This window comes from Lissotriton vulgaris, chromosome 7 (genome assembly GCF_964263255.1).
Source record: "Lissotriton vulgaris chromosome 7, aLisVul1.2, whole genome shotgun sequence".
NCBI classification, from domain to species: domain Eukaryota; kingdom Metazoa; phylum Chordata; class Amphibia; order Caudata; family Salamandridae; genus Lissotriton; species Lissotriton vulgaris.
In genome coordinates, this window is record NC_141695.1 from 108,744,253 (window position 1) to 108,888,431 (window position 144,179).

The following is a 144,179-nucleotide window of genomic DNA, read 5'->3' on the forward strand; positions in this document are numbered from 1 at the left end:
TCTGCAGCAACTCCGGTCTCCCTCCACCGCATGGGAGACCGGCAACGACAGCTAAAGTTTCCCCCAGGCAGGGGGAAGCGGAGAGCTCAATCAGGCCCCGCCCACGTCTCCTCCGTGTTTGCCTGTCTTCCTGCCTCGGCGGCCGCCAATGGCTATGCGGCCCCGAGCAGGGAGGCGGGCACAGCGTCTCCCGTCCACAGTACAGCGAGGTAGGCTCTCGCTTAGAGAGTCTCAGTCTGTCTTTCATCTTTTAAATGGTGCAGGCGCGGGACGGCCGGGGGCCCGCCCTGCCCTGGGAGTCAGTAGTGAGTGATTGACTAGTGTGAGGCAGCAGTTCTTCTCTAGTTCGAAACTTCGAATTTTCAAATTAAATGTTTTGTGGAATTGTGCGCGGGCGGGCCGAGTCTACTCTGACTTCTAGTCCGAAAATCGAAATGGTTGGTGCGGGGCGGGCGGGACGGGGCCCCCCGCTGGGACCCCGCCCGAGAGTCAAGTCAAGACTTAAGTCCGAATTTCCGAAATGGGGTGGGTGGAGCCTGGCAGGGGCCCGGCCGTCTGTCTGATGCAGGCAGGGCCAGAGTGGTGGCAGTGTGGCGCGGCACCCCGGGCACTATTTGAACTCTGATGCAAATAAAATGTATAAATGGTGCCGAATCGATGGATGAAACAGGCGGCGGGACGGACAGACAGACTGTGGATGCGCGCACACACTTGTTTACTCCCAGTCCGTCCTGTCCAGTCCTGACTTTAATTCTTTCACTTTCAATTCCGCCGCATATGCACGTGGGGTGGGGGTGGGGGGGCTGGTGCAGGACTGGCTGGCTGGTGAGGTGACCAATGATGCCCTCATTACATTTGTTGGCACTCGGCACAGCACATGCGCAATCGCCGGTGGCGCAAACACAAGGTGTGGCATCAGGGGCCAGGGGCGCGCATAGCCCGCCCACCCCAAGGAGCCAGGCCAAGCAGCCGCCCATAGTCAAGACAACTTAGAAGAGAAGAGATCAATTTAGAAGAACTTGGAATTGGAAGACAAAAGCCAGCCAGGCCCGCCCCGCCGCCCATCGCTCAGACAGACTGTCCGAAGTAAGTTTGTCCCTGCCGTCACCGTCCTGACCGTGACACTGACCTGCGGGGCCTTATAATCCTGATTTAAATTGCTCGGCCCCTGCCCTGTCCTGTGTCCTGCCTGGCAGCTGGCTAGCCTTGCGCTCTGGGCTGGGTGTGGCGCATGCCATCAGGATGGTGTGTAGTAGAGCTCCGGACTGGTAGAAGAACTTTGAATGGGCAATTAATTCAATGGCATAGGTGGCGAACGGGGCATATATATGGGCGTCTGTGAGGTGTGGTAGCGGGCGGCGGGCCGCGGCCCATAAGAGAGGAGAACGTTTGTTACTCGATTCGTGAGGTAAAATGTGGAGGGGAGCAGCAGTAGTTGGATTGGAAGGCAGGGGCCGGGTGGTGGGTGTGTGAACTCTGGAAGGTATCATTCACTATCATTCCAAAGGACCAGGGGTTGGTATTGATAATTGCAATAGGCTGGGGGGAGGGAGATGGTGAGTGACACTGGCGCGGCGTTGGATGTCTGTGCAGGTAGGGAGGTTGTGTGGTGGTTTAAAATAATTCCATGACGAAAAAGAAGCATTTGGTAACGACGAAGACTGAAGTAAACAGGACCCGCCCACTCCTTTAAACTAAAGTGCAGAATTCTTCCTAAGTCCTGTGGTAAACCATCAACGCTGTGGGGTTTCACTGGACATCACCTGGTACTTCGAGATCCACATTTCGGACTGGGGATTAACTTGAGCTTTTAATTTAAGAGCACAAGCAGCATTATTTCAACCGCAATTTCGACGTTATTTCTGCATTTTCTTTCTGCCGTGCCTTGCTGCTACGAACCCTCTACAAGGCACAACACAACCAGTCCTGAACACAACTGGCACACCACCCGACCCGGTGATCACCCAACCTGCACCAGCAGCACCTACACATGTATGCCACACAAACCAGCATTCTTTGCTAATTTCCACAGATACATGTGCAGTGCCGTGCCTCTCGCCGCTCTGGTAGCATCTGCAGCAGGGCGCTATATATAAATGACAGAAGTGCTGTCACCCTACCAGTCCAACTTGGACGAAAACAGCTGCTATGTGTTTTGGGATATCATGTTTTTTTAATGAAAAAATATTGTAAAGCGCACCTTTGGACTTAAGCTCTAGCGGCCCATAAGAGGAGGAGAACTTAGAACGTTTGTTCGTGAGGTAAATTGTGGAGGAGGGAAGCAGTTGGAAGGCAGGGGGTGGGTGTGTGTGTGTGAACTGAAAGGTATCATCATTCCAAAGGTGAAAGGACCAGGGGTTGGTAATAGGCTGGGGAGAATATTGACAGTTTCCGAAGCGTGCTCTGAAGGGAGTGGGAATGAGTAAAGATTCTTCAGATATTTCCTCGTTTATGGATGGAGAATCAAACCAGTCTGAAAGTAAACTTGATTTTCAGACTGATACCCTGAAGATTGCTGGCCGATAATTCTGGAAGGAACATCTTATCTGCGAGGATTAGGTACAACCCTGACGGGCTTCCTATTACTGGCGGATTCAGTGTATTCAGCTGGGCGCAGGCTTTTCACACAGTGCCGCATCTGCGCCCTTACATACAGCGTGTCACTAATCTTGTCGAGATCCGTTTAGCTCTTTCTGTGGGGAGATGGTCAGGGAGTGGCACTGGCACAGCGTTGGATGTCTGTGCGGGTAAGGTGGGAGGTTGAACGCTTGCATTCAGGAGGACGTGCAGGGTACACAGTGGGTGTCTAACGAAAGAAAGTGGCTCTCTGTGGAAGGGAATGGGATACAGATGTCATGGGGAAAGTATGTGTCTCTGTGAGGAGGACGGTGGCTGTTTAGAGGCGTAATTTGGATGTCTACGTTATATGGGTGTTTACAAAGAAGGAAGGTGTATATGTGTAGGAGTTCAGGGTTCAAAGGTGAATTGACTTGTTAAGTCTTTAAAGGATACAGAGAATGGGTTTTGGTAATATGGGATTTAAATTTCACCCAGCGGGTCCCATACAGAAGGGTGCCTTAGAGAACATAGAGTGTGTGTGTGTGTGTGTGTTCAGGATTCCGAAGTTTAGACACCGAGTCTCAGAGAGGCAAACAGCACACGTAATGTCCACTTTCATGGAGATCAGGGTGTGCTTTATGAGCCTCATAGAAGAGGCAGCACAGTAGCTGAAGATGTCTGTTGGTATCCAAGGGTCACAACGAAGCCTGTAGATCTCCGAGAGAAGACTGCCCTAATATGTTGGGGGTGTTTAGGGATAGTAAGTGAATACCCTCTGTGAGAGCTATATACGAAGGTGCAAAAGAGCACAAAATGTGGTTGTCAGAGAACTGCAACCACAGGAGTACACCATCAGCCACAGAGGCGGCTGCAAGAGATCATGAGGGCTGTGTGTGGGGGTGTTTTGAACACCATCACCACTCTTAAGGGGTGCCTCGCATGTTCCCAAGCAGTGACTGTCTACAACTAAGAATCTAAAACACTCTACAACAAGCATTGGCATAGCTAATATGTCTCGCCTTTGGGACCTTATAAGTGTTTAGCCATGCAACAGTTAATGTTGTTGCAGTAAGGATATTGTGCTGCATAACTAAATACTTATAAGGTCCCAAAGGCTAGACCTATTGGCTATGCCAATGCTTGTTTACTTATTTTTTGCCGACATATGCACACCACTTTTAGACCTTAGCACTGTTACATTTTATTGCTTTGGATCTTTTAATGCCGTTTGCATGAGTTTAAAAAACATCACAAGCTTGCCAAGGCCAGACCTATTGGCTTTGCAGTGCTTGTTTTATCATCGCCATTAAATATCAAAGGCTGTATCAAACCGCACGGATTTATAGAATCCTTCAGAATGGATTTAGATGTTTGCAATGGGTAAAGAAATACACACAGTGAAGGCCCATACTAAGCTTAAGTCAAAAAGAAACATGCCATCAGAAGACACACAAACCTTGCAGCCGTCCATTCAGTTAATGCCTTCTTGTTAAATTATTGTTGTTCAGTTAAATTATCTGCTTTTGACAGGATTGTTGCAAATGGCATAGCGTGTATGTTGAGAGTGTTTCCCACTTTCTCACTAGAACTTACAGAAAGACAATATAGAGTCATTTCATTTAAATGTTGGAGGTTTCAAAGCAAAATATGCCAGATTTCTGCGTGGTGGGGCAAAGTGGTACATGGTGGGCCGCGCCGCCGGGGGGAGGCATGGTGGGCTGCGCCGCGGGGGGGGGGGCCCTCCATGTGCTTTGCAGGGGGGCCCCCTCGAGTTTTGTTACGCCACTGCTTGGAAGGCATTGCACCGGGGGATCTTGTTCCATAACAAAGCGCTGCATTTCAGCTGCTCTCCTGGCAGGGGTCACAGGAGACAGCCAAGCTTCTTCCCGCCTTGGCACCAACACAGCTGGGGAAGATGATCACATTAGCATATCTATAGAATCTGGGGAGCAACCCCGCCCCCCCATCGAGTCTCCTCTCCCATTCTCCCCCAAGAGACAAACTCTAAGAAGCTGAGAGGGCTTGGGGGTCACAATCCTACAATCCTGAGCGAAAGCAGAGCAAGATGGCGAGCCTTCTGACTCTGGCAGGTGGAACCAGCGAAGAGAGGGGGGTCCACAGGGACCCCGGCGCCAGCGCAGAGCCCGAGGTATGGCAGATCTTCATTCCGGTGCTCTCCCTCTCGCCCACCGTGCTGGGCCTCCAGAGACATCAGGGTGCACCGGGGCCAAGGAGCGCACCCGAGAGCCGGCCTTTAGGAGCCAGAGGATGGCACAGAGGTGAGCACCGATGACTGTACACTAGAGGGCAGCCCCGTTCACCACTGACGTCTGGGCAAGTGGGCAGGCCAAGAGGTGCACACTCAGTGCCACATAATTATATGCCACACAATTACACTCTACTGAATACAACATACACTCACACAATACCACTCAGTGCCACGTAATTATATGCTACATAATTACACTGCGCTCAACGCAACATACACTCCAAATACCACATCATTACACACCACATAATTACACTCTACTGAATGCAGCACACACTCCACACAATACCACTCAATGCGACATAATTATATGCTACATAATTACAATGCAACATACACTCCAAACAATACCACTCAGTGCCACATAATTACACGCCACACAATTACTTTACTGAATACAACATACACTTCTCATAATACCACTCAGTGCCACATAATTATATGCTACATAATTACTGCGCTCACGCAACCTACACTCCAAATACCACTCAGTGCCATATAATTACGCGCCACATAATTACACTGCACTCAATGCAACATACACTCCAAATACCACTTAGTGCCACATAATTACATGCTACATAATTACACTGCACTCAATGCAACATACACTTCAAATACCACTCAGTGCCACATAATTACACGCCACATAATTACACTGCTCTCAATGCAACATACACTCCAAATACCACTCAATGCCACATAATTACACTGCACTCAATGCAACATACACTCCAAAAACCACTTAGTGCCATATAATTACAAGCCACATAATTACACTGTACTCAATGAAACACACTCCACACAATACCACTCAGTGCCACATAATTATATGTTACATAATTACACTGCACTTAATGCAACATACACTCCCAATACCACTCAGTGCCACATAATTACAGGCCACATAATTACACTGCTCTCAATGCAACATACACTCCAAATACCACTCAATGCCACATAATTACACTACACTCAATGCAACATACACTCCAAATACCACTCACTGCCATATAATTACAAGCCACATAATTACACTGTACTCAATGCAACACACACTCCACACAATACCACTCAGTGCCACATAATTATGTTACATAATTACACTGCACTCAATGCAACATACACTGCAAATACCACTCAGTGCCACATAATTACACGCCACATAATTACACTGCACTCAATGCAACATACACTCCAAATACCACTCAGTGCCACATAATTACACGCCACATAATTACACTGCACGCAATGCAACATACACTCCAAATATCACTCAGTGCCACATAATTACACGCAGCATAATTACGCTGCCCTCAATGCAACAATACACTCCAAATACCACTCAGTGCCACACAGTTACACGCCACATAATTACACTGCACTCAATGCAACATACACTCCAAATACAACTCAGTGCCACATAATTACACGCCACATAATTACACTGCACTCAGTGCTACATACACTCCAAATACCACTCAGTGCCACATAATTACACTGCACTCAATGCAACATACACTCCAAATACCACTCAGTGCCACATAATTACACGGCACGCAATGCAACATACACTCCAAATATCACTCAGTGCCACATCATTACACGCCATATAATTACACTGCACTCGATGCAACAATGCACTCCAAATACCACTCAGTGCCACATAGTTACACGCCACATAATTACACTGCACTCAATGCAACATACACTCCAAATGCAACTCAGTGCCACATAATTACACGCCACATAATTACACTGCACTCAATGCAACATACACTCCAAATACCACTCAGTGCTACATAATTACACGCCCCATAATTACACTCTACTGAATGCAACACACACACTCCACACAATACCACTCAGTGCCACATAATTATATCTATCTATCGCCCTCACTCTATCAATCTATCCATCTATCTATCTATCTATCTATCTATCTATCTATCTATCTATCTATCTATCTATCTATCTATCTATCTATCTATCTATCTATCTATCTATCTATCACCCTCACTCTATTTATCCATCGCCCCCACTCTATCCATCGCCCCCACTCTATCGCCCTTTCTCTATCTATCTATCGCCCTCACTCTATATATCACATCACCACAACATCACTCAGCACCACCACAGCATCACTCAGGGGCACCACAACATCACTCAGCGCCACCACAGCATCAATCTGTGCAACCATTCAACAACAACCAGTTCAAATATGTTCTCTCAATGTTTAAAGCTTTATTATAAATGTCACAAAAAAGATGTTAATATTTCACATCTATTCTTGGATTTTCATCATAATAAAATACACTGAACATAATCTTCACAAAAGTTATTTACAAAACTTTAAGCTATTGCCATTATAAATTACAATAACTTTTATTTAAGTATTAATTATTAAAAAATAAATAAAAGCCATTTATTTGTAATATCAATACATGTAAGTCACGTAAATAAAACACATATTGCATTACAAATGCGATAGGTGTCACATTTGCGAAAGCTATACCTATTAGCATTGTAAATGACAAAGCTATTAAGTTCGCTATTTTCAAAACCAACACATAAATACAAAATTTGTCATTTACAATACCAATAGCTCAAACTTTTCTAATGCGAGACCTATTGCATTGCAAATGCTTGTTTAAATATACTTCAAATGCCAGTATGGTAGTCTTGCAGTTAATTAGACACTACTGGGGCACATTGTAGCCATGCTTGGTTATTTTTAGATATCCATCATACATGCACTCACCAAATCACATGCATGATGCATTCTCCCAACCAGTCTCCACTATTCCACGCACAGAGGAGCGCCATTTAAGTAAGACATGCATAGTATACCTGTGTACAAATTGAAAATGTGAGAATGTAGTTGTACTATGTACTTTTTTCCTTCACAGGCACTGGCTGCATAGGATCTGTAAGTAAAAATATCCCACCACATTCACAGCACACTTTAGTGTGCTGATATTCACACCACAGTGGCCCCCCTTTTTCTTTGGTCACGCACTTTCAGTTGGTCCTGACGAAAGCCTCTTGAACTTTTCTGAAGGTTGAAACTAGTAGACCTGCATTTTTTAAAGAGATACAGAGGTTCATTTTAAAACCTCAAGTGTATCCCAACAATGTTTTCCCCATATCCTAGGACCCTTCCATTAAAACATTCATAAGGGTACTTCCTAGAGATATTTTTAGCACATAATTTCACTTCACATAGCACTGTGCACTTTCCACTCTACTCGACAACCCGCTCCGCTGTAGTTCAGGCGTGGAAGCACAGCTGGATTGCACTCGGTAATCCAGCTGGGCCCCGATGATGAAGCATGCCACCAACTAGGTAGGTGGGTGAGGGGTTAACTTAAACAACAATCTGTTGTTTGTGCTCCTTCTGCGTAGGTACAGGTCAAGAACTATGACCTACCCAGAACACGAGACGCCAGACTTACACGCCGCCACTGGAGCCCAGATCTCCATTTTGGACATACCCGTCCTCCAGGCTACTTCATTATCACCTTGCCCACACCGAACCGCGACCGGTTTAGAATTCTCACCGGTCCTGCGAACTACCCGATCCCTTCTCAACTAACCAACAGCCTTGAAGAGTCACATCTAGACATGGTGTAATGAAACACGTGTCGGCTGATTTAATTTCTTGTTGTACTGATCAAGTTGAATTATATCGCTATTTATATGAAACAATGGATGTCGACCTCCATCATTTCTGAGAATATGAACAGTGACTAATACGTTTGGTTCATCTATTGACCCTCATTACACTATATACGTGTGCACAGGACTTTGAACACTTTTGGTTTTATGGGTTCGACCCACACTTTGGCAGGGGTTGTTTTTTTCCTTTGGGTTTGTTTCCCTTGACCTGTCTGCACTGTAGCCTCAATACACTGTGTTTTTTTGACTCATGTATGCACATGCCAGAGCGCCAATTCTTCCTGCACCTAATTTAAACCCATTACATTGACCAACTATGACCTTGATACCTACCTAGGTACACACAGGAACCAAAGAAAAGCAAAGAAAGAGGCAGCAGGATGTAAGCCCCTTTTAAGTTTCTATTAAAAACAATACTCTTCACAATCACAATGCAAGCGAAACCTAAAAAGGCCATGTATGTTTTAGTCTTAGCTTCTTATTGTATAAAGGGCTCTTTTTTTATGGATCATTGTGCCTCTCTCTCTGCCAACTTCCCTTCTGCCTTGTAAGCACATATTTACACTTATTCAATCCTGGTTTTATAATTTGCGTTCAGGAACCTAAATTTCAGTTATTACGTCTCATAGGTGCAAAACTACAAGCAGGGCCGGCTCGAGGGCGGTGTGACCGGTGCCACCGCATCAGGTGCTGGCTTCCTGACGGGCGCCGTATTTTCAAGTTTATTATATTTTTAAAGCACCTGCGACTGCGTTCTTTTTCTCCGGAAATTAACAGGCCTCATATAAATGTCAAGTTAACTCCTGTTATTAATGTTCTTCCTGGAGAGAGATTGGAGTTTTGTATAGTTGATGGGTCCCGATCCTGATGTTCGCTGACGACACCCTTATCTTGTCTAAGACCCCTGCAGGGCTGCAACGTGCACTAAACATTTTTGATGTTTTTTGCACAGAGCATGGGCTTGAAGTGAACGTGGGAAAAACAAAATTGATGGCCTTTTCCCCACGTCGCAGAATATATCCCAAGGTAACCTTAAACAACAGCAGGTTAGATACTGTTAAAGAGTTCACGTATCTGGGAGTACAGATTGCAGAGGGCGTTGGCTGGTCGCACCATTTGGAAAAAGTGGTCTTAAAACACCAACAGCTCTCAGGTGCTTTGAGGGGGGAACACCGCAAATCCAAGACAAAACCGATTAAACCCGCACTTATAGTGTATGATGCGAAGGTCTTGGGTGCCACATTATATGGCGGCGAGTTATGGGCTTGGGACAATCTTGTGGCTTTACAGACATCTGAGAACAAGTTCCTGAGAGGGATCACAGGACTTCCACAGAGCACCCCCTTAATCCCATTGTTTCTGGAGTTGGGTAGGCGCCCAATTACCGACAGAGCTCAATTGCGCCCTGTCCTCTATTGGAGACGTCTTTGGACGACTCCAGAAATCAGACAATACGCGGAGGGTTTTCTTTGGATAATTAAGGAAGATATCTTCCACAAGATAAAATGGCTTAAAAACCTGAAGGCCATGCTGACTAACTTAGGGCTTTCCAATCTCTGGAATAACCCTGTGGGAGAAAACTTCCCAAGCAAAGAAGCCCTCAAATCACAATATTGGGATTGGGTGGGTGGTAATCTGCTGAAAGACGCCAGGGCCGACTCTATGGCTGGTCGCTACCTGGAGACAAAAATCTTTCCTATCCTAGAAAACTATTGAGATACTATTACGGTACCAATGGATAGGAAGCTCGTCTTTCAGTTAAGATCCGGATCTATCCCCCTAAAGAAACTGACAGCAGGTTGGCATAGATCGACCAATAAGTTATGTCCAGCCTGTGAAAATGCCGTGGAGAGTGTAGGCCATCTCCTATTTGTATATCAAGCATACTCATTACCGAGGAGAAAATGGCTTACGCCTGTATGCAAAAACCTGGGGACACGCGACAGCGCAGTGGCTTTAAGAATCTTGTGTACAACAACCCAGGATTCGATAGTCATAGGGGTAGCCAAATACCTGGGCTGGGCTTGGGCAATCAGGCGACGATCTCTGGGGGAATTAGGTAATCAGGTTTCCCTTTTAACTACGATTTATGTAAAATTATTTGTTACAAATGATTTTATTGTGCTAATATTGTATGAGCTGCACAGAATGTTTAATGAATTTATATCTGTAATTGTTATGTCTTATTCTGTAATTGTTTTAAATTTTATAATGTGCTTTTATGAGAATTATCTCGAATAAAGCTTATACAACAACAAAGTATAGTTGATGTTTTGACCTATGTGAAGGAAAAGCAGAGGGTTAATATGCCTGCTGCAAAGAACCAGTACCATGTAGATTACAGAGTGCATATAATGTAAATAGTTGCAAAAAGAACAATTGATGGACAGAATGCAGAACAATGTCATACATTCATCCCAATACAGAGACCTGGGCCTAAATCCATCGTTTTTTTGCTCACCATGCCATTCCAGTTTGGACCCAGCCATATGCAAATCAGTCTTGACCCTGTGTCCAATGGGAACAGTCCAGCCCGAACTTCCAGGCCAGGTCCTCCCTGGACTGGAAACAAGGATCCTGGGACCGGTTTCGGGCTTTCTGCCCTCATCAGCCAGGATAGCTTGACTCCAGTGGTATGGAGAGCACAGGACTCACGTCTGGGCATACGCGTCCAACTCGGGGTAGGAAATGCAAAAAGAACAATTGATTGACAGAATGCAAATCAATGTCATACATTCACCCCAGTACAGAGATCCGGCCTAAATCCATAGTTTTTTTTGCTCACCATGCCATTCCAGTTTAGACCCAGCCATATGCAAATCAGTCTTGACCCTGTGTCCAATGGGAACAGTCCAGCCCGAACTTCCAGGCCAGGTCCTCCCTGGACTGGAAACAAGGATCCTGGGACCGGTTTCGGGCTTTCTGCCCTCATCAGCCAGGATAGCTTGACTCCAGTGGTATGGAGAGCACAGGACTCACGTCTGGGCATACGCGTCCCACTCGGGGTAGGAAGTGCAAAAAGAACAATTGATTGACAGAATGCAAATCAATGTCATACATTTACCCCAGTACAGAGATCCGGCCTAAATCCATAGTTTTTTTTGCTCACCATGCCATTCCAGTTTAGACCCAGCCATATGCAAATCAGTCTTGACCCTGTGTCCAATGGGAGCAGTCCAGCCCGAACTGCCATGCCAGGTCCTCCCTGGACTGGAAACAAGTATCCTTGGACCGGTTTCGGGCTTTCAGCCCTTATCAGCCAGGATAGCTTGACTCCAGTGGCATGGAGAGCACAGGACTCACGTCTGGGCATACGCGTCCCACTCGGGGTAGGAAATGCAAAAAGAACAATTGATTGACAGAATGCAAATCAATGTCATACATTCACCCCAGTACAGAGATCTGGGCCTAAATCCATTGTTTTTGCTCACCATGCCATTCCAGTTTGGACCCAGACATATGCAAATCAGTCTTATTTCTATTAAAAAGAATACATTTCACAATGCAAGCAAAACCTAAAAAGGCAATGTATGTTTTAGTCTTAGCTTCTTATTGTATAAAGGGCTCTTTTTTATGGATCATTGTGCCTCTCTCTCTGCCACCTTCCCTTCTGCCTTGTAAGCACATATTTACACTTATTCAGTCCTGGTTTTACAATTTGTAGTTCAGGAACCTACATTTCAGTTATTACGTCTCATAGGTGCAAAACTACAAGCACGGTAGGCTCTAGGGCGGTGCGACCGGTGCCACCGCACTGGGTGCTGGCTTCCTGAGGGCTCCGTGTTTGGAAGTTTATTCTATTTTTAAAGCACCTGCTGATGCGTTCCTTTCCTCCGGCAATTACCTGGCCTCACAAAAATGTCAAATTTAATCCTGTGATCAATGTTCTTCCTGGAGAGAGATTGGAGTTTTGTATAGTTGATGTTTTGACTTATGTGAAGGAAGTGCAGAGGGTTAATATGCCTGCTGCAAATAATCTGTACCATGTAGATTACAGAGTGCATATAATGTAAATAGTTCAGCAGGTCACTGCTTTTAAAAGAGACATCTTTTTGTTATTTGTAATTTATAACAAAGTCTTAATATAGAATAGTGAGGTATTAACTTTCATCATAGAACTGCATACACACTGCAAAGTATGCATTAGAGCAAAGATAAATGTTGCAAAAAGGGGTTAATTTGGGTAGATTGATTCTTATTATTAAACAAAACTCCCAACTATGCTGTTTTTTTATTTTTGGACTTCTGCTTCTCCACACCAAGCACTCCTAAACTTTAGGGCCTACCAGTATGGATGACATGTGACCCCTACAATTTTAATCCTTTGGCTTATCTAATGTTTTTTATAAGCTGATTTACAGACGTATGATTGATTGTCTCTGTGTAATGTGGGTGTGATGCAAAGTGCTCTGACGTCCTTTACGGGTATGAGTGGCGCTATACAACTAATTCCAAGCATCAGAGAGAGAGAGAGTGGTGATGGAGACTTGGTCACTGCTAAAGGGTGCTAGTGAGAGAATCCATATTGGAGGTGGTCACAGGGGGGTGCCAACTAACATTGTCGCACTGGGCACTACCAGCGCCCAAATCGGCGCCCAGGCTGCTCAAAAAAGCAGCCCACTGCTGGTGCTCTGACACCGGCCCCTCGGGCATTGCCCGAGTGCCCTCATTACCAATCAGACGCTGGAGGTAGGTGGGTCTGGCTGTGCTCGAGATCCCCTTGGAACCTTGAGCCCAAAACGAGCCAAGCTTCTACAGGATGCGAGGTGGCCTCACAGCCACAGCTACCAACCATCTACATAGGGAATCGGGTTCAAATCCCGGCCTCGACTCTGTCCAGTGAATCTCACTATGATGAAAAAAAACATGTTTTGTAGTCTATGCCATGTGAAGAGCTCTTATCCCGATGGGTAGGATTCACGCTATGTAACACTATCTAAAATAACATCTGGGTTTGGATTTCTTTCCCCCAGATGACAAAACATACCCACTGTAGCCACAGAGTAATCAGAAGTGTTCTTGGGTTACGCTGGCCCAGCCGATTCGCTCTTTTCCTGGCTGCGTCACAGTCCCCCAGCCCCTCCTTGCTCAGAGTGACACCTTGTGGATAGCACTTCTTATGCGTTTCCTTCTGCTGCAGCTGTCTAACGGGATCCGGAGAGTAGGGAACTCGCCCATGTTTCTCCACGATGCACGGACACCAAGCTGCGGACGACCCCTTCCTCGGAGAAGGAGACTGTGAACAGACAAGTGCCGGCTTCCAGCACCAAGGGTTTCGGAAGAGAGCCAGAACCGTCCCCGCTTCCTGGTTCGCAGCTAATGCGGCCCCCGGGGGAATGCAGGTCGACAGACTAGTCTTCCCCCGGGGTATTCGCGCGAGGACACGGCGGGCGGAAGTGAGGTAGGGGGTTAGGTCAGGGGTGGGAGGGGTTAGATAGGAGGCTACTTAGGGGGGGGACAGGAAACGAACAACTTCCTTTCCTGTCCCCGGTGCCTCAGGGAGAAGTTAGGTTTTGCCACCCGCCCACCCTACAAGAATAAGGGTTTTTTGGGTGCGGTGTTGTTCTGGTTGCCGTGTTGGGCAACGTGCCAGTTTAGGACAGGATGGCAGGGGGGAGACGTTCCGGGAACCGGGAGGGGTGGGGAGTCCATGACGGGCAGAATCACCCTTACAGGGAGGGGGTTACAGGCGCAGGATGGGAGAGAGTGGTAGACGGGAGTGCGATGGACAGAAATGACCGAGGAGTCGGGAAGTGGAAAGGGGAAGTGAATGGGATGCAAAGAGGTTGTGGTGTGATTTGGGAATGGATGGTGGAGCACGTTAGTGGATGACGGTTGAAAGGCAGAATGTTGGGGGGATTGTTAAAGTTTGATAAGTTGATAATGTTATGTTTTGTAATCTGTCATGCCTGTCCTAATAAATGGCCTTTTACGCAAAACTGATGCGTGGAGTGGTTCATTGCGCGATGGTGGCGAGGCGGAGCGGCTTCTTTCGGATGCGCCCGCGAGCGTCCAAGGAGCAGAGCAGCGCCAAAACGCGAGCCCTAGAAGAACCCCGGGACGTTGTAAGGGGGTCCGTGCGTCGGCTTCGTGGTTGTTTCAGATCACAGAGCAGGAAAAGCCGCCGCCCACCGCCGCTGGGCAGGGTGCTGCCACGGAAACAGTCGAAATTGCACCGGCTGCGCAGCATGGAGGCAGCGAGGAGTTCGGCCCGGGTACGAATAAGGCGCCCGGGTTTTTAGAAGGTAACGTTAAACCTGATCAGCAGTCTTTACAAGGGTGGGTGAGTAGTTAATTTGTAAAAAAAAAAAAATGCTGGGGCGGAAAGTTTCATCTCAGAATCTTGTTAGCGGCGCTGCCGAATGGGTTTGACATTTGATTCATCTACCACCAGACACTCCCTGCCATCTCACTTCTGTAAGTTCTTTTCACTCCTACTTTATCCCTTTGTCTCTGTTTTCCAGTCTTTCCCTTCTTACAAATTTACGCAATTTTTCTTTTGCTCTCATGATGTCCCATGGTCACCACCTGCAAGCACCGTCTCAAATTAAGCACTGGGAATTGAAGTCTGATGATGATGGCGTGGGCCTAGACTATGGCTCTCCATTCCTTTGCTTCATCATGCTTCATATTGTGAGCTGCCATCGATATAGTTGCAATGTGCAGAGTAAAAACTTCTAATGTATTTATTAGCAGTGCCCTCACTACCACAGTGCAGAGTGTATTTGCAGATACCTTGCAGTGGCCCGGCAAGGAGGGAGCGTAAAAATACAGACATTCTAGTGCAAATGTAGGTGAAGCGTCTGCATGCTCAGGACAGGGCTTGGAACGATGGGTACTTTCCACATTGGCCGAGTTTTAATCTCTACATCACACCCAATGTTGGAATGATATTAGCTACACAAAAGCTGGCACCCAATAAATTAGCAAGAATGCCAAATTGACCCCAGTACATGTAGAGGAAAGCTTCCCCCTACAAACACAGTTTAGGGCAGGGGTCTCCAAACCGGTCCTGGAGCGCCGGATCCATGCCAGATTTTTTGGATATCCCCATTGTCATACATGTAGTAATTTTAAAATTGTGGCATGGATCCAGCCCTCCAGGACCGGTTTGGAGACCCCTGGTTTAGGAAATATGGGCAATAGAAATTGGGGTGCAGAGGGCCCCTGAAATTTCTGGGCTCCAGTGTTAGCGCAGTGGTTGAACTAATAATATCTAAGACCCTGGCTTGATTAGTGGTGCAGAATGGTGCCAGTATCACATTCCCCTTTTTGTGTAGGTACATACAGTGTCATTTTGTGGTAGTGTCCACTCACAACCTGGCCCGGGTGTCATTGCATGTCCTGAAATAATCATAACCGTGCCTCAGGATTTCACCACACTATTATGCAGATCATATCATACAGCCAGGCAGAGGGCATCTTTGCATTGTTTTCAGATTCATGCATTGCAATATTGGTAAAAAGTAAAGTTCACATTGGGGTAATTTACGAGTCTGGCGGTCCACGGACTACCAGACTCACAGGGGTGCAGCAGTGGCGGTCTCCCCTATGCCTTATTACAACTCAGAGGGTTGGACCGCTGCTAGGGACCCACCGTTCCCTGGAGGTAGCGCGGCGTTCCAGGGGCAAGAATATGCTTGGCGGGACCACAGTGGTACCCCCTAGCATATTACGACTTTCGTCTCCACCAAAGTTTTCATGGCGGCACCTCCTCAATGAAAACCCTGGCAAAGAGGGCCTCCTTGTGCTTTACGCCCTGTGTATGCACACAGGGGGACTCAACATTGCCCCCCCCTCTGTGGATGCACACCAGTGACTTTCAAGTCTATGCCATGAAGGAACTGCTTTTGCTGTTCCCATTGCAGTGCCTGTTTTTAAATGCACCACACTGGAAATGCCATAAAAAGCCCACCATACACAAGTTTAATTCATAATCTAGTGGGCGGCCTGGCCATGAGTTTGGCGGTGCGTTATCAGTCAATGCTCTGTGTCAAGTTCACAGAGTATTCTGTGTTTCGTGCTTACTGTTCCACAGTAATTAGCTATCCCTCACTGATGAGGCCTCACCAGGCTGAAACCGGGCTAGGGTTGCTGGCATTCCCATTAACCAGGATCTGACTTGCCACTTTGGGTTACCTTGTTTCTATTTCAGCAGGACCAAGGTTGATTTACAAATATCTGTTCTCTGTTGTTGCAGGGGTTCTGCTCAGGCATAGAACTAAGCTTGGAACCATAGAACATCAGCATATAGGGAGTAAGTCGCCATACTACCTCAGTATCTATGAGCCCGAGTCAGTCTAGCTGCCGTGTCTCACTTGCCCGCCGGACCTTTCCAGAGAAACAAATGAATTGATACCCCAAAACACAACACTCCCAATCCTCGAAGGGATCGCGGTAACAGGACACACCCTTTTGCTCTTTCACTCGTACTTGTCTACAATAGGATAAATAAGAGGCATGTAGGAAGTTTATAATATTTATTTAAACTACTGTGCTCTAATTTGCAGTATTTGCACCGCAATTAGAAAACAAATGCTTTCCAAAAATATCATTAGCATGGTTATGCAACCATATACCATAAAAAGCACTGCCCTATTATAAGACAGATCAGCCTAGCCCACCCCCCTTTGCTTGTGAAGCTAAGGGCCATATTTATGAAGCTATTTTCGATTCGCAAAGGCCGAAATTCACCGAATTTCGGCCTTCGCGAATCGGAAACGGCCATTTTTGCACATTTGCAATGTATGAAAAAGTAGCAAAATAAGGAATTGCAAAATTTTGCGATTCCTTATTTTGCCATAGCATTTAAGGAATCGCAATTTTGCGATTCCTTAATTGCTATGTAAGAAGCTTTTTTCTCTTGCGAATTTGGTTTAAGGAATCGCAATTTACCACCAACTAAAAGTTGGTGGTAAATTGCGATTCCTTTTCAATAAGCACAAATTGGCATTTTTCATTGTGGCATGTGCCCCCTTAGGGCATGTATGTGCGCCATATGCGCACACATGTCATTTTCAGGGGTGCAGCAGGGTGTTCTTGAGACACCCCCTGCACCCTTGAAAATTCGCACAATTTGCGATTAGCAAATTGCGATTAGCAAATTTCCCCTTCATTCCTATGGGCCTCCTGGCCCATAGAAATGAATGGGAAGTATTCCTTATTTGCGAATTCACAATTTGCGAATTCGCAAATATGGAATAGTAAGGAATCGCTAAAATTCCTAGATTACCTACATACATACCGTTTTGCGAATTCCAAATAGCGATTCCTTAAAATTCGCTATTTGGAATTCGCAAAACGGAACTATGATACATATGGCCCTAAATGATTATATTTCGGAGATCTCTGGGATGAGTGGCGGACCGCATACCTTAGCACACACAGATGGATATTCTACATCTCAGCTGATGCAGTAATCTTGTCTCAGGACCTTCGCTCAGTGTGTGTTTTTTTAACTCCCGTCCTTAGGTATATGACAAGACTTGTGCTCACAAACAGCAGCTGCTTTCTCGTTATATCTAGGTGCTAGTGGCTGACCAGAGAATAACAAGGGGGATTGTTGTTTGATCTCGTCTATGGTGCTCAGACTAAATTCCACGAGAAGAGCAGAACACAACAACGTATGCAGATCCTGTGTGAAAATACAATGTGGCACAAAAGCAAGCATGTTTATATAGTAACGTGTGCAAAAGAAAGTTTGGCTAAAATAGGGAAAACAACAATGAGCCATGCAGAAGACACACAATGAAAATTTGGTCAACGATGGTTGGAACCTTCCACACTGTCTGCAGTGAAACAACCTCATTCTCTCCTTTCCGAAGACATGAATGTATCAGATTTTTTTTTAGGCTATTGGGCTAAAAATGATGAACTGGAATGCAGCCCTAGTGGTTGCCAGTAGCTCTCACTTCACTGCTTCCTTCCTTGACTTTACACCCTTCTTGTAGTCTCTCCAAAGCCTGTACTCTATTTGCCTACTGTACCCTCTTTTTTCTCTTCTTCTCCATTTTTGATCTACCTGTATTATTTCCTCTTCTTCACTATCTCATCTCCCTGAACTCTGTTACCTTTATTCACTCTCTCACATGCCAAAACTCTCCTCTTTCTGTTTTCTCAAACTTTAATCTGTTATATTCCCTTTCCTTGTTTGCTACTATCAAGCAATGATCTAGCTTTATTAATTCTCTGACATGCCAGAACTCTGCTCTTTCTGCTTTCTTCTCTGTTATTCACTTTTCTTGTTTGCTACAATCAAACAATGGTTTACCATAAATATCTCTCTGTCTCGCTCTCTCTGACTTTCTCTCTCCACAAACGTCTTATGCTAAAATCATTCACTAACCTTCCTTATATATCCCACTTCCTGATAAAGCAACAATGTTCATAGCTAACCCTACATAAAGCACTCTAATTGGCTTCAGTGCCCTATGTTGATCTTCTGGAAAGTTGCGGTAGGTTTTCTGATTCTTTACCGCTGTGAACATAACAATCACTTTTGTCCATTGAGGGTCTCCCTATTTATATGGATGAAGCTTGGCTTTGGGGTGGAGGCGGCATGCCTAGTGCACCCCTTTTTAACAAAGATCTGCTACTGCCCTCTGTATCCATTTTGTGGTAGACTAAGAGTAGTGGCTGCACCCTTGCTGGGATCAGTCTGTCAGTCAGAGAAGAATAAAAGTTGGGCCTCATTGGCCTGTTGTTTGTTCAAGCTGATCTACCTTTCTAACCAGGGGTTGTCGAGGAAGCAGAGATCTAAGAGTTGAATCCAAGAGAGTTTGATTCTTCTTCTCAGGCCCAGGAACAGAGTTTGGACTTGAGAAGGTGACAGATTGTTGCTCAGAGGTGGGAAGAGGAGAAGACTCTTTTTTTATTTATAACCCTCACTCACTCTAATAGTGACATGCTTCATCATCGGGTTCACCCCGACTCCTAAAGGTCAGGGTGGGCTCAACAGTATTCCAGGAAGCACTTAGAAGATAATTAGTTATGTTTTTTTTTTTTTTTTTACATGTGTGTAAATATGCAATCACAAAATCATTGTGGTAATATAATTGAAGAAATACATATATTATGACGGAATGGGCAAAAATGTTGAATTCATATGGGAGCTTAAATCCTGGCCCTCCTAAGCCACCAGTAACTCCAAGGCAGGACAAAAGCGAGGTCCCCTCACAAGAAAAAGCATGGGCTACCGCCCTTGATATCCTTCAAAAGTCAGCAGATGCAATGTTCTACCAGGCTGATAAAATGGACATTCAAATCAGCCTTCTAAATACACTCGCTGTATATGTTGCCAAAATCGACGAAAGGATCTCAAATCTAAACAGCCTGATTAGACGGGCCCAGGAAACTGTAGATCGCCCGCAGCAAGGATGCGATTGCTCACCAATAGTGGAGAAACTTTGTTCGCTTCCAGGTATAATGGAAAAGCTTGTAGCAGACTTAAAAGAAATAGCAAAAACCACACCTATCTCTGGGAATGGCAGTGATACAGATTCAGGTAATCCAAGCGAAGCTCGTCAATCCAAAACAGTTTTTAATTCAAGGCTAAGAGAGGAAGAAGCTGTCAACTTCCCACGACCTGAAGAGAATACGGTGCAAGGTGGCGGCACGAGAGGAAAGCAATCTCCCCAGGTCACTAGCAGAGTTAGTTCCACCCCTCTCTCCCCAATTGAGCAAGAAGAGGAAAACCCTGCGGGAAAAGTCAAAAGACAGAGGAAGCGGAAAGGACGAAATAAAATGAGAAGGAGCAAACAAGTCCTAAACCTCTACCCGATGTTCAACAGCCTTAGACGTCCTGGTGTCTCTGGAGACGATGAGCAAGGAAATCCCACTGACCCAGGAATAACAACGGAAGCACAACCAATTAACCAGGAAGGTGACAAAAGGAAGAGCCTAATTTCCAGCTCGCCAACAGTAAAGAAACCACCAACGGTCCCTCCGGGACAATGCCTGCTCATTGAAGCAAAAGAACAAAAAACCACTACCAACTCGGCTCCCCCTAACACACACATCAAGCAGAATGAAACAGATGTGAATCATACTCCGAGTCTCGCGACAAGGCCACCTGGAGGCCCCATTTTAAAGCAGGAAGATACAGTAAATCGTGTCAACTACCAACAGGGCGCACTCCCAGCAAGTGAAAACTGGAACTTCGGTCATGTAAACAATGAAAGGCCCAATTCTGTGCGCAACGAGATCCCTTTTACGGGTCCTTTGATAAAAATTGCGCAATTGCCAATCTTGGACAAAACCGAGGCAATGCCCAGGCCAAATAGCACAGTGCGGAGTGGGGACAACCTCTCTACCCTCTTCTATCCAGAATACAAGTCTAAAGGCAGCCATGACATCCTAAATCGGGGTAACATCTTAAAGCTGATACAAGCGTCAGGTTTGTCAGACGAAATTACCACTCAAGACATAATATCTGTAGAATTCATTGCACCATGTCAAGGCCAATTAAACGAATCCACAAAGATCACTTGGAGAACCGCAGAGGCAATGAACAAAATTCTAGGGGCAATCGACACCTTCAAGCAATGGGGAATACTAATACAACCGGGCAGGGAAGAGGGCTATCCACACGTTCTACAGGGAAGCTGTGGTGTTGAACATAGAAGTGTAGGGAGGGGTACAGTTTACTCCGTCCTCAGGGGTGCATGCAACAAAACTCCCAACTTCTGTCCACCCAATGAGGAAATCAAAAGAAGACAGGATCACAATAAATAGGAATCAGGACGAGGTGGGTTCATGGTCATGGCTGGCCGGGGCCCTGAATACAACCCGCCTTTTACGTTGACATCCCAGCAGGGTGGACTGCCACGAAAAGATTCCTTTAAAAATCTGTTCATGGAATATAAATGGCCTTACGAGCAAACTCGAGGACAACGCTACCATTTCCTACTTTCGGGGTTTCGACATACTCTTACTACAAGAGACATGGCTTATGGCACCGCAGCACCTAGAAGGCTTTAAAACACACCAAATTCCAGCGCATAAACTGAATCGTCCAGGAAGAGGGAGTGGCGGTCTTGCAGTCTATATATCAACAAAAAATGCAGTCACCTCCTGGGACCTGCCGGGCTCATCAAATCGCCTCCAATGTGTGGGAATCTCTCTTACTTTGAACAATGGCCAAAATTGGAGGTTAATCTTCATGAATGCCTACGTCCGCCCAAACACAGCATCCAGGAAATCCTTTGTAGACGAAGTAACAGCATCAGTAGTAAGAGTGCAAACAGGTTTTCTAAACTCAGAAATCCTACTCACTGGTGACTTTAACATGTGGTTAATGTCAGTCCTTCAAAAAAATGAGGTCACCAAATCACACGATAGCATCTGGGTGATCCCACCGCAAGCCAAGCCTGGTTGGCACAAGGACGATCCACATGGAAGTTCTCTACAAGGTAACCTTGAAAATCTGGGCCTAAGAGCCTTAAATGGGCGTTATCCTGCTGACAAGCCACCTCGATTCTCCTATCTATCGAAAAAAGGCACTTCATTAATTGACTATACCTTCGTCAGCATTTCATTGCTCCATCAAGTAGCAGGATACTGTCTTGGAAACAGAACAGAAAGTGATCACTGCCCGCAAGAAATTATTCTGAGGACTTGCCTTACACAACACAAAAAGGTAAAGGACTTGCCATCTGAGAGCCTTACAATCAACCTCAAACGCATCAAATGCTCCTTTAAGAATCTTCAACTCATATCAGCAGAGGCTAAACAAATAATTGAGCGCCAAACATGCCCGGACAACATATGTGCCAACTGGTCAACATTTGCTACCGAACTTACTGAGAGATTCGCAAAACCAACAAAACACACAAGTCAAACTGATCAAAAGTATACGCCGCGCTCGAATTCTGAGATACTATCAGCAACAAGATTGATGAATCGCTTATGGCGGGCTTTAAAAACTGATCCAATGGATCCCATTAAAATAATAAAATTGAGAGAGGCCCGCAATCACCTCAAGAAAGCAAAACGTGAACTACGCACAAGTCAATAATGGAACCTGTTTTGGGTCAAACTGCAGCATGACATTAAAACAAACAACTCTGCCAGGTTTTGGCGCACAATCAATAGTGCATCTGGGCGTACATCCAAAGTTGCTTCTTCGAGCATTCTTGAAATAGAGTGGGTTGAATTTCTCTTTTCCCACTTTAATGACCAGGAACTGCTTATTAACCATCCAAATCCCCCTCCCATGGACACATTAACACAAACAGAGATTGTCCCGGAACCTCTCCTGAACACTTCAAACTCCCTAAAGAAGCTAGGTCACAAAATGACACCAACAAAAGAACGTAATTCGACCCAAAGCTGTGTCAATTTTGTGACAGTCCAGAAGATCGAAATTGAAAAAATAATAAAAAAGGGCCACAAGGATGGCGCGCCTGGTCCAGGTGGAATTCCTCAAGCTCTGTTCAAGGAAGACGCAACTTTCTGGGCTGCGAAACTAAGCCCCCTTTTTAACACATGTCTGCAAAACAACACCATACCGCCCTCCTGGCGTGGATCCATCCTTGCACCAATCTTCAAAGGCGGGGACAAAAAATCCCCAAGGAATTACCGTCTCATCGCACTCATTGACAACGAAGCAAAGTATTTTGCGGGAGTGCTGCTCAACTCACTTAGGGCATGGGCTGATGAAAACTCTATAATTCCTCCGAATCAAACAGGTTTCACAATAAACACCGGTACCTCAGTCAATCTCATGACCCTTTCATGCTTAATTGACCAAGCGAAATTCTGCTCTTGTTCACTTTATATGGGGTTTATTGACTACCAAGCGGCTTTTGACAATGTCAACAGAAGCAAACTCTGGCAGAAGTTGTCCCGACTTAACATTCCAGAGGCCCTCCTAAGAGCCATACAACTCCTACACCAGGACACATGGGTTAGAATTAAGATCGGGGACGGCTCAAGATTGTCTCGCCCGATTGCGACGGAAAAAGGCCTCAAACAGGGTTGTGTCTTGGCCCGACTCTTTTTAATCTATTCTTAGCTGACCTCCCTGAAGCTCTTAATAAGGTCAACTCCCACGCTCCCAAATTATCTGGCTTGCCGCTGACAAATCTATTATATGCTGATGACGTGGTACTGTTAAGTAAAACAAAGATCGGAATGCAAAGACTTCTGGATGCTACTTCCGACTACTCTAACGACAATGAGCTCTGCATCAACAACAGGAAGACAAAAATTTTAGCGGTGCACTCAAGGAAAGTTAAGAAACTGTCTTGGGCTTTGAACAATGAAAGCATTGTCGAATCAAATTGCCAAAGGTATCTTGGAGTCACTTTCAACAACAATGGAAAATACAAATCCCACCTAGAAGAGCAAAAAAGGAAGGGTACGGCACTCGCTTTTGCTATCGGACTAATTCAAAAGAAACTACAAGGCCCTACTCTTGCACCCACACTACAGGTGGCTCAGGCAAAAATCATTCCTACCTTAACTTACGGAAGCGAAGCATTAAAAGGATTGGACAGTGACCATCTAGACAAAATAATTACCAAGATCTACAGGTCTGTGTTCAAATTACCAAACCATACATCACTGGCACAAATTAGGTTGGAACTTGGCATCTGCAAACAACGATTGGCCAGAGCCATGTCTTTCCTCGTGTGCTGTCACAAATTGAGGTTATCAAAGGAGGGAAGTTTAGGATACCATTTGTGGGCCAGCATTGATAACAACTCATGGCGAGCAGGACATGAATACTGGTCAAACGGCTTTAAAACCCTGTGCCTAAATGACCTCTGGAACTTGCACGCTAGTCAGATGGAATTCAAAAGGCTAGCGAAAATCAGCACCAAACAATTATCAATAGTGGAAGACAAAGCCAGCCTTGCAAAAAGAAGTCATGGGTGGATGACCCTTCAATCCTATGCCTTGCTAATTCCACAGCCGTACCTTACTATATCGTTCAGTGCTCGGACGAAACTAAGTTTTTTAAAACTGAGATTGGGAGTTATTAACCTGTGGACTCATTGGACAAAATGGAAAAGAGAACATGGAAAAGTTCAGTGCCGACTTTGTGGGACCCACAAAGAAGACATTATACACATCATATGCCTGTGCCCTCTACTATTGACAGAAAGACGGGTCCTACTTAAGCATCATTGGAATAGAAACATGATTAGAAGCTGCAGAGCAGCAGTTTTGGCCTGTTTCGACCCTAGGAACACTAAATTAAATTGTGCCCTAGTAAGATTCATGGAGCGCGCAGCAAAAAAACTTACTGAGCTGCCCAGAGTTTGCGATCCCCCATTGGAATAATGCTGACAAATTTTACTTGCTGTTGCTGGCTTTTTATGAATATGACTTTTTAAAATGGAAGTCGCATTTGTTATCATCTATACATACTGACTTTCAATGAATTTAACATTCTAAATGCAATCTTGAACCTTTTAAATGTTTTGTACTTGCAATGGTTTATTCTTAAATCACGCAATAAAGATTATAATTAGTGCATATATTATGAGGGGAGTGAATGTGTCCAAGAATGACCGAGTGAAGCAAGATATTAATCATGTTATTGTCCCTGTTGTTTTTTCACCCTTCAGGAAAAACCACAAACACAGCAAGTACTTTTACAATTTATGTTAATATGTTTGCCACAAAAATTCTTTGGCACCACACATTCGCTTTGACAACAATCACAGTTGCTGAGGATTTCTCTCTGGTACCACCCTGATGAATGCCCTGGGACGAATCGGCCAGTAGAATAGGGCAGAAACATGTTGGTGTTGTTATAATAGGGTCATGGGACCTCAATATCCTTATTGCCCCTTCCCATAATTTCTTAACTCCCCACTAATAAAGGGATACTTGGGGGTGAGCGAGGGCTTTTTATCTTAAATGTTAAATACCCTAAAACAACATAACTAATTGTCTTCTAAGTGCTCCCTGGAATACGGTTGAGCCCACCCTGACTTTTAGGAGTGAGGGTGAACCCGAGGATGAAGCATGACACAACTAGAGTGGGTGAGAGATATAAATAAAAAAGATGTTTCTCCTCTTCCCACCTTTGAGTGAGGCAGAACGATATGGTGTATTTCCTTTTTTACACCATCACCTCTTTCATAAACTGAGAGGATACTATTTTTGAATTCGATTATTTCATTGGGAGTGTGTATCCCCTCGCCTTTCATTTTTTGAAAGGATCTCTCCACCCTTCACAAGACTCTGAAGTATCTTCCTCAGGCCCTACTTGATAAATAAGGTGACAGATAGCCCATGAGATGAATTTGCTAGTGTAACGGAAGAAGGCCAGTTTCAGCTCATCAGGCGGCATCCTGGAAAATGAATGAGCCTTCTGTGCGGCTTGTGGGGATGGTTGGCACTTTAAGCCACAAGAAGATTGCAGAAAGCTGTACAAAATATGGAAACCTGCTGCACATCAACATGAAGGGAGAAAGGGGAAATCCACACTGTCATGAGGGGAGACTGCTTCATCCCTGACCCCTCTCCTGTTCTGTGAGAGCCTGACGCTGCTGCCCCTGTGCTGTGGGGCAAATGACCTGTTGAAAAACCTACCATTTGAAACCTCGGTCCCTACCCCAGGACTTGAATAGTCTCAAGCTTTTTACTTGCTTGTTCTGCTCTTGTAGCAAGTAAGACCATTCCTGTGGGTGCCCTGCTGTTTGAGATCTAGACTGTGACCATGGATTCCAAGGTACAGGGCTGCATCCCTATCAGTGTCATCTGAGGGAATCAGGGTGGACTGATACCCTGGCCAGCCACTACCCCCTATAGCTAGCCCAGTGGCAACTGGACTAGTGGGACTTAAGGTTTGGAGAGACACTTTTGTTTTTTTAATCTGCTCTTTTTACGTTTTGTAGTACATTACATATTCTGGGTTATGACTTGTGGTATAGCACTTGCAACTCTGTATAATTTTTCTTTGAAGTTATCGTTGTTTGAAAAGAGGGAAGTCAAGCAGTGGAGGAGAGGTGCTGACACTGCTCAGAAGCAGTTCACCCCTACTGTGGGTTACTCCCCCACTAAACTGAGATTCCCAGACATCCTTCAACGCTAGCCAAGTCTTCAGATTTGTTGAGGCCCAGCTCCCTGGTTAACACGCCTGTGCACTTACAGTCCTCCCCCTTCATAGTACCACGGCTTCCCTCAATGATGCCTCCCTTTTTTTTTGTGGTCAGATAGTCTTTTTCATGCTGTATTCTAACCGAAGCTGTACTGCCCAGCAGACATTCTGTTAAATCTGCACAATTTAAAATTCACCTGTCGCTATTTATGATTATGCTTGTGAAACAAATGCTGTGTAAAACATTCATTTCGGAACCGCATTGGTACTTCAATCAACATATCAATATCTCTTTGTTTTTTTCCAGCACTGCGTGTAAAGAAGGTTCCTCTGTGGTTAGCTGCAAGTTTGGTGCTGATTTCTGTTTCATTATCTATAATTGCATCAGTTCTAGGAACGATATATGGTAAAGTACTCTTTCTTTCTTTTTCCGCAGCCTTATCTTATCGTTGTTGTATACATAGCATACCAGCATAGTTGAGGAGGGCTGTTCTTGCGTTGAGTGGATAGACTCCTTGCTACTTTGTTCCAGTAAAAGAAGGAAGTACTGTCAGTGATCAATGGCAAATATTGCTAGCTAAATTATAAATCCCATTCAAAAGGGGTAGAATATGCCCATCAGTAGAAAACACTTCACTGCATTAATATGAGTAAATCATAATCGTAAATCATACGCTCTTATATAGCACCTTATTACCGTAAGGTCTCAAGGCGCTTGCTTTGGGAACCTGTCCTGGTCTTTCCCTGCGAGATTACCCCTACTGGGCATCCCCTAGGTGAAGACCAGGCATCCCATTGCGGTGGGTCGTAGTGGAAATTAAGCAAGCTATTGCCCAGAGTTGCAGAGTGTGAACCCACGATTTGAGTAGGCACCGTGGCGAGAATTATCGAGTCCGTGGACATTTTGAGCTCAAGACCCTGCCGCGTCGGGGATTGAACCCTGGTCCCGGGTCTGATCTCTGCATCAGGGTCTGCCTCCTCTAACTGGTGAGCCACACTTCTCTATGAGTGATAACATTTAAGCTGGAAGTACATTTATTACCACTGGTGACATTGTCATTTCCACCAACTTTCCATATCGGATGACATGGCACATCATAAGCACGAGCACATTTGATATCATGCTAAATATATTTGTATAGCATAAGCTAATGCTAATCCTTTTTGCCATTCACTTGATCCATTTCACTGCTGCCCAGTTATCTTCTACAGTCTACCAATTAGCATGCTGGAAGTGATGTACCCACTCCTAACAATTATTTCCCTAAAGCACCCTCTGGCGTTCCTGCTTTTCTTCTGTTATATACAAATTCCCTCAATTCTGTTGCTCCCTTTTTAGATATTTTGTCAGAGCTCTAGCTGCATTCAAATCCTCCTCTAACTACTGTACATTGCCTACAACACTCAAGAACTAATGCACAACACACATGCATAGATCTAGACATAAAGGAAAGGGATTTGGGACAGCCATTTCCAGCCTTTGTCTTGTTTGGTAAGCAGAAAAAAGACTTTGGCCCAATGGCTGTCTGTCTTATTTTGGGACTCGCCCACAGGGTATGGCAGATGTTTACATTTTTTCTTTTGATTGATGTAGGTTTATGTATTTCTTTTCCGTTTTGTTTTTCTTTCAATTTCTTTCTTTTTTTTGTTTTAAGCACGTTTGATTTTCATTTTTGCTTGTTTATGGTTATATTAGTCAAAGCATTGAGGCATTACCTGTCTTTTCCATCCCGCTAAGAGCTCCTCCTCTTTCATTTGTGCTTTCACCTGGCATGCTGTAGTGCAGGGGTCTCCAACGTTTTCTGTAATAGGAGCTACTGATGTTCAATGTAATTCATCCTGAGCTACTAATATTAATGCTGTAATAGAGACCACAAGTGATCAGACAAGATTACGTTATTGACCACCAAAAGAAAATGCAAGGTATCCAGTAGTAATCATGTCAGTGCAGCAGGCAGGGTTGTCAGGGCTTTGTCAATTTGGAATGCCTTACATGGAAAATACATAACAGCCATAGCTGCAATGCCTCTAGCACCAAAGTAATAAAGTTGGTAATAAGTCTCTCCAGCACCATATCATTTATCACAAAAATTTGAGCTTTAAATATATTTTAGAAAGTCAACCATTTTTCACCAAACGACAGCTTATGAGTTCTGGAAATACACACATGTTCGTTTATTCTCGATTTTGATATTCCAATATTAATTCAACCAAGCAAAAGCTTCAAATTTATTAGGCTGGACAGCACACAGAGGAACTACTTACAGGTAGCCGGAGAGCTACCAGTAGCTCACAAGCTACTCATCGGAGAAGCCTGCTGTAGTGTCTTATGAGTTAGATATGACAGGACCCTTTGATCCCTGTCGGACTCCTTAGAGCAGAGATGTGAGTGCTTGGGTGTGGGGATAGAATTCATCCTGTAGAATGCTCCGTAAATGCTTACACGCTGAGGAATAAAGATGTGCTCCATGTGTGGCTTGATCCTGTACATGTACCCGGGCTGGAGTGGATGCTACAACTGGCAACGAGATGGGGGATGGATTAGGTAATCCCCTCAACCCAAAGAAACAAGTGCACACACTGAGAGCTTGCCGTTGTCCAGTAAACTTCTCATGTCCCAGGTTTGCCTTATTCAAAGTGAAAATTGACGGTTGGCGTATGTGGAGTCAAAGCGCAACTCCAGACAGTGCAAGGCCTACGAAAGTTTGTTTGCCATCTGCATGAAATTTGGTGGTAAAAGTCGAGGCAAGAGAAACTGCACCACAGCGTATCACAGAGCTGTCTTTCATACAGTATGACAACACTAAAGGCAGCGATATTCAGGTACAGAGACATGCCAAAGGCAGTGATCGCCAAATGTAAGGAAGCAGTAGAAAGCGGAAAACATTTCTAAAGCAAAGAAGCGCTAAAGGCGGTGACAACCAGTTACGGAAGTGCAAAGAGCAGCACGAAACGCTAAAGTACCTCTAGTCAGACCTATATGATTTTATCCAGTGATTAAATCACAACATGTTTCACAGAGGATGCAGTATATATAAAAAAGACTATTCGTTTATTTAAACATGTTATTTTTTATTTTTTATTATTTTTCATTTGTTCTGTTTTTCTCATATTTAATACATATTCATTTATTTGTATAAAAAGATTTTATCAACACTTTATATAGACCAATCTATGTAATACATAGTTTGACAAGGAACTTTTCAAAGTAAAGAACCCCATAAGATCACCATAAGTTCATACCATTCATTTCATCATACATACTACTTCACTCGCTACCCAACCTATAACAAACTAAACTGACATGTGAAACATAAATCAATAGACATACAAAAATACTGCTGAGCATCCCCTATAGGCTTTGCAAAGTCAAATGCTCAATTTTTTTTCACTTTTTAAGTTTATACATACTTCATTCTCTGCGATTCTCTTCTTCTTTCTCTTTTTATATATATAGTGACTTTCTGTATAGGGGTCTCAGCTGCGTATGGCCTACGTACGTTTCGGTGATTAGTAATAATTGGTTCACCTTCTTCAGGCCAAAAGAAAAACACTAAACAACAAACAAAATATATGTACTCTGTGCTAAAAACAGGGGGTTCTTGAGTCTCTCTAATTTACTTCAGGGAGAGATCGATCCATAACTTATTTGCGTACTGACCGGCTTAGACTCACGATGGTCATAAAGTTCTGTTTTAAGAGCATGGGACGGATACTCATGCTGTGGTGGAAGTGGCTATTCCTTTTCTGTACTTCGTGTTTCTTAATTGCTCCGTTTGTATCGAACTGGTGAAGATGACCTGATTGTTATTCAAGATCTGAAGATGAGTAAATTTTAACCAATTTAAGATGTTGCCAAAAGCAGTATCTCGTCTTGTTTCATTGCGTTCAGGTGTTGAAAGTGAGCCCATATTACTATCGATGCCCGGGCTGCCGGCGCAAGACGCCTCTTAGTTCCCATTCTGAATAGTTATCAAATAAAGAGACGAGCGCTGGAGGCAGGAATCACAAGAACAGGATTTATTACTCATGAGGAGAGCCTGTCATTTCGGACACGAAACACAGTGTCTTTCGGGAGGTGCTCTAACAAGTGAGCTGAGACATCGTCTTTTATACTTTACAAAACACTTGGCATTACAATCAGGACATTGTGACACAAAGAAAAGACATCCCCATAATCCTCGTGTCAATCCTACCCCACATATGTTTACAATAGAGACCCTTGAACTGCCGATAAGAGAAGGGGCAATGACGCAGCTGAGTGTTCCGCTGATTATTAGGATATGTGCGCCTGATTGTATCCCAAGGAGTGGGGAAGCCAGGATCAATAGTGGGTTCTTTGAAGAGGAGTGACTCCATACAATAAGGGGCAATAAACAGTATCTATATAGCAAGGGGCGGAGCCGAGCCGGGCGGTCGTGTTCCATCTCGGCTCCCGGCTCCGGCGCTGCTCGGGAGCCTGGATTGGCGGTTCCCCAGTGGCCCGGGGGCTGCTTTCGGCACCCACAGGAATCGGAAGGTGCAGGACACCTGCGGGGCTGCTCCGATCGCCCCTGGCGCCGCGGTAGCTAGATCTGGAGGAGACGCGAGTAGAGGACGGCCGCGGGCAAAATGGCGGCCGGAGCGCCGAGGACCTCAACTATCTATGAGAGGTACGCTGACGGGCTGACGGGCGAAATCTGAGGAACGCAGGGGCTGCCACTATCTGAAGATAGTCTCCGGGGGCCTCTGTAGCGGCAAAACACCGGGGGTGGCCACGGCTAGAATCTGCCTTCCCCCGCCTGCCTGACCCTAAAATGGCGGCCCGATGTGACTCCCAGCTAACGTTCGGCGCCTTTGCTTGCTTTGCTGGACTATCTGGCCCCAGCGCTTGCTGCCTCTCCCTGGGGCGACTCCGCAGGCTCTCTCTGTGGCTCTTGCCTGCGGGGGTGAGCCCTCTTCATGGATCCCTTGGCGGTGACCCTCGCCTGCATCTGCCTCTGCGATCTGCCACCCGACGACAACATCCCGGGAGGTAGGATCGCTGGCTGTTCGCTGTTTCCGCCCGCAACAGACGGGCCTGGGCCCGAGGTCAGAAATGTGCCCCTCCCCACCCCCCCTCACTGACCACGCTGCTTCGCGCAAACGGTGCCTGACTCCAAGATGGCGCCCTTGGGGACACTCTTCCGATGACCGGCGGACACAGGCTCCAGGGACACGAACGCATGCCAGGGGAAACCTTTGCTTCTAACTTTGCTGCCTTCCATCTCTGCCAGGGCGCCGGGGGTCTTTCTCCCCTGACCCTCCTCTGGTCTCCGGATTGAACTCCCCTGCCCAGCTCCTCTTGAACTATGAGGCTGCGACTTTGCTGCGGACTGCCTGTCCCCCCCTGGACCTGCTGGCTATGCCAGCCCTCTTTCTGAACCTTCGGACTCGGACCTTCGCGCTCCCCGCCATTATCTCTATATGACGTGCCTCTTCTGCTAACGTTTTTCTTCCACCATTTTAGTGACCTCTCACTGTCCTTTTGACTTTCCTACTGTCTCCCTTATTGCCTCTGACCAGGATAGGCCTAGAGTATATCCATTTGTATCTCCTCCTCTTGTGATTCTATCTCTTGTACATTTGCAATTTTTTTTCTTTTCTATTTGCACCTTTTGTAACGCGTGTAATCCTAAGTCAGCTGAAATTCCAGGAGCCTAGTCCCGACAGCTCGACGACTTTCGGAGGGCTGGATGAGGTCCCCCGCTACACGGCGGAGGAGGGCACTGGACATCGAATACTGTCTTATGTAAAGCGCTCTGATAACCTAAACGGTTCAAGATCCTGAAATGTGCAACGTAACTGATTCTATGTAAACTGCTGTGACAACATGTAACGGAACTGGTGCTATGTAAAGCGCTCTGATAACCTTATCGGTTCAAGTTCGCGCTATAGAAAACTCTAAAAATAAAAAAAAATAAAAAATAAATAAATAAATCTTCTGGCTTAGGCGTTGGCCTCGGACATGTGTGGACAGTCCATCGCGGAGGGAGGGTTTACTAACAGAGGGGTTATTCATGAAAGGAAAGGAGGTGCTGGTCAGGTGCGGCCGTGACTCCCAAGGACAGGGCCTTGCAGAAGAGGGAGGCTTATGACTTGTCCATGCGAGGGAGGATGGGAGAGCCAGGGTGCGCACAGGGACAGAGTCGCACAGAGAGAGAGGTCTTATGACCCGCACATGAGAGAACGGGGGCAGTCAGATACAGCTGGGGGGGGGTTATGTCAGCTGAGGCAAGGGATGCTTCTTCAAGAAGGAATGGGGGACTTTGCGTGGGTCAAGCAGGAGGGTTGCTTTTCGTAGCAGGGTCGCGCGGAGGGAGAGGGTTTCATGATCTATACATGTGAGGGGGGGGGGGTTCAAATACGCGCAGGGGGGAAGCCGGGGATTCCGATGAGCGGGCAAAAAGGCCATGGTGCCTAAAATGGCTATCAGGTATATGTGGGCACGGGCTTTTACTGGCGGAGTGGTGTGGTTAACGTACAGGGAAGGGAATGGGAAAGGGCAAATGAACACTGCTTATGTACATCACTTTTCCTAATTTTCCACAGTCGCCGCTTTTTACATGACAGAGTTCATTTTCCTAATTGGTGGGGGGTGTACATATAAACAGGTGCTGTTGAAGAATTAGCATCTGTCAATACTAACATATGGCATATTTTCATGGACAGTTGATGTGATTGGCAGAATGTGGCACATAGGAAATTGCATTTTGTTAAGTTCCTAACATTTAAACGCACTACATAGCATAAATGCTTCTGACTTTCTCAAAAATTTGACCGATGAATATTTTATCAAATAGTCGAGGGTGGAGTCCAGTTCAAATAAGATCTCTTCGTCACAGTGTCTTTTTAGCAGTGAGCCATCACTGGTAGGCTCTAGTCCGTGTCCTTTTGTTGGCGCTGTTGAGCACCGGCGGTGGAGCTATAGGTCCAGCTCGGATCCATCCTTACGCGTTGCAGGGTGCGGTCAGTCCTCTGCTGTTAGACCACAGTCCTGTTCCCTAACCAATCCTTTTAGTGGCGCCTTATGCTCGGCACCCATATTCCTGCGGCGTACCCCATTTCCACCTGGATGCTGTTCTTCCTTTCGACAAGAAGTCATGTGGAAAAGAGGGTGTGTGGTTTCGATAGTCGATGGGAGTGAGAGGGCGGAGTGGGGGCAGATTTTCCTGGGACACACCAAAGGGACCAAGGGAGCAAAGGTTAACAAGCAAGCAGGCCCATCAATCGGGCTTGAAAAGGAGAACGGAGACTTCAGGCACGCATGGGTAGGTGGACAAAGGGCTTCAGGACAGCCTTTCATCCTTTCGTTTTACCACATTGGAGAGTGCTGCCTCGTCCCGTATTCCCGTTGTGCTGTGGCTCCACCTTTGGTCGAGGTCGCGTGTATCCCATGATCGGCGGCCAGGCTGTGTGTCACGTCCGACCCTCCTCCTCCAGTGATCGTATATCTTTGAATAGGTACAAAACAAGCTTTAGAGAACTGGCAGGAGAAGACATTTATGCATGTGAATTCCTCCTTCAATCCTACGCACTTGGGCAAATAGTTCATCGGTCACAGTCAGAAGTTTATTATCAAGCAGTGCATATGTCGGCATTCCTACTGAGCTCATGCCAAGCTTATTCATCGTCTATTCATGACATAAAAATAGATAGAAATTAGACTCCTATCAACTGCGCATTTCGTTACATTCATCCTTCCGGAACCTCCAGCGGAGATTTGTCTTTCAAACCCGGGCCTTAACAGTCTAACATTTCCCTCCAAAGCTGGCTATCCCTTTCAAAACTGGGGTGGGGGCGCTATCGTCGGGGGTCAGTGTAAAAACAACGTTTTCCTGGGGGACGACAGTTACTCATGGTCACTATGTATATATCGGGGACAGCAGCTGGGGTCAATCAAGTGGGACGGGGATGCTTCGGGCATTCGCGCTTGGGTGCAAAGGGGGTGGGGCAATCTGGGCATTGGGGGTCAATCTAGACATTGGCGCTTGTTTCTAACAACAACAAAAAATAGGGTGCCATTGACATATAGTTCCCCTTTTAAGAGGGCCAGATTAGGGGGGGTCTTAGTCGTCTCACCTGTCCTTTCTTTCTTAGCCAATTCGAGTTCATTCATTTTGTAGAAAGGAGAGGTAGTAATATGGCAAATCACAATCATTTTATTTTCTGTCAATTTCGCTGAACACCTTTGTGTTCAAAGAGTATCCAATCAGACTGGTGCCAGCGGGGCACAATTTTTATCACAAAAAGGAAGATGGAACAGGGGGACTCTCGCAGGGAGTGAGAGTCGTCCGCAACCTAAACGGGCCATTCAGTACACGTATGACATGTAGAGAGAGAGAGAGAAAGAGAGAGAGAAAGAGAGAGAGAGAGAGAGAGATAGGCAGATAGATAGAGGGGGAGAAGGAGAGAGAGAGACGTGTACGAAAATGGGTCATTTAGTGTGCTCACAACACAGAACAGCAGGGGTTAGGTAGCACGGAGACACGAACAGAGGGGAGGCATAAACTCATACAGTACATACGCACAAAACTTCAGACGAAGGAAGACAGTACATATATTACATACAAAGAAAGTCATGACAAGACATAGAACAGTTATTGGCCAAAAAGAAAAAATCTCCTTGCGTATGCTGCGCATTTTTAATATCCTATTTATCCATGGGCTGAGCTCTTTTTACCTTTCCTCCTTTTCTTCTCGTTTGCTATTTTTGAGAGCGCTCCCAATTGCCAATACTTACACCTTGGTCAGCCGGTCAGAAATTAACCTGGTCGGGCTATTGCCCATAAGTGGATCTTAAACCACTTTTGAGTTTCGTCTTTTGGTTGGAAGTTCTCCAGGCTGAGGCAACAGAGGGTATTGATCAGGAGAACAGTCAGACAGCTTGGTTATATCTATAAGAGTGTGAGAAGGAGGTGGTACATTTCGAACATCAACAACATTCCTACCTTCCCAGACGGGTGCTGCCTGGGTACCCTTACCTCAGGACTTTTCCTAGTCCTTTCCCTATCTAATTAAACGTCATAATCGCGTTATCTTGTGTGTTAATTTCGAGTCAATTTCCGTCATACAGTACCCGTCAAGTTTCTATGTCAGTCCATCCTCCCAGTCGTTCTAACGTGCTAATTTCGAGTCAATTTCCGTCATACAGTACCCGTCGAGTTTCCATGTCAGTCCATTCTCCCAGTCGCTATGCTCTAATGGAGGAACAGTCATATCTAAGTCTAGCATAAGTACTATGCTCAAAGCCCCTCCTTCCTTTATCGTCGGTCGTTCGATCATCGCTCTTCCATTCTTCAGCCGACGTTCCGATGCGACCTGCAGAAAGGAGGAGAAGAAGGGGGTGGGGGCAGCATTCAAAACACACCATCGGGCATAGATCCGAAAATGTTGTTACCTACCACATACTCGACCTATCTCCACGGGGTGCATTCTCTACCATCTCGGCGTTTAAACCCAGAGGGACCAGCAGTGTTAGATAGATAATCGTTGATGGTCTGCGTATCTACATGAATCACCTGATCGTGGCTTTTTAGGTCATGTGCAAGGGTGGTGGTCAAGTGGCATTTCTTCGGCATCGTTTTAAGGGCGTCTGAAACACTTTTCCGGCTGTCTGTGACGCAGAATGTAGTGGCTAAGTACCGGGCCCCTTTAACCTTCAACCTTAGTCATACTGTACGTTTTTTATGTCGGTGACAGTAGCCATACATTTCGATAACATTCATAAATACAAACGCTACGATAATTTTTGCGTGTTCAAGAAATTTTAATGAAAAAGGTTGGCGCACAAATACGGGCCTACAACCCAGTGGGCCGGCTACGGAGCAGACTGGAACTGGGCATAAGAGGAGCGAAGTCGGGGCCATTTGTTTCATAAAGTGCAGCAGTGCAATGAAAATCATATCGAACTTTCTTAAGCGGCAAGTATAATGCGTGTCAAGCGTTCAATAATATCATCTCATTATTCTACTATTTGCTCAATATCTAATGTATATCAATTCATTGTTTAAATGCTCACTCCGTGCCTATTTCATACCGATTCATAGCTGTCAACACATAATTAGTACCCACTCTAAATCAGTTCATCATCCCAACACATAATCAATGTTCATCTTATATCGCTTTCTTTTACAAGCACATACTCAATATCCTTCTTATCTACTTTCATTGTCCAAAAACTGCATACATATCCCGGGGCATCAAAGCTGAGCAATCAGGGTGCAACAAGGTTTATTTAAAAAGTCTCATTTTGTGTCGGCGCCATTTTGGGCGAGGTCAGGCAAGTCCCAGTATAGTCAGATTGCCTCCACTGACTCGTAGTAGGACCAGAACCTTCCGTTGGTAGTTCAAAAGTTTCTAACAATATGGACCATCAGTCAAAGAGTGGGGAGGGCGGCAACAATTTTTCCTACCGGGTCATTCTGGTGTTCCACCGGAACTGAACGAGTCTGTACCTTGGCTGTATTTTAGCCATTTCCAAACTGAGGCTGGCGCCGGCAGGAGTGCGCCGATGTCGCGGCTCCCAGTGAGGGGGACGGGGGCGCCCATGCGGAGGGGTCGGGGGGCCCCCCGGCTCTCATAGAATCTTCAAAGTTGAGGAGAGAAGGCATGGGGCGTGTGCCCGTCCCGGGCAAAAGACCGCTTTTCGATGTGGACCCTCTTTAAGCAAGAGCGTTGGGGTGTTGCTGGAAGCCTCCACCTGGAGGGAGGTGGGGGAGGGTCGTTCACGACGCCTCCCCCTTCCAGCGACCCCGCGCCGTTCTTCGGCTCCAGCGCTTCGGTATTGGCCGTGCCAGCTATTGAAGATGGGGGGGGGTCGGTGGCTGAGGCAAGACATACCCCCCCTTTTTTGACATGTGGCGGAACTACCTGAAACTCTCAGGCGTGGTCATGTGGCGGGACTACCTGCAACTCTCAGGGTTGTCCGACCTCGCCTTGGCTCCGGTCCTCGTCGATGGCCAGATCAGGCAAGAGAGGGGGTGGAGGGTGGTCGGTGGCCGAGGCAAGACAGCTCCCCCCCCCCTGTGGCCTGCAGGGCAGCAGAAGAGGGGAAAGGGAGAGACCTCCACGATTCCTCGGGCCGTCCACCCTACAGCCTCCCCTTCCGACTGATGCCAGCCGAGCCCTGCACGCATCGAGGCCTCGCCTTCCGGATGGGCGTAACCGCGGACCTGTTGCACTTCGGGAGCTTCCGGAATGGGGGTAGGTACCTATTGGTTTGTTCCTATTTCATGTGACCGTTATTTGGGCGTGGTGGGCAATGAGGCAGACATGTTTGGAGCAGGAATAGGCAATGGAGCCTAGCTACCTCGTGGCTGTCTTGCTGTCAAACCTTTCGCCGTTTTATATTTCTCATTACAAACTATTCCTAATGTTTCTTATTTTCAGTGAAGTCGGGAGCTCATCAGGGGGTTACTGACTTAGCCCGATTTCTTTTTATTTTTCCTTCTTTTCCTTAGCGTGTTTCGAGCTAAAGTTTTCTGTTAGTAGGGTACGGTGATCACTTCATTTTTATATGTCCTTCCATTAGGGGTACTCCTGGACGGACCAGGTGAGTTACCTCCAATAAATGGTCCGGGTGGAACTAGATTATCAATCAGAGGGGAAGACATATCCTTCGTTAGGGTATCATCCTGGACGGACCAAATGATGTACCTCCACTTACTAGGGTAGCCTCCTGGACGGACCAGATGGGTTACTTCCAATAAATGGCCAACAAGTGGGGGCATGTGTCCTCCATTAGGGTAGTCTCCTGGACGGACCAGGTGAGCTACCCCCCAAATAATAGTCAATCAGTGGGGAGTGGGTAGGACTGACGGATTACAACGGGGACAAAAGTCTGCATCACCTACCCTTCTCTATCTGCAAAGACTAGACAGAATATTTCTATTCCACGTTGTTTGCAAACAGAAAATACCTCAAACAAACAATTCCTTGGACAACAATGTCCAGTCAATCAATCAATCAGTGGGGAGAAAAACAGGCATGACGGATTACAACGGGGACAAACGTCTGCATTACCTGCCCTTCGCTATCTGCAAAGGGAGACAGAATATTTCTATTCGTCTCTGTTTGTGGACAGGGAAGATCTCAAAGAGCAACAATCGATTATTTAATCAATTTCAAACAATCAGTGGGGAGAAAAGTAGGCATGACGGATTACAACGGGGACAAAGGTCTGCATTACCTACCCTTCTCTATCTGCAAAGAGAGACGAACGTTCCTATTCGCCGCTGTTTGCAAACAGAGAATGTCTCGTTCTCAAGAAGAGAACCAATATTTCAAGTAGCAACCAAAGCTAAATGAACCAATAACCAAACAATATCAGTATTCAAATACCGATTCCAATACAATCAATCAAACAATCAGATGGATAAAACCATCCTACCAATCAGGCGTAAAACGCCCTACTTAATCTTACCCGGACCGGACCATATGGATAGTTCTTTATCTTCCTCCTCCAGCGCCCGATCGTTCTCTTACTCCATGTAGCATTCCTGTGGGATTCCAGTCAGGACAGTAGGTCACTCGAGAGAGGTCCGTTCAGAATCGGTGAAGTTCATTCGATCGGCAGCCGGACGAGGGCCCTCTCAAGGCAGGTATACTCCGATCATTTAGATGTTCACTTCTTCGTCTGGATCTCTCTTACTGGACCTTATGTCACTGATGGACCCCGCGTTGGGACGCCAATTGTTGAAAGTGAGCCCATATTACTATCGATGCCCGGGCTGCCGGCGCAAGACGCCTCTTAGTTCCCATTCTGAATAGTTATCAAATAAAGAGACGAGCGCTGGAGGCAGGAATCACAAGAACAGGATTTATTACTCATGAGGAGAGCCTGTCATTTCGGACACGAAACACAGTGTCTTTCGGGAGGTGCTCTAACAAGTGAGCTGAGACATCGTCTTTTATACTTTACAAAACACTTGGCATTACAATCAGGACATTGTGACACAAAGAAAAGACATCCCCATAATCCTCGTGTCAATCCTACCCCACATATGTTTACAATAGAGACCCTTGAACTGCTGATAAGAGAAGGGGCAATGACGCAGCTGAGTGTTCCGCTGATTATTAGGATATGTGCGCCTGATCGTATCCCAAGGAGTGGGGAAGCCAGGATCAATAGTGGGTTCTTTGAAGAGGAGTGACTCCATACAATAAGGGGCAATAAACAGTATCTTCTGGCTTAGGCGTTGGCCTCGGACATGTGTGGACAGTCCATCGCGGAGGGAGGGTTTACTAACAGAGGGGTTATTCATGAAAGGAAAGGAGGTGCTGGTCAGGTGCGGCCGTGACTCCCAAGGACAGGGCCTTGCAGAAGAGGGAGGTTTATGACTTGTCCATGCGAGGGAGGAGGGGAGAGCCAGGGTGCGCACAGGGACAGAGTCGCACAGAGAGAGAGGTCTTATGACCCGCACATGAGAGAACGGGGGCAGTCAGATACAGCTGGGGGGGGGGTTATGTCAGCTGAGGCAAGGGATGCTTCTTCAAGAAGGAATGGGGGACTTTGCGTGGGTCAAGCAGGAGGGTTGCTTTTCGTAGCAGGGTCGCGCGGAGGGAGAGGGTTTCATGATCTATACATGTGAGAGGGGGGGGGGTTCAAATACTCGCAGGGGGGAAGCCGGGGATTCCGATGAGCGGGCAAAAAGGCCATGGTGCCTAAAATGGCTATCAGGTATATGTGGGCACGGGCTTTTACTGGCGGAGTGGTGTGGTTAACGTACAGGGAAGGGAATGGGAAAGGGCAAATGAACACTGCTTATGTACATCACTTTTCCTAATTTTCCACACAGGGATCAGTGTCTTGCATCGCGATCTGATTTTGCGTGTAGCTGTACGTCTAAGGGGAGTTGTCCGGTTTGCTCACCGCCACCTGCAAAGAGCAGAGACAGCCAGCTGCAAGAGAATGCTGAGAGTAGAAGGATATAAATGCAGAAAAACATTAGAGCTGCCGATAACCAGATATAGAGAATACAATCAGCTTACCAGAACCTGAGTAAAGAGAGTCATCATACTACAGTATTTGAGCAAAGCAACCCAAGTAGAAGTCCAGGGTTTGCGAATACGGAGCTGTTGATCCCTGAAGAGGATACCACAGAAGGTGCCAAGTGTGTCTCACGTGACTCAAAAGTCTTTAAGAAGTAAAAGGCTTCAATGGCAGCATGGAAAGAATCTATACAAGTTCAGATTGACCATAACGACCCTCCATCAAGCATGTTGGTAGGACCTATACATGGCACAAATGGTGAAAGTCCAGGTGCACAACATATGCTCTCGTTAGTAAGGGCCATAACTGGCTATGGCTGCATTCCTGACACCACCACTTCCATTTGATACAACCACAAGAAACTAAATGTTAGCACAAGATTGACTGTCTGGATTGAAATATTTGATCATTTTATTGATGCTCTGGAAGAAGTAAATAACAAAAAGATCATGTAAATATCTGAAGAATTTAGCAGGTGAAGGAATAAAAAATGGTAAAGAAAATACCACACAGTGGCGAAGTAATGTAGCGGCAAATCGAAGAGTTGCTAAACTAAGTTCAATCCAGTGCCAAATGTCAACTACAACAGTTACATTTTTTGTCAGAAAAGGCAGAGAGCTAGTGAAACAATGTATGAGTTTGTAGAAAGAGTTGATTCACTCAACCAACATTGCATGTTCAACAAGTTAAATGATGAAAAGTTCATGCGTTTCAGAGTAATTGATGGTTGTCTCACTGATTCCTTCGGACGACCAATGCTGAAAGGGACACTCAGTTTGGAACGAGTACTCCTGGCTGCTACAGCGAAAGAAAGAGTTAGCAGACAGGTCACTAAAATAAAGGCCAGAACAGCCAAAAACGAATTGGAGCGGAGTGTAAAAAGTCAGTTGAAACCAAGGGAACAGGCCACAAGGTAATGGTTCCAAAGAAAAATAAGTAGTTTTTTTCGATCTAGATTTACTGAGTAAAACTGCAAAATTAATTTACACTCTGTCCCAAAATCATGCTGAAAGTGAATAGATGCTGCTCTCTATGGTAATCGGGTGGCCCTCTCTTTCCTCTTTTGTAATGCTCCTTTATTCACTTTGTCATCCGCATTGTATTTATTGGTCATTGTAAACTCTTTTACAATGACAGTCTGCAGATCACCAGCAAACACAAGCGGCCCTGCCACGGCACTTAAATCAAATTATTTTATTGGAGCTTCCAAGCCGGGTCCTTCCTGGACCAGAAACTTGAAACAGAATCTCTTGACTGGGGCACTCTGTATTTCTTCGCATTTGCTGCACTGCATTGTCAAAGAGTACCTGTATCAAAGAACCTTGTTTTACTTCCAGAGCAGAGGGAGCAAGTGCAATGAGTGTGGCAGTGGCGAGTAGAGAGTCAGCCAAACAGCAAAGCTGCTGGGACATCCAAGTGCCTGCCTCAGGATGCGGGGATCCGAGGATCCGTTTCTCCGCAGCGAAGACCCAGAGGCCAAAAAGGCTAAAGTGAACATGAAAAGAGGTGAGCATAGGTGACTCAATTGAGCTGAGCGTGATGGGCTAGTGCTCCCTTGCAGAGTGTGAGCCTGGGCTCCACGTGGAAGTGGCCCAGCCAGGTCTAGGAGTGGCTTGCGGGTCGGCTGGCAGCTCCCACTTGCCATCCACTCCCCAGTTTTTACTACTCACCCTACATTAATCAGGCCTGCTGTCACTATCCCTTCACACATCACACTGCCGAGGCAGGCTGCACCTAAGAGAAGGGATAGAGCGGAGAAAAGGAGTGAAGTGCAGCCCAGTTCAGTCTGGCTTTGTGGCATCTGATTCTACATACGCAGGAGCACCTAGGGATCTGGCGCTTGTCCAGCTGGACCAGCTGCAGGAATAGCACTAGCAAGAGCAACTGCCAACAACGCACTGTAAAAGAAGATACTCTCACAAAGTCCTGATGTAGATCAATAAATCAAATCTACCAAAATATAAGGAAGCTTAAAGTCACTAATCCTTATAACAGTCAAACAAAAGTAAAGTTGAGCTCATTCAAACATAATGATGGAAGAGACATCAATCACAACAGTTTTCTCCATAAATGTTATCAAAGACAGTGTAGTGTCGATAAACCTTATGCCAGGGTAAAAGTACAGTAAACTGTCCCCAATGACACGTTTAACCCAGTCAAAAACCAAAGTGTATACGTGGGCTGCTTCGACACCCCTGCAAAGTCAAGGTTCATTTATAGCAAATGTGAGCATAAATTAACTAGAAAGAACAAGCAACAATTCACGTCCTTCCAGGCACTTCTTCAAGTACATGTTTACATGGGTCTGATTTCTGTAAACTACATCAATTCCTATCATGAGATGAATCAGTTTCCATCCTTGTTTCATGGACTATGAAGACTTTAGACAATGAAAGTGCAACCTCCGTCCTGTTGCTCATCAACATTGCCAAATTGCTTTTTTTTACAAGAGGCTGTTGAAAAAGAAATTGGGAGGGCCTGAGGAGGTGTTTGGGACCTTTTGCGACTTGACCACGGCCATAAGCAACTTGTTTATTGTTCCAACTAGACATACTCGGGCTAAGACACGGGCCCACCCATTGAATAGACAGGGCTGGTATACCCATAAATGTGGGGCAAGTAAGAAAGCACTGGTGGAAGCAGTATAATTAAAGTCCCAAACTAGGATCAGGTCGGCTAGGAAGATCTACACCCAATCCCTAAAAATAGCAAAAAAAGGAGTGGGCGGAAAAGTTTTGGGCGGACCTTCTGGTTGCTAGTCAAGGAAAGGATGCTAGGGGCTTTTGGAATTTGGTGGGATCCAGGAACAGACCTGATGACACGTTGAGGACTTGCACTATCCCGGCCCAGACCTGGTTTAACCACTTCAGGGCCTTATACTCACCGGTAGAAGGGTCCCTCAATGAGCCATTTTCCCCTGCCCTCTCGGCAGAGGTCAGCATTCCCGACCCCTTCACTCCACGGGAGGTCGTAAATGTAATCAAGTCCTTGGTACCCTTGAAGGCAGCCGGTCCTGATGGCCTTCCAGGGGACCTACTCCGGGGCTACCCGACCGAATGGGGCAAATTGGTAACCGCCCTTCTGAATGCCATCTTGGAGGGAGGACCTGTTCCTGAATCTTGGAAAGGGGCAGAGGTTGTTCCCATATTTAAAAAGGGTTGTCGGGACAATCCGGGGAACTATAGGCCGATAAGCCTGATTGACTCAACACAAAAGGTGGCGGGGAAGGCGATTCTGGGGAGGATTCTCCACTGGGTGGACGAAAACCATATCCTGTCTGACTTTCAGGCGGGATTCCACTCAGGAACGGGGGCCATTGAACAGGTCTTCAGACTGATGCTACTGCATTGGAAGGTGGTGGGGATGTACCATGTTACAATGCATACTATTGCAACTACCTACCGTTACAACGCGACCATTACAACGCATACCATTACAACGCATAGCGCTTTGAGGTGCTGGATAATGGTAAGTATAATTTACTATTCTAACTCCAGTCCCCGTGGACCCTAGGGAAGGTGTTGGATAGTAAATTATACTTATTCCCTATCCTAGAGCGCCCCCCAGCGCAATGCGTTGTAATGGTATGCGTTGTAAAAGTCGCGTTGTAATGGTAGTGCGGAGTAAAAGATGCGTTGTAGCGGGTGTATACCGGTGGGGGTGCTTAGCAAAGGCAGTCTTTATCTGGCCTTCATTGACTTGAAGACTGCCTTTGACCTGGTTCCTAGGGAGGAACTCCGGAGGGTTCTGCAGGGTCTTGGGCTGCCCCCTTACATTCTGTCGCTCCTGATTAAACTCCACACAGATAACTATGCCCAGGTGCGTTGGGGCCAGAATGGGGAAAAGACTGATAGGATCCCGGTCTGCAGGGGCGTCCGACAGGGATGTGTGCTAGCTCCCACACTATTTTCCTTGTATGTAAATGGTATGGTAGAGCACCTGCTTCAAGAACCAGCAGACGCACCCTCCCTGGGGGGCTTACGGATCCCTACCCTGCTGTTTGCAGACGACACCCTCCTCATCGCCAAGACTCCCCAGGGTCTCCAGAAGCTTCTGAATCGTTTTCAGGAATTTTGTTCGGCAAGGGGTTTGGTGATCAATGTGGAAAAGACAAAATACCTGATCATGCACCCACCACGGAAGCTAGGACGCGCTCCAGTCCTGAACTCTGTCCCTCTCGAGAAAGTCTCTGAGTTTGACTATTTGGGAATACGTATGAGCGATGTTATGAGCTGGACACCCCATACGGTGGGGAGTGCGCTGTTAAGGGAGTATCGCGCCTCATCAAAACAGTCCGTGGCACCTGCAATTGACATCTACAAAGCAAGAGAAGTCACTGCAGCGCTATACGGGGCGGAGCTATGGGGCCTTTGCAACCTGGAGGCTCTATCCAAATCGGAGAGCAAATTTTTGAAAGACCTACTGGCTCTCCCCTTGAGCATCCCCACAGTTCCGGTGCTCTTGGATGTGGGCTGCAAATCGATCAAGGACCAGGCTCGCCTCCGGCCGCTGCTTTTATGGGCCCGCTTATGGAGGGTCCCAGAATTGAAATCATATGCCGATGGGCTGTCTGAGGTTATGGGAATGGGGGCTGGCACAAGATCCAGTGGTTAAGGGATGTCAAAAACCTCTTGGGGAACTGGGTCTGGGGGCTTCTTGGGCTACAAAATCTGCTCCACCTAAAGCTATCCTGAAAAAACTGTACTGGGAATGGGTTTTCTCTCAACTTATCGGTAATCCCCATCACTGCAATTCCACCGCAGCCTTTCTGAGAATCAAGGACGTGGTGGCCTACGAACCCTATCTGGATTTGATTACCATGCCAATTGATAGGGCTCTTTACTTTAAGTTTAGAGTGGGCACTCTTCCGATAGGGGATCTTCTCTCCAGATGGAAAATGCCTGTGGAGTTATCGCCTTTTTGTGCCCTTTGTTCCACAAGGTCCGAGACGGTGGCACATATTCTTTTCGAGTGCCCTGATTATTCCCGACCAAGGAGGTGTTGGCTCAAACCTGTATTCAGACTGTTAGGGACACGCCAGCATATGGTGGCGTTATGTATCTTACTAACTGACACTTCCCCCCCCTATAGTCTGTGGTGTCTCAAAATTATTAAAATGGGCATGGTTGATTTGCTCCAAAAGACTGCCTATTTCAATTTAATTCACTTTTAATTAATTTATTGTATGTTTCATTGGCATTTTTTACTGTTTTAATCCTTGAATGCATTTTTAAATTGATGATCTGCAGTTTTATACATGTATGTAATGCTTTTAAGATATATCTGCATATCGAAATAAAGCTATCAACCAACCATGAAAAAGAAATTGGAATTAACAAAAAGCAGGGAGGTCTCCTTATAAATCCAATTCGGGACAAGGAGCAATAAATGGAAATGAAAAAAGATCCCTATCCTGGCTAGGCTTGAAAAAAGTATACACAGTATGAATTCATAAACCCATTAAAATCATAACCACATATCTAATAAATCGCAATAAGCAAAAACATCAAAACAATTTAAAATGGTATTTGAACAACTGTACAATTTATTCAATATAAAATGATACATTCATAGTGCCAATAGAAACAGTTAAAAATTGTGTCAATTCACATAAAAATTATTTAAAAATACAAAGTTGTCGACGCAGCGTTTCGGTTTTGTGATAGCACCTTCATCAGGACAAAGTTCTATCAATGGAAAGGTATAGAAGCCTCAGTGTTCAATTTGAGGTATCTTTCCGAATCTTTAAGGTCACCTTCTTATCAATGGGTGCAAGTCCACTGGATAGTTGGGCACATATAAATACTACACCGTCCTTGGAGTATGTGTATATTTTCTTGAGGTCAAGGGAGCCACCGATTTGTGGTAGATCTTAAACAGGCACCCCAGTGGATTGGGACTAGCCCAGGAACACAGCGCGTGGCTGGATACTTTGATACTTTCACCGTCAGTATAGATGCTTTATTTAAAAGGCGCAGTAACCTTCGAACTCATATTTCCGAGAACCGATTTAATCAATTGCCAGGCTCTTCTTTTAGTGTAGCGGCCTCCCTGCTCCTCTTGTACCTCTGCAAACGCAGGGGTACAAGAGGAGAAATCCACTGGGGCGCCTGTTTAATATCTACCACAAATCGGTGGCCTTGTCATCCACTTCTCCTCCACAGGATGTTAATATGCTGCGATTCTTCCTTGGTATGGCCAGTTATTGTTCAAGGTAAATACATGACTTTGCCACTGTGAGTGCCCCATTGAAAGACTTCACAAAACAGAATGTTCCATTTTGATGGCCATATGACTGTGACCAAAGCTCCAAGAAAATTAAGTTTGCAATTGAGAATGCCACTAAAATGGCATACTTTGATCTGAAATTGCAGACAGAGTTTGTTGTTGATGCAAGCCCAGTGGAGTTGAGTACCATAATTGCCCAGCACCTGGGGCATCCCAATGCCCTAAGACACATTGTGGCTAACGCTGGCAGGAGTTTGTCAACGGCTGGACGAGCCTATTCATAACCTGAAAAGAAAGCCTCGATGTGGTTTGGGCTTGTGAACATTTTCATATTTTCCTGTATGGGAAGCATTTTACTGTCGTCACTGACCACCAAGCAACGCTCACCATTTTTGGCAATATGAAAACCATGATGCCCCCTCAAGTTGAGAGTTTGGGTTTACAACTGCATGAGTATGATTATACAATTGTGCATTGTCCAGGAAAAAATAAAAATCATGCGCACTACTTTATACGTATACCAATATTATGTCATGGCACCACTTTTAAAGCGGCTAATGCCTATGTTAGCTACATATCAAAACACAGTGCACTTGCTCCCAGTCATTAGAACAAATCAATCATTGCTGCCACGAGAACTGTTGGAGATCTGCAAATCCTAAAAGACATGATTACCAATCAGTCTTGGAGAAAGCATGCTCAACCTCTTCATAATGACCTAAAATAGCAGAAATTCAGAAATGTTCAGGCAGAACTTTCAGTTACTCCAGAAGGCATTCTTTTATATGGATCACAAATTGTTATGTCTGAGAGTCTGAGACAACAAATCATTGATCTTGCACTTGAGGGACATTGTGACATTTTTGCTAATAAACTATCTCTGTGGGGCCAAGTGTGGTTCCCTCGTCTTGATGAAGAGATGAAAAGGAATTAAGGGCCTGTTATTTGTGCAACTGCTTGCATTCAAAACTACCCCTCATCCATTAAGCATGTCTGATCTCCCAAAGCATGCATGGGAGAAGATTAAAATTGATATCCTTGGACCCCTTGACAATGGTCATCATCTCCTAGTCATTGTTGATGAATACTCCTTCTTTCTCCTTGTAAAGAATGTCGTCAACGTTTCACAACAGTCATTGAAAGATGATAAAGTATTTTTGCAACATGGGATTTTCTTCATTTTGAAATCTGACAATGGCCTGCCTTTTAGTAGTTGAGAATTTAAAGAATTCCTCATTCATCTCAACGTCAAGCATCAGAAAAGCACACCTCTCTGGCCACAGGCCAATGCTGTTGTCAAGACGTTCATGCACACCCTCAAGCTTGATCTCAAATCAGTTCTTCAGTCTACGCTTCATGTCCCCATTCTACCAAGGGTGAAAGTCCTGCCACCTTAATATTTGGGAGAACCATAGGAACCAAGTTGCCACAATGGACCGTTGAAAGATCTATTAACATTGACAAATTCACACTACTGATCCGTCTCACAAATGGAAAATTATGACCTTTGCGTGTAGACGCTGCTGTGCTAGGAGCACTGTGCTTAATATAGGGGACCAAGGCATTGTCAGGCAGAGACGGAAATGTAAGTCTGATGTTCCTTTTGATGCTGACCTACCGAGGGCTGTGACCAGCGAAGGACACCTGGAAAGTCCATTACGCCAGATTCTTCTCATTTCATACCCCTGCCTTGACCTTTGCCAGCTCCAGATGTCAGAAGTGAGACTTCTCCACTTTGAATCCGGAGAGTCCAACAACTGCACCAGTGTCCTTGTCACCAGTGCCAGTCATGGACACTTCTCCTGTATCTCTGCAGCCTCACTTGCCAAGATCCAGGCAATTAATTCGAGCACCAAGACAAATTATTGAAGAGTTATGATGTATATGGGTATTATTTGTACTTTTTATTTAACAAAGGGGGAGCGGAGTGTCTTGTGAGTGAGAGAGGGAGGGACCTTTTTAGTCCCCGACTGACTCCGTAGAACAGTGACAAAAGTGCTTGGATCAATGAAGTCGCTTTGCTGGTGGCAGTCAAAAGTGGTCATCTGTGTAGGAGAAATACATTTTAAATTCTGAAGTATGGTGCTTGGTAGATGTAAAGATAATACTTTTTAAATAGGTAGAGCTTTGGGTAATGTATAAAAGTTTATTTTGAATTCCATGTTCAATAGTTACAATTATTTGACTAATGACTCTTGCATTATCATTATCATCACACACAATTTGAAAGATCTAAGGTGTGTGAGTTGTGCTTTTAATCCTAATACCATGATTTAATCCTGATATGAGCTCTTTGGAGAAGTGTTGGAAGTGTAAGACACAGGTACGTATGTCAAGAAGGTAGGATGTCATGTCTTTTTGGACTAGTGACGTATTCAGAGTTTGGGGTGTTGAGAGCAGAGCCACAAACAGACAGAGCACTCAGGCACAAATCTCTTGACATGTCTGCCAAGGGTAATCTATAATTACTGTATCATTTGATTGATAGGTCCAGTAACCCCATCTTAAAGTGTTTTTCAGAGCATATGTGATGAACAAATAGAATAATAACATACATATCCAGGTACTTGAACTCATTTCTCTTTGCTGACTTGCTGGTTTTTTATTTACTGTTAGCCATATGAATCCCTTGTGTAGTGCATGGATGGCCAGTGTCCATTCACAGCAGTGAAAGAGCATTGCTTTTATTCATGTTTGAGGTGCCCGTTCCATTTGCATGAGACATCGCCACCCACCACTCCCCCGCCTGGCTTCAGTTCCCTTCACACCAAAGCTCCCCTGAGAACAATGGTTAATGTGACTGTGATGCTTGCCACACACCAGCTCCCAAAACACTCCTCACAGCACTTAATGTGACTGTGATGCTTGCCACACACCAGCTCCCAAAACATTTCTCATAACACTGCTCCTAAGAGCATATCCAGGGTGAGTGTTCTCTTGGCTGGCAGTTAGGTGAAATGTGCATCCTTCTCCACCCCACCACCCGACCTCCATCCCGGCTCCGATATCAAAGACCCTGCTGGTGACCTGCCTTGGGTTAAAGGCAAGGAGTGGAGCTGGCATCTTTGCAAACCCTGTACGCGTGGCAGTTTTATACCGCTAAAAAGAAGAATGTTAAATAATAATGTAACCCTGAGAGGTGTTTTTGGTGACTCCTCACCTGAGGTTTGGACAACTTGGTGGCCTTAAGATGTCAAACCTCTCCCCCCCCCCACCCCCCAACCCTAATGCCCCCTGCCATCCCCGCCTGGGTAGGGCAACAAAACTCGGTAAAAAACCCAGGAACCAAAATTGTGTGCACTGTTTTTAAACCCCAAATTCAGGCACTGGTGGAATTGAGAGTACCCTGTCCTTTCAACCCCCAATTCAGGCCCTGGTGGGTTCTCGTTTTGGGATATTACGTTCCTTGAAAAAAAAATGTCCATGCTTCTCTAGAAGTCACAATTGTTCTTTGAACTTGTACGAATAGTTGTATGCAATGCTTATCTTAAACTCCTGATTCTCCTTCACAGTAAGCCAGGAAAGTCAGAATAATGAAAATGGCTCCTACCTCCTTGTTTGCTCGGAGATGCGAGCAACAGGAAGTGTTCATTCACACTTAGGCACAGACAAGTTACAAATCATTCACCTTCTCTCTCATGCAGCAACAACTATGCCTCCATGTCCTGAAGATGGCTGGATCTGGAGTACAGGGAAATGTTACTACTTCTCCAAGAACACAACTGACTGGAAATCAAGTCAGGACTTTTGTTCTTCCAAAAGCTCTTCACTCGCCATCTTAAAAGATCCAGTAGTGCTGGTAAGAGTGCAAAATGTAACCTAAACAATAAACACATTTGTCAGGTTTATAAATGGGGGGGGGGGGGGAGTCACAATGTTTTGCATAATGAAAAGTTCAAATGTGAATCTGTATTAAAGAGAGTGCAGTTTTCTGTGTGTGATGATAAAGCCTACGAAGAATGACCTTGAAACGGGCGCTCATCACAGTTGGTTTTCTGGCCATGTCATCTCATTATATGTTCTTTCAGCATTATGATATACTTTGTGTACACAAAGAGCAGCTTTATAACGAAGACCCACTACAATAACAAATTATCCTATAAATATATAGGGCCAGATGCATCAAGGGTTTTTGCATTCGCAAATGGTGCGAATCGCAAAATTCGGCCGTTTGCGAATGCAAATCACGTTTTTGGGATACATGAAGCATTTTGCTATTTTCGCAATTTAAGAAATCGCAATTTTATTGCGATTTCTTAAATTGCGATTGCAATTAAGAAATCCCAATTTTGCGATTTCTTAAATGCAATGCATGATTACTTTGGAATTGCGAATTCGCAATTTGGAAGGGGTAAATTAGCATGAAGTTGAACTTCATGCTAATTTACCGAAAACTTTAAAACATGCACTAGTTGCATATTTGAAAGTTTTTATTTACACACACACATGTCCTTGGGTCATGTGTGTGTGTAAATTGCACTTACAGTTCAATTTCAGGGGTGCAGGGAGGGGTTCTTTGAACCCCCCCTGCACCCTTGAAATTGCATTCACATTTTGCGAATCGCAATTTGAAATTCGCAAAATGTGAATGCCTTCCCATTGATTCCAATGGGCCTTTTGGCCCATCGGAATCAATGGGAAGGGTTTTCCTTAATTGCGATTCGCAAATTGTGAATCGCAATTAAGGAAAAATACTGAATCGCAAAATAATTTGCGATTTTTTTGATGCATAGCATTTTGCGATTTCTTAATTGCGATTCCTTAATTTTCGCAATTAAGAAATCGCAAAATGTTACAATGCTGCATCTAGGCCTATTCTTCAGCCGTAGAAAGCTGTTAAAATTGAATACCTCCTGAATGGAGTATCCATATGACTAAAGACTGTTTCAGCTGCCCAACTATTGGGATGGCTTTAGGGGCAGTAGGAGAGATTTGATTTAATAGCTGAATGACATACGGAAATACTCTATGAAGGTCCTAAATCGTTGCCAGTTTCTAAGGTGGACAAAATAGCACAATTTACTAGTCTTCCCCTGCATTAATCGCATGATCCTGATGTCATGGAACTGAATCCTGTCTTTGTTCTTTGTTTTGAGATCCTTACAAAGAGTAATATTGACTCATGTTATAATAAAGACTGTCGTCAGAACCTTAGGGGCAATTCAGTTTATGGAGTGCCTAAAGCAAATGGAATAATTATCATTACATTTTGGTTAAATTGTATTTCTTCTTTCGAGATATGTACAACAACTGAGCTATTACTCTAGGGCAGTGAGTACTGGATGTATGATATTACAGTGCATATTTTACCATGTGTTCCTTTCCCAAGCAAATGTTTAGGCAACACGAAATTACCTTTAAAATGCCTGGCTTTAGAACGCAGACCCTTACAATGTACATCTTTTCCATGCATTTTGTTTTTCAACCTACATGTCAAAAAAATTCCATATCAGAAGAACGTATGTCTAGTCGCAAATTACAATTCAGGCTTCAAAAACAGCATTGTGCTTTGTACTGCCTTAATTAGTAGATTAATTCTGAACATCAAATTATACAATCTGTTTTACCCAAAAAGAAGAAAAAAATGGTACAATTTCTGAATTATTAGGAAGAAAACTGGATTGGCAATGTAAACAGATCAGATTGCAGAAGGAAAATCATGTTTTCCAATAGAACGGTGGAACTGTAACTCGACCTGTTTAGAGACAGTTGTAAAGACTAATAAAGCCATTGATGGTTGAAATAACTCCTTTTAGTAGTGCAATTAGAAAAACTCATCCTAACCTACTTCAAGTATAAATTACAGAAAGTTAGAATTTATTTAACTATAATTATATTATTAATCATTTAAAAATGTAGGCATCTTTAAATAAATATACCAGAGTATTATTTCTAAAATATACATACCCTATAATTAACACACTCCCCATCTCCTGTAACTCTCACACCCGCTTCTAAATAAAACATTTTATAAGTTTAATATTAATATTTAAAAAAAATACCACTAGATAAGTAAAATGTATTATTACCAAAGCAGTAAACTACTCCCAACTTTAATAACATGTTAAAAGTTAACCTCTTCAGCGCGGTGCGAATTTTCGCGCTGTGCTGAAGTTTCGAAAAGCGGGTGTGGTCATGACGGAACGGTTCCGTCATCCGCACAGCCCAACCGACGCTGATGACGGAACCGTTCCGTCATAAGCATCGAAGGGGTTAAAACAATCTTGCAATTATACAAAGTGCCATTGTTTTGGAGGGTAAGCCCGCCCAGCCCACCTTTTTCCTTGTATTAAAACTTATACCATAGTATTTAATTGTGTGATAGTTTCATTTTGGGTGGGTTGTAAGCCCCGACCTCCCCACCCCCTTTTTCTTAATAATATTTATACTATATTATGTTTTAAAGATTAAAAAACTAATAAATTAACCTACTTGCCTTTATATATGTGTGGTAAAGGCATATGCAAGGTAAACACTGTCTAAGGGCATTGCAAGGAAAATACAGAGTTTCTCGTGTGTACCCAACTTAAGTAATGAGCTCAGTCCTTTTCAGGGTGAACCACTGGGTCACTAAATAAAGCTTTGCTCAACCCACTGGTAGCGATTATCCTAGGCAGACAACTTTAACTTGGAGGCCATGTGTAAAGTATTTATGTAGTCCCAAAACATACTAAAAGGATTACACAACACAGGAAACATCACCAATCCAATCCAATCAGAAATTTGTATAGCGCGCTGCTCACCCAGAGGGTCTCAAGGCGCTTAAGGGAGAGGGGTTTGTTACTGATCGAACAGTCAGGTCTTGAGTTGCTTTCTGAAGGAGAGGTGGTCCTGGGTAAGATGGAGGTGGGTGGGGAGGGAGTTCCAGGACTTGGCCGCCAGGTAGGTTAAGGATCTTTCTTCCATGGTGGCTCTTCGGATGCGTGGAATCGTGGCGAGGGCTTGGTTGGACGATCGTAGTTGGTGGGTGGGGGTGTAAAAAGTCAGGCGATTGTTGAGGTATCTGGGTTCTAGGTCGTGGAGGGCCTTGTGTGCGTGGGTGAGGAGACGGAACGTAATTCTCTTGTTGACGGGGAGCCAGTGCAAGTCTCTCAGGTGTTCGGATATGTGGTTGTGTCGAGGTATGTCCAGGATGAGTCGCGCGGAGGCGTTCTGAATGCGTTGAAGCGTTTCTGTAATTTGGCTGAGGTTCCGGCATAGAGGGTGTTTCCGTAGTTCAGTCGGATGGTGACAAGGGCTTGGGTGACTGTCTTCCTTGTTTCGGTGAGGATCCATCGAAAGATCTTTCGGAGCATGCGTAGGATGTTAAAACATGATGAGGAGACGGCGTTGACTTGTCTGGTCATCGAGAGGGAGGAGTCTAGGATGAATCCCAAGTTGCGGGCATGGTCCGTTGGTTTGGGTGCGCTGCCTAGGGCCGGGGGCCACCATGAGTCGTCCCAAGCAGAGGGCGATGATCCTAGGATGGGAACTTCCGTCTTGTCTGAGTTCAGTTTTAAGCAGCTGTACTTCATCCACCCTGCTACGTCTTTCATCCCTTCGTGTAAGTTGGTTTTGGCGGTGGTTGGGTCTTTGGTGAGGGAGAGGATCAGCTGAGTGTCGTCAGCGTAGGAGATGATGTTTAGGTTGTGTTGGCGTGCGATGGATGAGAGGGGGCTCATGTAGACGTTGAAGAGGGTGGGACTGAGCGATGATCCTTGTGGTATGCCGCAGATGACTTCGGTGGCCTCTGATCTGAAAGGGGGAGGCGGACTCTCTGGGTTCTTCCGGCGAGGAACGAGATGATCCAATCCAATGCCTTATCTTGTATCCCGACTTTCCTGAGGTGATGTACACGGGTGCGGTGGCAGACCGTGTCGAACTCTGCGGAGAGGTCCAGGAGGATGAGGGCCGCTGTTTCCCCGTTGTCGAGCAGTGTTCGGATGTCGTCTGTGGCTGGGATGAGGGCGGTTTCGGTGCTGTGGTTGACTTGCAAGCGGGACTGTGAGGGGTCGAGGGAACTGTTAGATTCAAGGAAGGCGGCGAGTTGACTGTTGACGGTATTCTCTATGACTTTGGCGGGGAATGGGAGGAGCGAGATGGGGCGATAGTTCTTGAGTTCGGTGGGGTCTGCTGTAGGTTTCTTCAGGAAGGCGCTGAGTTCGGCATGCTTCCAGCTTTCCGGGAAGGTAGCTGTGTTGAAGGAGCAGTTGATGATATCCCGAAGTTGGGGTGCGATGACGGAGTCGGCCTTGTTGAAGATGTGATGGGGGCAAGGGTCGGTTGGCGATCCGGAGTGGATGGAGTTCATCATGCGGATGGTGTCGTCGGTGCTGATCGGGGTCCAGGCACGAAGGGTGGTGGTGGGGGGCTTCAGGTCAGTGGTGGGAGGAGTGGGTTGGTCGCCAAAGCTGTTATGTATGTCTGCGATTTTGTTGTGGAAGAATGAGGCTAGAGAGTCACAGAGAGGGGGTGATGTCGTTGTTGCCGGCGTTGGGATTGATGAGCTCTTCGACGATGTTGAAGAGTTCCTTGCTGTTGTGGGCGTTGTTGTCTAATCGATCCTTGAATGCTGATTTCTTGGTGGTGCGGATCAGCTGGTGGTGTTTGCGGGTGGCGTTCTTGAGGGCGGTCATGTTGTCTGTGGTTGGGTTTCTTCGCCAGGTTTTCTCGAGGGTGCGGCAGTTCTTTTTGGAGTTTTTGAGGTCGTCGTTGAACCAGGAGGCGTTTTTGCTCCTTGGCTTGTTGGGATGGTTTTTCAAAGGTGCTAGTTCATAAGCGCAGTGGGTAATCCACTGTGCGAGATTGATGGCTGCTTGATTTGGATCTGTTGATCTGGCGGGAGGGTTTTGGTTCAGTGATGTGGTTAGGTGGTTGGTGGTAATTTTGTTCCAGTTTCTGAAGGGAACCTGTTGCGGGTGGTGGTGGGTGGTGGTCTTACTGAAGCTGAAGTGGACGCAGCTGTGGTCCGTCCAGTGGAGTCCTGTGGTGTGATTGAAGGAGATTTTCTTGCTGGAGGAGAAGATTGCGTCGAGCGTGTGTCCGGCGTAGTGGGTGGGGGTATTCACCAGTTGTTTGAGTCCGATATTGGAGAGGTTGTCCAGCAGGGTGGAGGTGTTGTTGTTGTTGTTATTCTCCAGGTGGAAGTTAAGGTCCCCAAGAGAATGTAGTCATCGGAGGGGAGGGCCTGTGGGCTAATAAAGTCAGGGATGTTTTCGCTGAATTGTGTGCAAGGTCCTGGGGGGTCTGTAAATGAGGGTGCCTCTGAGAGTGGTCTTGGGGTCGGTGTGTATCTGGAAGTGAAGGTGTTCGGCGGCTGTGAGGGTGTCGTCGGAGCTGATCGAGATGCGGATGGTTTTCTTGTGGACGATCGCGATGTCATCTCCTGTTTGGTTGATACGGTCCCTTCGGATGATCTTGTAGCCGTCCGGGATGGCTATGGCGATGTCGGGTGCTGATGAGGCATGTATCCAGGTTTCCCTGAGAAAGGCGACACCCGGAGATGTGGTGTTAAGTAGGTTCCATAGTTCAATGGCGTGTCTGTGGACCGAGCGGGTGTTGAGCAGGATGCACTTCAGGTGGTTGTTGTTGGAGCTCTGTTTGGCATTTGTGGTTGTAGTGTAGGTACTGGTGCAGCAGAACTTGCAGGATTGGCAGGTGAAGGGTCCATGGGTGCGTCCTGGGGCGGCTCGGTGGCAGTCGGGGAGTCGGCCGGTGTTTAGTGCAGTGAGGGTGGCGGCGTTGTATGTTCGGCGGGTGGGATGGCCTCTGCGGGGGCCAGGGGGTCTGTCGCTGGGCGCAGTCCAGGCGAGGACGGGCATAGACGGGCTTACCTTAGGCGCGCCTTCGGGGCGCGCATAGGGCGCGCCCGCTGCGTGTGAACGCTGCGCGTTTGCCACTCTGCCATAAGTGGAGAGTGGAGGGGGGCGGAGCGAGGGAGGAGCAGCTGGGATGCGGGAGCGGAGTGGGGAGGGGATTGGGCTACAAGGCACAACAAAATGGCACCACAGCGAAAACAAAACAATGCAGGACGAGATCGGGGGCACAATCTGGCACAGATATTAATACAAGCAATGGCACAGAGATCGGGCGTAGATAATAATGCAAGCAATGACAATACGATACCAGTGAGCCAAGGAGCGGGTGGAGCGACCGGATGCTGACCAGGTCAGGTCGGTCACAGTTCTTTCTTACACGGGTCTTCCCTTATGTTGTCAGTGGGAGGGAGGAGCAGCTGCGAGTCGGGAGCGGGGTGGCGAGTGGGGAGGGGATCGGGCTACAAGGCACAACAAAATGGCACCACGGCGAAAACAAAACAATGCAGGACAAGATCGGGGGCACAATCTGGCACAGATATTAATACAAGCAATGGCACAGAGATCGGGCGCAGATAATAATGCAAGCAATGACGATATGATACCAGTGAGCCAAGGAGCGGGTGGAGCGACCGGATGCTGACCAGGTCAGGTCGGTCACAGTTCTTCCTTACACGGGTCTTCCCTTATGTTGTCAGTGGGAGGGAGCAGCAGCTGGGAGGCGGGAGCGGGGTGGCGAGTGGGGAGGGGATCTGGCTACTGGAAGTTTTACCTTCTCACTTAGGGGCCCAATAGGATGGCGGGCGGATTGCCCCCGCCAGGCTGGCAGTAGCCACCGCCGGCCTGGCGGGGGCGATCTGCCTGCCATCCTACCCTGAATGAGCCCCCGCCATATTAGCATGGCGGGGGTACCACGGCGGGCGGAAAGACCGTCCACCGCTTTTCCGCCCCGGTCGCCTTGCGGGCGGAAAAGGGTTTATATGGTTGCGGTGTCTATTAGACACCGCCAGCCATATTATGATAGGCATTTGTGAATGCCTTTCTGTGGCGGAAATGCAGCTACGGAAAGGCATGTGGGGTGTCCCCCTGTGGGGGCCCGTTGCGGGCCCCCAGGGAGTCCAAGGGCTGGGGGGTGCACATGGAGGGTACTAATGGTACCCCCCTGCAATTCAATGCACAGCATGACAGGCACCTTGCGGTGCCTGTCATGTTGTGCATTGAAATGCACAACGTGCATTTTTAGCATTGCGGCGGGTGGTTCTTTCAGCACCGCCCACCGCAATGCTAAAAATGTGGGAAGCGCCCGCCACTGTGGTGGGCGCATCCTAATATGTACAACGGGACCCCCGCCCTTATGGCGGGTGCTCCCATCCACCGGTAGGATGACGGGCGGACAAAGTCTGCCCGTCATCCTAATGGGGGCCTTAGTCTCTGAAATGGAAGTCAAAACTCTTTAATGTGGTGAGGCAGCAGGCTGTTACTGAGGTGGGCCCCACAATGTCAGACAGAGGCTGGACGAGGTCCTGGTTAAGCTGTTGTCTTTAGGCGGGAAAGCTCAAAGTGGGAGAAGTGGCACATAATGGAGGAAAGACTGTGACTGCCTGTACCTGAAAATGGGATAAAAGCCTCCTTGTCCCCATAACCACCAGGAAAATGCAAACACCAATTTTAACAAATGGTCAGCCAAAAAATTCAACAGACTGAATACATTTGATTTTATATTCAAGCCAACATGTAGAAAAGACTGACTAAAGCAAAATAATCCTCTTGTTCTAGGCTGCTCGTGAAAACATCGAGACAGCAGGCAGAAGTTTAACGTTTGGGTACTGTAAACTTGAAACACTAAAGCTTGAGGTCTGCGAGGCAAAGAGAATATTGAGAAGGGGGTAATTGTCTAAGGGAAATAATCTCTACACTAAATTAGATGCTACCTGTAAACAGAAGATCAGAGAAGCCAAGACCCATTGTTATTCAGTGTATTCTAAACTCACTAAGTCTAACCAAAGAATTAACCCACTTCATTGCTGAATGTCTAACACCTAAATCAAGCATCTATACATCTTGATGCCATCCCCCAAGTATGTGAGAACATAACAGGTTTTTAGATCAGACAGTTCATTACTAGCGAACATGCACAGAGCGAGAAAATATCTCCTCAGTCCTTTATATACTGCAAAAGATATAATTGAAGCCTTGCTCCAACACTATTGAATGCTTTAAGCAAATAACATATTTTCAACTATTGTCGGCATCCTAGAATAATACTCCATCTGGTTTCCCAAATGATTTCTGCCTGGCATGTTTCATGAAAATGCTTGGTCTTTACACTTAATGCGGATTAGTTGCCCTATTCAACAATTCTTTGGATACAAGAATAGTTTCCAAGGGGAAGAATCTTTACAACACTGCCTTCACCATGTAGTGTCTTTATCACACAGGTAAGTCTTCATTGCTTTTCTATGCATGGTAATTATTGGTAAGGCAAGTATTACCCAGTGGTAGTCTGTACTGGGTAGTTATGGTTCATAGTCCATAGGAAATGCCTTTTTCTGTGTTGTTAATAACTTTGTCACCATTTGACGATTTTTTGTTAAAGACTCCAAACAAGTGCTGCTTTTTGACTTGTTTGTGCATGGAAAGTTTCAGAGTGATCCGTCAAGTCGGAGCCAAGAAAAGAGGGCGTTCCAAAATGCATTTTCCCCATTTGTTTTTCCATAGGAACTTTAGACACTGCTACAGCCAAAACCATTGACCCCATTTCCACCAAATTTGGCAGAAATTTAGATCTTGTTCCCGAAAAAGTGTTTTTTATTATTTGGTGTATATCTGTCATACGTTTTTGTAAAATCCATGCTCAAAAACTTTGCAAGTATCAGGCTGCAGTGGACCTGTGGATCCTACAGATCTCATGCTGAGATTAGGGGTGGGTGGAATTTGCGTAATTGCGTTACGCAAATCTCCGCGAAACGGTAAAAATCTCCGAACACGCAGAAATTCCGCGAATACGCGGAATTGCTTGTTGGCGATGCTTTTCTACTGTTCTCAATCGCTGTTTGCCTGCTCGGGGGGAAATATCTTTCAAACACGCATATGAGAACGCGAACAAGGAAAACATTTTGGAAAGTCGCGGAACGCTGAAATTTGGGCAATTTCATGTTCTCCGCGGAACGCAAAATTACCCAAATTCCCAGGCAGAACGGAATTTACCACCCAAGCCTAGCTGAGATCTCATTGGCTGTTACCACATCAACAACGATGTGGCTACAGCCATCTGAGGACTCAGGACTCAGTCCCAAGAGTAATGTTCTATGACTGGGCGGGAGCACAAAACTGCTCTCACCTGGTGAGAAAAGAAAACTATTCCCTACACATGGTTTTGGGTAGGGAAATACTGAATTGCTCTTGCCAGGTCTTGAGCAAATCAAAACTGCTCCTGCATGTGGGAGCAATGCCAGCATCCGCTGCAACTGTGATGACTGCAAGTGGGAAGCCAACGGGGCTGCAGATGCCCTGAGCCTCCTCTCATAAACTCCAACAAACAAGGGAGCAGCTGTGGCGTGCCCCATAGAGGGCACTGGGCACGCCACTTGAAAAAAAATGATAATGCTGGTCTCTACATGAGCAAGAGCTAGTGGGGCCACACGGTCCTGGGAGCTCCTTCCCACCCCAACACAGCCCTCCACAAGATTAATCGTCTGGGGTGCCCCAAATTAAATAAAAAAAGAATGTCGCTCCAGTGCAGCTCTAGAAATGGGGCTGCATGCAGTGAGCCAGCTGGCCTCTGGATCCCTGGGACTCTCTCTGAAGCCCCCCTATGAAGTCTCAAAGCAACATTAGAAACAGAAAAAGTAAGTCTCCTTGGTCATTAAAAAAATTACCCCTGGAGAATGCACTTTATTTTGTAAAGCAATTCTGAGACTGGAGCTTTTGTTCTACAGGTGGAACTACAGCACCGTCTTTGGGCTTGTTCTATTGTTGCGTTTTATGTGGCCAGACGATATATAAAAAAGATATACGGTCCTCCTATTGTTGTCTTTCTGATTGCATTTTTTGAGATATAATTTTTTGAAAGAAAGACAATTTTCACCCACACTACGTAATAATAAAAGCTATGAAAAAGAAAGTGTCACTGACATGTACTTTACGGAATATGTTTTTAAGTGATTAATACTAATAAACCATCAATTGTATGTATTTGAAATATGCATTTAATTTAAATTATTGGTGATTTCTGGATAACGATTATAAATCTTCTGTGTGTATATATAGGGGGTTGGGTAGGGGGAGGAAAAGGGGGGAGTGGGTGGAGGAGAAGGGAAGCGATGAACAGTGGCCATTCCCTGCTGGCAACTCCCTGCTGTGCATGGCCGAAGGCGGTGCGCAGTCGGAGTGGCTGCCCGTGTGGGTTTAGCTTTATGTATTTTTATTTATTTATTTATTTGGTGTTTTAAAGAGCGCAAACGTGGCCGGTTGGGGTATCAGAGCACTTTACAGGGATAACAAGTTGTATACAAAATTTGTTATAGGCGATCTTATAGGCAATTACTTAGGTAGGGATAAACGAACGTGTATAAACATGGGGAATGACAGATCATGTACAATATTCGGAACTGGCGATCATGATAATACTTTGCAGAGATAATTAGCTATTTACAGAAGTAGAAATGGGCGAAAAGGGTAACTTAGCGGGAGATAGGACAAGTGAAGGTAAAAAAACGAAAGATGCACAATGATGAGCAATCGAACATGATGCCAGAACGCAGGGTTAAGGCACAGATAGCTAGATCGGTTTACACTGGTGGAGTTCAAGTAAGGAGCAAAAACATATTGCTAAGCTAGGCTGCTGGGCTGTTTGTGTACTGAGAGAGTGTATGGGAGGAATTTGCCCATTAGGAAAGTTTTAGCTTCCTTTTTGAATCTTGACAAAGAGGGTATTCTTCTGATGTTAGGTGGCAACAAACCCATCTCTTTCCTAGGATAGGTTGAGCCACTGTTTTCCGCTGGACTATGGGTCAAAGCGCCAGGATGCCCTTGGTGGTGACAGGTTGCGCTATACAAGTATGCTACAATACAACAAGTTCCAGATTCTAGGTGCGGACCCAAAGATAGCTTGGTTGTATGTTTTTTTTTCTTTTGGAAAAGGGGTGGCTTTAGCTCAAAGTCTCTGGCAGACCGGGAGTTCCTGACTTCTCCAGATACCCCGGTTTTCTGGGAAAGATATGCAGGAGAATTCGAGTGTAACACTTTGGGCTCGATTCCGATCCGGGAAAAAAAATCCCCCGTACGATTCGTATTCGTAGCCGTTTCCGTACGACTCGTAAACACACCGTACGACCCGGCGAGTACGATCTGGACCGGGTGATCAGGACACTATTCGTACGGTCCGCGTCAGGTAAGGGCGATTCGTACGGAAAAGCGCACAATCACATACACACCGTACGGCGCGTACCCCCCATGATCGCAGGGGTACGTGATGTACCCCTGCGATCATGGGGGGTACGCGCCGTACACCCACCGTACATGGGGTACGGTGCGTACCCCATGTACGCTGGGTGTACGGCGCGTACCCCCCATGATCGCAGGGGTACGTGACGTACCCCGGCGATCATGGGGGGTATGCGGCGTCCCCGGGGGGGGGGGGGGGGGGGGCGTTCCGTACTTGTTTCGGCGCGAACTATGCGATTACGGCTGTTTCCAGCTCCCGTAAAAAAAAGGGTCGTACGGTGCGTACCCGAAACGAATCGTACTTGCTGGGTCGTAAAAACCAGCCGCGAACCGTAGCGATCTTTAGCTCCTGGTACGAATCGTACTTTGTCGTACGTACGGGGACGTGTACGGGTACGATTCGTACGGGGAAGATTGCTCCGTATGACGATTCAGAGCGCATTTTACCGGATCGGAATCGAGCCCTTTGTGTGTGATACAGGGCAATTTGGGTTGGATTCTGGCTTCAAAAGGAAGCCAGTTCAGTGCCTTCAGGTGAGGAGAGATCTGGTCAATTTTTTTGAGCCTTTTAATAGTTTAGTAGTTTCGTTGAGACAAGCTTTTAGGGGGGGGCGTTGAGATCTTGGGTAGGCCAAAGAGGATTGAGCATCCATTTTCGATCCTAGAGATAATTTATGCCTGTACTGCCATTTTTAGATCTGATGTATCTAGGAGTGGTTTTAGTTTCCTCAGGTAGCTCAGGTGAAGAGTTGATGTGGGCTTTTAAATTTTTTGTTTTATTTTAACAGAGTTTTATGTAACGCAAACTTGACCCGAAACTAGTATCAGAGCGCTTTACACAGCACCAGATGCATTACATGAGGATACATTAATTTTTTTCTTTGGGGCAGGGAGATTAAGTGATTTGCCCAGAATCACAGGATGTTCAGCGTCATTGCCGATACTCGAACCCAGTACCCCAGATTAGAGGTCGACTGCCCTAGCCGTTAGGCCAACTCCTCTCCAATGCTTCCATATTCAGGTTGTTGTCTGGTGTGATTCCAAGTGATTTGGCGTAGTCCACTATGGTCATTGTGCAGTTCAGAACAGTGATTATCTTTGTCCATTTCAGTGTGTCAGTGGTACTTTTAGGAGGATTTCTGTTTTTTGCGCAATTAGTTTGAGCTGGTTGTCGATGAACCTTTGTACAGTCAGTTATAGGACCTCATTTATTGATTTGATCTTCTCTAGGGATGAGATCTTGATGTTATCAGCATACATGTGGAAAGAGATGTTGACCATATACAGTATGTCAGCTAACGGTTCAAGCTAGAGGTTGAAGAGAGTTGGAGAGAGAGTTGAACCGTGGTGGACTCCAGTCGTTATCGGTGAAGGAGAGGATAGATTACAGTTGACTAAGAATCTATGGGAGCGGTTCTGATGGAATGATCCAAACCATTCGAGAAAAGTTGCCCCTACTCCCATCCTATTTTCGAGCCGTTCTATTAGTTTCTCATGGTTGACTGTGTCAAATGCCGATGATAGGTCCTCGAGACACGTTTTTCCTTGGTCAAGAGCTTGAAGGGTGTCATCTGCAATATGGAGAATAGTACTTTCAGTGCTGTGATCTGACTTTACACAGGGTTGGCATTTGTCGTTGAATTTGGCAATGTGTTGGCTCAGTTGATTTTGCACACATTTCTCAAATACTTTCACTAGAAGAGGAATATTGGATATTGGTCTGACACTATCCATTTCAGCTGGATTCAATGTGTTTTTTTTAAGATAGGGATGACTTCACCAGCTTTTAGAAAGTCCAGATTAGAGCCTTGCATTAGGGAAACGTTGATTATTGTAGTCCAAATGGGTAGAATAAATTGGTTGGCTGCTGCCAAGCAATTGGAGGGGAGCGGGTCAATTTGAAGTGGTTGTTCGGTTTTATGGAGGATAGGATTTTGGAGATGGAGTGGTCATCATATAGCTTGAAAGTGGACCAGGGCGCTTGGTTTTTGGGTACTGCCTGGTGGGAATGTGTAGAGAAAGGGGTCTCCGGAGGAGAACTGACGCTGGCGGCAGAATTCAGCTTGTTTCCCAAAGAGTTAATTTTGGCTGTAACAAAGGAGGCGACCGCATTACAGGTTATTAGAGCTTTTGTTGCTTTGTTAGAGCTTTTTGCCAGTGTATTTGATTGCTGTTTTACCATTTCAAAGAGCTTACGAGGTCTGTACTTAGCATTCTCCAGTTCCGATCTAAAGAATTCTTTTTTTGATTTGAGGATGATCTTGTTGTAAGCATTTCTGGTCTTTAAAAGACGTTTTAGGTGGGAGTTGGGTGTTTTTAATTTCTTTCTGTTAGGTGAAGAATTCTCCTTTCATTATTAAGGGACCCATTGAACCAGGGATTTTTGTATATAACCGGAGATCTTTTTTGTTTTAATGGGGCTAGAGAGTCATTTATGTCAGAAATTATTGAGTTGTAGTGCTCAGTAAGTTCGATGACATTTGGTAACTTTGGGGGAGACGGGGGATCCTTTTTGCAGAGTGCTGTCAGCTTCTCAAGGTCTATGCTTTTTGTGGCCCTAAACCAAAGTTTATGTTTCACTAGTTACGCTGATCTTTTCTTATGTACACCCGGTATTAGGAAGGTAATAACCTTGTGGTTTGACCATTTGCAGGGAGCCCTTAAGTTTAGCCTGACCGCCTTTGCCTTAGAGATGATCCAATCCAGCGTGGAACCTTTCGTGTGAGTTGGTAAAGTGCAGGCTTGAGTAAGTGACTGGTCGGGTAGGCAGTCTTGAAGGGCGTTGGCCTGAAGGTAATTAAGGTTATTCCAGTGAAGATTAAAGTCTCTGAGGAGTATATCATTGGAATAGGGGGAGACATTTGCTCTAATAATTTCCATGAGGTGGTCGATGAATGTGTCATTCACCTCTAATCAATTGTGCAGTTTTCACAATTGGTTAGAGATGTTGCTTATGGAGAGTGCGAGATATTTGCAGGAGTCCAGGGGATCCAAATGAAGTTTGGTAACTGAGAGGTCGGATTGGTAGATGCAAGCAATACCTCCCCATTTTTTATTTGCCTGTCATGCCTTACGATGTTGTAGTTTGTAGGGACCAATAAGTCCAAATAATGTGTTGATGCTTTATTCAGCCATGATTCAGTTAAGATTTCTACTTCGGTTTCTAGGCTCAGGATGAGTGTGGCGATGTCAGAGGCATGCTTCACTGCTGACAGGCAATTAATTAGTAGGCTAGAGAGTGACCGGTCTAAGTTCCCTAGGGTTGTGTTGTGAATTGGGGTGGATAAGGGTACTTGCGTTAATTTGTTGCTGTTTACTCTTCTGTTTCTGAGTGTTGATATGCTATTAGTGTTGATTGAAACCGTATGGATTTTTTTTTTCATCTTCCAAGCTTCAGGAGTTGTATTGTAAGATAAGGGGAGAGCTAGGATTTCGTCCTTCGTTAGGTAGTTAAGTTGTTTTCGAGGGCGATAGTCTATTGGCCAGCGACAGGGGTTGTAGGAAAGGCTTGGTGGGTGGGTAGAGAACTGTTTTTGGAGTGAGCTTGATTTTCAAGAGCGTGTGTTCAGTAAGGTTTCGAAAATAGCGTTATGGATGCTCTGAGCTATGTTGGCTGTTCTAAGGTTCAGATCTTCAATGATCCGCTAGAGAAGGTTGTGCTAGCGGTGAGGGGACCTGTGGATCAGGACTTGGTTTGCTAGTATACTTTGGGAACCTGGTAGACGATTTTGACCTCCCTGTGGTTGGATTTCCGAGTGGAGAGGTGTACAAAGGGCTAGTGTTGCTCAGCAGTGTGGCTCAAGGGCCCTTTGGTGGGGGTAATCGGTGAGCTCTGGGTGGCTTATGTGCTTGCCACTATGGAAGTGGCCTAGATGCGGGAATTTGATGATGGGTCTGCAGGAGTTGTCTTATTGAGAAGTAGAGGATATTGGGTGGAATTCTATAAGATTTAGGGGATATGTTGACCTGATTACTGTGCTGTTAGGCCATCGCGTTGAGAAGATTAGTGACAGTCCAATCTGTAGGAGAGCGTGTTAAGGGGCTTAATACATACTTTGTGCTGTACTGACCAGTGCTTGCTGTGATGTGGGTTAGATTGAGACAGCTGTCGAATGGGGTGCGTTGAGGGATTGGAGGCATGCTCCTGTTCTTTGAGGGTGGGGAAGAGGTCATCGAATTTTTTTAGATCCTCATTTGGAGCTTGGATCAGAACGGTACCATTTTTATAAATTGTAATGTTAATGTCAGCACTTAGGTTTTGGGAGGGAGCGATCGTGAGTTTGGCGCCCTACGAATGTTTCTGTTTTCAAGAACATTAAGTAGATTTATTATGATTGCCTGCTTTAGTGTTGGTTTTCTGTTGTAGAATATAAGGTCATTAACAATGATGTCCTTTTCCGGGGGCGTGGCTAGCCGGGCTGGGAGATGGCGCTTTCTAAGCGAGCTCCGCCGGCCAGGGGAAGAATCCTACATTTATCCTGCTTCAAACGTTGGTGGACGGGTGCTAAAAGCTAAAGCCGGTGGTGGAGAGGCCCTTACACGAACTGGGCGCAAAACGAGAGGCAGCGGTGCTGATTTGCTGAGGTCTTGAGCAAAACACTGCGGGACCGAGAGGAGACGCGAGAGCCGATGCAGGCAGCCGCCGGATTGTCTCCAAAATCGAGCCCGGGGAGGTGAGTGCGGCTAGAGGCCGTGAGCTCACTGGCCTGCTGCGGACATGGAAAACCATCGGGAGGACAGGAGAGAGGGTCATGCAAGAAGCGCACAACTGAGATACGAGTGGTGGCCTGCGGAGAAAACGAGAAGAGAGCGTCAAGCGACAATTTACAGAGGCTGGTAGTTTGTCAAAATGGCGGCGCCCTGCAGCACGTTCATCCGGAGGTAGACGGCTCATAGATGCAGGAGCAACGCTGGCATATGAAGCATGAGTGCGCTGTACGTAGACCTGTTATTCATGTCTGAGGCTCAGATAATGCTAGGGCTGTGAAATGATACCGGAATGCGCTGCGGAAGGAGAAATATATTGACCCTCATGGACATCAATGGCAGTGGTGAACTCCTGCAAAGGGACCTGAATCGATTGATGGGAGTCTGGCAGTGATACTTTTTGCCATTAACCCGTTGGAGAGGGTGTTACGTCGCCAATTTGGATTGCAAGGTGTGGATGGTGTGCGAGTTGGGCCTGGATGCCACCTGTGATGCCCTTAACTGCCGATTTGCGCCAGTGGCTGAAGTGACACATAAATTTGCTGTCGGCGTGGCGCACTTGATGCTGCAAGTGTTTGGAGTCGCAGTGGAGGCAATAGTTCGATCATAACCCCAAAAAAGTGTGTTATTCTTAGTAGTGCAATGCATGGGGTTCAGCCCTTTATTTATAAAGCAAATCAAGCTGTTATATGAGGCTCCTAGGGCCCGTATTTGGTTGAATGGCATGGTATCAGACTCTTGCAATATATCGAGGGGAAGGAGGCAGGGATGTCTGTTGTCGCTGTTATTTTTTGCCATAGCTATGGAACCACTAGCAGAAGGATACAACCGCACCATACCGCCAGAGGCATAGGATTTAGCACGCGTAGCTTCTTGATATCACTATATGCTGACGATGTAAACCTTTACATTCTAAACCCGGAGGTGAATCTTGCCCCAGTGCTGCGTGAGTTTATAAGATTTGGGGGATTTGTGGGTATATCTATCAACTGGAAGAAATCAGTGATCTTCCCACTTACCGATAGTACGAGGGAGGTTTGCTCTGAGTTCCCCCTGCGGTGGGAGGCCACTGAAGTTAAATATTTGGGAGTGTGGCTGAGTCGGAACCTACAGGACATTTGGACCCTGAACTTTGGGAGGGCTTACTCGTGGCTTTAAGGGAAGGTTGCTATTTGGTCTAAGCTACCTCTGTCTGTGGCAGGTAGGGTGGAGCTGACGAAGATGGTCATCTTTCCTAAATTTCTTTATTTATTTGTGAACATGCTGATACCTCTTACCAAGCATTTTTTGGGCTCTTGCGCTCGCAACTGCTGACTTTGGTTTGGGCAGGTGGACAGGCCAGGGTGTCCTGGGACCTTCTGACCCTTCCCCTAAAACAAGGCGGATTGGGGGCTCCTGATATGCAACTATATGCCCTATGCGTGCAAGCTCAGTTTCTTCATTTACGGCTACATGAGACCCTGTTTCAGCCCCATGTTGCGGTTGAGAGGGATGCGGTGGCTCCAGTACCACTGGCTGTTGCATTGTATCGCACTGCAAGGGGGCCGAGGGAAGATGTTGATACTGCTGGAACGCTGTGCTGGGTATGGCGTGAACTGCAGAAATGGGCAGGTATTACGACGCTATATGCGCCATCAATGTTATGGGAATATAACCCTATGTTACCGTACATGGAGAGAGGTGTTGGTAAGGCCCTTATTGATGCTCTGAAACTGTATACTTTTGCTGATCTTTACTCGAAGGGTACTTTCAGGCCTCCCCCTCTATATACAGAAGAAGGTATAGTGCCGTTTGCTGAAAAGTTTTTATACCACCAGATACACACAGCGTGTCGCGTGATGTATGAGGGATTCCCTGAAGCCCCCTGACAATGTTAGCACTGTAAAATGTTCTTAAAACACAGTTGTCTAAGAAGTTGGTCACAGGACTATACAAAGTAATGCAGTCCGCTCATCCAGTCCTGAAACCCAAGTCCATGGAGTTATGGAATAGTGAATTGAACCCGCAGAAGACAGAAGAACAGTGGGGGTATTGTTGTGGTCAATTGTCTGATTTGTCCCCAAACTATCGCTTGAGATTGATTCAATTCAAGTTCTTGCACAGATATTACCGGACTCCGGTCAGTCTGCACCGCATGCGATTGAGGGAAGATGGCAGGTGTTGGAGATGTGGGTACGAACAGGCTACCTTTCTTCATGTGGCTTGGGAATGCCCGCACTTGTAATTATTCTGGGGTGAGATATTTCGCGCAGTGAATCAGATAATTGGTAGAGACGATCCACCATCCCCGTTGCTGGGTATTTTGGGGTATGTGCGTGACACGGTGCCCAAGAGGCGTAGGTTACATACCCTTTTACTGCTCTGTGCTCGCAGGCAGGTTGCTATCCGTTGGGGTAGCAAACGGGTCCCAGACTTCAAAAATTGGTTAACGGATGTAACCTATGGGCATACTCAATTAAAACTCTTTTGGGAGCAGATGTTTTCCGTATCCTGCCCGACTGATATATGGGAACCTTTCTTGGAATGGACAAGGTCGACTACAGACCAGGAAGTGCAAGATGAGGGTCAAAATGAGGGGCCGGGGGGTTTTATAAAACTGCTCTTTCTATTCATATGGGACGATGTGATGAGATGGTTAATGTGTCCAATTGATGGCTCTCCTTTTGGCTTTGTATGTGCAAAAAGCGGTCTGTTTGGGGATATGCAATGTACTACCTAAGTTGGTTTCTTTTTTTATATACCCCTGCCGCTATATGTTGTTTTGTCTTTGGAACATGCCCTGACATCTGGGATAAAGTGACATTACTGTGCGAAATTGAAATGTGTACTAGAAACAGGATTAATATGCTTACACCTGTAATATGTGTTATGTATGGGCTATGACTGGCTACAAGTTGGCACACTGTGCCTTTGTTTTGTATTATGTTGCAAAATCAATAAAGACAACTTGAAAAAAAACAATGATGTCCTTTTCCAAGTTAAAGTACAGGCCAGAGATCAGAGTCTCAGGGTGTCTTCTAAGAAGATTGCTCCTGAAGGATTTTAAGGTGTCTTGGATGATTGGGTGCGGTATGTGGTAGTGTAGGAGTTGCCTCCTGCTGCATTCAGGCAGGAACCTGCCATACTGGTGAGAAAGAAGAAAAGCAGGTAAAGCAAGGTGAATGATTTTTGGTTGATTGAAAGAGTGATTCTAACCGCTTTTCTCCCTGATTTGCCTATATGGAGGAGGTAGTGTGAGAGAATGCAGGGTACGCAGACTAAGTGGTGCTGTCCACTTACCTAGTGGCTTACCTAGAGTCCTAGGATGCTTGTTTCCGGTCCTGGGAAGACATGGCTTGGCAGTTCGGGCTGGACTGTTCCCATGAGGCACAGGGTCAGACTGATTTGCATATGGCCATGTCTGAGCTGGGGTGGTGGAGTGAGCTAAAGAATGATGATAGATTAAACGCAGATCAGTTGACTGGGGGTGAGTGTTTGATTTGCTCAAGCGCTCCATCCATCATCCCATTTTGTATCGCTTTGTTCACCCTGAGTTGGCAGGGTATGCCCAGACGTGGGTTCCTTGCTCACTCTGCCACTGGATTCAAGATATCCTGTCTGATGAGGGTTATGAACCCTAAACCGGTCCCAGGATGCTTGTGTACGGTCCAGGGAAGACATGGCTTGGCAGTTCCATGAGCCACAGGGTCAGACTAATTTGTATATGGCCATGTCTGACCTGGGGTGGTGGAGAGAGCTAAAGAATGATGATTGATTAAACCCAGATCAGTTGACTGGGGGCGAGTGTTTGATTTGCTCAAGCTCTCCGTCCACCCCTCTTCCCCCCTTGGTATTTATTACCTAGAGTTCTGGTCGGGCTATCCAAAGGCAGGGATGATCTTGGGGTGGACTAATCAGGCTAAATAGAGGAGTAGTGTGGCTGTAATTCTAATAAAACCTCTCCTTTGTTGAAGGGAGTAATATGACTTCCCTTCGATGTGTAGGGTAATCAAATAGGATTGGCAAATGATACAAAGATGCAAGGAAAAAGGACTGCAGATTAGTTTAGAGCCCACTTTCCTGAGCCTGAGGACGTTTATAGATGGCCGCAGTGTTGCAAGGGTGTCAATAAAAAGTCCTATTTTTGTTTCTGAGGACAGGTAGCTTAGGCCTATATTCATTCTAGTAACTGGCATTCCATGAGGAGGGACAGGGGGCCAAACCCCAGGGATTGCAATTTTGGTTCATGAGAACAAACGATGGAGACGGAGCTGCAGGGAGGCCATTTTGTGATAATGGGAAAACAAACAGAGAATATGGAGCCGCAGACGCACTCAGAAATAAGGCCCGGTTGAGGACCAGGCCTCGGTACGGCTGCGGAGTGCCAGCCTGTCATGCACGTCTCCTTGCACATTCCAGTGACAGGTTAAAATAATAAGTACCTGCTGCAATGAGTGCGGACCCAACCAGCGTGCACTCGGCGGCTCCCCAGAGGGGGGGTCTGCGCGAAGAGGCATGGTTCAGGGTCCACAAGCCTCCATAAAGACAATCCGTAGAGAACGAGGCTCCCGAATCATGAGTGCAACAAGCAGTAGGCCACAGGGCTGGATCAGGCAGGGAACGCGGGCAACAGGACGCAGCATCCAATGCAGTGGTCTTTGAGTCATGGTGGCGGCCTCAAAGAGAAGTGGTCAATGAGCTGCTTTGTAGAGGGAAACCCAGGCTCCGAACCAGTAGCAAACAGGCAGCGGCGAGTAGCGTGTAGGGGCCTCTAATGAGGTGTCTATGAGACACCAATAAAGAAGCCAACGGTGAGGGTCCGGAGTCGGGAACAAGCAGGCATCAGCCTCATAAGAGGAGCTCAACCCGCCCCTCGGCTAGACCCGGCAGGGATTGTGAGCACCGAGCTGCGACCTCTGACAGAGGTCGCTAGAGGAGTCCCCCGACTGCATCTGGCGAAGATCGTAGCAGCAGGTGGTTGGAAGCAGGTCTTCTCCCAGGGTTTAATCTTTTTAGAGTTTTCAGAGCCACCCCTATGCTGAGCTGCAGGTGGTCGACTAGGCTGGGGTGAAAGCAGGCACTCACTGGATCCCAGGCATACGAGCTCAAAGCCGCAGGACAAATGCTTCAGGGGAGACGGGCTGGTCCCTCCATCGAAGTACACGACCTCCACCTTGACTGCAGCTAACACCGGAGCAGAGAACCCAGCAGCCGGTTCGAGAGTAGAGATTGTAGGGTAGTCGCTGGGGAATCAAAAGATCCAGCAGGTGAGCAATGCCTACAAAAACGAATTCCCAGTCAAGTTACAATGGAGACTCGTAGTGAGGGCCAGGATGGTGCATGGCGGATTGCAGGGTTAATGCAGGGATACTTACCAATTTGGTTTACCCAACCCGGGATCTTTCTGGAGGGCTTTTATTTGGCAGCCATCTTGCCATACGTTACATGTATAGAAATAAAATATTACTTAAGTTTAAAAAACCTAGACATTCACAAAGAAAGCAATGGTTAAATTAACGTTATAGTTCAGTGAAAATGTCAATGAAGACATACAGTTATAAAGTAACAAAAACACTGAAATTCACCAGTTCGTTATCTCAAGTAACTATAACTTGTGCCCTAAGATAACTATAACTTGTGCCTTTTTAATGCACTGCTAATTACCTCACATATTACATCACTCATGACATCTTGTATCAAATCATTAATACCATCACTGCAACATCTGAAATGACATCATTGATGACAACACTGTGCATGGTGAGGACAGGGTTGTGTAGTACAAGAAAGTTAACTTTGGTGTCGGCCCCAAGTGTTGATGGGATATTCTGCCCTATATTTTCAATCTATGCATCTAACTACTAATCAAACATCTTCTTTTTGGTGGGTGGAGGTGGGCAGTATGGTGCGGCCCTCGGGCGATCTAATGCTTCTCAAAACAAACTTCTTTCCAACACCTTAACCCTCATGAAATGGGGAAGGGCTCAAATTGTTTTAGAACTTAATCCTAAAAAAAAATCAAACTGCTTTTAAGGATTAGCCTGCACAGCGCTTGCGCTGTGTTTAACCGCATCGCTGCTGCAGTTATTTTTGCGCTGTGCGGCTGTTTTCAAATAACCGCGAAACATGACGAGCTCAGCTCGTCATCCGCACACGTCACCCGTGGCTGATGATGAGCTGAGCTCGTCATCAGCATCGAAGGGGTTAAGAAATCTATTGTTTTTAATATAAGCTTAAAAGGGATTTACATACAGCCTCCTCTCTTGCCTGGCTTCTCATTGGTTCCGGTGCTTGCCACTTACCTCCATTTCTATTGGCGGCAGTAAATGTTCCTGCATTTACAAATGCTTGTTCCTTGTCTCCTTCTCTTATCAGTTTCCTGCCAAAATACTGTTAACATACGCTTTGGTGAAACTATATTTTCGTAAAGTTTTGCCTTTTACTCTTGCAGCATATTTATATTACAGTTTATCACCCGGAGAGATTACATGATTTGCATATAATTACAGGATGTTGCGCGGCGCAGCCGAGACTCGATCCGGGATCCTCAGCTGTTGAGTCAGCAGCTGGGCCACATCCTTTTCACTCCTGTGTTATCTGTTGGGGAGTTTTTTCCTTCTCCCAGACGATGGTTGATGAAATCACCTCTTTATTCGTTACATAGGCAAAACCGATGCATTACCAATGCTTGTTTTAAATGGCATCCCACAGGTGTGTGAAAAGGTTGTTTGGCATCGTGCTTGGGGTTCCCCCCCTTGTTCTGCCAAAGTCCATTCACAATCTAGTATTCACTTTGTTTTTGACCTGTATCTGGAGATCCAGGACTGGAAATGTATTAGTGGAGAGCTATACATGAAAATCCTGCTGCTAATTCTGACATTTAATCATTCAAAATAGTGTATGGCCATAGTCCATGCGCTAATTCAGTTAACGCTTAATTATGGTAAAGTGCTATACCTCGCTGCCACTGCCACATACCTACACTGTGCGCAGTTAATGCAGAAGGTGGACGTATTATGCAGGTATTGATATCTTTGCATTGGTTTTTGTCATCAAGCTTGAGACTATGTGTAAGGCTATCACAATTGTTCGCAAGGCCGTAGTCTATGTACTGCCCACCAGTAATTGCTTCTGGTACCAAAAACAAGAATTCTGACTTAAGACATCCTCTGGAACTTCTTGCAGACTTGTGCCTGACGAAATTTAGTAAGCTGCTAAAAAGTTGTCACTTTAGGAAATAAGCAATGTATTTTGCTTGGATGTAGTTAGTGTCTTTTAGTTCTCATCTTGCTTAAACATTTGCAATGTCATGTTCCATGTTAGGCTTCAATAGATTTTATGTTGTATTTTGCAACCTGAGCATCTTTTGTCTTGTCTCAGGAGTGCCAAGCAGCCTTTCCATGTGTGTTCATAAATACACTGAAAGTAATGTAACGTGACCTAACACTGTGTCTGCAGCAGACTTTACTGTTCTTTTCTGGAAAATGTTCTCCAGAAATCTCTTGTCCTGTTGTTTGATGGACTCTATTGACGAGGTGATAAATGAGAGAAAAATCGGCTGACATTACCTCACGCCTGTTTTTGAAGGGGGCAACGTGGCTAGTAAGCCCCACAAGGTGAACACACAAATCTAGTGCTCTGTTCTCCAGCAGAATCCTGCCACAGTAACCAATAGTATTGTGAAGAAATTACCCAGGGAGGTCTGCCTCTCTCTGCACAGTAGTAGTGCAAGAAGAAGTATAGAGGTTGACCAAGATGATTGGCAAGGCCCGAGTCCTGTCTGGCAAATAGGCGAAAGAAGGCTCTGCATAGAGAAGAGAACGGAGGCACAGCCTTGATTTGAGAAGTGCAGCAGCCTGATGAGGCCAGCAGCGTCCATCCTAAAAGGAGCAGGCAGCCATGCATTTCAGATCTTGTGCCCAGAGGGGGGAGCAGCACAGAAAACACACCACTTGGAGGAGGAGGAGGGGCGCCTGAGGACCCAGGTTAACTGAGAGCCTGGTATGGCAGACCTTGACGCACTGCCTGCATGTCTATATTAGATCAGAAAGTAAGAGGAGTCTGGCAGGACTGAACAGGCGCCTCCGTGACTAGGGGAGGGGCACCCTTAGTTGCGCCGCGGGGCTAGCCGCCTCTGTGGATCAGAGAAGGAGGTGGGGCTGGCTGTTTAATGAAGGCCTGGCAGTTTGGAAAAAAACAAAACTTAGCTGAAGTGAAACTTAACAGAGGTATTTAAGGCTGTGCTTTAGGGGTTTTGTTCTCTTTGTCTCCTCGGACCACAGCCTGGCTACATTAGCGTCGTCGACCACCCACCCACCCCGCAGAAGGCCAGGCATCATGAGGCGGAGCGCTGACAGTTTAAAACAAAAGGTGATGCACAACAATGGAGATGCAGCCATTTGATGGACCCCTGGAAGGGGTAGATTCCACAAGTACAGTGGGTAGGTGGGGAGGAGGGACTGGTCTGCCATTAGTCCTGGACTATAATGCCCTAACACATCCCGTCTGGACTGAGCATAATCTTGGGGAGGATGCCTGTGTTCAAGGTGCCCCGTTGGCCACTGTGGTATGCAGTGCCCTGGATGTCAGGTAATGTAACTGTTGGCTGCAGCGCGTTGGGGCCTGCTGGAGCAATGTGCGATGCCCAGTTGTGGATTGTGGGGAAGATGCCTGAGTTCAGGTACCCCGGTGGCCCGGTGCGGTATGCGGTGCTCAGGATGTCATGTAATGTAACTGTTGGCTGTATCGCGTTGGGGCCTGCCGTCGCAATGTGCGCAGCCGATTACGATATTGGTAGTCTAGGCGGCCAAGTTCAAATGTACAGCCAAGTTCTTATGTATGGCTAAGTTAAAAGTTAAAGTGTAAGTTCGAAATGTATGGCCAGGTTGTTCTAGTGTATGGACGAAATAAATGTTGAAGTGCAATGTCGTACCTAATTTCCTTACTGCCGTTGACAAGTTGATGCAGATAAAGTGTGAATTCACTTGGATTGATGTGAATAAAAGGCTCCGCCGAAGACCACATGTCCTGATTCCGAGAGTTATTGGGCGTAGCGGGCGGTAAGGGAAGGAATTTGGGGAGGAGGGAAAGTCCTGTTGTGCGCATACTAATCAGAGTCCTGGATGCAGCATCATAGCCACATGGTGCACTCAGGAGCCATCCCCGCATCATGACAATGAGGAACCCCTTCTTCCATAAAAGGACAAGAATACCCTGCAGGCAGGAAGAGGCTCATTTGGCTGACATCCCTGTAGGTGCTGTAAATGGTGTTGGCTCCAAAACAAGCCAAACAAATAGATGTTCAGAGAAACATGTGAGATAAATTGTGGAAGACAAAAGCGCTATATAGCACCACATTCTGTATTAACACTTGATCACAGCCATATGGGCTCAGCAGGTGTGCATGGCACAGCCTCCTCAGAACCTATAACACCAGAAGCACCAAACGAGAAGCCCCAAGATTGATATCTCAGAACTCATGCATGCCTAGCTGAGTGAATAGACCGTCTAAGATCTGAGCATTAGTTTGACGCCTGGTGGATGGTCACTGACACCAGAGCATCTTCTGTGGCATGCATTGGCTCTTTATAGATATCGACACAGACATTCTCCTGAGTAGTTAAGGGGTGGCAAATGTCTCCCTGCACAGTTGGGGCAGAATGGCAGTTCTAAAGAAGCAGTGAGGTCGGAAGGGATGAGACAAACCAAACCAGTGTTCCCAGCAGCCTAGACTAGATAAGATGGTCATGCCTCCCAACTCCAATGACTAAAGCCATGCTGGGAAGTGTGACAGGTTGCTAGACACAAAAGACTCCACCACACAGATTGCAGCTACAGCGGCAATCCAGCAGGGGATAGATCTCACTAGACAAATACCAGAGACCTGCATCGTGAGGTGAGTTCAGTTCTGGTCCTTAAACAACAAGACCTAAGGAATGAAGTGGATCGAGTCAGAGGCTAAAAGGTGCATATTTGAAACAGAGGACTTAAATCCACTACCTAAAGTCAGAAGTGGGTAAGCTCTCTGTGACAAACAAAACCCTTTATGAAAGAGTTGAAGATGTGGAGGATCTAGTGCGGCAAGACTAATTATGCCTTCTAGAGTTTCCAGAAGTCGTAGATTGAACCTCATATGAAAGATTCCTCAAAAAATGGTTCAAATCCTGGGTGCCCAATTCAGATCTCATAATTTGATTCACTCTAGGCTGGCCCATTGAACACTGATGCAGAAGTCACCACATCCCACTCTACCCTCCTAAACCTGTATACTAAATTACAAAGTTAGGAACAGAGACAAGAACCCCTTATACATGAATGTTACAAACTTTTGTTCTTACCAGACTATACCAAATTGGTCCAACAACAATAAATGTATTTTGTGGTAGTCAAACAGAAACTGGTAGACTTGAACTTAGAATCCCTACTCCTGTATGCAGCAAAGCTTAGAGTCCTCGTGAAATTGAAAGCCTTCTGCTTTGACATGCCACAGCGCCTTCTTTCAGGGAAACAGGGAAGAAGGATTAGAAAGAAGGCCAGCTTGACCAACGAAGAGCCATCAGACACTCAAAACCTGCCCCCAAAGCATATAGGAGGGAAATTCAAAGCAGATGTAGAAGAAGAAGTGGTGGTGCTGCAACTAACTTGCATTCTAACTGTGAATCACACTCCCCAGAGGAGAATATAGAAGGTGGACAGAACCAGCCAGGCCATACTTAAAGGATGTAAACACCAAGGCTGACGATCAGACTGGTATTAGGAAGCTAGAGACCTAAATCAAGTGGGGAGGGGAAGGGCTTGGAAATGTGGGGCATATTATCAACTGACTGCGATAGATATCGCGAAGCGCGCTTAGCCTGATTTTAGTTACCGCCGGTTATCGCTGGATTTTATCGCTGAGATCGTGCGTTATTATCAACGGCTATCTCCAAGGCGATAAAAATTCAAGCGATAGTGGCGAAATGCTGGAATATCGCTGGTAATCCAGTGATAACATTTCAGCGCTAGAGAATTCCTTGATAATAAGCCATGGTGGACTTAGCCTGACAATCCACCTCCCATAGGGTAATATAGCTCAGTCAAAAATGTATCTGACATAAGAATCCAGCTTTAATGGGGTCTTAGCACGATTACTATTGTCTGCTACACGGGTATGGGGCATCGTTGCAAATAGCGCGAAGCTGCGTTAGTGATGTTTTCCCATATAATGAATGTGAGGAATGCCTACTTTGCATCTCATTAGCGATGAGATGCAATGCATTATTCAAACGGGTGCTAACACAAGGAAACTAGCACTAAACTCTGTTAGCGTGTCCTTGTTAATACTGCGATAGAATTATCACTGCTTTTTGGCCAAAAATGACCGCTAAAGTGGCGATAATTGTCTTGATAATATGCCCCTGTATCTTTAGATATGAGAATTCAAGTCAGTAGACTCTTTGGCACACAAACAAACCTATAGGATAGAGGTTTACTCTTCATACCGAAAAGAAATACTAATACAAGGGTGTAAGTAAGTTGTGTTGGGGGTGGGAGAGGACATTGTTAATGCTTGGCTTTGTTTGGGGTTCAGTCATGTTGCCAGGCTCGCCACATGCATCACTTGACAGATGCTTCAAGTTCTAAAACTTTAGGTTGAGATGGGGATGGAGGGAAGCGTGTTAGAGTTAAAGTTCAGCAGGCATGGGTTTTGTGTGAGCACACTCATCAAGATGGCTGCCGATGCTCTGATTAGCCAACTATAAAGACGAGTGATTTACACAATTTGGGCATTTTACTTACTTACTCCCTAGCCAGAATTCAGCTTGCAGATCTCAGTGCTTCCCTTTGGTATGTTTATGGAAGTAAGTGAGCAGGTTTAGTGCTTTTTTCTTCTCCGTTGCTATCCTAATGCTCTGCTGCTGTTCCTGTCGGGTAAAACCAAAGGAAATGATGGACGGAGCATTGACAATACAAGCACTCACCCCCAGTCAACTGATCTGGGTTTAATCCATCACTGTTCTTTAGCCCACTCTGCCACCCCAGTTCAGACATGGCCATATGCAAATCAGTCTGACACTGTGCCTCATTAGAACAGTACAGCCCGAACTGCCACGCCATGCCTTCCCTGGACCGGAAACAAGCTACCGAGGACCAGTTTCTGGCATTTCAGCCGTCTTCAGCCCCGCTTGTTTGAATCCAGTGGCAAAGTGAGCAAGGGACTCACGTCTGAGCATACCCTGCCAACTTATGGCGAACAATAAAAAACCAAAGGAAATGATGAAAGGAGCGTTGACAATACAAGCACTCCCCGCCAGTCAACCGATCTGGGTTTAATCCATCACCGTTCTTTAGCCCACTCTGCCAGTTCAGACATGGCCATATGCAAATCAGTCTGACACTGTGCCTCATGGGAACAGTCCAGCCCGAACTGCCAAGCCATGCCTTCCCTGGACCGGAAAACGCTACTGAGGACCAGTTTCTGGCATTTTAGCCGTCTTCAGCCCGGCTTCTTTGAATCCAGTGGCAAAGTGAGCAAGGGACTCACGTCTGAGCATACCCTGCCAACTTATGGTGAACAAAGAAAAACCAAAGGAAATGATGGACAGAGCTTTGACAATACAAGCACTCACCCCCAGTCAACTGATCTGGGTTTAATCCATCACCGATCTTTAGCCCACTCTGCCACCCCAGTTCAGACATGGCCATATGCAAATCAGTCTGTTCCTGTCAGGTAGGCAGAGTTTACCTCAGGAAATGGCGAAGCTGAGTCCTAAAACCACTCCTACAGTTTGGTTTTAGCTGCTGCGCCTATTAACTTTCATATATTCAACAAAATTTCAGCAAAATGGAAGGAAAACATATTTTTACTGGAAATAACAAGCATAAGCAAACTATTTCTCCTCCACCTGTAAAATCTAAAATTGTTGCTTCTAATGAACCTTCTTTATCTACTTTGTTGGAAGAATTGCAGGCTGCAGATTGAAATACTGATTCTAGTGCGTCAGAAATTATAAATATCCGAAACGACATGGCTAGACTTTCTATGAAAGTTTCTGATAACTGAATTAAAATTCAAGATAATAAAGCCAAAATTGATAGCCTCACACCTATGGCAGCAAAGATTCAACAAATGAGTAAATTGCTGTTGGATTTAGAATACTGTAATTGTCAATACAATTTACGTATTTTTAACTTGCTAGAAGACGTAGAGGGAAATGATTGTAGGTAATATTTTGAAAAATTGCTGCCTGGACTGTTACAGTTGAAATTTTCTTGAAAAGTTTAAGTTGACAAGGCACATAGGATTCCTTATCACCATAACCATTGTCAGGATAAACTATCAGAAATGATATTTAAAGTTCTGCACCGTAACCATTTGGTGATGATCAGAAAGGCAGCTAGAGAAATTCCGTCTTTAATGGTAAATGGAAATAATATCTATATCCATCAAGACTTTGCTAAGGAAACTGTTAAACTCTGTAAAGAATTTGCTGAGTTGAGACCATGACTACGTTCCTCTTGTTTCAAATACGGTCTCTTCGATCCTTCTACAATGAGATTTTGGAAAGACGGTGTCTCTAAGACCTTTGAATGACCGGAAGAGCTATTTGCCTTTTTAGACCTACAATCCCCATTGTCCATGGAAACTTTTGGTATTTTGGTATTTTATATTCATTTTTGTTATTTTCTCTTTATTTTCCTCCTACAATATGGCCAATATAAACATTGAAAAGATAATTGTTTCTTTGAATGTTAAAGGTTTAAGACATCCTAATAAACGTGTAAATATTTTACATTATTTAGCAAGCCATAAAACTGATATTTTTTTTTACAGGAGACACCTATTGATAAGATTTTAGCGTGTATGCAGAAAAAGTGGGTTAGAACTGTGGTTTCTTCACCTGCAGTTAATAAGAAAAATGGTGTGGCTATTCTTTTGGCAAAACGATTACATTTTCAAATACTGAGCAAACTATCAGGTACAGTAGGTCATTACATTATTGTTAAAAACTCAGCTGGATAATCCCTTAATTTATTTAATTTTTATGGGCCAACAAATGATGATCCCAAATTTTGATCCCTCTTTACGACAGAGGTGCTCAAATTAGGTAAAGTTCCACAAATTATCGGGGGAGATTTACATTTAATATGTGATCCTTTATTTGATAGATCTTCACAGTCAAGATATCGCCAGTCTAGAGTTTTTCTTTTACCTTAAAGTCCTTTTTTATAACAACTAAGCTGGTTGATATTTGGCAGTTGCACTACCCAACTGAAAAATGTCTTACATTTTTTCCAAATCCTCATAATTCTTAATCACGACTCGATTATTTATTAGTATCCTGGCAATTAATTCACTCAATTTTGACTTCATTATTACATATTATAGATATTTCTGACCATTCACTTATTTCAGCTGTATTTTAATTCACCCATACCTTTCTACTCAGTCCAGATTGTGAGAAGGTGGCCTGGTATATGATGTTCACTATTCTAGTGAGCACCTTGCACCAGTCCAAACAACCCTTATGGTGATGGTTGTAAAGTCAACCTTATAGACCAGCTATCCTAGTGGTAGCATGGACAAAAGCAGTCTTCGGCTTAACTCAAGAGGGCATGTGAAGCCAGCTGTTTTACCATATGCAAACCTTTTAATTCCAAATGAAAGGACACCACACAGGTTATATATTCAAAATATATATATATATATATATTTATTTCTAAATAAATCCCCTTAACTCTTTATGAGCACAGGAGCACAAGCGTATAACAAGAAACTTAATATAGCATACAAAAGTTGCACAAATATGGATAGGCCCTGGTGGCCCGTAAAACCATATACTAAAATAGTGGTATAAGAACCACGTCCCGAACAATGGTAAGGCCTAGGGCCTTGGGAATCGCTGGGGCTATACTGGACTAACAGCAGTTAGGGAACAGGAGGCCCACAGGATGCGGGTGAAGTGTCTAAATGCACACGTGTGCACCTATAGAAGTCAATGGGTGCGTAAAGTTAGAAATGTGCAGATTTGGAAGCCTTCCGACTGGACTAGAACTTAACCACTTAAAACTAGGACACTAGGGGTGTAAATCACTACAGGAGCACCACAGTACTCGCGTTACCTCACCCACAGGAAGCGGGTGCATAGGTGTCAAAGTGCGTCGGGTTTCTTCCTGGAGTTCTATGGAGCCTTGGAGAAAAGATGCTGCAGGCGACCAGGAGAGAAGAGTCCAGTTGGATCCAAGGGTGGATCGAAGATGTAGAGTACCTGAAAGCAGAGAAGACAGAGTCTGGGTCACTAGTTAATGACCAGGAAGGAACCAGGCGATGTCGGGGTGCGATCAGGTGATGTCGTGAAGCTTGTCTCCGCTACAACATGGACCAGGAGGTGTCGACGACAACCAGGTGGTGGACAAGGACTGTCCCACAAAGGCTCTCGCTGTTGGCGGTGTCGGTTCTCGATTCAGAGTCAACAGGCCTTGGCAAATGCAACCCACATAGGAATCGAAGATGGCTTCTGGATCAGACCAGCAAGGTCTGATGGGCTGCTCCTTTTTAGGGGAGCAAGGGCCAGTCTGGAGCAACCAGACCAGCTTTGAAAATTCGAAGGTTCATCATCACAGAGGCCACTAGCCAACGGGCAAGTGACCGGACAGACGCGTCGAGCAGGAAAATGCAAAAGGGCCCCACGCAACACTTGGTGTGTGTGGAGAGGTGATCTTCGCTGCAAAAGCTGCTCGGGGCTGGGGATTCTCAATCCCCAATGCACAGCTTCGAGGGTGCCTCAGGAGCTGCACAGAAAGCACTTCGCTGGCTTTCCAAGATGGCCGGTCCCACATCTCACGTCGCCTCCACGGGTCTCAGCTTTGCTGTGGCTGTGGATTGGGCTGTTGGATGTCTGGAAGTCCAGTTCTTGTCAGGCTCTGTCGTTCGAGCTCCAGCAGGAGCAACGATAAAGCAAACCGTTGAGCGCTTGATGGTGCCTGCTTGTGCAGGGTGGTCACTCCTTGACCACAAGGGAGATTCTTCAGTCTTCTGCGTCGAGTAGGATGTCGAAGGGTCCAGAGTTCTGTTTCAAAGTTTCAGTCCGGATTATCTAAAGTCTATGGACACAGCTCCTACCTTTATTCCAAATCAAGGGGCTGGATTACCTGCTAGGTCCCTCCTATGGGTTGGACCCAGGAAGGGGGTAGTTACACCCCTTTCCCTTTGTCCAGTTTCGCGCCAGAGCTGGGGCGGGAGTGCCCCAGCACCGGTTTGTATCGGCTATGCATGGGACACCTTGTGTTCCCCAGGCAGTGTCTAGTTTCATTCAGCCCTCCCTTCAGTATATCAAAAAGAACCATCAGGCTGATGGTTCTTTTTGATATACTGAACAAAGAAAATAAAAGCAAACTGAGCAAAATACCAAGACGTCATATTACAATAGAGACTCCAAGACATTTGAGTTGATTGAATTTGGTTTGAGTGGTGCCAAACAAAAAACTCTTTGTTAAACTGTATTTTACTCGCGGTAGCGAGTGGTGCCCTTGGACAGAGGGCATCTTTTTTGAAGTGGCACACGAAACTTACTCCCCAAGTATTAATATCCTCGGTCTACATGAGATTGGTGCTGTATTTGGCTTGTCCACTGTCCATTTTTTGTATCTTAATGGTAATATTGCCTTATCCCACAAAAATATAGTTAATTAATTTTTAAATTAGTATACAACTTCATATAATAAGCCTCCTTCTGTAGACTTTTCATTGATTGATAGTTTTTTCTTACAGAATTGTCCTTTACAGAAAATATCACAATCATCCAAAGATGATTTAGATTCACCAATTACTTTAGAAGAGATTGTTTTGGCTATCAAATCCCTTAAACTTAATAAATATCCTGGACCTAATGTAATCTCAGCTAAGTTTTATAAAGATTTTGCTTCCCATCTCATACCTCACTTGCTTCAGCTTTTACCTATTTTACCTCTTTAGGAACAACTTCTGGATCGTTTACTGAAGCATTAATTGTAGTTCTTCCTACACCTTACATAGACCCTACTATTGTTTCAAATTATCATCTGATTTCCCTAATAAATCAGGATTGTAAACTTTATGCGAAAATACTTGCGACTAGGTTGACTTTTGTGCTTGATTCTCTTATAAATCCTGATCAATCTGGTTTGATGAAACTTAGATATTCTACAAATAATACGAGAGTGGTATTACATGCTATTAAGCAAGGCCACATTTTCCCTGTACCTTCTAGAGTGTGGGCATTAGAGGCTGAAAAAGCTTTTGATAAAGTTCATTGGCAATTTTTTTTTCATACATTAGCTGCGTTTAACTTTGGTGATTCATTTGTTTGCACAATATCTGCTCTTTAGTCTACGCCTTCTGCTTGACTTTTAATAATGGTCATATTTCTAATCATTTTTATCTTTTCAGGGGTACACAACAAGGTTGTCATCTATCACCTTTACGTTTTCTTCTTGTTATTGAATCTTTACTCGCTGCTAATAGCAATTGTATAGAAATTGCTGATATTAATGTTAATGATGTTATTATAAAAACATTTCCTTATGCACATGATGCAATTTTGTTTATTAGTAATCCTGAATCATCCCTTCCTCCTTTATTTGAAACAATTTTGTTATATTCTTAGATTTCTGGATATAAGTTAAATAACAAATCAGAATTTTTTCCTTTAAATGTTTATTGTACTTCTGATATGTTATCCATTCAAGATATAGCGGCTGATTACGATGGTGGACGGACTTCAATCATCATATCTGTTTTGGGAGCAGTCGGCTACAAGGCTGTGGTCCCACGGGGAGATTTACGATGTGATCGCCACCACTGCAGTCACATTGCCTATGTTTTGTACTGCAAAAGACGCACAATTGATGGACGGAATGCAGAACAAATCAAAACATTCACCCCCAGTCAAAGAGATCTGGGGTAGAGCCAGATCATTGTTTTTCTCACAATGCCACCTCAGTTTTGACCTGGCCATATGCAAATCAGTCTTGACCCTGTGCCTCATGGGAATAGTCCAGCCCAAACTGCCAAGCCAGGTCCTCCATGGACTGGAAAATGCATCCTAGGACCGGTTTCAGGGTTTCACCTCTCATCAGCCAGGATAGCGTGATTCCAGTGGCACAGTGAGCCTGGGAACCAGGTCTGGGCATACCCGGCACACTTAGGGCGAGGAAGCAAAAGACACACAATTGATGGATGGAATGCAAAACAAATCAAAACATTCACACCCAGTCAAGAGATCTGGGTTAAATCCACTATTCTTTTGCTCACCATGCCACCCCAGTTTTGACCTAGCCATATGCAAATCAGCCTTCATGGGAACAGTCGAGCCCAAACTGCCAAGGCAGATTCTCCCTGGACCTGAAACAAGCATCCTAGGACCAGTTTTTGGGTTGTACTGCATCGGGTGCTGTAGTCTGTAGCTCCTGCAGCAGTACAAAACAAAGACTAGAAAAATATCCCTGCACTACGTGGTAGGCACCATGCGGTGCCTGCCACATGGTGTGGGGATATCTAGGGGGCACCATAGGTGCCCACGAGGACCCATGGACCAGGCCCCGGGGTTACAGGTCCCTAAATCAGTTTCCGCCAGTCATTTCGCAGTGGGTTTACTTCCACGGAACAACCGACAGGAAGCAATATCATAATCCCTGCGGCGGTGCCTAGCAGGCAACGCCGCAATTAAGGGACACGCAGGCAGTCCAAACGGCAGTCTGATTGAATCCTCCCGTCTGGACCGCGGCAGTCGGTCTTTCTGCCCACCATCGTAATATGACAGGTGAATAACAGCATTACGATGGTGGTGGGACCCCACCCACAGGATGTCGGTGGTGGTCCCTCCGCCATTGTAATCAGCCCTATAATTTGGCAAAAGTAGAAATTGAAATATCTTGGTATCTTCTTTTCCCTTTATATCAAAAAATCGATTGCAAAAAACTGTGACAACATTATAAATTATATCCAAGAAAAATTGTCCAAATGGTCTTCTTTATATCTCTCATGGTGGGTGAAATTGATTCAAAAAATGGTAATTGATCCTAAAATATTTTATCTCCTTGCTATGTTACTGACTGAATTCCCTTTGTCATTTTATAAAAATATTGATGACGTTCTTTCTAAATTTATTTGGAACAATAAAACTCTGTATTTTTCATAATAAATTGAAAATCACAAAATTTAATGGATGTTTGGAGTTACCTGATTTTTTAAAATTATAACAAAGCATTTATATTGAAGCTAAGTTCTCTTTGGTTTACTCATTCCCACCTTACTAGATCACCTACATGGTGTCTTATAGAAAAAGGGTTAATAGCACCATTTCCTCTACCTGCTTTATTAACTATGTCTAATACTTCAACATTACTTAATAAATGTATTTTAAAATCCACTAAATTGATATTGCATGATTTTGATTCGCTATTTTAAACGACTTTCTCCCATACCTTAAATATATCGTTGGTGTAATCCACAGGTAAAATTTTCTAGAACCGTATAATTTTGGAGGGCTTAGATAGAAGCATGTATTTTCATTTTTAAAGACATATATCATAATAATGCCTTTTTCTCATTTGAAGAATTCGAAACAAAAATTCGGTTTTCCTCCTTCTAATCTTTCTAAATATGAGCTTTTATGTAATTCTATTCTGGATTCTTTTTCTAAGAATATTCCCTCAATTAATACTCCTGATTTAGAAGATTATCTTCAAGCAGTGACTACTTCATCTCATGCTGAATCCCTAATTTATAAAAAGATGAATAATTTCCGAGGAAACAATATCAATGTGATTTCTAACTTTTGGAATAAAGAATTATCCTTGTAGCAAGGTATTTGGAAGAACATCTGGTTAAATGGCTTCCTGTGTCCTTGTATCAAACTAATTCTTATTATGGAATTGCCACAACCGCTGAACGCTGAACGACGCCTACACCCTGCAAGGACTAGCGGACAGGAAAGCCTTAAGAACGCCGATATAGTCTGCTGCAGCCGCCCCTCCTCGCCGGACCCGCTTCGCGGTTTGCTGCGGACATTCAAAGTACTGCAAAGGACCTTGCTTCTAACTGACCGGCAGGGCTGCGAGTTTGAGCGGTGGACTCCAAGGACCAGGAGTGATCAAAAAGACTAGTAGGACTATCTTTATAAATTTTTATAACTCAGGGAACAGTGATCACAGAGGCCGTAATATTACCGATTTGGATAGTATTTTAAATTTGGTCAGCCAGAATAATACGCTTGATACAGATTATATTTTATTAGGCGATTTTAATATCCACCCATGCAATCTAAATTGCAGGAGAAGTAGCTCTGATGGGGACGATGGGCCTGAGGGACCTCACTTTGAACACTCCACCGAGGGGGAGGAGCTGGAGGATCTTCTCGCCAACTTTGACCTCTACGAACCAGAGGGTGGCATTAGACAGCCAACCTTCACTGGTATCCCTCATGGTACTATTATTGACTATATATTTGTATCCTTAGGCACTCTTAGCCGGGTCAATGTCTATCGTACCACACAATCACACTTTAGTGATCATAACCCGGTTGAGTTAGAAGTGGCTTGGGGAGGTAATATAGGACCATCCCCATTGAAAGTAATCGCCCACCCCCTGAGGACCACTGGCCAAGGAAGACGTATGAAATGGGCAAAGGTGGTGCCGGAAAAATTCTACGCTGAAAATTTCTCAAAGATTAAGGGGCAGATCGAGGTTTGTAAAAATCCATGTGCACAGGGTCAAGAAATTGTAGAGGCCTTTGAGACCATATGTGTGCAGGTGTCACATGACCTCTTGGTAAAAACTAAAAATGTAATTCCAGGAAATAAGCGCTGGTTCGATTCAGCATGTTCAAAATCACACAGATCACTACTGATAGCCCTAAAAAGTACCCCCAGGGCAAAAGATGAGATCACCAGACTCAGGAAAATTTACAAATTAGCAATAAAAAAACGAAAGGATACCATTAAACAAGAAGCATGGGAGGGCCTCCTTTCGGCGGCAGTCCTGAAGGACAGTAAAATATTCTGGGAGATTATTAAACAGCCCTTTTTCTCAGATGATAACAATGATATCATGGACTGCGTTATTCCTGACGAAAAGTGGTTATCTCACTTTAAAAATGTTTATGGGGACATTGCTGACGTAACTAAAGACGCCCTGTTGACAAGACCAGCTACCTGTCCCATTATCTTTAACCGAGATGAGGTGGAGAAAGCTATTATGTCCACCACAAAGCACAAGGCACCTGGCCCTGACGGTGTGCCTGCCAGGGCCGGACTGGGAACTGAAAGCAGCCCTGGCAAATTTTGCCAGACCAGCCCCCGTCCGGCGCGTAGCGAACGAGCGCAGCGAGCGAGGCTGATCCCTACTAGGGTGGTTTGGGGGGGGTTCTCCCTGCTAGAAAATTTTGGAAAACGACAGATCAAAATAGGGAATTTTAAAGCACATTTTTCATTACATATTCAACATGGTGTGAAACAGAATAGGATGGCAAATGAAGAAGAGAGTCAAGAGACTACTCCCTAGGACATGCTCAGAGATCGCACAGTATAGCCAGGGTGAAATCACAACCTACGGACTCCTTGGGTAGGTGTCAAAGAGTGTGAAATTGCATACAATGCTGCCCAGGACTCTTTAAGGGGCCGTAAAGTGATGATCACAACACCCTTCAGGCCACTCTTGTCTTTTCAACAAAAAGTGCTATGCGTTTTAGGCTTCTTTTTTTCAAGACTGTTTCAACGTCATAACTTTACATCATAAAAACTACATTCTGATATTCTTTTTTGTATTTTCAATAAATTGTCACTCACATTGTCACATATTAAGCACTGAGATGTGATGTCACACAGGCCAACGAGACCAGAAACTAGGGAAATGTCACTCATAAGCACCTAGGCACTGAGGGCAGAAACTGTGAAAATGTCACACATAAGCATCTGATAACTAGCACCTAGGGCACAGAGGCCAGAAGCTATGGAAACATCACACCCATGCAGTGTATCTCTTAATGATAATTATAATTATTCCTCTGAATTTAAGCAGTTTGTGCAAGATCAGGTGTTCCAGGTCCAGGTGTTCTGAATAGTGACAAGGCTCCCTGCCCCCTTTAGCCCAACCTCCAAGCGGATCCGCCAAGAGGTCTGAACACTCATGAAAAACAAATGAAGACATCTGCATAATACATTAATTGACTAATAATATTATATAGAAACACTGGGAGCGTGAACAAGCACTGACTGTGGCAATAGGTCTGGCTATGTTTTTACGTGGGGAGGAGAGAGGAGGAAAGGAAGGGGGAGAGAGAGAGAGAAAGACAGAAGAGAAAGGGAGAAAAAGAGGAAGAGAATGACAGAGAGACCGGGAGAGAGGGGGGAGGGGAAGATAGAGCGGGAGAGAGAGAGAGGAGAGATCGAGAGAGGGGGAGAGAGAGACAGGGAGGGGGAGAGGGAGAGAGAGAGGGAGAGAGAGAGAGGGAGAGAAATACAGGGATAGAAAAGAGAGAGAGGGAAGTATAGAAAGAGGGAGAGAGAGAAAAGGATATAGAGAAAAGGATAGAGTGACAGAGGAAGCGAGAGAGATATGGGGATAGAGAGGGGGAGAGCGAGAGAGGATAGGTATAGAGAGAGAGATTGAGAGGGATAAATAGAGAGCGCATGAGGAAGCGAGAGAGGGGATAGAGATAGAGAGAGAAGGAGCAAGAGAGGGAGAGAGAGAAAGGGAGAGATGGGGGCGAGAGAAAGAAAGATTGGGAGGGAGAGAGAAAGAGGGTAAAAGAGAAGGGGCGCGAGAGAGAAAGAGGAGAGTAAAGGATTTAGAGAGAGAGAGAGAGAGAGAGAGTGAAGGAGAGAAGGAGAGAGAGAGAAAGAGAGAGATTTCCATCATTTCACTACAAAACATAGCACTAATTTACTTATAATTCTACCCTCTCTACACCAAAGCGCCATCGTTGTTCCACATAATGCAATATTCTTTCACTGCAGAATAAGGGAATAGTTGAACTAGATAATATAGATCTTATTGTATTATAACAAAACGGGTATCAACGTACTGAATAACATGTAATTACGGTACCGCAGTATATGCTCAATAATGTAGTACAGAATTTCCCCTTGACTATACTTCTGAATGTAGCCATCTTTGTACCAAATATAGCTCCTGGATCCCTGGCACTGAGGGATAGCTTGGCAGCCGAGCTCAGCAGAAAACTGGGCTCAATCAGATGCCAGCATGCAGACTCCATGGTGTCCCGATGTGTGAGCATCCTACTGTGCGCTCCTTTTTTCCTGGGCTTGCTTAAGCTTCTGACATATTTACTACCACCCAAATCTCTGTAGACAGTGAGCACCCAGCCGTGCCTCTGCAGACAGAGAGCCTGTGCCTGTTAACAACAGTATGATAATGACTCATTAATCAGGTTGTACAGTGGGCTACCTGCTAGTCAACAGTTTATTGTAATTTATAATGTCATAGGTATGGTACTTTATATATCAGTGGTCGAAGTGTGGTAAAAAAAAAGTAGGGGAACTGTGGGCGGAGAATCAGAGGACGGGAATAACCCAAGGATTGGATCAGTGGGTGGAGCCAGAGGTGTGGCCAGAATGCGCAAACCTCCCAATTTTTAGTATTTGTTTGGTTTCACTGCCCAGTTTTATCAACCATGATTATTTAAGGTTATAATGAGTTATTGACAGTAAAATGTATTCACAAAGTGGGATAGGCTTCTAATCACAGAATGTCCCCAAATACGATAAAATGTGGAAGCACAAGCCATTTGTCTCCGAGTCATGGAGATTCTGTCATCAGCACTTTTTCCTTTTCCACATGAATGGCTAAATATCCTAGTTTGCAAATGTTTTCTAAATAATAATGGCTCTGCCACATTTGCATCATAATGCAAGATCTGCTGCATGATCTGACCATTTAAACTAATAAATTGTTTGTAGCTCAAACGTATCAAAAGTTAACAAAAATGTGACTTGTGTTGCTGCGGAGTAGATGACAGTGAATGACTCACTGTTCTATGTTAGGATTTTAACTTGTAAACTGCAAGTAACAAAAGGATCTCTCTGACAAAAGCAGTAGCCCACTGGCCTATTTACATTATGTGCACTTTGTGATCTGCATGGTATATGTTCTTTGCAGCAGGTACATTAATCCTCTGAGCTACCTTTCCATGAGTCAAATCTTCCATTAGACAAAATTCCGATCTCTCTCTAGGAAGAACATTATTCACCAGAGTCATCATGACATTTTTATTGTTACTGAAAATTGCTGGAGACCAGGAAGGAGGCAGCAAGCGCTTTTAAAACCATAATATACTTGCAAAAATTATGCCTCCACCTAAAGTCAGCACCTGGTGCGGTCACACCGGTTGCACCGCCCTAGAGCTGGCCCTTCTCAAGGGACCTGTGATCTCAGTGACAGCGTCACTGTTGTTCTAGGGTGTGCTGCTTCATAGGCCTACCCGCAAGACTGGAGGTGAACTTCAGTATGGATAGTGGTGGACAAGCCTTGAAGGTTAACCTACACTTGTCATGCTAGGGTCCACCTGCTGGTGCTATGACACCTAGGCTTCTAATGTCTTGCGAAGCGTTCTAAGGTCCAGCATGAGATAGTGCTCTCTCAGGAGAGTGGTCTGGCGGACTGGTTATTAAGGCTGAACCTGGTTCCCCATTTCCAAATTCAGCAGCTCTGGCCATAGTGCCACATCCTCTCCCCCACTGAACACCATACTGCCCCACTGAAAAAAACTCTGACTGGCTTCAACTACAACCCAATTGTTGCCCGCTATAAACACCTGGATGCGGCTCAATTTAAATTACGCACTAGGCAAGAGCAATATGTGGCCTACAAAAAAAAATGACAGCATCCTGGAAAAAGCAACCAATCATAAGGAATGCTAAATTTTGCAAACCATGTGAAATGTAAGCAGGAACAACATGGCTACCTTAACGCTTTTACACTCACTGTTCAGAAATCAGTGAGTGCTTTTGCCTGAAAAGTTAAAGATATGACTACAGGGCCCTGATTGGACCCATTTCAATGGCCATTGCTTATATCCTTACAAAACGGAAGCAGTGTGGTAAAAAAGACAACATCCCTGGACGCAGAGCAGCAGCAGTACAAATTTTATTTTTCAATCCTCACATTGCAGTACCTCCAGGATTGGTGCACTAGTTCCAAGCCCAGGGAAAACAAAGCCAAAACTACAAAAATAGCGCTTCACTGGCAAACTCTGTAAAAGTGGCACTAATGTGTTTGGGTGTGAATAAAATCAATCAGGTCAGTTTGCTACCACTCTTTCTTACTTTATTTAGTTATTTATTTGTCATATTGTTAAACTTTTATTCCCGATATTGCACTTTGGAATAAAATGACAGAAAAATACGACATTGATTTCCAGAAAAAGTGATTTTCTTTTTTGGATCCATTTCACAGGGGAGTAAATAAAAGAAAGGAGAGGAAAGAGAGTGAGAACCTCATCTTGAGGCAATATGAATTCTGGTATCATTACCAATATACGGTTCAATGCTTGGCACTGTTAATGCTTGCATTGTAATAGTGCTTTATGCGTCAGAGAAATTCGTTTGCTCTTCTGAAAAAGTTGCTGTGCCTAACTGGACAATGTGGATTTTGGGATGGGTTTGTGTTTTGTTTTACATTTAGGCAATATTGCTATTGCCATCACAGTGGTTCTTTACATACAGGGGGCAATGTATAAACTTTCACATTACAAGTGAAGTACATCTGTAACCTATCCGTTACTCTAATGTCTGAGGCCTTAGTCTGCATTTTAGCCTAAACCAGTCCCTTCACCCTGAGCAACACCCTTGTCACCGTGACCAAAAGCCTGACACAGTGAGCTGTTGAATATCACGGTTTTCAGTAAGGTAATTCCCTTCTCTAAGCACTATTATTGTTAAGACTGTCCCATCCACCCAAATGTCAGCGAAAATTATCCAAGTGTGTTTGCTTTGCTTTTTGCGCCGTTGGGTGCTCCAGCAAAATATTGGACACAGGTCTTGACCCCCGGCCCGTGGCAGCTGAAATTCATCTTTGCAGGCCTCCCCTCCCGACAGCTCAAAAGACGGCCCCACAGAGGTCTTCTACGAGCCCACATCTAGTAGAAGACGTCCTCAGTGACCAGAGGTAGACCACTTCGTTCCGAACTGCCTCCCTCCACCCTCCGCCCGGCGCCCTGCTCAAGAAGTCTCAAGTCACTATAGGCAGCATAACTGCTTGACCACCCCCCATGATCATCATCAATCAGGGGAATCAATTGGTGCCGAACTCGGAGAAACTCACCTGCTGTGTTGGTGGCAGACAGGGGTCTACGTCGGCGGGCAGCGGGCTAGCCTAAGCCTAGGAATAACATTAAATTATGGCGGCCCACAAGTACATCCGGCGGTGGTCAAATCAATGCCTCTGCTCCTCGTCACTCATCTCATGATGCTTCTAGTCACACACACTTATTTTAGGGCCCAATCTGCGCTGTGGGGAAACGACATCGGCCGCCTGCATTCGGCCCGGACCTAGAGAGGCGCGCAGTCTACAGGGCGAAGGAGGAGACAGTGCGCACTGCGCACAGGCTGCTCTGCCTCCTGAAACGTTAGGTTAGGTTGCACAGTGTGCACACACTGCACGGCGTCGGGCCAGTCAATCTATGTCAATGTGTGTTGCTCGATTAAATTGCTTTGCTTGGTTTCCTGGCTGCAGCCTGCAGGCTGCTTGCGGTGACTCTCTGACTCACGTCACTCATCACCAGCCACACTCACTCAATACAACTCGGACTGAAAATCGGCCCCGGCGGCAGGCGGCAGCCACAAAACCGGCCCCCTGTCGCAAAACCGGCCCCCACCCCATCCAGCCTACCGGGGGATTGCCCGGTGCCCGAATTTACCAGTCCGGGCCTGGTGCCTGCCGACTTTTTTATGTATTCCCCGAAACTGTGGGCTGAAGTCTTGGCAAATGTGTTTAACGCAGTGAATGATAACCTTGTACCTGCCTCATGGAACATTTCTACCATTGTCCCCATTTTTAAAAAAGGCCAGCGGGATGATCCAGGTTGTTATAGGCCTATATCCCTTCTGGATTCCTCAGTAAAAATTTTAGGCAGAGTTCTTCTATCTAGGCTGAGGGAGAATGTTGATGGCTGTGGTGGATTGCCTGAAATCCAATATGGATTTAGGGAAAAAAAGGGGACTATTGAACAGTGCATTAACTTACATCTGCTAATTTCCAAATATACTATAGCCAAGGAGGGGTCTTTGTATCTTGCATTGATGGACCTCTCCTCGGCATTTGACTTGGTCAATAGGACTAAGTTGTGGTCCATTCTTTTGGAGATAGGCATAGATGAGGCATTGGTCACCTTTATGGCCTCCCTGCACTAAGAACTCTTCTCGAGTGTACGTGTGACTAACGAGGGCAGGTGTACTGCTCTCTTTAGATCTTTAAGGGGTGTGCGGCAGGGCTGCATTTTGGCCCCCTTACTCTTTACCATCTACATCAATGGCCTGGGTGCGCACCTAGGGGGGCAGGAAGCCAACGTCCCGCGTGTAGGAGCAACAAAGATCCCGGCACTCCTATACGCGGATGATGCCGTGCTGATCGCCCGTACGGGAGTTGGCCTCCAGCGCTTATTGAATGCCTTTGGTACGTTTATGGTCCAATTAGATCTTAAAATTAACGTAGCCAAGTCACACACAATGGTGGTGGGTGTAGAGTGTCGCAGGAAGAGAAACAAAACTTTCACTTGTAGGGGGGACCTGGTCTCTAGGGTACCCACATTTCCTTATCTAGGCATATTGTTCGACCAGAAAGGGACCTGGGGTCCACAGGTTAGAGCTAAGAGACTGGCCGTCACACGATCATCCTCAGCAATCTTGAGTTTTGCTGGTAGGCTAGGGGCCAGGCCTATGGAAGCCATCTTAAAAATCTATAATAGCAAATCTGTGGCCATCGCACTATATGGCTCTGCACTGTGGGGATATGCAAATGTGGAACCAATACAGAGAGCAGAGAATGGATTCATCAGAGCCCTGCTCTCTGTACCCCAGTCCACCCCAACGTATTCCATACATAAAGAAGTTGGCCTTCAGTTTCTCTCTGATAAGTTGAGCATGGCCCCTTTGATCCTTTGGTTAAAAATATGGATGAACGAAGAACTCCCATTAAACCACAAGATCCTGACTGATGTCCTGTCCCTCGATAAATCTAACAAAATTCCTTGGCTGGCCTATTTGGCCAAGGCTTTTGCTGATTTAGGCCGCCCAGAGCTTTTTACCTCCCCGGAGATCATTAGGATCCAAGATCTCGACTTTGTTAAAAAGTCTTTTATGGGAAGGAAGGAGATGTGCCGTGAAGAGAGCAAACTAGCTAAGCCGGCAGTGAGGGAACATTGCCTGCTGCTTAGCTCACCATCACTTGCGCCATATCTCGGTTTTGTTACACTCCCTTTCCACAGGTTTCTTTTAACCAAATTTAGATTTAATTTGCTGCATTATTATTTAGGCTCTTTTAATAACTGGCAGAAACCAGAACTAGCCCCGCCCTGTAGCTGTGACCAGTTCTCAGTGCAAGATACAATGCATTTTGTTATGTTTTGTGGTTTATATTTAGAGCCTAGGAAAAAATTCTTGTTGCCAATTCTCAAGAAGGCCGGCTTCACCCAGGTGAGACCGGCTTTGCTCTTCTTACAACTACTACCTAACCCCCACATTACTTTTTGCGTTGCTAAATTCCTGGTAGCCGCCTCAAGGGCGAAAGCTGTCTGCCAAGATTAGTTATTAATGTCAAACACGCTTTTTAACTGTTTATTATAAATCTTAAAATTGTTGCTAGATTTCTGTATCATGTGTATTATGATAAATGTCGTATGAAATGTATTTTATTGTTCATCTCTTTGTATGGTTTTTAAATAAGCCAAATAAAGAAAGAAATTTTGACTGGCTTAAAAAAAAAAAACTAATTCTTATATTCTTTTTAATTGTTTATGGACTCCTTTAAAGTTATTTCAAGCTAAGATTTTACCCTCTCCTAATTTATGGCATTGTAAATTGCATACAGGTTCATTAAACATATGCTTTATGAATGTAATGTTGTCTTTCAATTTTGGAGGGATGTCTGGGGTATCATCAAAAGTATATTCATTTTGTTTGAACCAATTTCGTATATTATATTGATTTTTAAATCTGTGGCACTTTCTATGAATAAGCTTGTTCTATAATACAAACATTTTGATTTTTGATATATCAGCAGCCATAAAATCTATTACTGCTAGTTGGAAAGACCATTCATCATTATAATTCTATACATGGTGGTCATGGATAGTTTTTACTACAAGAGGTGCTAATCTCTCTTTATCTGGTGTTATTCTTAATAGTTCTGCATATCATATATTTCGGAAATCAATTGATAATTACATAGCTGTCCATTTCTAATTAATTCCTTTTACTGATCTATTTATTCATATGTTTATAAGGAATTTCTGGTTATTATCATTATCTCTGTTCCCAGTTTTCACATTTATGATCATTTGTATTCTTCCTTTTTTAGTTAGTTTTTATTTCCTATATATAGTAGATGTTTTTTGTATATAGTTACTTTTATTCTATTATCACTATTGTTATTGATCCTGTATAAGTGCCTAGTTCTGTGCTATTTTTTATGTTGTTGTTTCTTAATATAAAATTCAATAAAATATTTTAAACGCTAAAGTTCAGCAGGCACAGCATAACTAGTTACAGAGAAAAGTAGAATGCACTTGACAAGTAGGCAACCTCATCATTAAAAAAAAACATGAAACTTTTCAGAGCTTCATACGGATTGCAACCAAAAATGTAAATGTGTTGTTCAATAAATTTAAGCACAATACAATACCTTGGTCAGCAAAGCATTATAACGCAGACGGCTTTCTCCTGCAAGACACCTATTTGAGAAGCACCAAATGTTCCTTTCTGGAATGCTAGGCTTTATTTACAAAGGTACATGCAGGATTTACCAGGGGTTCATGTGGGGTAGTAATTATGTTGAAAGATCGGCTACCATTCCCAATACATGACGAGATGATGGGGTAGATATATTGCTATTGCAGGAATGCTTAATAGAAGACCAGCATCTGTTGTTAATGTCGAACCTCATCCTCACTTACTCGGCCATCCTAGGGTGCATAAGGTTACATAAGTCCTCCTTCCAGATTATTGGGGGAGATTTAATGGGGTAGTTAACTGAGAGATGGACAAATCAGGGACTAGGGCTTGCACCAGAAAAGCGCAAAACACCCAGCCAAATTCCCAAAGCGCCCGAATTTAACTGACATATGCAGTGCTAAATTTGCAATAAAATGCCAGCGCTCTTGTCAGAAGGCCATTGCAGCTTGCACCATACATTGCCACTGCCATGCTGCCAATGATAGTAACAACACAACACCTAACCATCACATTCCTAGAAGTGTGACAATTCAGACTACAAGAGGTCCCCGAAGCTAAAAGAATGGCTTTGACAGCAAGTAATAGTCATTTTTAATGCATTTTTAATTAATAATTGACTGTGGTGTGGTCATCTCTATATTACCCAGCCAGTGCCACCTTGTGGCAGACTGTCACAAGCGCTGGTGTTGACAATAAAGTGCGGGTACAGAGTACCAGAGCCACTGGCTCAAATTAAGCACTGGTATTACACTGTGTTCACCCATACCATGGAAGTTATGCTTAATATTCTTGATTACACAAGTTCTTTTCTAGATCAGATTACTGTCTTGTACCCAAAGTAAAACTAGGAGAATTAACTGTAATATAAATTATGGCCCCTGGGCTCTCAGACCATTCACCAATAACACTAGCATTGGGCAGGTTATTGTAACTGGCACCTAAGCCCATGGTTGTTGAGAAACAGAGATCTAATGACATATGTCACTAAAGAACTAGCGCTAAAATAAGGCTTCATATTCTCACAAGATAAGCTGTGGAAAGCATTTAAAGGGCACATGCGGGGCAGACTCAACAGCTATATCACTGGTTACTCCAGACGTCACCAAGAAGAGATGTCCCAGTTGGACGCAAATGTATTTGATTTAGATTTTGCTCATGCAGTCTTTCTAGAACCACAGATTATCAGAAATATAGAACAACACTTCCCTAAATTACTGCAGGTATTGATAGGCAACAACAGCATTTGCTAGCATTTCCAAGTAGGGTCAACCAATTGGACAATAAAGCAAACAAAAAATTGCATTGGCTTTCTCAACGTCGATTCCATCCAAAGCATTCAGCAAGACAATAGGGAATATATATGAGGCGTCATCAAACTGCCAGTATTTATGCACTAAAAAGGATAGCTCTGACCAAAGCGCATTAGCTGAATTTATATTCCACCTCCCAAAGAGATGGTTCACAAATGACAAAACAAAAAATATGTCTGAGCCTCTCTGAGTGCTGTAAAGGCTGGTTTTGGTGGCTTAAGGCCTCTAATGCGTCCCCTGTAGGGGCCTGTGTTCGATCTCATGGTCACAGGTCCAAATTCCGCTGGGTCCACTCAGCCTTTCGCTCTTCTGATGTTGATAAAATGAGTGCCATTGAGTTGGGTAACAATAAACATCTGTTATTCAGTGCCAAGACACCCTTGTGTGAGATGCGCTTTGCAAGTACACAGCTTATGGTATGTTTAAGTGGAAATACACCTTGGATTCCCAGTGGAAGTATTTGAGCATGATCCGTGATCTATTTTACCACTTAGGGCAATACTTGATAAGGCTCTGGCAACCGGTGAACTGACATTAGATTTACAAATGATTACGATAAGTCTCTAACTATTCATACCACCAGAACTCTGCACATCATTTCTCACTCATAATCATAGTGGCGAAATTAATTGCCAACTTTCTTGCTACGTTACTTTATACAGTTCCCAGATCAGTGCAGCTTCATGCCTTGTAGAGTGACCAGACACAATATTAGAAGGTAGCATAAAGCGTTAGTGCTGGTGAGCCCAGCTGCTGACAGACCTTAAAAAGGCATGCAAATGCATGGGGTGGGGGTGGGACCATACACAATTCTACTTGAAAGTCTTCTTTGTTTCAGACACCCAACTCCTCACACACTGCCTGCACATCGTCCAGAGCTGGATGTCCAGTGACTTCCTGAAGACTTCCTGTTACTTATCAAGAACAACAAAAAAGAAATAGTACAAAGCTGGCTCTATGACATGACTCTTGATGGCTTCGAACCCCAACTTGTCATTGATTGCCAAGTCACTTGGATGCATTCTGGACACTAACCTCACCGTCCAGGAAGGCATTGCCAAAAAAGCAAAGAAGGCCTGGATCAACTCACTCTTCCAAATTATGGGAAACATACTTTTACATTAAGCGACTTGATAACTGCTGTTCAAACCTTATAGTGTTGCATCTTGATAGTGGTTTTGTGTACTCCACTTCCACCAAACTCCATGGCCTCCATACTTCACACTGCCATTCCTTAAGGGCATTCTACACACTGCACCACATCTCATTGAAGGCCACTAGAAATATGGTCAAACCAGTGACATCGTGATGGAGTTCCATTTGAAGGTCTTGCCGGCCTGCATCGTCTTCGAAACCAGCTGCATCATTTACATAGCAATCACGACCAGCACTTTTGCATATATTACAGACAAGCTCACCATCAGTGAAGGCTCTCGGCACACCCACAGCCAGGACACTATCAGGCTGCAGACTAAAAAGTGTAAAAACGACACAGGGTACCAGGCCTTTTTTTTATATGTTCACCCATGATCTGGAATAGTATCCCTGTATGCATCAGGACTGCACCAACCCCGGTCCAAATTTAAAAAAGAGTTGGCGATTCATCTCTTCCAAGAACATTACATCACATCTGTTAATCGTCCACAAACCAGTTATTCGTGACTGTATCACATATTGGCTGTATACTGGTCTTTGAACCTTTTCTGTACAGTGCTCTGCTGCCTTTTGACTGGGTTTCCACTATAACAATACATACTGGCATGCATACATGCTATCTATTTGTGATTGTAGAAAAAGTCAATAGGACCAGGATTTTAGCAATGAACAGGACTCCTTTGTTCTATTCGATTTGGCCCTTTCTGCAGGGTCAGCCCCCAAACTATTTACCTTCCTCCTCATATTGTTTTCTGTATTCTTTTTTTATTGGCTTTAGAACTCTATGCACTTCACCACTGCTAACCAGTGTTAAAGTGCGTGTGCTCCCTGCTTAAAACATATTAACATTGGCCTATCCCCAATTAGTGTATTTAATTTACTTGTAAGTTCTTAGTAAAGTGGCACTACATGTGCCTAGGGCCTGTAAAATGTAAATTTAAATGTAAATGAAATACTGCTAGTGGGTCTGCAGCACTGATTGTGCCATCTGCTTAAGTTGCCCTGCTATAACAAGCCTGAGACATGTTTAAAGGACAACTTGAGCTGGTGGCACAATCATTGCTGCAGCGTGTGCAGTTTTTAAACTACCATTTTGACCTGGCAAAGTAAACATTTTGCTTGGCTCAAACCTTCTTTTTTAATACATATGCCACCCCTTTGGAAGGCCATGGGAATCTCAGATATCTGGGTGCAATGTATTTAAAAAGTAGTACATGTGCTTTTAAGTGTTACATGGCCTGGTATTGAAAAGAACTCCTAAATTTGTTTTTCACTACTGCAAGGCCTACCTCTCCCATAAGATAAAATTGAAGGTACCTTATTACATTTTATAAGGGTCATTTTGAAATGAGAGTATCCATCCAGTAGAAGTTTGAAGTCTCTGGAATCTTAATTTAAAATCCTAACTTGTGGTGATGTTGGATTTTATATTACACTTTTGAAAATGGAAACTTTCTAAAAGCTTTAGCCATTTTTAGTCTGTCTCTGGTCACATGAGTGAGTGTAGCTGACAGCTAGGCTTTTGTGTATTCCTCCTAGACTGCCACACTCAATAGGGAGCTAAGTTGTACCTGAAAAGGTGATCACTGGTAGGATGGGAGGGTGGAGCTGGGCAGAAACCCGCTTTCTCTTGAATACACTGTGTCCCACCTCCAGACAAAGCGCTGCATACCCCTGCAGTTAGTCTTGAGCCAGGACAAGGGGCATCGTGATGCCTGGGGACTTGATAGGCATCACTATCCACAAAGAAGGGGAGAGGGTCAACTGTATATACAACTCCACCACCCGAACCCCCTAAGCAACGTATACACACAAGAAGGGGTGGAGAGAATCAAATACAAATATAACACCACAAAACAGAAAAACTGCCTGTTTCCGGACTGCGCTGTGAGGTTATCCCTCCAGAACAGTTGTGTTCTTGGGACACCGCTCTGCTGGGCGCCTTTTCGAGCTTATAATTATAATAAACTCGTATTTGTTTACCGTGTTGTTGGGAATCTCCTCCACAAGTGATGATTTAGTTGAAATCTTGTGTGATCAGTTTATTTTGGCACTTTGACCGAACTGCGGTTTGGCCATTATCAGGACTGGGAACGACATACGTCCTGAAGAAGACCGGGGTGACCTTTTGTGGCGCAGTAAGTCGGTCGAAACAAGTTGGCACAAGCAGTACCAGGAGGGGTGTTTTGAGAACTTAAATCTTCTCCTTTAAACACTACCCATTCTATTTCTTTTTAATCCTGGTTGTGGAACCCACGAATAAAGGTTCAAATGGTATCCTCAAACCAGTTTTCAAGCACTTCCCTATTAACTGCACTTTGTCGTATCACTAGTACCAGTCACAGGGTGACACTCACTTATCAATCACTGTATATATGTTGGGTTTGTTTTTGTATTGTGTCTTATGGTCTTTTATTTTTACCTCGTCCCTTATGCTCCATCCTGAGTGTGGCTACACCAGGGCGTTTTGTAAGCAGACCTGATGATGAAGCCTGTCACACACTTTGGTGTGTGAGTGAGGGCAGTTTTTCAAAACAGATGTATTGTTTTCTGTTTTGTGGTGTTATATGTGTATTTGAGTCTCTCCACCCCTTCTTGTGCGTAAATGACTTGATAGGCATGCTTCTAAAATCTTCTCCCTACTTCAAAATCACAAATGTGTATAAATACTGGACCTCAGACACCAACTCTTCAGTAAACTTTTGGACCTGAGGATACTCTGCCAGGAAGAAGGACTGCCATGCTGCTACAAGGACTGCCACTCTGGTGGATGGCTGACCTGAATGAACTGCTGGCCTGCTGTGTTGACCTGCTGCCTCCTGATCGTTTGCCTGGGGAAGAGGAACTGGACCTGCAACTTCAACTTGAAGCCCAGAGTGACTCCAAAGGCTAGTCTGATGGCCTCCTGATATGAGCCTCAGGGACTTCAAAGTTCCCTCAACATCCGGTCCTAGCCTCTGAACACAGCTGCAGTAAGTTCTACTGAAATCAAATAAAACTAAAGGACTGCAACAACCCTCAGACATCTTTGGAATCAGAAGAACAGTCCATTATGAACCTTGACAGAGCAGTGTTGTGTGGTACTCATTTCCTGGCCCTTCATCTCTGACAACACTCATGGGTGTGTTCTGATGCTCGCTTCCTTCCAAATATGGCCAATTGTGGGATAAAGGTACTCATGTCCAAATGAATGACGATCATTCCAACAGATTCAACTGAACACAGTCTCTGTTCATAGACATTGGGCTTGAAATCATGTTTTTGTTTTGAAATTAAAAAAAATGTACTGATCCCATAATCTTTCAGTATTTGCTGGTAGCATATGAGCATGTGCTAGTTCTCTGTACTGTGGAGAAGACCATTTTTTGAGATTAGGCCACATTAGTTTGCAAATAGTTTCTTCGTAAAGGACAGAAATGAGATTTCAAGAATGCTGTGGTCCAACCTTCTATACTGTTATAGCAAAGACCTAAAGACTGATTTTAAGGTACATTATCAAAGTTTAGTAAATAAGAATTATTTGAATATATGTGATGTAAAGCTAACTGTGACACTATTTTTCAGACACGTACTGAGTAGAATATTATGTAAAAGCGTCCCAAGCGGTTTACGAATGGAAGTCAAAGCGACTGGCCCTGGGGTTCTGGTCATGGACAGGATGCCTGAAAAAGGTGCATGAAAATGGTAGATACCTCTCTTGACCTGACACTGCTGATAGTAACAACAGACAAAATCTACAGACTAAGATATATTATGGGAGAAGAACACATCACATTTATGGATTGACTACAGAGAACAGAGTTGCTAAATATGTAGTGATTAATGTCCGCACTTCACCACCTAGCATATCACTGCTCTTAGCACAGAATAAAGCTATAACTGTATCATCCAGCTTTATTTTACATTACCTAAAACTGTTTTGTAACTATTTTATAGAAAAAATGGATTGTGTATATATCACATATAGCATATGCATGCACAAAACATCTCCAAAACATAGAGTGATTTTGTGGTGTGGACCACCTCTCCCTTCGTACTGAATTTCAAAAACACTGAAACCCACTGAGAGTAACTGTCCCTGACTGGCAACTGGGATATGTGCCCTGAGAACCTGATACCATGTAATGCAGAGAAGATGCCATGCTCTCCATGCCACTGGAATCAAACTATCTTGGCTGAAGAGCGGTAAAACCCCGAAACCGGTCCTAGGAGGCTTGTTTCCAGTCCAAGGAGGACCTGGCCTGGCAGTTTGGGCTGGACTGTTCCCATTGGGCACAGGGTCAAGACTGATTTGCCTATGTCTGGGTCCAAACTGGATTGGCATAGTGAGCAAACAAACTATGGGTTTAGATAGGAGGGGGGTGGGCGCACACTGCCTCAAACTCCAGCATCAGTTTGTCCCGAAGCATCATAATAAATGCAGTGCATGGTAACACTTTCTTCGGTGTCAGGCTTCAGTTTTTCATCCTGGACACCGAAGAAAGTGGTATTATGCATTGCATTTATTATGATGCATCGGGGTAAACTGAGTGCTGGAGTTTGAGGCAGTGTGCGCCCACCCCCCTCCTATCTAAATCCATAGTTTGTTTGCTCACCATGCCATTCCAGTTTGGACCCAGCCATATTCAAATCAGTCATGACCTTGTGCCCAATGGGAACAGGCCAGCCCGAACTGCCAGGCCAGGTCATTCCTGGACTGGAAACAAGCATCCTAGGACCGGTTTCGGGGTTTCACCCCTCTTCAGCCAGGACAGCTTGATTCCAGTGGCATGGAGAGCACGGGACTCACGTCTGAGAGTAACTGTCCCTGACTGGCAACTGGGATATGTGCCCTGAGAACCTGATACCATGTAATGCAGAGAAGATGCCAGGCTCTCCATGCCACTGGAATCAAACTATCTTGGCTGAAGAGCGGTAAAACCCCGAAACCGGTCCTAGGAGGCTTTTTTCCAGTCCAAGGAGGACCTGGCCTGGCAGTTTGGGCTGGACTGTTCCCATTGGGCACAGGGTCAAGACTGATTTGCATATGTCTGGGTCCAAACTGGAATGGCATAGTGAGCAAACAAACTATGGATTTAGATAGGAGGGGGGGTGGGCGCACACTGCCTCAAACTCCAGCACTCAGTTTACCCCAAGTGGAACGGGTATGCTTAGACGTGAGTCCCGTGCTCTCCATGCCACTGGAATCAAGCTGTCCTGGCTGAAGAGGGGTGAAACCCCGAAACCGGTCCTAGGATGCTTGTTTCCAGTCCAGGAATGACCTGGCCTGGCAGTTCGGGCTGGACTGTTCCTATTGGGCACAAGGTCATGACTGATTTGAATATGGCTGGGTCCAAACTGGAATGGCATGGTGAGCAAACAAACTATGGATTTAGATAGGAGGGGGGTGGGCGCACACTGCCTCAAACTCCAGCACTCAGTTTACCCCGATGCATCATAATAAATGCAATGCATAATACCACTTTCTTTGGTGTCCAGGATGAAAAACTGAAGCCTGACACCGAAGAAAGTGTTACCATGCACTGCATTTATTATGATGCTTCGGGACAAACTGATGCTGGAGTTTGAGCCAGTGTGTGCCCACCCCCCTCCTATTTAATAAGGCTCACTTGAGCTAACGAGCTGACGAGCTCTGGTTGATGCACCCATGCCCAGCGAGTGGTACTGAGACCTGAGAAGATTTTGGGCAGCATCTCCAGCACCCCCTAAAAAAGTGTTGCTCTCTACTGAAGAAGAACAAGTATCCTGAAACACGTGTCTAGAGATACACAGCACTGGCTGCACCAACAAGGGTGAAAAACTGAAGCCTGACACCGATGAAAGTGTTATCATGCACTGCATTTATTATGATGCATCGGGGCAAACTGAGTGCTGGAGTGTGAGGCAGTGTGCGCCCACCCCCCTCCTAAACTATGGATTTAGGCCCAGATCTCTGTACTGGGGTGAATGTATGAAATCGTTCTGCATTCTGTCCATCAATAGTTCTTTTTGCATTAGTCAGTTGAGTCCAGCACCATTGAAAGTCCCTAACCTTACTTGGGCGGGCATGCCTCATCTGGATGGGCCACTCCATAGGAGGTGATGCCATTCTCTGCATTAGGCTTTGCAGTCAGTTGGAATGGATTGCAAACATGTCTTGCACATATTCCTCATTTGTCAAAAAGTTTAGTTATTTATGTGCCAAAAACATCACAATTCTTTTTACTTTCTTTGCAGGAAACCAGCTTTCGATTTAAAGACTCTAGTCGGGATTACTGGATTGGACTGAAGAAGGTCAGGGCGACAGGGCACGAAGAATGGCGGTGGGTGGATGGATCACCCTATAGAAATGAAGTGTAAGTGCATGATTTCATGGTGTTTTATTACTCCCAAAGCAGACCCCATCCGTTGCTATTGTTTCTAAAGACATTGCTGGTCCACTTTTACCCAATTAACTTCCCACCTGGTCCCAGACAGTAAGGTGCTGTCTCAACTTTTGGTACCAATGCTATTATATTTAGGAATCAATAATGTGTAATAGTCATGGAGTCATGGTACTGTGTGTCGATGACGTTTCAATCCCATTACACGATATAGGGATCATCATCAGGACTTAGATTATGCCTGAGAGTGTCTATTGTCATTGACACGGGGGAGAATTAACTTCCATTGCAATTATTTTCTGCCAGAATAGAATTGCACACTTTACTAAGTCAATCAATACTTCGTTGTTTTAGTCATTAGAGTTTTCAGTGCCTTTAGAATAGCATGTAGGAAGAGGGTCACCAGAATTACCATCAAGACTCTGCTTGCGCTCTTTTACAACTCCTTGGCCAAAGATGCAGAATAGTCGAATGGAAGTATTCCTGGAAGGTGGAATGATATATCAAGCAGCCAATAGCATGGGAATAAACCAAGGTTCAGTGTCATGCTTTAGCATCTAAAAAAGACTGAAAAGCGAAGAATGCTCGTTCATTCTCTCCCGTGTTAATGACAATAAATACTCTTAGGCATAATCTAAGTCCTGATGATGATCCGTATATCGTGTAATGGGATCGAAATATCGTCTACACATAGTTTCATGACTATCACACATTATTGATTCCTAAATATATAATATCTTTGGTACCAAAAATCGTGGCATGGTCTTTGTAACATTGTTAATTGTCACTTCCCTTTAAATGTCTGAGTTTTTACAGTTCTTCCCTTGTAATTTTTCCTGTGTATGTTGTTTTTTGTTACCCACTTTTATTTCATTCTTTTCTATTATGTGATTGAATAAATATTCAGATATTATTTCTTGTGAGTTTTTGACATAGAACATATTCATTTTCTATGTGTATTATATGCATTCTTAAACCTAGGGACCTCTTGTTCCTTGATAAACATTCCTTACCCATGGTCCCTTGTATACCTATGGGTTCCCCTGCCCTTGAAAACAGGTTTAGTCATGTCCTTTAGGATGGTCCAATCATGTACATAGCAATTGCATACATTAGGTCCCATCCACACAACAAAACAGTTATATACAGGTGACCTTTTACCTAGTAGCTTACTTCTGTCTCTTCGACAACACGCTCTTGGTACCATATCTTAATCTTTGAACATGACGTACATAAACATGACCTCAGGCACAGCAGATTTATTCTGTATAAGGGTCACCACTTTTTTCATCCATGCCAACAGCCAGCTGAGAATGAGTGTTTTGTTTAGAAAAGGATTAGCAAGGGATTTTGAATGTTTTCAAAACATATTGATTCTAGAACAACCCCGGAGTGACCTCTCTAGTGTAAAAGACCCACACTCCCCCATAGAAAGACAGAGGAGAATTCATTCCAGGCTGGACCAAGACTCTGCAGGCTGATCACTCGACAAGCAGAGAGACCTGACATCCCTTGTGGGGTGCCATCCTCGACGCAGAGACGGAACCATTCATTTAGAACCATCAGGAGAGGGGTTAGAACTTCACCAGGGAATTCCCTGCTCCATTAGGCTCTATTCTAACACTTACATACACATGCCTCACCTAAAGATCTAGGCTGGGTACGTTTAGAACAGCTACGCATAGTAGGAGTACGCCAATGCTATTGTTTTATATAATTTTTTTACTTATCTTATTAGCACTATGGTAGAAATGTATTTACTATATTGGTGTTAGCGATCACATTTGTCTGCTCCTGTCTTTTGATTGTTGCAGCTAATGTGTTTCACACTAGACTGATGCTTGACCAATAAATAATCCAATCCTAATTCTATGTGTACTGATTGATTGATTTATATTCTGAGAAAAAGCAAGCAGGAGTGACTGAGCAAAGGATACCATATTGTTTTCCACGATACCTGAGGCATCAGGTTTGTCATGTTCGGTGGTTGCCAGAAACTACACACACCATTGTAGAGTACAGGGGTATAGAAGGGGCAACATGGAGCTAGCTGGTCTAATGGCTGACACATCCTGTGGGGGTGTCCAGAGTTTGTCTGCACACCAAGCCTCAGTTTAGGTCATCCTAGGAACCACACAACAGTTTAAAGTAGGCGCCCACATTTTTGCAAATAACTCTTGAACCCAGAACGTGTAATTGCCCACTCTCTGAGTTGTCAACTGTGCAGGTGACTAGCAAACAACCTCAATTATCTCTTCCACTTTCCTGGATGAATGGAAACTTGCAGAAATCAATTTCTTCCTCAAGAAGCCCACAGCCGACCTGAATCAACTGAACAACTTCTGACTCATCGCTATGCTCCTCTATCCAGACAAAGTGATTGAGAAGCCCATCAACAAGCAACTCACTACCAACCTAGAACATCAGCGGCTTCTAGGCAACAGTCAATAAGGATTAAGAAAGAACCACAGCACTAATTGCAGCTAGCGATGACATTCGAGTCATCTTGGACCAAGGAGAAAGAGCGGCCATCATCCTGCACAACCTCCCTATGGTTTGGAGACTGTCTCCCACAGCAACCTCATTACAAGACTCTACAAGTTTGGTAGACAAGGGTCTGCTCTAAAATGGATCTGTTCCTTTCTCATGGGAAGAACCCAAAGGGTCAGTCAGGATGCCACCCTTTACATCAGAGACTGAAGAAATAGATATGCGGAGCCCCACACAGATCGTCTCTCAGCCCCACCCTTTTGAAAAATATATCAGAAACTGAAGAAATAGATTTGCGGAGTCCCACATGGATCGTCACTCAGCCCCACTCTTTTGAAACATATACATGATACAACTTACCAACATTATTTGGTCACAAGACATCACTATCATCTCCTATGCCTTTGACACCCAACTCATCCTCTCACTGACGGACAAGACAACCACTAAAAAAAACAACTTCACCAACGGCATGACCATGGTAGAAGAATGGATGTGAGCTAACTACCTAAAGCTAAACTCTGACGAGATGAAGTACTGGTCTTCAGCAACCAGAGCTCCCTCTAGGATACCACTTGGTGGCCATCGGAGCTAGGCCCAACACCCACACCAGCATGCCACACAGGAAATCCAGGGATCATTCTAGATGACAAGCTCAACATGACAGCTCAAATCATGCTTCCACATCTTATGGATGCTGCAAAAGATCTTCAAATGGGTGCTTCAAAACACCAGACAGACTCTTACACAAGCACTCATCACCACCAGGCCGGACTAGAGCAACAGTTCCATGCCCTAATCTCTAAATATTACCTACACAGACTCTAGACCACCACATGAGTCCTAGTTAACTCCCACTCTGTACCCATATCCCACCACACTTCAGGAAGCTTCACTTGCTCCCCATTCACAAGCACACATAGAAAGCTCAACACAACACAGGACCCGAATGCATACACTTTTTCCAACCCTATGCTCTGCCTCACTCTCACTTGCACACACTCCCTGCATCCGCAAAAGAAAAACTGGAGGTAGCTCATGTTCGTACATCGCATCCAAGACATGGAGCAACCTCTGTCAACTCATCAGAGCCTCTTCTTCACCTCTTGCGTTCCACAAGAAGCTGAAGACCTGGCTGTACGTATAAGCACCTTGGGGCCACACACCTACACAAGCGACTAGATACCCTCATGGATGATTTATGCACTATACAAATCAACATAACATAAACAGTAAGGATTATTAGGGCTATATCTATTGAGTGTCCTGGGAAACCTGTTTATCGAGTTCTCAATCGATTCTCCAATAGGTGCACAAAACTGTAATTAGCTTTTTCATTTGCAAATGTAGGTAATGTGATCAATTTAAAAAAATTGTACTGTACGTATTGTTCTGTGAACCTCTACATTAATTAAACTTACTTGCATACCAGTAATAAACAGTTCACCTCTGTTTATTTCTCCAGTAACCTCGTCCAAAGTGACGGCCCAGACCTGGACTGCGTCTACCTGAACTCCAAAAAAGCTTGGAACATGCACTGTGCTTCTCAAAGACCTTGGATTTGTGTAAAATAAGCCAGCTGAAATTGGGAGCTCCACCTCCAGGATATTTCATCTTTAATCTTCTTCTCTTAAATTCAATTAGGAATACTGTGCAACAAGTCATCGATCTGCCGAAAGAGCACTTTAAAAACTTGATACGAAGCTCTTGTTGAGTGTGAGAATTCAGTTTCAGGTGTATGCAGGGGCTGTTGGTGACACATCACTTGCTCTTCATGTATGCCTTTTTGAATGCACATAGCACAGAGCCAGGTCATTAATATTGACATTCTAAACCTTTGACATTTGGAGAGAGACCTGGTCTATCCCATTGAGCTTAATCTGTTATACCTATCCTGCATAGGCTTATGTGATACAGTATCTGCTGCCAAAAATGTGTTGGTACATTTCTATCAAGGGAAATATATTGCCATCACCGCACACATCTTATTGAATCCTTCAAGAATTCACTCGATGAGCTGTTTGTCATTTTGGGAGTCAGTCCCATTCGCAAGAAGAAATCTTTGCATGTTGGGTGCCAAAGCGCTTTGCCATGTCACCTATTTTTTTCAATGTTCGCATTTCCACTCTAACACCTGATTAGAGCCCATCACTGTAGCATTCTTTTTACTTATTTTTTCAGTTTTATAGATCTCTACTTTGGCCTAAGTGCATTAAAGTACTTTACGTGAGAACCAGTGATTTTACATGAGATCCAGATGTTACCCAATTTGTTTCTGTTTAGGCATGGAGAGGTTAAGTGATTTGCCCAGAATCACCGGATGGCGAGCCAAGAATGGGATTTGAGCCTGGTTCCTCAGTTTCAAAGTGAATAGCTCTAGCCAATAGGCCACATCTCCTGCATTCCTATGAAGATGGCCCACAAGTAATAATTTAGCTTGAGCAAGGCTCTACAGGCCTGGTAAAGCTGGTGTCACAGTGCCTGCTAGCTATTCAGACTTAGATGTCTCAACATTTCCTTAAATTGATATCTTAAAAAGCTGAGCTTCTATTGGTCAATTCATACCCAAAAAGCTGGGTCATTGATCTCTGGCCAATCGAACTTGGTCAGCCACCCTCTCCTAAAAAGGTGACATCCCTAAAGATTTACTTGGACTCTGCATTATCCATGAACCATATGATAAGATAAATACACTCACTTCCTCCTGTTTTTACCAATTAAAGAGTCTGAAAAATACTTGAGTTCCTTCCAAAAGATCTACATAAACTGATGATCATCACCTTGTACTCATCCAAAAACTGATGACTGTATTTTCTTCTGCCTAAAAAAAACAGATTTGGCCCTGAAGCAATTGTAAAAGATTCTAAACTGTACAGTAAAAGTTATTTTTAGACTCAGGAAAGGGGTCTCTATCTCTGATAATGTAGAAGCTTGCATTGGATATCAACTGAACAACATACTGAATTCAAGACATTGTCAGATGCATTCTTTTTTTATGATATGGAAGTCCAGCTTCTGGCAACGTATTTTTCATATTATAGGCCTAAAGTAAATCTTTAAATGAAAAGTATTTTGATATTTGTCATTTGAAGATTTTATGAATCTAGAATAGGAAACAGATCACTAATAATACTTGAACCGCACTCATGCAACACCCTTTTTATGAGCTTGAAAGGTATTTTGGAGCAAGGTATTTCAGCAAAGCTCTTAACACCATTTTATTCTGCTTCAGTCTGGTCTCTTATTTCTGTTGTTTTGTATCAGCATTAGTATTGTTTATTGTCCCAGAAATGCATTGGATGGTGGACTTTGCATTTCATAAGTGTAGTATTAATTCATCGATTACCTCGGGGGCAAAAGTTGGCATCCTTAGCAGCCGCATTCCTACAGTTTCCATTAAGCCACTGATTTCCAAGAAGCACAGCAGATCTGCTTATCCTGTTGCTGGGCTGCTTCTGAAGAGCCACCACTTCATAAGAGCCTGCTTTCCCCAGGTTTTGACTGGTCTGACTGTGACTTGGATGGCCAAGGTGGCTCCTCTAACACTGCATTTTATTGCCATTAGAAGAGCAATGTTTGGCATCTACCTCTGGTGCTTACCCGCTTCCCTTTAGCTGCTATCACACCACTGATTTTCAGCAACCTTGGCAGTTCTCCTGTTCCTGGTCGCATGCTGCTACTGCGAAGCGAGCTCCGTCTAAGGACCCACTTTCCCCAGCATTTAGTGACTCCGCGATCTGTGACTGACTGCTTTGGTGGCCAAGCACTCCCAAGGTATCCTTTGTAGTCCTATGTTTAATTCCCATTAACAAAGTCAATTTTGACATCCCTAGCAACTACCTTTTGTGCTTGCCAGTTCACCTCCTGCTGCCAGAGAAGCACCGACTTCAAGGTGGAAACTACTGTCACGGCTCCAGCGCAAGTGTAAGAAACTGAAGAGAGAGCAAGAGGTAAAAAGGGGGAAAAAGGGGGTGACAGTCTGCTGGTATGCAACCTTTACAACACAACTTTTACCACGCAGTGCTGTTACAACGCATGTATTACAACGAAAAGCATTGCAAAGCATTACACTGGGGGGCGCTCTAGGATAAGGAATAGTTTTAATTTACTATCCAACAACTTCCCTAGTGTCCCCGGGGACTGGAGTTGGAATATTAAATTAAACTATTCACTATCCAGCACCCCCAAGTGTAATGCGTTGTAAAGGTTTTCGTTGTAATACTTGCGTGGTAAAAGCATGCGTTGTAACATCATACATCCCAGTCTGCTGCTCTCTCTTACCTTACTTCGCAGAAAGCTACTAAAACAAGCGGGAGGGGTCAGAAGGCTTTAGTATGCTGGGAAAACTGATTCAAATGTCCTCTAAAGTACTGAGCTCCAATCAGTCTTTATCTGTTAAAGACCATCTTCATGGTCCCCTTCCATAAATGTCACAGTCGCTGTTCGAAAGTACAGAACTACAGTAAACAAAGATGTGTTAGAGGAGCAGTGTAGGAAAAGGCCCCTTTTTGCACGGTCACCCCCGTTCTTTGTGCAATTATGCTGCTAGTATTTTGACTCTGTGCACTAGACTGTGCCATCCAGGCCCAGTGCATGTGTTCTGCCCTCTAAAACAAGTTGAATTGATAAACTGATTATTGCCATATTTACCTTATTTATAGGTCTCTAGTATGTGGTACAAAGTGTACCCAGGGCCAGCAGGTTAAATGTCACTAGTAAACTGCAACACCTAATGTGCCACCACTATAGTGTCCCTGTAAAACATGGCTTCAGGACTCCCACTAACCCTGGTAGTTACAGTTATAAAACTGCAGTTCAACTTGTCAAAATAAACCCTAATGACAGGTCAAAACTGGCCTTTAAATTTAAATATGTCACCCCTAAGTAGGCCTTACAATCTGTGAGGCAGCATGCATGATATTTAAAGGTAAAACATGTCAACATTTAATGTTACAAATGTCCCTATAGTAAACAAAAAAATAAGAAATAAAACTATTTTCATAGTAGTCTAGGCTGGCTGTTCCACAGGAAAGCAATGGTTTACATTATTACTTCTAATAATGTTAATTTCATTTTGAAACAGAAATTTAGTTTAAACACTTTTTTATTACTGATTTCAAATCCAATTTATTGGTAAAATCGATTTTGTAATAACTATTAAAAAAAAGTGTTTTTGCAAAAGTTACTTTTTCCTTGTTTAAAACCTTTTGAGACCTATTTCTATGAGCTCCAAATGTCACGCAGGAGTTGAATCGCCTCCTTGTTGAGGTGTGAACTTGCTCCCGTAGCTGAGACAAAGCCACCAGGGATGTTTTGGTGTCCCCTTGACAAGATGGGCTGTGGGCTGGGACCAGGTACTTTAATTAACTTCGAAGAGTACTTGCTTGCCATAGGCAGATGTAGCTAACACCTGGGCCAGCCTCTTCTTTTGTTCAGCAAGTCAGGCAGATACCAATTCCCATGGGAGGGTGGCAGCCTCAGAACTGGTTTAGTGTGACCAAAGTGGAGAGGGCTGCTTATTATCATCACTAAACTTTTGGGTGGTTACACTGGCAATTAACAGGAGCAAAAGGGCTCTGACATTTGATTTAGTCAGAGAGGTGCAGTGTGGGAGTGGGATTGTTTGCTGTAAGGCAGCCAAACTGCTGCATATGTGTCTAGGTTTACCCCCTGGTAACTTTTCCCATTTGATTAGGGAGAGACCAGGAGTATCACCCTCCCCCACATGCTAGTGCCCAGTATAAATTTGGTGCCCATGGAAACTTTCTTCAGAACACTACATGTGGAAGTAGAGACCTATGATGGGAACTGAAGGGTTGGACCTCCTCCCAGTTGTACTCAGGACAAAGAAGTGCACTCCCAAGGGTCAGTCGGCTGACCTTCTGCTAAGATGTAGTGCTAGAAAACGCTGCAAGAAGCCCCTGTTCTTGAAGAGACCAGCTGACTAGTTACAACTGTACCTCCCATAGGCCCTGCTGGTTGCTTCCGCTAGAGTGAGTTGTTAACACCAAGGGCATTTCAGGAACTCCTGGAACCCCTGGCTGTGTCAATTTGTACTTCACCTAAAATACTGAAAAACCTAGGACTTAGAATCTTTGTAACTTCAAAGGACTCCGATGACCAGGACATACTGGCCCTTGATGGTGTATTAACGCTTTACCAAAGATTCAGGTTGTTCCCGGTCAGAGCATTTCCACAGCAGCAAATCAGTTTCAGCAGGATGAGTATTCAGCATTGTGGAGCCTTGTTCAGCCGCAGATTGCAGCCTTGTCCTGCCTGGGTAATCCGAGCTCCAAAATAGCAGCTAAGTCTGAATGCAGAAATCTTCACCTTGTGAAAGCATCAAAACTATTCAGCCAATGAGGAAAAACAACATAGGCTTACATTTTAATTTCTCCTGCTTGGAGTTTTCGTGTTGAGGATTTTTTACTTCCATTTAAGAGACTAAGGGGTCCATTATGATGTCGGGCAGTGGTACCACCGCGGTGCTGGCGGGGCGGAAAAACACCTTTTCCTGCCCGGGAACAGCGGAACACACATCTGCCATATTAGTATAGTAAAACATAGGTCATTTCCCATCCGCCACGGAGCGACGCTTACCGCCATGAAAGTGCACCCGCCACCGCGGCGGTGGGAGCCAATCGAGACTCACCGCCTTGCGGAATGACGTCCGCACCGCTCCACAAATTAGGATGGCCCAAACAGGAAGACGCAACGCAGCAGAGACACCGCTCAACCAGACACGACGGAAAGTCTATAGCGGAGCACGATCGCCGAGACCCGGCCATGAACACAATAGACCCAGCCCTCCACATGCACCCGGTGATGTACCTGCTACTGCACTACCATCAGCAGGGCCGCCGCAGACGACGCAGCAGGTATGCAAATACACTAATACAACACACAACACACGGCCCGACACAGGGTCCAAGTCCACCACAGACATCCTGCTGGGGGTCACAACACATCCACAAGGGCTCCCCTATATCACCCACCTGCCAACAAGTCACCCCTCTGTATCTGTGACACACATCGACCGCAAACTAGCAGCAACGTCTCGCTTCCGGTCACGTCACCGCCGCGGTCAACACATGCGCACAATGCAGAAGGCAGAGCCAGTCCAAGGCATGGGCAGGGCACTGACACCACAGGGACGCACCACCCCCGACTACACATCAACACACACCATCAAGTCACATGCCATGTGCCCATCCTGTACATCCCCATGCACAGCAACAAGCACAGGTACAAGCAAGCACAATACACACCATGCACCACACCAGACAACCAGGGAGACAGCCACTGCAGGAGTAGCTGACCAGGAACACACTACAACAGTGCCACACACACACAAGGCTGACAATACTTCCCAGCACATACACACAACCTGGGTGTAACCACAAACCGAACACACACACAGGGTAGCCTGAACAGATGCCTGCACAAAACTTATACACGAACACCACAGGACATCAAGGGATGCACATCAGGCAATGCCAAGCACACAGACACACAACACTGTATGCACAACAGGCAGTGTGTGCACAACAAGCACAACAGATACACACAGACATGACTGGAACAACCACAACACACACCACAAAGCAGCACAGCACAAAAACAACAGCACACCCAGGAAGTGAAGCTACACCACAGCCAACACACAGACACCCAACAAAACAACAACAGGATGCACCACTCTGGGATACAACAGCACACCCAGCAATACCTGAGCCCTGGGCAGCACACACAGCTCATTTGCACAAGGACAAGCAACACAGATGAATACCACAAGAACATCACACATAAAACAATGGAGAAATGTCCAGAGTGGAATAGCACACTTGGCCCAAAAACTCCACCACAAGGCACAGTCTCACAAATGAAGGGATGTGGGGGCACATTCACATGGAAATAAAGGAGACAGCTGACATCAAAATCTACTGATTTGCATGTCAGTATCAGACATGTGAGGTGTATCCAATCCACAAATAGAGTGAATGCAGACCCACAATGTCTGCGCACAAGTGGCACACATAGGGGATGGCATCATGTACCTGCAGTGCTAGAGAAAGTCACATACAATGTCAGTGAGGACTAGCAGGGTCACACAGTCCACACAAACACACACAACACACATTGATGATCAAACAAACACAACACTGATGTGCAAGTCACATACTTTGCACACACATAAGTGACAAATACAACAAGGAGGAGTCACACAGAACTGCATGGACACACCAACACACTGCACAGTGCACATCAGACAACTCACACAAAAGCATCAAATCATTTACACAGGGCAGGACAATCAAAACACCAGGCACACAACTCCTGGCTGACACATGTGTCTATCACAATCTAGGGGCACACACACATACACAACAAATACAAAATCACACCCTTCACACTGCACAACTCCTCACCACCCAAGAGCACACATCTCATGTATGCCAGGGGGCCTGGACTACGGGCCAAAACAGGATGTCAATACACATATTTAGCTGGGCATATATACAGGAATAACCCACATACAACATGACAGTACGCAGCCAGCATGCTAACCTGTGCACAGCATCACACCATGTGCTGGCAGTGTACCCCAAACTGACATGGCACCCGCGTAGCCGACAACATAAAACCACTCAAAACATAACAGCATGCCAGCTTAAAGAGCCATCACAGGCCCTGTCACCTCTGTCAATAAATGTGATGCAGACAAAAAGCTTCACAATGTCGAAGTGAGACATAGAGCATGGGGCCTAGTCAACTAAATGCACACACAAAAAGAACTGTAATCAGCAAGGACACCGACAAAAGACACAACAGGAGTAACTGTATTTATTCACATATTGCACAGATGTGAAAGTATAACAACTGTCCACAACATCAAGGTACAAAAAGCAGATCAAAAGCAAAATATCCGGCACAGGCAAAGTACAAACAGGAAGGCCAGTTTCCATAGCACAGGTGAGAGTACAACACAGCCGAGCAACAGGGTCAGTGTCCAAGGCAGGTGGCCCAGCAAGTACACGAGAGGCTGCACAGGGGAGACTCCAACACAGCAGAGCAACAGGGTCAGTGTCCAGGGCAGGTGGCCCACCAAGTACATGAGAGGCTGCACAGGGAAGACTCCAACACAGCAAAGCAACAGGATCAGTGTCCATGGCACAGGTGAGAGTACAACACAGCAGAGCAACAGGGTCAGTGTCCATGGCACAGGTGAGAGTACAAGACAGCATAGCAGCAGGGTCAGTGTCTAGGGCAGGTGATCCAGCAAGTACATGAGAGGTTGCACAGCGGAGACATCAACACAGCAGAGCAACAGGGTCAGTGTCCATGGCACAGGTGAGAGTACAACACAGCAGAGCAACAGGGTCAGTGTCCAGGGCAGGTGGCCCTGCAAGTACATGAGAGGCTGCACAGAGGAGACTCCAACACAGCAGAGCAACAGGGTCAGTGCCCATGGCACAGGTGAGAGTACAACACAGCAGAGCAACAGGGTCAGTGTCCAGGGCAGGTGGCCCAGCAAGTACATGAGAGGCTGCACAGGGGAGACTCAAAACACAGCAGAGCAACAGGGTCAGTGTCCAGGGCAGGTGGCCCAGCAAGTACATGAGAGGCTGCACAGGCAACAAGGCCAGAACAGCAGTGAACGACAAGGCCAGTGGGCATGGACAAGTGCAGAGGCAGGTCATGAGAAGCTGCACAGTGAGTGTGTATGACTGTACCCTTCCATGGCCAGCAGCACAACCAGGTGGCAAACGATGGTCAGGACAGGTGTATGAGGGGGACTGCCACTCACATCTGGCTGTCAGGTTGACTTGGAGCTGGCTGTGTTTCGGGCTCAGCAGGAACACCTGACTGGGGAGACAGAGAAACAGGTGATGTAGGGCTATCAGTCGTCTGGCACGCTGGAGGGCTGTTTGGACCAGGTGGTATAGTGGCACGTGGAAGTGGAGTCATGCAGACCTGGAACACTGTGTAGGTGGGAGAGGTTGGAGGGGTGCCCTTCCACTTTGTGGGAATACGAAATGGCTTCTCGGTCTTGGGGTTAATGAGAACAGGTGATGACACAACAGGTACACACACCGACTGGCCTGCATCTGGTTCAGACACTGGCACTCCCTCTGGTGATGTGCTGGATACTGCAGGACGCTTTTTCTGGCTACGCCTCTGGACCACCTTACCCTGTTTGCCAGGTGTTCCACTTACAGTGTCCTCTTTTGCTTGTCTGCTAGGTGTCCCATTTACAGTGCCCTCCTTTGCTTGTCTGCTAGGTGTCCCACTTACAGTGTCCTCCTTTGCTTGTCTGCTAGGTGTCCCACTTACAGTGCCCTCCTTTGCTTGTCTGCTAGGTGTCCCACTTACAGTGCCCTCTTTTGCTTGTCTGCTAGGTGTCTCACTTACAGTGCCCTCCTTTGCTTGTCTGCTAGGTGTGCCACGTACAGTGCCCTCCTCTGCCTGGGGTGGCACCTACAGTGCCCTCCTCCACCTGCTTCACTGGGCTTGGAATTGGAGTTGATGTGGTGGGGGTAACTGGGCCTGTGCCCTTCCTAGGTGTACCCTTGCTATGCAACACCTCCTCAGTGGACACAGACTCTGCACGCCTAGCTCTAAGTGAAGTTTTAGGGACAGGAGAGTCCTTTGCTGGATATGCTTCAGAGGTTTGTGAGGCGGATGTCTGCCTCATTACTTTTTCTGCCTTGCTCTTCCCTGACGGGCTCTTGTCTATGCATTCTGGGCTGGCTCTGCTCTTCTGAGGGGATGGTATCTGTGGGCGGGACCGCTTGGCTTGCGTCTGCTTTGTGTTCCTTGTGCTGTATCGTTTCTGTGATGCATGTGAACCGTGGTCACTGTCCTTTGATGTGGCCACTGACTGGGGACCTGAGCAGGAATGTGAGGATGTGCCTGTTGAAGGGCAGACGTCACTGCGGCTGACAAACTCTGGACTGTACGGTGGAGCCCACCCACGTCAGAGTGTATGCCCTCCATGTAGGCAACCACCTGCCCCATTTTTTGTCATGGTCGCTGAAGGCATTTTACAGGGCGGTCTGGCACACACAAAGCTGGCGCAGGAGCTCAACACACTCAGCATTGATAACAGCAGGGAGAACAGGTGCAGAATGTAACATGTCCCCTCTTACTGACACAGCCAGCACAGAGGAAGTAGATGGGAGGCTCGGGACTGGCCGTTGAGTGGCAGATGATGTATCAGACTCCCTATCCCCTGTGCCTGACACAATGGATGCATCACCACTCGCATCAGATGATGAAGAACTCTGTGTCTCTGCCACGGATTCCTCCTGCATGCTCCTGTCCCCTTCAGATGCGCTGGTGAGCTCTGTGTCACTGGCCTCCGGTGCTGCTGTAGTGCTACTCTCCGCTCCACTGGTTTCCGGCTACGGTTCCTCTGTGCCCACTGGCGATTCTGCATGTGAGACAGATGCAGGGTTGTATAAATGACATCATCAGGACCAAGCCAATTAAACCATGCATACAGGGGATGCACAAATCAACATGCTGAACACCACACCCTGCATAAACAGTGCAGCAACACACTACATCCATTACAACAGTGCCTGCAACATTGACTACCTGCCATGACTGAGCCATGTTCAGGCCACACAGCACAACACCTTGCTGTTGGATGAAGTGTACCCCACACAACTTCACATGCCCACAACTATCATGCCCCAAAACTCAGTGACATTGACATGCCTCCAGGGAACATGATGGGAGAACACACACACATATTAGGACATGGCAGTCCACAATGCCAAGTAGGCCATACTAATCAACATGAACTAATCAGGGGCACCTTGTAGTCAGACGTCTGACCCTCAACAATCATGGTGCATGAAAAGTAGTACATGAACTCCCACTCAGATACTGGACCCTTCTGTTAACCCCCTAATACATTTCACACACCATCACAATGCAAAATGACCATGTGTATCCCAACACACCTGGCTATGATAAAGCACAGCATGGATGATCAACCTTTTCATGAGCTGTTAGGCACAATGCCTGATACTAGCACACATCCCTGCAGCCACTCACATGACACATCAGTGCACCACACTGCAAACATTAAATGGCTCACCGCTGCAACTGGCTCCGTACACATGCATTCACTCCCAGGCAAAGTCACCCTCCTCAAATACTCACCCCTGCCTTGCTGCCTATGCTCCTTCAGACGTGCATCCAACTCTGGATTAGTCACTGCCAATATGCGGTACATCAGTGGTGTTAAGTTTCGCTGTGCCAGACGCCCAGTGCGTGGTAGCAGCCCCAAGGTGATCTTGGCCATGTTTTTTGCCAGCCGGCTGATGTCGTCCCACCTCTTGTGGCAGTGGGTGCGTCGTCTGTTGGATACCCCCAGGGCCCGTACCTTGGCTGCAATGGCCCTCCACACGGCCTTACGCTGATGTACCTTGATATGCAGGAATGGGAGAAAAGTAGGGTAAGTGACCAGTTACACAGTGTCATGTACCAACAGCTATCACTACAGTAGCATTACGCAGAGTCTCGACCAATTGGAAACCCACATCTACCCAAACTTGGGGAACACCTCACAAGGGCACTCAGCATGGGCTAAATAGTCATCATAGCATGCAACCATTAGGGCGTACAGGCTACATGCCAAACACACACACATGCAGGATGACTGCAATGAAAGCCCTCTGTGGGTAGGACACATCACCAGTCCCATGCATGTATGACACCCCCCCCCCTGCCCAACAGCACCCTCAATGATAACTTACCACTACATCGGGGCCACTATACAGCCTCGGGTACTGTGCCAGCACCTCGTCCACTAGCACCTCCAGCTCCTCGCTTGTGAATGGGCTTGCACGGATCTTCTCTGTTCTTGCCATCCCTGTGGACATGTAACACCTGTGGTTGGAGTGAGTGTTGAGTCCCAGGCGGCAGGCACTTGAGGCAGGAGAGGGTCCCAGGCAGCAGCAGGAGAGGGTCCTAGGCAGCAGGCACTTCAGGCAGTAGCAGGAGAGGGTCCCAGGCAGCAGGCACTTCAGGCAGCAGCAGGAGAGGGTCCCAGGCAGCAGCAGGAGAGGGTCCCAGGCAGCAGGCACATCAGGCAGCAGCAGGAGAGGGTCCCAGACAGCAGCAGGAGAGGGTCCCCGGCAGCAGCAGGAGAGGGTCCCAGGCAGCAGCAGGAGAGGGTCCCAAGCAGGAGAGTGTCCCAGGAAGCAGGCACTTCAGGCAGCAGCAGGAGAGCGTCCCAGGCAGCAGGAAATTCAGGCAGCAGCAGGAGAGGGTCCCAGGCAGTATGCTCTGTGAGCAGTGGAAATGTTGGGCTCACTCCCACAGATGTACAGCTCCATGGGCTCGTTTGTTAGGTGCCAAGCTGCAATTATTGGTTGTCCAGGTCTGCCTCATTCAACCCATCCAATGACCGGCTCCGCGGTGGCGGAGCACGCCTTCCGCGATTTTCAAACCTGCATCATGCCACCGCAATTGTCACTCCCATTGGCTGTAGGCTATGCCCCATGGCGGTGATGCACCAATGGGGCCCGGGGTGCGCTACCGCCATGGTGCATCTTTCAAACCCATCCAATGACCGGCTCCGTGGTGGCGGAGCACGCCTTCCGCGATCTTCAAACCTGCATCATGCCACTGCAATCGTCGCTCCCATTGGCTGTAGGCTATGCCCCATGGCGGTGATGCACCAATGGGGCCCGGGGTGCGCTACCGCCATGGTGCATCTTTCAAACCCATCCAATGACCGGCTCCGCGGTGGCGGAGCACGCCTTCCTCAATTTTCAAACCTGCATCATGCCACCGCAATTGTCGCTCCCATTGACTGTGGGCTATGCCCCATGGCGGTGATGCACCGCCGCAGACAGGCGGTAGCAACCGCCATATGTGTGGCGCAGCATGCCTACTGCCAGCAACCCATGCCAATGTCTACCGCACTTGTGGACGGGGGTGGTGCTGGCATCTAGCTACCGCCTGTCTGCGACAGTGTGACGCCCGCACTACCCCCGTCCCCAAGTGCGGTAGACATTGGCATGGGTTGCTGGCGGTGGGCATGCAGCGCCACACATATGGGGGTTGCTACTGTCTGTCCACGGCGGTGTGACCCCAGCACCATCCCTGTCCCCAAGTGCGGTAGACATTGGCATGGGTTGCTGGCAGTGGGCATGCAGCGCCACACATATGGCAGTTGCTACCGACTGTCCGCGGCAGTGTGACGCCAACACCACCCGACCCCAAGTGCGGTAGACATTGGCATGGGTTACTGGCGGTGGGCATGCAGCTCCACACATATGGCGGTTGCCCACCGCCAGCAAACCATGCCAATGGCTACCACACTTGTGGACGGGAGTGGTGCTGGCGTCACACCGCAGCGGACATGCTGTAGTTTCCGTAAATTTGGTCGCATGCAATGGTAATTTGAACGGTGAACTCTGCATCAGTACACAGCAGCAACAGGTTTAATGGCACATCATTGTACACACAATTGCATCTCTTGGTATCAGGCACAGGTGGTTGCACGCTATGTGTGACGCACATTGCTCTGTGTTCCTGCATTGTCACTGATGCATTTGATGGTTGAAGATGGCTGACAGTGTTATGCTGGTCTTAATTATGTGTAACCAAGCATTGTGCTGTGGGTCTGTGCTGACCTTGGCAAGGCTTGTCTCACTGTATGGTGTTGTTCCATACATGTGCTACCATATCAGCCCATGCACACAAGTTTAACATCTACTGTGATCATTGTGCTCTTGATGTGTGCCAGCTTCACATGATGCATTGAGGTGTGACAGGTAAAACAGATGTGTGTGAGGGATTCATGGTCATTTCACACACTTTTGTGGATGTTCCTGGATGAGTCGTGCACATGTGGAATGTCCAGTTCAGGAACTGTGCTTTTTACATTGATATTCTGTTATGTCTGTGGGACATGTTTTAGGTAAATGGATTGGTGTGTCCCAAATTTATACACATGTAACCTTGTGTGTCACGCTCTCACATGGAATTTATAATGTTTTGCGTAACATGATTCACAGTATGTGCTGGGTCAACTTCTTGATGGTTGTGATTGACATGTTTCCATGTACCAGATTTATCAAAAGGAAGAATGGACACTTGTAGCTTCATAACCATTGGTCATAGTTGAAGGACCCTCATAATTGCTTTGATATTCAATGCGGTGTATATCTGTTGTCCACCCCTTATCAGCGTTATGGAATAGTCATCGGGAGTTCAATATTGTGCTTTATGCCAGCCTCATCCCGAGGCAACCTCTGGTCTGGGTAGCAGTGTCAAGAAATTGAAAGACTCTCCCAGATGGAAGGTGCAAAAAAAGTGAAAAGAAAGGTTTCTTTTTATAAAAAACAGTAGCTCTCCACACAAATATTTTTAATATAAAAGGAGAGGTAGTGTTATTTAAAATAATTTGCGATATTGTGGTAATCGAGTTACTGGATCACCTGATATCTATTACAAAGCGGTCAATATGTTTCTGCTCCTTGGGCCTAGCCGGGTCTGTAGAGAATTCGTCAGGACATACAAAACATATAAAGTACTCACACCATTTGTGTAGTTCTCAAGAGTGTCAGAATTCTTAACACTTGGTTGAAATAAATTGAATTCCTTAGTTGTTTGGATATTAATCGTCCTCGGGGTGCCTGGGTACCAATTATGCCCGAGCCGCGTGTGTGAGGATATTCTCCGTCTGGTGCTGACTCTGCCCCCGGAAGTTGATATTCTGTTATGTCTGTGGGACATGTTTTAGGTAAATGGATTGGTGTGTCCCCAATTTATACACATGTAACCTTGTGTGTCACGCATCTCACATGGAATTTATAATGTTTTGCGTAACATGATTCACAGTATGTGCTGCGTCAACTACTTGATGGTTGTGATTGACATGTTTCCATGTACATCTCACATAGGAGGAGGACAAATCTCATACACCACCTGACAGTGCTGGGGGACATGGAGGATGTGGCGATAATCTGAAAATTCCGCCTCGACAGGGCGAGCCTCAATACCCTTTGTGATCAGTTGGAGCCCCACCTGCAGCCTCGTCGCCACTACCCAACTGCCTTCACGCCCACATTTAAGGTGATGGCAGCCCTCCACTTTTTTGCTACTGGTTCGTTCCAGGAGACCGTGGCCGCTGCTGCAGGGATGTCGCAACCCATGTTCAGCATGGTGCTGAGGGATGTACTTGCAGCCATGATGTTATATAAAGAAGATCAATACATACATTTTCCCAGAGGTGCTGAATTGTCAGGAGTGAAGGGTGACTTCTATACCCTTGGGCACATACCACATGTTGTAGGTGCCATCGATTGCACTCATGTAGGTCTGGTGGCACCACAGGCCACTGAGCATATTTTTAGGGATCGGAAACATTATCATTCTATAAATGTGCAGGTGGTGTGCCTTGCGGACATGACAATTTCGCATGTTTGTGCAAAATTCCCCGGCTCTGCCTATGATTACTATGTCATGAGGAACAGCATGGTGACCCGGATGATGGCTAACCTGCATCCCGATCGTGCTTGCATTGTGGGTAAGTATGCCCTGTGATATGGCGTGAGGTGTGTTTGTGACCTGCTGCACTCAGCCTAGGTGACTCAGCATATCCCAGTCGACCATGGCTGCTGAGTCCAGTGCAAAATTCCAGGACCCCGGCTGACGTCAGGTACAATGAGGCCCATGGCAGGACCCAACTTGTCATTGAGCGGACTTTTGGGCTACTCAAGTCAAGATTCCGCTGCCTTGACCGGACTGGAGGAGCACTGGCATACTCGCCTGGGAAGGTCTGCAAGATCGTTGTGGCATGCTGTATGCTGCACAATTTGGCCATTCACAAGAGGATTCCCCTGCTCCAGGATGATGGACAGGAACCAAGGCCCTCCCCTGCCCATGGACCTGAGTCCAGTGATGAGGATAGTGGATAGGAAGAAGGAGTTGACATTCGTCAACAGCTCATCAACCGCTCATCAACCACTACTTCACTTCAAGGTGTGTACAGATCTTCAACTTGTACATTATCTGTTGTGGTGGTTAGTGTTGTGCAGGGCTATCTGCGGATCGTAGAGACAGACACACGTTCAGTCACCTGTGTGTGAGAGATGTGACATTGACGTTCCAAATGGGGATGTATACTCACACCTGCAGCCCATTGTCTTGTATGCCAGTAGTCTCTTGTGAATGTTTTGTGTAGTGTTCTGTCGATGATGCCACAATGACACCGGTGACTGTTGTTCTGTTGTGTATCCCTAGGTGCTTCAGAATAATCCTGCCCTACATACTGTACATCATTTGGACACATCATGGACATTGTTAACACTGTAAATATTGCACTAAAAACGATACTGCGTCAGGTATTTTATTCGGAAAGTGGACATGTGATTTGGGTGGGAATATTTACATGAAGGTGGGAAATAAGCAGTGAGTTGACAGTCATGGTAGATGAGATGCAAGAGTAGACACCACATGGACGTGGTGACGCAGTCCAAAAGACAAGTGCCATTGCCAAGGAAATGTGGGGAAAGACAGTCCAAACAATCAATGCAGTGGGGAAGAGGGTTGCCATCAGGGCTGGCTCCGTGACTGGCGTGTGGCAGGTGCTTTGCCTCCGGAGACTCCCAGGCTCTTCTTTGGAGCCCCCTTGATCTTTTTGGTGGTGGGGGGCCTGCTGACTGGCCAGCGGCGTCAGAGGACTCTCCCTCTCTCTTGGTGTAGGGGAGGATGGTGCACTGTCATCCTGCGGTACAGCAGGAGGGGGTGGAGGTGTTGGTTGGGACACAGGCCTGTCCCTCTGCAACGCTAGTTGCTGGGCCATGAGGTCCACCATTTGACCTATCCATCTGTCGATGGACCTCATCAGCAGGATGAGCTCACTTAAAAGTTTGTCCGACCGGCCACTTTGTCCCTGGACCTGTTCATATGCACCGATGACTCTGGTGAAGTGGTCCAGGGATGGTGTGCCAACATCCTGATGTCTGGGGGGGACCCTGGCCCTCCCACCTGCCTTGCTGCCACGGACCGGTTGCCTCGCCATGGTGGGTCCTCGCACACTCTCCCTGCCCTCCACAGTTGGTGGTGTGTCCTGGTCGTCCCCTTAGACAGGGAGGGTGCTGGTGGTGATGGTGATGGTAGTGGTGGTGGCCGAGGTGGCAGCGGTGGAGGCACAGGTTGTGACTGCAGGGGTCTGCTGTGCAGTTGTTGGTGCAGCAGACGTGGTGGGGAGGATGGGGTCCTGGGCCCGGTTGTGCCTTGGCACACCAGATGGGCCGGCCTGGAGCTTATCGTCTAAACTGTCCTGGGAGTCTACATCTGAGAGTCCATGTACCGGGGTGGAGACTGGCTCTGCTGGTTGATTTTGTCCGCAGCAGCAAGATCTTCATCACCTGTGGATTAGATGGCAAATGGTCAGTGTTGGGCGATGTGTAGGGATTCTGTTAGCTGCATGTCATCTTCTGTCTGTACACTAATCAATTGAGACAACTTTTGTATTCTTGTTACAGGCAATACTGGCTGTCATTACATGGTGCATGCCAACATCGTGAACTTATACATGTCCTGTGTCAATGCATTGCATGCAATTGGTGCTGTGTGTAGTGTTGCAGGTCTCCCAAACAGAAACAGCTAGAGCTGTGAGGATGGCTACCTACCTGTGAGTCTGTTTGATGAACAGTGCAATGGCTGACACATGATCCTGGGTGGGGCGGTCTCTATTCTGCTCAGATGTGGGACAGGGGGCATGCTGGGAGTAGTGATACAGGCCTCCCACCACCAAATAGTCCTCCAATACAAGATGGCTACCTACCTGTAAATCTGCTTGATTAACAGTGCAATGGCTGACACATGCTCCTGGGTGGAGGTGGCCTCCATGCTGCTGGAGTGTGGGACAGGGGGCATGCTGGGAGTAGTGATAAAGGGCTCCCACCCCAAAGCAGTCCTCCAATATGAGATGGCTACCTATCTGCAAGTCTGCTTGATGAACAGTGCAATGGCTGACACATGCTCCTGGGTGGGGGGGACCTCCATGCTGCTGGAGTGTGGGACAGGGAACATGCTGGGAGTAGTGATACAGAGCTCCCACCCCAAGCAGTCCTCCAATTCAAGATGGCTACCTACTTGTAAGTCTGCTTGATGAACAGTGCAATGGCTGACACATGCTCCAGGGTGGGGGAGGCCTCCATGCTGCTGGAGTGTGAAAGAGGGACATGCTGGGATTGGTAGTGCAGGCCTCCCCCAAACAGGCCTCACAGTGAAGATGGCTGGCTTCCTGTTAGGTGAGGCTAAACAGTGCAATGGTATTTGGGTTGTGCAAGGAAGTACTTATCAGTGTGTTGGTTTGCATTTGTTTGTACTTACCAGCCTCCGTTCCCCCGGCTACTCCTGTGAGACTCTCAGGATGCAGTATGGCAAGCACCTTCTCCTCCCATGGTATGAATGTTGTTTTGTGGGATGGGAGGGCCACTGCCAGTCATGTTCGCCATGTTGATGTGAGGTGTATTGTGGGTGTTGTCCTGAGGGGATTTTTTTTTTTTTACATTTTTTTACATTGGTATGTGTTTTGTATATTTGCGGGGCATGGCTACTTTGATTTGTGCTCAGGTAGGCATTGTTGCAGTGTTTTGGCTTAGTCCGCCATGTTTTTTATGTACCGGCTGCGGCGGTAGCTATGCTACAGCTCTTCCGCTCTCTCTCTTATTCAATGCAGTGTGCAACCGCGGCGGTCGGAAACAGCGGTTCGTACCTCGGTACCATCGGGGAAATCCTAATTTTCCGTGTGGTGTTTCCGCTATGCTTGTGGTGGGGTGTAGCTTTTCCGCTGCTTTTCGGACCCCCTTTTGTACCGCTTTTGGCCCCTATAAGTGTGGCAGGGTATGCTCAGACGTGAGTCCCTTGCTCACTTTGCCACTGGATTCGAAGCAAGCCGGGCTGAAGACGGCTGGAATGCCTGAAACCGGTCCTCGGGAGCTTGTTTCCAGTCCAGGGAAGACATGGCTTGGCAGTTCGAGCTAGGGAAATCTTGAAGAGAAAATGTGCTTATGATAAAGTGCATTATTAGTTGGGTTAGATGGTAGTCCACTAAAAGTAATAGTGTCATAATTCTTGTTACCAAAACAGTTATACGGTCGAAAACGCAACACAATAAAATCCCACTAATTTTATTAAAGGTAAGAATAATTTAATGAACAAATAAGTACCAAAATGATACAAATCCAGTAAGGTAACCTGCAAATATCAATTTTAAAGGTTTTTAATAAAAATAGAACGAAAAGCGGTAAGCACCAACTGGGGTCATATGGCTGCGCTGGACCGGGGACCTAGGCGCAATTTAAGGCCGACCTCAATGGAGCACGCGTAGGATACAGGAACCAGGATCGACCCAGTAAGAAGGTTTACCTTCAAACTTAGGGGCCCATTAGGATAGCGGGCAGAAAATCACCCGACCTCCATGGTAGCAGAAAACAACCGCCCACATGGACCGCGGATAAACCGGCGGTCAAATTAGGATCAACCGCCAAAAAAGACCGACCGCGGCGGAAGCGAGCTAACAAAAACCGTCCGACGCGTGCGTTACGTCTAAAATCCGATCGCTGCGGTCAGAAAAGCAGTACAAAAAGGGGTGGGGATGGACGGAGCATCTGATTCAATCAAACACTCACACCCAGTCACCCCAGTTCAGACATGGCTATAGGCAAATCAGTCTGACCCAGTGCCTCATGGGAACAGTCCAGCCCGAACTGCCAAGCCATGTCTTCCCTGGACCGGAAACAAGCTTCCGAGGACCGGTTTCTGGCATTCCAGCCGTCTTCAGCCCGGCTTGCTTGAATCCATTTGCAAAGTGAGCAAGAGACTCACGTCTGAGCATACCCTGCCACACTTATGGCGGCCAAAAGCGGTACAAAAGGGGGTGGTGATGGACGGAGCATATGAATCAATCAAACACTCACACCCAGTTAAAAGATCTGGGTTTAATCCATCACCGTTCTTTAGCCCACTCTTCCACCCCAGTTCAGACATGGCTATATGCAAATCAGTCTGACCCTGTGCCTCATGGGAACAGTCCAGCCCGAACTGCCAAGCCATGTCTTCCCTGGACCGTAAACAAGCTTCCGAGGACCGGTTTCTGGCATTCCAGCCGTCTTCAGCCCGGCTTGCTTGAATCCAGTGGCAAAGTGAGCAAGGGACTCACGTCTCAGCATACCCTGCCACACTTATGGCAGCCAAAAGCTGTACACAAGGGGGTGGTGATGGACGGAGCATCTGAATCAATCAAACACTCACACCCATTCAAAAGATCTGGGTTTAATCCATCACCGTTCTTTAGCCCACTCCTCCACCCCAGTTCAGACATGGCTATATGCAAATCAGTCTGACCCTGTGCCTCATGGGAACAGTCCAGCCTGAACTGCCTAGCCATGTCTTCCCTGGACCGGAAACAAGCTTCCGAGGACCGGTTTCTGGCATTCCAGCCGTCTTCAGCCCGGCTTGCTTGAATCCAGTGGCAAAGTGAGCAAGGGACTCACGTCTCAGCATACCCTGCCACACTTATGGTGGCCAAAATCGGTACAAAAGGGGGTGGTGATGGACGGAGCCGCCATTTTGGTTTAAAGGCCTGTGGACTGACTATGGCGCTGGAAGGATCGTCCCGCTTGGCTGCCCTGTTGATGTATGAGGGCTAGTGGCGGAGAAGCTGCGGCCTTGGCCTCTGCCTAGAAGATACGAGGCGGCTTGGAACGGGGGTGTCTTGGTCGCTTGACACGGCTTGTTAGAGGGTGCGCGGATTGCTGCCCCTGGCCCGGGTCACGCAGACGGCGGCGCATTGAGGCCTGACCTGCACTGACTCTATAACACCACAACGGTGCTGGGAACTGCACAGCCTCACACATACAGCTGTGACACTTTAAGCACCTGGCCAATATTCGGCCGAAGTAAGATCTGTAGTGGGGGTGTAGCGGTTGCTTGTCCCGCTCCCAATCTACTACCGACGCATATCGCTGTATTTCAGCCTGCAAGGGGGTGAGGCAGGCCCACGAGACCATTGAGACGCAGTGCAGCGTAAAAGCAGGAGCAGAGCTGTATTTGCTTGGGCTACAAGAGACATATTGCTATGCTGCCACAGAGCACTTCCACTTTTGTGGCTCAGGGTCGCGGTGACTGCGTGCGGCTGGAGGGTGTTTTGTGCGCCAGCTGTGTGCCAGTGGGGGTGCGGAGGCAAGGATGGGTAAACCGGATACGCGACAGCCTCGGCTTAACTTTGAAAAAAAGAACACAAAACCTGCTAAGGTTGAAGACAGCTCGCAGGGCCCATCGGTGGACTCTGCTATGCCCCTGCCGCCACCTGAGGATATTCGAGATATGTTTAAGGATCTTACATCTAGCCTGCAGGCTATAGATGCCAAAATGGACACCCTGGCAGCTAGAATGGACGGCATAACTCGAGGGATGGACAAACTGGGCGTACTCGAAACCAGAGTGACCGAAACAGAGGAAGGCCAGACGGAGATGGATAAAAAGTTGAGAAGCATGGATGGAGCCCTATACGCAATCCAACAAAAGAACGAGGATTTGGAAGCTAGGTTGAGACGCAATAACGTACGCATTACTGGAATTGATGAATCTACGAATATTCCCAATATGGAGAAATATATTGAGAAGATGTTGTCGGATCTGCTTGGTCAGCAGCTGTCGGCCATGTTCTTGGTCGAAAGAGCGCACTGCACGCTGGGGCCGTGACCTCGTCCGGGTGCCCCGCCCCGCCCGGTACTTGCTCGCATCCTGAACTACAGGGACCGTGACACCATATTACAATTAGCAAGAGAGAGAGAGGGGAGATTCAATACGACGGGAATCATCTGGCACTTTATCCGGATTTCACGCTTCAGGTTCAGGCCGCGCGTAGAGAATTAATTCCTGCCAAAAAGATTTTCCAACAGATCGCACCAAATGCTCCGTGATATACCCGGCCAAACTGAGGGTGCAAGGGCGGGGCAAGCCTACCTTTTTCACTGACGCAAAAGCAGCACTTGCATATGCCAAGCAATTGGTGAAAGAACATGAACGACAAGATGAGGCTGAACAACGGAGTGCTGACAATAATCTCAGTGATAATGATTGACCGCTAGAATCTGAAGATCGTGACACGTAGATAAGTACTGTATGCTTGATGTGAATATTGTGCGGTTTTATATTGGGGAGGGTGGGGTACTGCAAAATTTGCAAATGTCGGGGCCATCTTCCTCCCCCCTTTTTTTCTTTTAACGTTCGATATTGAAGTAGACGTAAGATTAGCGATTTATGTTTACAGAGGCACATTTGGGAGTTAGGACGTGAGCGCTATATACCCGGCCACCCTGCCAAAAGCGCGGGGGTGTTTGGCCTGCTAACTCATGTACCCCATTGGGAAGCTTCCCACTAGGTCACTACTGTGGACCTTTTGTTTACAGTTTGGAGAGTTGTGGGAGGGTAAAACTCAACCTGATTGGGGGTTGGTGTGGGAGATGGGGGAGGGGGTGTAGTTTCTGTTCCCTATGCCTGTTCTGCTATGTACCGCCTGATCGTGTCTGTAGCTGGCGTACCTATGTATCATTGTAGGGGTCGCGGATCCCAGGGTTCAGATGGAAGGTGGTTTGGCAATGAAAATGAGATAAACCCTGAATACTGTTCCACAAGATTCTAGAATGACATCCTTAAAATGTATGTCCTGGAATATTCGAGGTCTTAATGATCGCCAAAAGGTGAGACTGGTCCAATCCTATTTACTGAGGCATAATGTTGATATCTGCTTACTTCAGGAAACGCATCTACCCCTGACTGCGACTTGTACACTTAAACATAATAGATGGGGGTGAGATACAAGTGTCGGGATAATCGACCTACTCTAGAGGGTTTGCCATACTTATAAGTAGGGGTCTGCAGTGGAAGACGCACCAGGTAATTACGGATAGTGAGGGCAGGTTTGTCATCATACTAGGTACACTTTATGACACCCCCACGGTGATTGTTAATGTCTATGCCCCAAACACCGACTGTCCAGCGTTTTTCCAAGCCCTCAGTCATAGACTACTAGCGCTTAATCCTGTGGCGCTCTTATGGGGAGGAGATTTTTAATGTAGTGTTATCCCCTGCATTAGATAGAGAGGGAGTGTCCCGAACTCATCATCCCAGGGCCCCTCAGCTACTCTCTGATATTATCCAAGACCATCACCTGGTAGATTCAAGGAAGGCATTACACCCAACGGTCAGGGAGGGTACCTGAGTCACACATCATAGAAGCTCATGGTCCAGGATAGACTACTGGCTTGTATCCAAAGATATCCACACTAGGGTGAACGATGCCACACATTACCCCCGTACACTCTCTGACAACGCACCCACGGTATTATCACTGCGTGTCCCAGAGCAGTATGTTCAGCCCTTTGCATGGCGTTTCCCATCCTTTGCACTGTTGGACTAGGTCTTTCGAGAGAAGCTTAGAGAGCAGATAGAAGATTATTTCACGTTGAATGAGGGCTCAGTCGACTCCCCTGGAACTCTCTGGGAGGCCTTTAAGGTGGTGGTCAGGGGTAACTGTATAGCGTTAAAGACAGGAGTACTGAGGGATATACAAAACACGCTAGCCAGATTAGAACGAGAGATAGGAGATTTGGAGCGCGACTTCCAGAACAGTCCGTCTTCGGCCACCACGGCGAAAATAAGAGCGACATTGACAGACTTTCAAATTGAGGCGGAGAGGGAAACGAAGTATCTACATAAGTATGCTCAGGCTCGACGTTATGGGGAGGGCGACAGGGCTGGCAAGACGCTGGCGGGACTACTGCGTGCCCCTAGATGTGCTGAGTACATAACCGAATTGCAGACAGATACCGGTGAGATGGCCAGGGCGCCGCGTGACATTTTAGCTACCATGACTCAATACTATCAGACCCTGTATACCTCTTGCGTACGCCCATCAGAAGTAGACATAATAGATTATCTTGATACAGTAGCTCTAGCTTAGTTTAATGATGGTGCGCGAGCATATATGAACTTGCCGATAACGGTAGAGGATAAACAGCAGGTAATTGGTAGTATGCCGGCTGGCAAGGCCCCTGGAGCTGATGGCCTGACAGCTGCTTTCTACAAGGAATACGCCGATATACTGGCCCATCGCTTGCTCCATGTATACCAGGAAGCGGTGGATTCGGGTGTGCCACCACCGACCTTGAGAGAAGCAATGTTCATTACTTTGCTAAAGTCCGACAAGGACCCTTCTTCTCCTGAGTCCTATAGGCCCTTGTCACTCTTTCATTTAGATGCTAAGATTTAGGTGAAATTATTGGCAAACAGGTTGCAGCCAATGCTTCCACAGATAGCGCTTCCGGATCAGTCCGGCTTTATACCGGGGAGGTTGACATCACACAATCTGTGGACGCTCTTTGTGGTTTTACATTACCTGGCTCCCCATGTGCAGGCAGTGGCTGCCTTATCGGATGCTACCAAGACCTTTGATTCATTGGAATGGAAATTTCTCTTTACGCTGCTGACTCGGCTGGGTTGAGCCCGGTTTTTATCCAGCAGATTCAGATTTTATACACCAACCCGGTGGCAAGGGTACGCGTCAATGGGCAGGTGTCAGATTCTTTTAGCGTTACTCGTGGCACACGACAGGGATGCCCGTTGTTGCCATTGCTTTTCGCCATCGCGACCGAGCCATTGGCGGCAAGGCTCCGCCAACATCATACCCATAGAAGTATAGGATTCCAATCTAGAGGTGTATTGATCTCTATGTATGCTGATGACATGACGATTTATGTGACCATCCCCAAGGACAATTTTGACGTTATAATGAGGGAACTGATTAGATATGGGGGTTTGACCGGGATTCAAATAAATTGGACCAAATCTACTATATTAACGCTCACAGATGGGACGGTACCTTTTACGACTGAATACCCACTTGGCTGGGTGGAATCTGAAACCAAATATCTAGGTATAGTTATTAGCCGGAACCTACAGGACCTGTGGCTAGCTAATTTTGGAAGAGTTATGGACTGGATAGATATTAAGATACAGAGATTGAAAAAGCTCCCCTTGTCACAGCTAGGGCGCATAGCCATCATTAAAATGGTCATCCTTCCCAAATTGCTATATTTGTTTGTTAATGTGCCAATGCCACTCACAGTGCATTTTTTCAGACGGTTGAGTTGAATTGGCGTGGGCTGGCAGACAACCGCGTGTAGCCTGGAACCTATTAACGCTGCCTTTTAGACAGGGAGGTCTGGCTGCCCCTGACTTTGAATTGTCTGCATACATCGCTCAGGCGCAGTATTTGCATTTTTGGCAACACCCTACCCCGTTTCAACTTCATGTGGAGGTAGAAAGTAACCGGGCGTCACCTGTCCCACTGAATGTGTTGGTGTATCAAACATACAAACGTCCTGAGCAGGAGATAGATACGGTTGAGGTGACCAGATGGGCATGGCGTAAAATAGCGAACCGGGCAGGGATGACAGAGTTGTATGCCCCATCTATGCCACTGGAGGGAAACCCGCTGCTGACCCCACTTACAGACAAGGCTACTGCCAAACGAGTGGCGACGCATGGGCTGGTTGTGGGCGGTGATTTATATTCGGAGTCTACATTCTTGTCACTACAGGATATGTGCAAAGAGCAGACACCTACAGCAGCAGACACGTTACTGTTTTATCAGCTTAGGTTGGCCTGTAGGGCAAGGTGCACAGGATTCCCCCAGGAACCGCAGACTCTTGCTGCACTTGAAAATATCCTATCCAACCCGTCCCCCAAGAAACTCATCACACGCATCTATACTGACACACAAAGGACATCCCCCATTGCATCGTTCAGCTTCCGCATGGAGTGGGAAACTGACACTGGCACACCAATCACGGACCAGCAGTGGACGTACTGCTGTACACAACTGGAGTACTTATCTCCGAATTACAGACTTAGACTGGTTCATTTTAATTTTCTTTATAGGGTTTACCGCACACCAGTACAGATGCACCGCATCGGGTTGATGACGGACACGAACTGCTGGCGATGCGGGCACCGCGATGCCACCTTTTTGCATTTAGCATGGCCCTGTAGTCCATTGACATTATATTGGACGGAGGTAATTAGACACATTGGGGACATCACTGATACTCGAATACCACTCATTGGTTTTATTGTTGAGTCATGTCTTCGACATACCGAAGGTTAATCGTAAATTGCTGGCAATGCTATTACTGTTGGCCAAGCGCCAGGTGGCGGTTCACTGGAAGAGACCTAGTCCGCCTTCGGTGAAGGGTTGGCTGCACTCGGTCACCTATTGCAAGGATCAACTGACACAGTACTGGGAGCAGTTGCCTGCCCGTTCCCGTACTTCAGATATTTGGGGCCCATACGTCACGTAGTTGGAAGCCGGGGGTGTGGATCACGTTCAAGAGGGGTCTGACTGACTCATGCAATTAGTAGTACTTCGTGAGATGCGGGTCGGTGGTTGCAGGACAATTAATAGGTGTGTCTCACACGCTCACACCCGAAACCGTACACTATATTATAAAATACATATTCCAACTGTCCTTGGGAAGACACCAGCTATGCCGATGCTTTACTATTCATCAAGAGTCGGGTATTTGCAGGCAGACGGGGATTGGGGGGGGGTTTAAGGGAATTGTTTATTAGATTAATAGGATAGTGCGCAGAAGGCACTCTGGCTGCTCTCCATATTACATTCTAAGTGGATAATTGTTATGTTGTCTTCATTGTGCTCTGTTTGAAATCAGTCACTGTTCACTTTGAATCGCTGCCGGGCCACTGGGTTGTCGGCGATGCAGCTGTGTATTGGAAGTGCCTTATGATTGTTTTACGCTGCCGGCCTCCGGGTTGTAGGCGCATAGAAGCTGTGTATGACTTGATTATGTGAATAAACTCTTTAAAAAAAAATGTTTTAAAGCACCTCCTGGTACATCTGGTGAAGGATGGAATGTGTGTCCACAAGGCTGCTGAGAAGTGAAGTCCGCCTCCGCCACCCACGCAAAGTATATGCAGACTACTTTAGAGCTCTCGAATTCGGTGTCCAAGTGTCCTCAAGCCAGGCCTCGGTTAAACTCTTGTGCCACCGACTGCCTTGACTGCTCTCTACTGCAGTCCTCAGCGTGCTCAGCCTGCTGCCGGAAGTTAGGGAAGAAGAGGAAAGATGAGGGGGACGCTTCAGTATACGCTTCCGTAAAGCCGTTTATGGCGGGATATTGGGAGCCTGAATTACACAAAGCAAGCAGAACCGGCTCACCTGCTCCCAGCCGCTCTCCGCTCTGGCATCCTGGCCTTTCTCAGGGTTCTCTCAGTCGCTTCAAGTCGCTCCAGGTTCGCGATCCGCAGCTCGTGCGCTGTTGCCTCCGATAGCTCCTTCCCTCCTCTTCGTTCCTTCGTACATCTCGCGTTGACTCAGGGTCGACCATAGTAGGTCATAACAGAGATCCAAGCTAAACTTTTAATCTGGTCCGCAATGCTCCTGAACCCTGAGCTTTTGTTCTATCCTAGGTATCTGGACGGGGAAGCTGATGCCAGTTACCCCTTGAAGCTGGAGCTCATGTCCTCATTGTTTGACTCATGGACCATACAGTTGGAAGTATGCTGGTAGGTGAATCTTGACTGGCATAATCCAAGGACGCTATTTGAAAATACCAGTAGTCTCACGCGGTCTATCGGCGCTGTTTGAGCTTCAGTTTCTACAGGCCATTAACGGCAGCTGTGTTGATTAGGTGCAAATCTATGGGAGAAGTACTGAGGCTGTTAACTTCAAAGGTGGCAACTGGCAATCATGCATCAGCAACTATCATGTCCAATAAATATAGGTGGGACATGAAAGTTTGTTCTGAAAAATGGGTTGTGGCACTAAAACGTTTTAGAACCATTGGTCCGCATTATTGGATGCCTATCTCTCCCCCTATGTTATTTGTATGAATAGTAGTTATTTTATTGTTGTGCTGTACAAACAAACTGCCTCTAGCGACGATTAGCACAACTTAGTAAAACAACCCACACAGACTTATTATTTATCCATAAATCACCATATCTTGAGGTGCCAAAATCATACAATTATGTATCCTCATCACCAAGCCTTATCTTTTGGACTTGATGCATAAACCATCATCTTCAACCACTGACCAATTTGCGCAGTCAGTCCTTCAGACTTTGGGGTGTCAGGTGCGTCCCTGTTATGGGAACACATTGCCGCCATTTCTTGTTTGTTAAACCAAATCACTGCATTCTTGGAGTTGTGGTTTTGTTTCAAAAGAATTGAAATAACACAAAAGAAGAAAAGGATTGTTGAAATGAATTCCCAGGGTATGAATAGTTGGGTTCCACTTGGCAAATTCTGCTTTCTGTCTCTGCAAACCTATTTGGATGCCTCCATTGTAGAGAGGTTCCTGCTCTGTTCCCCAGAGTAGAGCTTTAACAGATACCTTTTGCCACCAGCCTGGTGCACAGGCACACACAAAAGAAGTGCAAAGAAACGAATCATGTGATTTGGTGTCTTGTGGATGTGAGAGTATATACCTCTGTGGGGTAATAAAGTCAGGTGTCTGTGATGGATGAGCCCAATGATGTCAACAGAAGCATCATGCTTCTTAGCACAGTGAAAGGTAGTCTGTTTCAATCAAGAATGTAGTCTTGTCAGTTAAAAAAGAAGTAGGTTTATTAGGTTTAAAACAGGTTACAGGTAAATCATGTAAAGCCCCACCAGGAGCAGCATCCTGTTGCTCAGCCCTTCCCAATCCAACTGTCCACTCATGCAAGCACAAACACTCAACATTCCATCCATCCAATGACCTCACCCGCTGGCTGAGCAGCAGGGAACATTAGGGGCCCGATGTAGGTCGGTCGGTAACGGCCGAAAATCGGTATTTTCAACCGTTACCGATCGGTAAATAGGCGAATGGTATGTAGGGGGCATTATTTTACCGAATCGGTAAAATTACAGATTCGGTAATTTTACTGATTCAGTAAAATAAGTAATCGGTAAATTTACCGATTCGGAGCCACCCATATGTAGCTGGGACTCTTCAGAGTCCCAGGAGCCTTAACGAATCAGTATTTTACTATAAAATCCAATTTGATGGTAAAATACCGATTCCGGTGTGCAAGCACATGTGTGCATGCACACCTATGCCATGTGACAGGCAGACCTGCCCTTAGGGCAGGTCTGCCTGCCACATGGCACCCGTGCCTGTTTTGGGGGTGCCAGAGGGTGTCAAAGTGACACCCCCTGCACCCTTGTGTGAATCGGTATTTACCGATTCGGTAAATACCGAATCGGTAATGCCCATTCATTCATATGGGCTTCAAAGCCCATAGGAATGAATGGGCATTACCGATTCTGTATTTACCGAATCGGTAAATACCGAATTCATCCGATTCGGTATTCCAGCACATCTGGAATACCTACATGTCGGACCCATAGATTTACCGATTTTAAATTACCGAATCGGTAAAATTCGGTAATTTAAAATCGGTAAATCTTTCCTACCTACATCTAGCCCTAGGACTGTGGGGAGAATGCATAAGATAGCAAGAGGCCCCAACATAGTCCAAGGCAGATGACAGGTCCTAAATAATGGTATGTTTTTTAAGAATGTGAGGAGGATACCACAGCCTGATACCTTCTTCAACAAGCCACATACGTCCGTGTCTTCAGCACGCCATTTGCAGTCATAGGCTTTAATTTGACATCCTAATGGGATTTGGAAGAAGACATTACTTGCTTCCATTGAACCAATTGTACTACAAGCATTTGTAAAAGAAAGGAACAAGAGCTGAAGCATAGTGTCCAGGTCAGATAGCAGCCCTCTGCCAACACTGCTCAGTTAGACATATAAGTACCTAATTGGGTGTTAGTGTTACTGGCATTTAAAGGTATGCATTACTGGGGAAAACCTTACTCTTGTAATAGAATATGTATTTGATTATAAAATAGAGATTCTAGCAACGTCTACATTTACTCATTTGGGCAAATTGAAATAGGCGCGTAGAATTCGACATAAATCAGGATCATAGCTTATTTGAATAGTTATGCTAGCAGTCTTAGAAATAAAGCATACTACTCTCATCACTACCACCACCCCGGGCATACTTTTCAAGACCTACAATAATTGTGGCATATACATATATATATATACCCTGCCATAAGAAGACAAGCAATGCCATGGCATAAATTGAATTGCTGATTTTCTATCACAGTCATATTAGTAGTATGTTAGCTCTCCTGGCTCAGTCGCTAAACCTGGTAAACTCATAATGGCATATGATCTGCGTTATTAGAATAATGCTATTCTACGGCTGCTGCGTTTTCTGCGTAGTTTGGATTTCCCTTAGTTTGCACATAAATTGCTTCATGATTTGCAGATTTTAGCAATTACATTTTCTGCTTAAATGGATAAAAGTTTCCTAAAAACAGTGCAACAACTTTTGTCACACAGTTGCAGACCATTTGCAAAGATAAAGGGCCCGATTCACAGATCTAACTTAAGCCAAAATCCTAAACTTACTACTTTTGGTATTCACAGAAGGCATTTAGTATTAGTAAAGTCAGGAGTTTGTCTTAAGTTTGTCTTAAGCCTGTCCTAAGTCTGTCCTAAGTCTGTCCTAAGTCTGTCTTAAGTTTGTCTTAAGTCAAACTTAGGACAAAATCCCAACTTTACTACTACTAAATGCCTTCTGTGAATACCAAAAGTAGTAAGTTTAGGATTTTGTCTTAAGTTAGTTCTGTGAATCGGCCCCTATGTGGTTAATTATCAGTTGCTGCTTGCTATAGTTAGATTTTAAACTGCTACACTTGAGGGAGAAGCCCTTAGCCAGACTGTGATTATGCATAAAAATGACAGACTAGGGAAGCAAAACTGCTACAAAATGATGTGCCTCATAATTTGCCATTTCTTGCTCCATAATTTAGTCTTTCTGGCTGAGCAATTTGCTCCTCCGAGATGCATAATTTGGAATTGTTTTGGTAGGGTAGTAGAACAGGATGTCAGTTACTGCTTTAGTGGGATTGGACTTATACATTATTCTGCTGGGTATTAAGTTTCAATTGGCACAATGTTTTCAGACTGGCATATAAATTACTTTCTGTAAAGAAATAATGCAACTTTTCTACGGTGGCAAACCACGAAGTACTGTAATATTTCATGAGGTGCTCTTCAAAACAGTGAGTACTATTATTCTGATGGATACTTTTAACCACAGACTTCTCACCTTGTGAATCTCCCCAGGTGCCGGACTAGATACGGAAGGATTTTAGCAACTACCTCACATGTAGGTATGTAGTGTTGTGCAGCTCTGCGTCAGGTCCGTCCTGCCCTGGATGGGACGTCTAGGCCTCTATATATAGTTGCTAGGTCCATGTGCCAACGTCAGTTTTTTTTCCTTGCCTTCTGACACAGATCCCTTGAGCCAGCCAGACTTGACAGAGTTTTCTTCCAAGCATTTTTCTAGTGTGCAAGGAAATGTGCCTCCAAAGACGACTGGGTTCAAACCGTTAAGGACTGCCACAATCATATGTCGGTGATGGACGCTCACAAGGTCAGTCTCTCGTATCTGGCCTCCAAGCATTATTCAGGGTTGTGTGACAAGTGAGCCAAAATAAATCCAAAGCCGTTCTGACTCCACAAGACCACACTGTAGGTTGCGGAGCATCAACGGAAGTTGAAGAACGCCTAGTCCCACTCAAAGTATAAGGCGCAAATGCGCTCCTGCTAGTGGGGTCAAACCAGTGATCGATCATTACTGGAATCAAAGTCTTCAGGTGAGTCAAAGAAATCCAAAAGGCATACGAAGCACAAACATGGCTCCCCTTTGTCCCACCACTCCTAGCATTTGTTGTCCTGCTACGCCCTGTATACTGCAAACCTGGTCTCCATCCCAGCAACTGATTCCAATCCTCCTCCACCTCAACTTCCCTAGCTCCACACCACAAAAAAATTAGGGAATTCAGGGAGGCTGTGACCTACATATTTAGTACCCTTCCGGATCCCTCTAGTGTGCCTTCAGGGACTACAGGTCTGAAGTGGCTTTAATTCAGTCTACCGCTGGTTGATCTGTCCCCAATACCGACTGTCACTCTACCTGGACACTGAGGTCAACCCTGGCTTCAGCCTCGATTCCAATAACTCTCATGATACTACAGCCCCATATGTCACCCTTTACATCAACCCTGTGTATAAACTCATTCTGACCCCGAGTCACCTCCACAAATGTTTTGATTGTGCTGGTGATGATGCCAAACACTATCATCCTTTGCGACAACAAAAACTTTTTTTCAGACCTCCAGGACTCCAATAGCCTCTTGGCATCAGCTGACACTGGTATCCAATCACCATCACTAAATGTGGCTATGGAAGAATCTGCCTCATTTACCGCTGTAATTAGGAGAGCGGTACAAAAGGAGGTGGTGATGGACGGAGCATCTGAACCAATCAAACACTCACACCCAGTCAAAAAATCTGGGTTTGATCCATCACCGTTCTTTAGCCCACTCTGCCACCCCAGTTCAGACATGGCTATATGCGAATCAGTCTGACCCTGTGCCTCATGGGAACAGTCCAGCCCGAACTGCCAAGCCATGCCTTCCCTGGACCGGAAACAAGCTTCCGAGGACCGGTTTCTGGCATTCCAGCCGTCTTAAGCCCGGCTTGCTTGAATCCAGTGGCAAAGTGAGCAAGGGACTCACGTCTGAGCATACCCTGCCACACTTATGGCGGCCAAAGCGGTACAAAAGGGGGTGATGATGGACGGAGCATCTGAACCAATCAAACACTCACACCCAGTCAAAAGATCTGGGTTTGATCCATCACCGTTCTTTAGCCCACTCTGCCACCCCAGTTCAGACATGGCTATATGCAAATCAGTCTGACCCTGTGCCTCATGGGAACAGTCCAGTCCAAACTGCCAAGCCATGCCTTCCATGGACCGGAATCAAGCTTCCGAGGACTGGTTTCTGGCATTCTAGCCGTCTTCAGCCCGGCTTGCTTGAATCCAGTGGCAAAGTGAGCAAGGGAATCACGTCTGAGCATACACTGCCACACTTATGGCGGCCAAAGCGGTACAAAAGGGGGTGGTGATGGACGGAGCATCTGAACCAATCAAACACTCACACCCAGTAAAAAGATCTGGGTTTGATCCATCACCGTTCTTTACCCACTCTGCCACCCAAGTTCAGACATGGCTATATGCAAATCAGTCTGACCCTGTGCCTCATAGGAACAGTCCAGCCCGAACTGCCAAGCCATGCCTTCCCTGGACTGGAAACAAGCTTCCGAGGACCGGTTTCTGGCATTACAGCCATCTTCAACCCGGCTTGCTTGAATCCAATGGCAAAGTGAGCAAGGGACTCACGTCTGAGCATACCCTGCCACACTTATGGCGGCCAAAGCGGTACAAAAGGGGGTGGTGATGGACGTAGCATCTGAACCAATCAAACACTCACACCCAGTCAAAAGATCTGGGTTTTATCCATCAGCGTTCTTTAGCCCACTCTGCCACCCCAGTTCAGACATGGCTATATGCAAATCAGTCTGACCCTGTGCCTCATGGGAACAGTCCAGCCCGAACTGCCAAGCCATGCCTTTCCATCGGATGCTAAAAACAATACTGTTTCGAGAAGCCTGGGGAGAGTTGTAAGGGTGCTGTCTGTTCTATGGAGTTGTCTGTTTGCCTGGTACAAGCGCTTAGATACCCCCGGGTAATAATGCGCTATATATATTGAAATAAAATAAATAAGAAATAAATATATGTGAATATTTATTATGTATATTTGATGTTATTATAGAAAAGTTTTTGTTTTTGTGATGTACATATTTGTATAATTAGTCTTTTTGTATATAAAAAACACAGAATGAAAAAAGAAAGTAAAAATGAGATTTTATAAAGTATATGAAGAAACGAAATAATAAAAGAAATGAGAATTAAAATGTTAAGTGTCACTGTTGTGATTCAGTGTATTATGTAGCCCAGGAGAGATTAAGGGCTAGATGTAGGTAATGAAAATTTACCGATTCTAAAATACTGAATTTTACCGATTCGGTATTTTAGAATCGGGAAATGCAATGTAGATAAAAAAATCGGTAAGTATCACTGAATCGGTATGATTCCGTATTTACCGAATCGGTATTTACCGATTTGGTAATTCCTATTCATTTCTATGGGCCTGGAGGCCCATAGGAATGAATGTGAATTACCAAATCGGTAAATACCGATTCTGTAAAATAGGGAAACATTCAAGGGTGGCAGGGTGTTACATTGATACCCGGTTGCACCCCTGAAAAGTGCTTGTGTGCTTATGTGGCACACATACATGCCCTAAGGGCATGTATGTCTGCCAAATGGCACTGTTGAAAATGCACAGATTTGCATTTTCAAAGGTATTCGTTATTTACCACCAAGTAATAGTTGGTGGTAAATAACGAATCCTTACAGCACATAAGAACTCTTAAAAGTGCTTCCTACATGCCATTTGGCCTCCCCTTCCGCTCGACTGAGAGCGACGGGCACCGACGGATAGAGCGGGGCCTCAATTTCCCGAGCGGTTGCCGGGCGAGGTGAGGTCTTCACCCACATAAAGCTGGGAAGAAGATTCCTTTCCTGCCCATACTGGATATTGAGGTTCTAAGTTTTTGGGAGATTTGTCTTCCCAAAGTACATTGTACGCTGTTGCGTGAAACTAATGTGTTTGCACTTTTGTATACTTTTTCACACTGTATTGCAGTAGCTAACTAACTTATAAGGTCCTGAAGAAAGCTGGAGAAACACTCCATCTAGCTGAAACTAGTCGACCAATACTGCACAGCGCTATAATGTAGTCTCACATTCTGACTACCATGCGCGGGTTTTAATCTTGACACCTACACTTATCCTTAAAGAAAAATGTTTTCAGTCTAGGTAGTCATTTTTAACTAAGCACTTTTTCTTTAAGCACTGCATTTTTTATATTGTAGGTTGCGCACAATTGTGGCTATATGTACCGTTTTCCAATTCCGTACCATCTTCTGATGGCACGGGCGGTACACGGAGCTGTTGCCCCTTTCCCCACATGATGATATGCCGCCACGAGGGCGGTCTGATGGGACTTTTTTAGCCCTTTGTGACGCAACACACTTCCCCACACACGTATCCGTGTGATCCTCTCGCACCAATCAGGAAAACACATCAATTTGGACCTGGTC

General features: G+C 45.8%; 1 pseudogene; it reads left to right on the forward strand.

Annotated features, from left to right (window-relative positions):
* Positions 1-13,695: 13,695 nt before the first annotated feature.
* LOC147700927 (C-type lectin domain family 2 member L-like) lies at positions 13,696-109,550 on the forward strand (annotated as a pseudogene).
* The last annotated feature ends 34,629 nt before the right edge of the window (positions 109,551-144,179 follow it).